This window comes from Pelophylax lessonae (assembly GCF_965119305.1).
Source record: "Pelophylax lessonae genome assembly, chromosome: 1".
Taxonomy (NCBI): Eukaryota; Metazoa; Chordata; class Amphibia; order Anura; family Ranidae; genus Pelophylax; species Pelophylax lessonae.
In genome coordinates this window covers 412009121-412153299 of record NC_138768.1, presented here as the reverse complement: position 1 = coordinate 412153299, position 144179 = coordinate 412009121, and positions in this window count along the sequence as shown.

Here is a 144179-nt window from a genome sequence, read left to right as displayed (position 1 = left end):
TCATAGGGATAAGGTGGTTCTTCTTCCGAATCCATCCTTCTTTCCTAAAGTGGTTTTCGTAAGACGGACTCACTTTTTGTGATCACGGATAGCCCTTGAAGGGGGTTGCCTGTGTCTGCCGCGACCATATCTACATGGATCAGTCAGACGGTGGTACAGGCTTATTCTATTAGGGGCCGGAATCCTCCGTTCCCTGTTAGGGCGCACTTCACTCGAGCGCTCAGTACTTCCTGGGCCTATCGCAATCAGGCGTCAGTGGTCCAGGTATGTAAGGCGGCCACCTGGTCGTCGGTACATACCTTTACAAAATTTTATAAGATTGATGTGATGGCATCGGCGGATGCCTCATTTGGCCGCAAGGTTTTGCAGGCCGCAATTTGAGGAGACCGGTGGTCTACCTCGGGTGTTTTTTTCTGTTGAAAAATTTTTGTTGAGTCTCATTATTGAGGATGAGCATTGTAAACTTCTAGTTGGCACCGGTTGGGCCTTCTAGATTGGATTTGATTTCCATTTTCCCACCCCTCATTTGTGGTACTGCTTTTGACGTCCCAAGGGTGTTGAATCACCGAGGACTACGTCTGTCAATGAGCGATAGAGAAAAATGGATTTTTGTAAAATCTTACCGTAAAATCCTTTTCTCTTAGCTCATTGACAGATGTAGTACCCGCCCCTCTGTTTTTGAGTTGGGTTGGGTTAAATTCTCTAAACACTGCTTTGTGACATAACTGATTTGCTGTAGCAGGAAGTGAGAGGATATACCCTCTGGGACTGCCCCTAGCCACTTTACAACCGGAGGATTTTGCTGTCTTCCGTCCAGGCCACTTTTTGCGATTCGGCGCTGTGCGACTTCAACTGACAATTGCGCGGTCGTGCGACGCCGTACCCAAACGAAATTTACGTCCTTTTTTTCCCACAAACAGAGCTTTCTTTTGGTGGTATTTGATCACCTGTGCGATTTTTACTTTTTGCGCTATAAACAAAAAAAGAGCGTTTATTTTGAAAAAATAACAATATTTTTCACATTTTTTTATATGAAATTCCCCCCAAAAAAGATGTAAAAACCAATTTTTTTAAAAGTTTTTGGCCAATTTGTTTTATGCTACATATGTTTGGTAAAAAAAATCGCAATAAGCGTATTTTGATTGGTTTGCGCAAAAGTTATTGCGTTTACTAACAAAGGGAAAGATTTCTGTCATTTTTGGTGTTTTTTTTTTAACGCGTAATGGCGGCGATCTGCGATTTTTTTTGCGGGACTGCGACATTGCGGCGGACAGACCGGACCCCTGACTGACATTTTTGACACTTTTGGGGGTACCAGTGACATTACTGCAGTAATCAGTGCTATATATATGCACTGTTACTGTAAAAATGACACTGGCAGGGAAGGGGTTAATTTTATTGGAGAGGGAGGGGTTAATGTATGCCTGGTGCTTACTGACGTGTAGGGGGGGAGGTGACTATGTGATTCATGGACAGATCGGATGTCCAGCTATGCTGAACAGTCCGATCTGTCACTCCCTGTCACTATGGAGATCCGCCCGCTGTGTTTACACACAGCGGGCGGATCTCCAGACTCGATCCCCGACGATCGGGTAAGAGCAGCGGTGATCGCCGCTGCTCCTCCCCTGGCCCGACTCCCGCTGTGAATGAAAACAGCGGGAGCGAGCCTCCGGCGGCGCGCAAGCGCCGCCCAGAAGGGGAGGAGTCCAGTCACGTTAATACTACGTGACTGGACGGGAACGAGCCACTCTGCCGCAGTAGTATTACTGTGAGCGGTAGTAGAGTGGCTAGGGTGTGGCCAGAACGTTTTCTTTCCTGTCTAGTCCTACTCCTGTAGAGGGCAGCATAACCCGAGGGTGTTGAATCACCGAGGACTACGTCTGTCAATGAGCTAAGAGAAAAGGATTTTACGGTAAGATTTTACAAAAATCCATTTTTATTGGAATTTTATGTGATAGACCAACATAAAGTGGCACATAATTGTGAAGTGGAAGGAAAATGATAAATGGATTTCAAAATGTTTTACAAATATCTGAAAAGTGTGGCGTGCATTTGTATTCAGCCCCCCTGAGTCAATACTTTGTAGAACCACCTTTCACTGCAATTGCAGCTGCAAGTCTTTTTGGGTATGTCTCTATCAGATTTGCACATCTAGAGAATTACATTTTGCCCATTCTTCATTGCAAGATAGCTTAAGCACTGTCAGATTGGATGGAGAGCGTCTGTGAACAGCAATTTTCAAGTCTTGCCACAGATTCTCAATTGGATTTAGGTCTGGACTTTGACTCGGCCATTTTAACAAATGAATATGCTTTGATCTAAACCATTCCATTGTAGCTCTGGCTGTATTTTTAGGGTCATTGTCCTGCTGGAAGATGAACCTCCGCCCCAGTCTTGTCTTTTGCAGACACTAACAGGTTTTTTTTCTAAGATTGTCCATCTATCTTTCCATCAACTCTGACCAGCTTCCCTGTCCCTGCAGAAGAAAAGCATCCCAACAACATGATGCTGCCACCACCGTGTTTCACGGTGGGGATGATGTGTTCAGGGTAATGTGCAGTATTAGTTTTCTGCCACAAATAGCGTTTTGCCTTTAGGCCAAAAAGTTCAGTTTTGGTCTTATCTGACCAGAGCACTTTCTTCCACCTTTGCTGTGTCCCCTACATGGCTTCTCACAAACTGAAACGGGACTTCTTATGGCTTTTTTTCAACAATGGCCTTCTTCTTGCCACTTTTCCATAGGCCAGATTTGTGGAGTGCACGACAGATTCTCCCATCTGAGCTGTGGCACCCTGCAGCTCCTCCAGAGTTACCATGGGCCTCTCGACTGCTTCTCTGATTAATGCTCTCCTTTCCCGACCTTTTAGTTTAGATGGACTACCATATCTTGGTAGGTTTGCAGTTGTGCCATACTCTTTCCTTTTTCAGGTTGATGGATTAAACAGTGCTCCATGAGATGTTCAAAGCTTGGGATATTTTTTTTTAAAACCTTACCGTGCTGTAAACTTCTCCACAAATTTATCCCTGACTTGTCTGGTGTGTTCCTTGGCCTTCGTTAAGCTGTTCACTAGGGTTCTCTTACAAACCTACGAGGGCTTCACAGACCAGCTGTATTTATACTGAGATTAAATTACATATAGGTGGACCCTATTTGCTAATTAGGTGACTTCTGAAAGCAATTGGTTCCACTAGATTTTAGTTAGGGGTATCAGAGTAAAAGGGGCTGAATAGAAATGCACGCCACACTTTTCAGATATTTATTTGTAAAAGATTTTGAAAACCATTTATTATTTTCCTTCCACTTCACAATTATGTGCCACTTTGTGTTGGTCTATTACATAAAATCCCAATAAAATACATTTATGTTTTTGGTTGTTACATGACAAAATGTGGACAATTTCAAGGTGTATGAATACTTTTTTAAGGCGCTGTATAAATATTTATATATCATTTTTCACAATTTTTATCTTCTTCAAGAACTTTTAACATGCCAATTTATTTATTTATCTTGTTATGGTAATCTTTATTGATTTATAAGCTCTGCATATATATGTTTTTGATTGGTTCTTGCTGCTGTCAGTCAAATCCTGCAAGCAGAGAGTGGGGTCGGGACTGGGCTGTTTGTCTGAATAGTCATAAACAGCCCGGCTTGGGATCGAGCATGCATGAGGGCACCCATAGGAAGTGGCTACCTATGAGGTCATTCATGAGGGAGAAGAACCAGGAGTACCAGCAGGGGACCCAGAAGAGGAGGATCTGGGCTGCTCTGTGCAAAACCATTGTTTGTTATTTTAATAAAAAAAAATTAAAAACTTTACAATTACTTTAATATTTAAATTGATTGAATGTGATTAGTCTCAGCACTTCATCCACTGGGAACTGATGGATCTATCTCCTCTGCATGAGGAGGTCAAAATGCATACAATGTATGACTAACCAGACTGCAGCATATGCGAAGGACCTGAAAACATTCAGATATGTCCATATCACTTTACCATAGGAAGCATATATTTGACTTATTTCCCCATAGTCACATCTAAATATCAAACCCAATTTACTCAAACAGAAATACATCTACCAATAAATACCTTGGTGAAGAGTAAATCACCGGGAGACAAACACTTGCCTCCAGAGTAACTGTGTAGTTAGTATTCACAGGGGTAGAAATGCCTTTAGGCAGAGAAGGAGAGTACCATAAAGCCTACTACACACCACCAGTGCGTTGAACAAAAAAAAGTTCTGGCAGTTCTGGTCAAAGCCGCTGTACTAACAATCCAATGTTAGTACATCAATCTCCCCTGCTGTTCTATTGTGTTCTAAAAGGGGGTACTGCTCCCTGCCAGAAAACTCTGGTTAGCGATCTTAGCCATTGGTTTTCCAGCATGCTGGAGCTGAATGGCTGGCTTCTGTCAGACCGGCTGCTATACACAGCCGAAAGTCACACGCTTTTTATTGAACTGGCTGATGTCGCCCGACATTCGGCCCTTGTGTACTAGGCTTAAGCAATTCCCAAAATAAACACTCCATTAATGTCCAGCATTATCTGGGGAGACAAGAGCATACCCACAGTAGTCTTTCCCCAATATGTGAGGGATGGGTAGCAGACTTTGGAAAGTTGATTATCCTGTCAAAGGCTTAAAGGAACTAAATCATCCTTTTGGTATTGTCAGAAAAGGTTGTTGGTGGGGAGTCCTTCAGAAGCAGGTAGTCCAGGTAACCTGTGACATAAATTTCTACTTTTAAGTTCACAGACGAGTGGGGCAAGCACTGTTGTGAGCAATCAAGGTGCAGAGAAGAGCAGGAATGGTAGTGCTGCAAATAGGAATTGCATAAGCATAGCTGTAAGGGACGTTCTACAGACAAGGTGAATTACATTCTCTAAAGCAGTGATAGCGAACCTTGGCACCCCAGATGTTTTGAAACTACATTTCCCATGATGCTCATGCACTCTTCAGTGTAGTTGAGCATCATGGGAAATGTAGTTCCAAAACATCTGGGGTGCTAAGGTTTGCCATCACTGCTCTAGAGCATCAACACAAAACAATAATACTGAGGGTACTAGCTGTAATTGTTCTAAGACAGAAGGGTCCTCAAAGACAGGTTCCTGGTCTCTGTTCATTTGTCATGTCTAGTTAGCAATAGTCTGACAAAGAAACATGGTAGAAATAGCTGGCTGCATGGCAGGACTTGCAAGGACAAGAGGGCTTCCAGACACTTATTAACCACTTAAGCCCCGGAAGATTTTACCCCCTTCCTGACCAGGGCCTATTTTGCGATTCGGCACTGCGTGACTTTAATGGACAATTGCGCGGTCGTGCGACGTTGTACCTAAAAAAAGAATTTGGCGTCCTTTTTTTCCCACAAAGAGAGCTTTCTTTTGGTGGTATTTGATCACCTGTGCGATTTTTTGATCATGCGCTATAAACAAAAAAACAGCGTCAATTTTGCAAAAATAACAATATTTTTCACATTTTTTATATGAAATTCCCCAAAAAAAATGTAAAAATCAAAAATTTTAGGCCAATTTTTTTTTTTACCATATGTTTGGTAAAAAAAATTGCAAAAAGCGCATTTTGATTGGTTTGCGCAAAAGTTATTACGTTTACTAACAAAGGAAAAGATTTTTGTCATTTTTCGTTGTTGTTTTTTTTTTTAACGCGTAATGGCGGCGATCTGCGTTTTTTTTTTTTGTGGGACTGCGACATTGGGGCGGACAGATCGGATCCTTGACTGACATTTTTGACACTTTTGGGGTTACCAGTGACATTACTACAGTAATCAGTGCTATACAAATGCACTGTTACTGTAAAAATTACACTGGCAGTGAAGGGGTTAACTTTTTTTTTTAGAGGGAGGGGTTAAGTGTGTCCCTAGGGGCGTGTTTCTAACTGTGATTGGCTGTGGCTTGATGTGTAAGAACAGTGATCAACGGTCCTACATAGTAGAACCGTTTGATCACCATTCTTACACAGGGGAGACTGACAGGCGGCTTTGTTTACACTAGGCGTCTGCCTTCCTCCCGCTGTCACGGACGATCGCGAGTGCCCGGCGGACATTGGGTCCGCCAGGCACACGCGCGGGGGGGTTCGTGACCGAGCTGGAGCGCGCATCCGGCAGCGCGCGCTCGCTCCCAAAACCCTTACAGGCTAGCGACGTAGCCCTACGTCGATTTGCCTGTGAGGGGCTGACTGCCGACGTAAATAGTCGTGCGGCAGTTGGCAAGTGGTTAACAGAATCCTTAAAAGTGTGGATATCCTCGTTTGGAACTGTAAGGTTTTGATTGAGAATTGAAATGGGAGGATCCACTATCAGAACAGTCCATTTCTTCTTAAAGTGATACTAAATTGGTTAAAAATATTCTATTCACGTGTGTATTCCTAATTCAAAAAAGCACCGTATATTGACCTGAGCCTCCACCAAGTCTCCAAGTTTTTTTTTTTTTTGCTGCTGTGATCTAACTTACTGTTAGAGGATGCATTCGCTCTCCATGCTCCCACTATAAGTAGGAATGTACCCACCCTCACTCCTGAGATTGACTAGGGACTATGAACTATGGGATTTGTACTGTGCATTGAGCAGTACCATGACCACAACTGAAAACGAAAAATGGATAAGAAGGACATTAATTAGCGGATGTGTATAAATGATTTTTGGAGAATAAGGATAGTGTTTAGTGTCATTTAAAATTTTTCCATAGCAAAAAGATTAGGAGGAGTGGGAACCCTTTCAGGATTTTGGTCAGTCCTTAATAAATTACACAATCAATGGGTACGTGTATTGGAAAAGTCTTTTTTACCTTAGCCAGTTTTTTAATGCCCATAGGGACTTGTTTAGAATGTGGTGAGTCAGGTGCTGCTAGGCAAGGACTAATGTACACTGCCTTTATAAGACTTAATTAACACATGTCAGGGGCAGTGAAAACAGGTGCTCATGGCTGTTCACATGCCCTAGCAAAAATTCAACAGCATGTTGCTTTTGGTGGGTGTTGCCACCACCAAACGAGACTAATGCAGGACTATGGGACCGCCCTGCAGTGCACACCATTGTGGTGTGGTAGGGTTTAATTTAAAGGGTTAAAACAAGCAGTGAGAAGGTAACATATTACCTCCTCATCACCTGTCAAAAGTTTCTGGAAAATGATCAGTGCATAGATCACCTTTCAGAGGAGGACTTGCCACATGTCTGAATGAGCTCCTAGTGTGTGCACAGTAGAAGGAATCTGGTATAGTTAAAGCTTGCACCTTATAACATGTAAGGGGAAGAAAGTCCTCTGCTGCAAAATGAGGCATTTTTCTCATACTTATGAGGCAGTATCCTCATACTTTCCTCCGAAATATTCTCAACTAAAGGAGTTTCTGAGTTTGAATCCTAAACAGGGCTGCTATCAGGGGGTACAGGCAATATACTTGTAAGGGGCCCGAGCCTCCCAAGGGACCCGGCCTGCACCCCCTACAGCAGCATAATGAAAGTGTTAGCACTTGCCACTTTGCAGGCCGCTGGCCTACGCGGCGCCTGCAATAATCACACAAGCCACCGCCTGATTCCTCCTCTTCCACGTGTAACCCCCCCCCGCCCCGCCCGCCCGCCCGCCCCGCCCCGCATGTAATCCAGCACTCGCTCCGCTTCCTACCATGCTGAGGCCAAGCCTGCTGTTGCTAGGTTACTGATTAATAATGTGAGTGGGAGTGGACCCAGCCTTCTCAGGTGTGTGCAGATGCAAGAGAGCAGCATGGAGGGTAAGTCATCTGACAAGCTGACACGATGGAGTTACATTGTGATTGTAAGGGCTGTTATGCAAAAGAAAGGGGGGGATTGTATACATGTGTGTATGTCTGTCTGTACATGTATGTCTGTGTGTACGTGTCTGTGTGCACACCTGTGTCCGTGTGCACGTGTCTGTGTGTACATGTGTGTCTGTGTGTGTGTGTGTGTGTGTAGATGTCTGTCTGTGTGCACGTGTCTGTGTGTGTGTGTGTAGATGTCTGTCTGTGTGTAGATGTCTGTGTTTACGTGTGTGTACATGTCTGTGTGTACGTTTGTCTATTTGTGTATGTGTCTGTGTGTACATGCATATGTGTGTAGATGTTTGCGTGTGCGTGTACATATTTGTGTGTGTCATATTTACACATGTGAGGGAAGCAGAGAGCATACAGGTGTGAGGGAGGCTGAGTGCGTACAGGTGCTGGATTGGGTAGTCTCTTTGCCGAATATATTTGTTTTTTTGTTTGAGGGTCCTTTCACACGGGCTTTCCACCCGGCAGACTCCGTTTTTCTCAGTGGGGGATTGATCCGCCCCGCTGAGCAGGTGGATGACAGATCCGCTCCCCTCACTCTGCTGAGACAGACCTGTCAGGGCCCTGCTCTCCTCTATGGGGAGATCTGGTGAAAATGGACTGCCTGTTCATTTTCATCCAATCCTATCTGGTCTGATCCTCCAGACAGATGGAAAATAGGGTTTCCATCTGTCTGGATTTTACAGGCAGGTTCGGATAGCAGCTGATGTCAGTGGACATGTCTTCAGTCCATAGGGGTACAGGGATAATCCGATCAGGTCAGCCTGAAAAACTGACAGGCGGACCTGATCAGAAAGCCTGTGTGAAAGGGGCCTTATTGTGGTTGCAGGCTTCAAAATCTGTTTCTGTTGAAGATGGCAGCAGGAGTGCAGCAATGTACTGTATGCATTTTTAAGGGGTAAGGCAGACAGGAAGATGTCATCTGGGAGGTGTGATGTGGTTACCTTATCCTCCTGAGAGTACATTGTAGTCTAAATAAAAGCAGAGAAACCAACAGTTTTAAAATGCTTGTGACAAGCAATGTTAGAAACAAAATGTCAGAGGTTACCACAATAAAGTAAAAAACTACCAAATCATTAGTAATAAAGTTTTTAGGAGGATTTTGGAGTTTCCAACTCTTCCCATCACTTTGTATTGTATCCAGTGACTGGAGGACACATGGAAGTCAGAGCACCCATGTTTGGAGTCCATCCATTTTATTCAAGATGTGTTCCCTTTTGAGAGTACTGCTTTTGCCTTTATTAACTACCAAATCATCTGCCTACAACCACCACATGGTGTGCTACTTTCTGCAGGTTGTATTATTAAAAGCCAGGAACCAGTGGCAACATGAGAGTTCAGGCTTCACCCATCACAGTGGACATACTCACAAAGGGGTCTTCAGGGTCTGGGAAACAAAGAAATGAACCATGGCCCTGGACCCGTATAGCACCCTGTGGCAAACTACACACGTTGTGCTGCAATGCAAGATAAGTGCCTAATGCAGAATCTAGTGCTGTAAGCAAACATTGCAGGTTGTCCCTATATCACCTTTTTTTTTTTTTTTTTGTCTTCTTTTTCACATTTTCACTATTAAGTATGATTGCAATATATAGTGTCTTACCTTATTTCACTTCACGAAATGTATATGACTGGGGGTAATGGGGGAATTTATGTAATATGCATTTTGTTTTTTTTTGTTTTTTTGTTGTGAGATTATATATGTATGTTGATAAAATTAATGAAAGATTTAATTAAAAAAAACATTGCAGGTTGACCCAACACAGCGAGGTCCAGGTATAGTCCCAAAGGTACACACCAAAGGTAACCAATCTGCAATTTGATAGATAGCCCATGGCAGTGCGCATTCAGATCTTGAGTACTGTCTAGGAGTGACCCTAGCAAGTATTTTGGTAGTGTTCAATCACCTGAAGGTAGCCTGCAAACACCCATGGTCCATAAATGCAAGTCCTGTATTCTGTACTGTATGATTAAGATTTTTCAGTTTTAAATAAAAAGGAAGTAGGAACTCTAGGGATCCAGAGGAAGAGAGCATCGTGTGTGCAATGCATAGAGAAATTGGATTGCAGTTTATTGGTTTTATCAAGTAACCAAGTATTTTTCTTCATGCATTATTGTTAATTGGCACCCTGTGTTTTTTTTTAACCTGTATTGCATTTTGATAGGTTTACAATGTATGGGCACAATCTTTTAGTAGCGGCATTTGAGCTTATACCCTTATCTTTTTTTTTCCTCTTGAAGGTGTTCATATTAATGGCTATTAAATCATTTGTGTTTGCACCAGTTAGTCATTTTATATTTCAGTTTTATTTTTTCAATTTTAATAGTGTTTGGGACATCATGATTGTTTTTCCATGATTACTGTTCATATAAATAAACATTTCTTGACCTTTTTATTTTATTGCAGTTGGATATTTACTGTGCAGATGTGGAAATGTTTATTGGAGTTTTGATATGGAATATTTTGGTAATTGAATCCTAGCCTGCACAGCGCTGGATTATTTTAGTAAGGTAGTAAATGACATTTTTTCCTGTAAACATTTAATTATTGATATTGGAAGTAGCCACAAGATGGTGATATTGCACTTTAAACTGAAATCACTCTACACAGCTTCTAGCACAGATTCTGTTATCCTTGCATCCACTCTTCATTTATTTCATTTGTTGGGGAAAAAAAAATTGTGGAATCATAGAAAGCTTTTTACTGACTCAGTCAAACAATAAATAGTCACTATAAATCTACCCATGATAAAACCCTTTACCCCTGCCTGATTATGCATTATCTGGCTGCCATTTATTCCTTTTAAATGTGAGTACAAACATGCATGTTTGTTTTTTTTTTTTACCGAAGAATACATTTTGGCCTAAAATTATGAAGACATTTTATTTTTTAACCGCTTGCCGACCGCCGCACGACTATTTACTGCGGCGGTCAGCCCCGTACAGGCAAAGTGACGTAGGACTACGTCGCTTGCCTGTGAGCCTCTAGGGGACGAGCGCGCGCAGCCGGAGGCACGCTCCCGCTCGTTCCCTAACAAGTCCACGCGTGTGACCGGCGGTCACTCACGATCGTCCGGGGCAGAGGGAGAAAGGCAGGCGGCTGATGTAAACAAAGCCGTCTGTCATTCTCCCTTGTGTAACTGCAGAGATCAAACGATCCTGCTATGTAGGATCGTATATCTCTGTGGTTACACGGAAAGCCACGCCCCTTTACAGTTAGAAACACGCCCCTAGGGACACATTTAAACTCTGAATCTCCAATAAAGTTAACCCCTTCACTGCCAGTGTCATTTTTACAGTAACAGTGGATATGTATAGCACTGATTACTGTAGTAATGTTACTGGTACACCAAAAAGTGTCAAAAATGTCAGTCAAGGGTCCGATCTGTCCGCCACAATGTCGCAGTCCCACAAAAAAAATCGCAGATCGCCACCATTACTCGTTAAAAAAAAACACCAAAAATGACAGAAATCTTTCCTTTAGTTAGCAAACGCAATAACTTTTGCGCAAACCAATCAAAATACGCTTTTTGCGATTTATTTTTTTTACCAAACCTATGTAGCAGAATACAAATTGTCCAAAAATGTTAAAAATTTTTGATTTTTACATTTTTTTAGGGGGGGCTTCTGATAAAAGAAAATTAGAAAAATATTGTTATTTTTTCAAAATTGTTGCTGTTTTTTTGTTTATAGCGCAAAAAGTAAAAATCACACAGGTGATCAAATACCACCAAAAGAAAGCTCTGTTTGTGGGAAAAAAAGCATGTCAATTTCATTTGGGTACAGCGTTGCACGACTGCGCAATTGTCCGTTAAAGTCATGCAGTGCCAAATCGCAAAATAGGGCCTGGTCAGGAAGGGGGTAAAATCTTCCGGGGCTTAAGTGGTTAATATTTTTTTATTGGATATGTTATATGGCAGAAAGTAAAAATTATTATTTTCTTTTCAAAATGTTCGGCCTTTTTTTATGTATATAATAAAAAGTAAAAAACCCAGTGGTAATCAAATGTCACCAAAAGAAAGCTTTATTTGTGTGAAAAAAATTATGTAAGGTTACTTTGGGTAAAATGTTGCATGACCACGCAATAGCCAATTAAATTAGCACAGTTCTGAATAGCAAAATATGTCATAAGAGCACTTAAGGTCATAAAGGCGGTAAAACCTTCCAGAGCTTAAGTGGCTAGACTTCCAGCACTCGTATTCTCCAGGAAAAATCAACTAGAAAAAATGTTTGGTTATCCGTCAAAGATAGGTTGGGAAGCAGTTATCTGCCATGGTCAAGTGTGGCTCTTCAATAACTCAGCTAATGGTGTTGGGAATTTTTCCATGTTCAGTGTTTGACCCACAGCAACCTGACACCCCTTCCTGAAGGCGCCCCTCACACTAATGTTCCTTCTCACCCTAACCCTCCTTTAAGTTAACTTAAGCCCCTGTTTGCACACTTCATTACCAAGATTCTCTGCACTGAAAACTTGGGCTTAATTCACACATTACCAGTCTGTAACTCGTCTAGCTGGTTGTGTTAAGGCAGCCCATTAATTTAAATAAGCTGCAACACAATAGACTTAAAATACAACCTTCTCCTTTTTTTTCCCCAATACAACCTTCTCCTTTTTTGGTAACAAAGCCCACCACAATGGATGGTAGCATGTTACTGTGCATTGTGATGTGCAGCAGCCCAGGAGCCTACTCTTAGGGCATTGTGGTGCCATCGGAAATTAATGGCACCACAATGCTTTAACTAACATGTTTTGTTGTGTGTTGCAAGAACACATGCCCTAAAGCTACTGCACTGAAAAATAACATAAGCTACATAATGATCTGTGTGAAAAAGAAAAGTGCTCTGGTCCGTGATAAAGCTGCTACCAGAAAAAATTATGAATAGATGGTGTAAATATAAGTGGTGCGCTAAATCCAAATAAATATGAACAAATCAATGTACATAAAGCAATGTGACCAAAATCATAATCATAAAGTCCCAAATTCAAAGTGATGAAACTCTTCAAATTATATGTTCTGGTGATACGAAATAAAGATGACAAATGGTGATAGATTCAAATGGTGACTTTGAAATCCCTCCACCTGGTGAAATTCCTCCTTACCGGACGGATATGAAGTAAGTGCAAATTATGAAATGTTTCAAAGAACCAATTTCTTGTGACCACACAAAAGAAATAGTGCTCTTCACCGTGCATGCAATAGCCAAGATGGCCTCTTACCGGAACGGTATATAAACAACACTCTGCAAACTCATGGAGATGATCCAACTGCCTCTTTCCAGACAAATCAATGCGGTCAGTTGCCAGGGTTCAGCGGGGTTAATATCATCATCTCCAACATGGACATGTAAGGCAATAATGACTAATAGTGTATTACCCTTTATACAGCGTTTATTGTATATACAAAATGCACTTACACGTAGATGGCTTGATATCGCATGAAACATTCAATTTAAGCAGTGAGGGAATTTCTGTAATGCCCGTGTCCGGCTGCAGCGCGGACTCCGAGCGACGTAGTGACGGCACGCCTCCTTGCTGACGCGTTTCCTCCGATTGGATGCCTTCAGAGACATCTGCCTGCAGACAAATTAATAGTCCCTGATCTAATTGTAACCGGCTAGATCAGGCGAGATCTGTAGACCCCATAAGACAGGTTACTGGCTAGATAATTAGTGGTACATTTCAGTCATTAGGGTTACCATCCATCTGGATTTCAAGGACAGGATCAGATCAGATAGCAGTGAGTGTTGGCAGACATGTCACCACTGACATCCGCTGCTCCATAGAATGCATGGAGTGTCTGATCAGGTCAGCCTGAAAAACTGACAGGTAGACCTGATCGGAAAGCCCGTGTGAAAGGGGTCTTAAGCAGTTGGAGGGAGAGGATGTGGAGGAGAGGGAGAATGTAAGATTATGAGGTAGTGATCAGAGAGAAGGAAAGGATAGTTGGAGAGGTTGCACGGAGTCCATAGGTGGGGGAAAACAAGGTCAAAGGTATTGCCATCAGAATGAGTGGAAACATGTATCCGTTGCTTCAGGTCAAAGGAGGTGGTTGGACTAAGAAATTTGGAAGCTGCAGGAGTGTTAATATTAATAGCGATGTTGAAGTCACCAAGAATGATTGTGGGGATTTCAGTGAAGAGAAAGTAGGGTGGTCAGGCAGAGAAGTCATGAAGAAAGGTTGATGCTAATCCAGGGGGCCGGTAGATCACAGCCATCCTTAGAGAAACTGGAGAGAAAAGATGAATGCGGAGAGTGACAGAGAGGGAGGTGGGTGAAGTACCTAAAAGGTGCTATGTGGGGATAGGATTCACCCTCCACCTCCCTTGTGTCTGCTGTATCTGGGGGAGTGAATCCAGAGAATGCCACCATGGGGAGAGGACATGAGAAGATGCAGTTACATAGTTACATAGTTAGTGAGGCTGAAAAAAGACACAAGTCCATCCAGTTCAACCTATGTGTGTGTGTTTGCTTTTAACCGTACATTGTATACCCCTGTATGTTGTGGTCTTTAAGGTGTCCATCCAATAGTTTTTTGAAACTATCAATGCTCCCCGCTGATACGACTGCTTGCGGAAGAGAATTCCACATCCTTACCGCTCTTACAGTGAAGAACCCCTTACGCACTTTAAGGTTAAACCGCCTTTCCTCTAGTTTTAGTGAGTGGCCACGTGTCTTATTGTATTCCCTTACTCTAAATAGTTTGTTCCTTATGCTCGGGTCGCCAGTACAGTATTTGTACATTGATATCATATCCCCCCTCAAGCGTCTCTTCTCCAGAGAGAATAGGTTCAGTGCTTGTAGTCTTTCCTCATAGCCGATGTCCTCCATTCCCCTAATTATTTTTGTTGCCCTTCTCTGGACTCTCTCCAGTTCCAGCACATCCTTCCTGAGGACCGGTGCCCAGAACTGGACAGCATACTCCAGATGTGACCGGACCAGAGTCTTGTAGAGTGGAAGAATAATCTCTTTATTTCTGGAGTGAATCCCCTTTTTTATACAACCCAGTATTCTGTTGGCTTTGCTTGCAGCGGCTTGGCATTGCATGCCACTTCCAAGCCTGTTGTCTACCAGTACCCCCAGGTCCCTTTCCATCCTAGACTCACCCAGAGGTTCCCCCCCTAGTGAGTAGCTTGCTTTCTGGTTTCTGGCCCCCAAGTGCATTACTTTACATTTTTCTACATTAAATCTCATCTGCCATGTAGTTGCCCACCCCGTTATTTTGTTCAGGTCTGCTTGCAAGATTTCCACATCCTGCATAGAAGATATTGGCATGCCTAATTTAGTATCATCTGCAAATACTGAGATTGTACTAGATATCCCCTCCTCTAGATCATTTATGAATAAATTAAACAGGATTGGTCCCAGGACAGAACCCTGGGGGACCCCACTTTCCACACCCGCCCAATCCGAGTACTCCCCATTAATCACCACCCTCTGTACTCTCCCCTGGAGCCAGTTCTCTATCCAGGTACTCACCTTATGGTCCATACCTACCTTCCTTAGTTTGTACAGTAAGCGTTTGTGGGGAACGGTGTCAAAGGCCTTTGCAAAGTCCAGATACACCACATCCACAGGCTTACCTTTATCTAAGTGGCAGCTCACTTCATCGTAGAAGGTTAATAGATTGGTTTGGCATGAACGATTTTTCATGAACCCATGCTGATTACTACTTATAATACCGTTTTCATTACTAAAGTCTTGTATGTGGTCCCTTATCATCCCCTCCAAAATTTTGCAGACTACAGATGTTAGGCTGACCGGCCTATAGTTACCCGGGATATATCTCGGCCCCTTTTTAAATATTGGTACCACGTTGGCTTTCCAATCAGCTGGCACCATACCTGTCTGTAAACTATCCTTAAAGATCAAGAATAATGGTCTGGCAATCACCTGACTGAGCTCATTCAGAACCCTTGGGTGCAAGCCATCCGGTCCCGGGGATTTATTTATGTTAAGTTTCTCTAGTTTAGCTCTAAGTCTATCCTCTGTTAGCCATGGCGGCACTTCCTGAGGTGTATTATTTAGTTCGGCCTTACAAGCGGGGTTCATGTAGCCCCCCGATTCCTTTGTGAAGACTGAAGAAAAGAAATTATTTAACACTTCCGCCTTTTCTCTGTCCTCAGTGGCCATTTTTCCTTTATCATCTTTTATGGGGCCAATGTGTTCTGGCCTCGCTTTCTTACTGTTTATATACTTAAAGAATTTCTTGGGGTTCTTTTTACTCTCCTCCGCTATATGTCTCTCGTGTTCTATTTTAGCCGCCCTGATTTCATCTTTACATTTCTTATTACACTCTTTGTAATGCTTAAATGCTGCCAATGACCCCTCAGTCTTGTATTTTTTGAAGGCCTTTTCTTTAGCTCTAATATACATTTTTATGTTGGAGTTTAGCCACCCAGGGTTTAGTTTTGTTCTTTTAAATTTATTTCCCAGTGGAATGCACTGGCCCACCCCCTTGTTAAGTATGCTCTTGAAGCACTCCCATTTTTCCTCCGTGTTCTTTGTTCCCAGGGTTCTATCCCATTTGATATTTTCTAGCAGTGAGCGCAGTTTAGGGAAATTGGCTCTTTTGAAATTCAGTGTCCTTATATTACCCTTGTGTTTCCTATTACTGTAATTAATACTGAAACCAATTGACCTATGGTCACTGTTCCCTAAGTTGTCCCGTATTTCTATATCCGTGAGCAGGTCTGTATTGTTGGTAATCAGTAGGTCAAGTACCGCATTGTTTCTTGTCGGTGCATTCACCATCTGACCCATGAAATTGTCCTGCAAAACATTTAGGAACTGCCGAGCCTTGGCTGAATGCGCGGTTCCTTCTGCCCAGTCTATATCAGGATAATTAAAGTCCCCCATTATAATGACATTTCCCATCCTTGCTGCCAATCCTATCTGTAACATGAGGTCCACCTCACCCTCCTCCCTCTGGTTTGGGGGCCTATAGCATACGCCCAATATTACCTTCCCCACCGTGCCTTTCCTTTGAAGCTCTACCCATAGGGATTCTGCCTCGTCCATAGCTCCATTATTAATATCATCCCTCATATTTACCTGTATACTGTTCTTAATATACAAACATACCCCTCCCCCTTTTTTACCCTCTCTATCTCTGCGATAAAGGGAATACCCCTGAATGGTCGCCATCCAGTCATGAGAGCTGTCAAACCAAGTCTCAGTTATCCCCACAAAATCTAAGTCCTCCTCAAACATCAGCAGCTCCAGCTCTCCCATCTTGTTGGCCAGGCTTCTGGCATTGGTATATAAGCCTCGTAATTTTGATGTTTTTAGGCTGCTCTCTTGATTTTTCCCCGTACCCACCCTGGGTATAGGGGCTCCGAACACCCTACCGCTAATGCCCCCATTTCTGCCCTCTGAAACTTGCTTTCCACTGGCTAATTCTACATCTGTACCCTCCCCCCCATTCCCTAGTTTAAAAGCCCCTCTAACTTTTTGGCCATCCTCTCACCCAGTACGGCTGCACCCACCCCATTTAGGTGCAATCCGTCCCTACCAAAGAGCCGGTGACCGACTGAGATGTCGGCCCAGTTCTCCAGGAACCCGAAACCCTCCTTACTACACCAGCTCCTCAGCCACTCGTTAACTTCCCTAATCTCCCGCTGCCTCTCTGGTGTGGCTCGAGGTACAGGTAGTATTTCGGAAAATACTACCTTGGAGGTCCTAGTCCTCAACTTAGCGCCTAAGTCCCTGAAATCGTTTAGGACTCTCCGTCTTCCTCTGCCTATGTCATTGGTACCCACGTGTACCATGACAGCTGGGTCTTCCCCAGCCCCACCCAATAATCTGTTCACCCGATCCGCGATGTGCCGAACCCGAGCGCCCGGCAAACAACAGACTGTTCGGCGCACACGGTCTATGTCACAGATTACACTGTCTGCCCTTTTAATAATTGAGTCCCCTACCACCAGCACCTGTCTTTCCTTTCCCTTTCTCCCGGCCTCACTGGAGGAGTTCGTCCCCTGGCAGCTAGTGGCGTCACTCTGCTCCAGCAATGCTGGTCCCTGACTGGTTTCCCCAACATCACACAACGGGGCGTATCTATTGGGGTGCTCCAGCCCAGGATCAGCCTCCTTGACTTGTCCCCTTCTACCCCTCCTAACTGTCACCCCTCTGCTCTGCTCTGATGCCTGCACCTCCGATACTCCGCCCACCTCTGTGCAGGCCCCTGTCTGCACCTGATTGGTACAATCCTGGCTCTCCTCCGGTATGGACATTCGTCTCAGTGTTGCCAGCTGCTTCCCTAGATTCAGGACCTGAGCTTCCAGGGAAGCAACGTGCTCACATTTTGCGCATTTGTATTCGCCCTCGATCGCATGACCGAGGAACGCATACATATCACAAGATGTACACCGAGTCACATCTCCACACCCGCCGGGCATTGTACCTACTATCTAATCTAATGGGGATTCAGCGATTTAAGTCTATCCTATGTGGCTATTTCCTGGCTTCCTAACGCTACCTTCTCACCCTCTGGTATTCCGCTCCACTCACTTGACACCGGTCAGTCACCCAACACTCACAATCTCACAGCCCGGTCAGACGCACAACGCTGAGTCGCACAGCCCGGTCAGACGCACAACACTGAGTCGCACAGCCCGGTCAGACGCACAACACTGAGTCGCACAGCCCGGTCAGACGCACAACACTGAGTCGCACAGCCCGGTCAGACGCACAACACTGAGTCGCACAGCCCGGTCAGACGCACAACACTGAGTCGCACAGCCCGGTCAGACGTACAACGCTCAGTCGCACAGCCCGGTCAGACACACAACGCTCAGTCGCACAGCCCGGTCAGACACACAACGCTCAGTCGCACAGCCCGGTCAGACGCACAACACTCAGTCGCACAGCCCGGTCAGACGCAAACACTGAGTCGCACAGCCCGGTCAGACGCAAAACACTGAGTCGCACCGCCCGGTCAGACGCACAACACTGAGTCGCACAGCCCGGTCAGACGCACAACGCTCAGTCGCACAGCCCGGTCAGACGCACAACACTCAGTCGCACAGCCCGGTCAGACGCACAACACTCAGTCGCACAGCCCGGTCAGACGCAAAACACTGAGTCGCACAGCCCGGTCAGACGCAAAACACTGAGTCGCACAGCCCGGTCAGACGCAAAACACTGAGTCGCACAGCCCGGTCAGACGCACAACACTGAGTCGCACAGCCGGTCAGACGCACAACGCTCAGTCACACCGCCCGGTCAGATGCACAACGCTCAGTCGCACCGCCCGGTCAGACGCACAACGCTCAGTCGCACAGCCCGGTCAGACGCAAAACACTCAGGTAGTGATAGGTACTCCCAGACACTCAGGTAGCAACAGGTACTCACAGATACTCAGGTACTCACAGGTACTCAGGTACTCACAGGTACTCAGGTACTCACAGATACTCAGGTACTCACAGGTACTCAGGTACTCACAGGTACTCAGGTACTCACAGGTACTCACAGGTACTCACAGATACTCACAGATACTCAGGTACTCACAGATACTCAGGTACTCACAGGTACTCAGGTACTCACAGGTACTCACAGATACTCAGGTACTCACAGATACTCAGGTACTCACAGATACTCAGGTACTCACAGATACTCACAGGTACTCACAGATACTCACAGGTACTCACAGATACTCACAGATACTCACAGGTACTCACAGGTACTCAGGTACTCACAGGTACTCAGGTACTCACAGATACTCAGGTACTCACAGATACTCACAGATACTCACAGATACTCAGGTACTCACAGATACTCACAGATACTCAGGTACTCACAGATACTCACAGATACTCAGGTACTCACAGATACTCACAGATACTCAGGTACTCACAGATACTCAGGTACTACACTACACCCTCAGTCAGTGTACAATCTCAGTCACCAGTCTTACTTACCTAGTGTATGTCCCTTTAAGTCTGACTCTAGCAGTTCCTGGCTGTTTTTTTTTTTTTTTTTTTTCCCTCAGACGGTCAGTCTCCGCTCTGCACCCGCCTCCCTCTGTCACTTCCCGGTCAGCCTTTGCTCGCTAGTCTCCTCTGCTCCCTCTCTGTCTGGGGGGGGGGGGGTCCGCACCACTCGCCGCCCGCCGCAAAAAGGGGGGGGGGGTTTACTGTTCCGCTCGCCACCCGCAACAAGAGAGGGGGGGGGGTTACCGACCCGCTCGCCGCTCGCTTCTGGGGGGGGGGGGGTCGGGGTTCGAGCGCCGCTCCCCACCGCTGCTCTCCTGGGGGGGGGGGTTACTCACACGCGGTCGGTCACGCACACACTCCACACACTCCTCTCTCCTGCACGCCCTGACAGCCTCTGATCCCGCGCTCTGCTCCACAGCACCACCTGCAGTGTCAGATTCATGAAGCCAGGTTTCAGTAATGGCGAGTAAATTAAATGAGTTAGTGATAAAGAGGTTGTGGAGAGGGGTGAGTTTGTTACAGGCAGAGTGGGCATTCCAAAGGGCGCAAGAGAAAGGGAGTCTGGTCTTAAGAAGTAGATACTTGGGAACTAAATTGTGTGGAATGAGGCTACTGCCAGAGGGGGCTGGGTGATGGGTGCGTTGGGTATAGTTAAATGATGGAAGCCCAGGGTTTAGGGATATGTCACCAGAGGTTAGGAGAAGCAGAAGGGTGAGGGTGGTAATGTAGGAGTTTGATTTATATGAAGGGACATGCCCCAGTGCCCTGGAGAGTTTATTAGCGTGCAAGTTTAGAATTAGCAGTGCAGTATTAAGGAGAGGATAGAAGTAAGGGAGTTATATATAAACTGTGGGGTGGAGAAGACAGGTGAAGGAAAGAGATTTTAAGGAGAGAGGACGCAACTGTCACAAGGAGTGGAAGAGATTGCATGTTACAGAGTTGATGTAGAGCTGAAGGGGTAAACGAGATCACCTGCGGTCTGTGTGGTGTTTTTAAAAGTATTTTCCTGTGTACTTTTACTTTGTGCATTCACTAAAGTGCAGAGTAGGAAGTGCTCCCACTTCTAGAAAGAACCCCAGCAGCAAATGTGCCTCCCCCATGAAGGTGCTTTAGTTTTTACTGTTAGAGAAGGGGGTGGGTGTTTTTCAATGAACTAATTAGGAGTTAATAAAGAATGGCTGGCTAAACCGAGCAAGATTTTTGGTTCATAAGAAGACTTACAAGAGAGCAGCATTGTAAAGGTAAGAAAAGGCCATCATTTTAGGTAGGTGGACAGGTTTACAGATGGTTATGCAGAAATTACATACCAGAGTAACGTGTTTTAATTATTGGTGGAAGTACAGCAGCAAGGACAAACTAGAGTAATTTTCAGGAATTTTGGGATTCGACATTTAGATAATGATGCAGAGTGGGAAGTACTCCCACTTGTAGAAATACCCCACTTCTAGAAAGAACCCCAGCAGCAAATGTGCCCCCCTACAAGTTATACAGTTATTTATTATGTTTACTACTGCTAAGGATTTACCTAAAAAGAGGATCTGTTGAGATTAGGGCATATTTACTGACTTAAAGTGGACCTGAACTACTAAAAAATTGCCAAAAAGATTTGCTTGGTTATATGGAGCATTTATAAGTATTAATTGGTTAAATATGTCTAAGCAATACTCTGAAACATTACCTTTTGTCTTGAATTACTACTGAATAACAGTAGTTCACATCCTACTATATGAGTGTGCTAAGGCAATCCTGCCTTTGACTGCTAGTCTCACGACAATTGGAGTGAGATTTGGTGATGTCATTTCTGTGCTGCTTTTTGGCGAAGAATCTGTATTTTAAGACCTGTGAAGCACCAGTCTCCATGCTTCCTCTTTTTTATTCTATGTATTTGTGCTCCATGCACTTCTGCTGGTGCTTTTTGAATAGATGCCTACAATAAAATGACCAGATTATTAAAATGAAATTTGGAGACTCTACTGAACACAGTTACTTATAACCACACACACAAAAAATAGTCACACCCCATTTGTAACCTCATCCATAGCCTCCCTCCATATTTACAGTGGTTGTAAACTGCAGACATGAAATATGAACAAAGCATATCCCTCTATAGTGTGTACTTGTCTCAATTGAGAATGTAAATTCTGTCTGCTGCTTCCTTCCTCTGCTACCAGCATGAATCACTTCCTAACAACAAGTGAAAAGCGGTGACAGGGAAAGGAGCTCCAGCACATAGCTTGTAATTGACAGCCTCAGCTCTATTTCTGTGTGAAGAGAGGTGTTCCCTCCCCTCCAATCAGCTCTCAGAGCTCTCCTCACTGAAATCTGGTGTGTGTGACAAGCTAACCTGATGGAGCTACAACAATGTCATTGCTCCACCAGATGTCGCTGTGCCGACACAGTACCCAAGTATATCTTTATGGCGAGATCTATTCCACCAGCGTTGTGGCCAGAAATTCCCCCATGGTTTACGAAAGTAAACACAGGTATTTGCTACCCACAGGTAGACAGAAGAAGGATGAAAATCACCATGTCCCTGTGATCGTAATAGACCATGCGGGAAAAAGGCCAGAAAAGCATAAGTGAATAATAATACAAGTTAAAAGTGCTGCACCAGTGACAAAACATAAATGGATATAAAAAACAAAAATAATATATATACATATAGAAGAGTACATCGCTGTTTCCATTAGGGTTCTATGTCTAGGATTTAAGGTGGAACTTATTACCAATAGACACGGGTGGATCTGGACGGTATGGATAACAGTAGGGACCACTTAAGGGTCCCTAATTTTGAGAGGCCCAAGACAAGGCGTAGCGTATAGAGGTGGCTAGGGAGAGGGAAATCAAAATATGGTGGATAAGGGCAGAAAAAAGCTAGGGGTATCACATATTTCCCCAAGGGGATTCAAAATGTATTGTGTATGTACCGGAATCACACTAAGGTGTTAACTAGGTGTGGATTGCCAGAGTGGAAATGGCCCGTAGGGGGGAAAGGGAGAAGCACAGGGGAAGGGAGGAGGACAAAGTATGAACTCAGAGTATCATGGAGACAATACCCATATAGGGAGATCCCTCTATACAAGGGGATATTATTGGTTATGTCCTTGTGTCCCATTGCCCTAAATACAGCACACACGATGCCAACCACGAGGGCTATGAGGCCAGGAAGGGTTGCAGGCTAAACTCAACGTTTAAACCTTGGGGTGCCAGGGATCCCATTTTATAGATCCACATTTTTTCTTTCTGTAGTAAGACCTTATCAAAGTCCCCTCGTCTTGCTGGCAAATTTAGGGCATAGATGCCTCTAACCCTTAAGCCCTCGGGGGTTGGCATCATGGTGCTCAAGAAAGTGAAGGGGTACCGTTTTGTTGTCTACTTTCTTTTTGATATCTGCAATATGTTCTAAGATACGTGTCTTTAACTGGTGTTTAGTCTTGTCAATTTAAGACTTATTACAGGGACAAATTAATTGATATATCACTCTCTCAGTCTGGCAATATATAAAGTTATTAATTGTGAATTCCTTTTGTCCATTGCAGCTCATAAAGGTTTTAGATTTAATTACTGATTTGCATATGGAACAACGTCCACATGGGAACATCCCTTTCAGACGTGGCAGAGATGTTAGCCAGCTTTCACCACTTTTTTAGCGGACAAACTCTGAGTGACATAAAGTATCCTTCAGATTCTTGGCCTGTTTGGCCGTGAGTAGGGGCCGTGGATCCACTATTCGCTCAATCAGTGGCGACACTGTCAATACTTGCCAATGCCTCGAGAGGACTGTTCTTACCTGTTCCCACTGGGTACCATAAGGGGTTATAATACGTGGGTATGTGCTTTCATCAGAGCCTGAACTTGCAGTAGTTTTCTCCTGGCCACCTAGTAGGGTTGATCTTGGTTTGAGAGCCACCTTTTTGCGTGCCTTTTTATGGTTTTATGTGTATATCCCCTCTCTCTAAAACGTTTATGCAGCTGCCTGGCCTCCGTCTGGTAGTCTGCAGGATCGGAGCAGTTTCTCTTCAGCCGAAGAAACTGTCCTACGGGTATGCTCTCGATCAGATGTTTCGGATGGTGACTGTCGGCTACAAGCAATGTGTTGGCAGCCGTGTCTTTGCGATAAGTCGTGGTCTTAATCCTACCGTCCTCTAGTGAAATTAACAAATCTAAGAAGGGAAGATGGTTTGAGGTCGCGGTATAAGTGAGTTTAATGTTACGGTCGTTTCCGTTCAGTTCATTGATAAATTGGTCAAGTTCAGAGGAGGTTCCGCCCCAGAGGAGCAGGACATCGTCAATGTACCTCAGCCACATAAGGGAGTGGCTGAGGTACATTGAGGATGGATAGACTACCTGCTCCTCCCAGAGTCAAAGATGGAGGCACACGTAGGCCGGAGCCCACGGTGCCCCCATCAATGTACCTCTGATCTGTTGGTAAAATAAATTCAGAAATTGAAAGTAATTATGGTGTAACAGGAAATCCAAGAGTTCCACAACAAACTCGTTATGGGCCCCGAGGTCCGGGAATTTACATTCAAGGAAGTGGGTGACAGCCCTGAGACCCCATTCGTGGGGGATTGACGTATATAGACTTTCGGCGTCTATACCTACTAATAAGATATTGTGCATAGCAGGGGTCATTGACAGTCTCCTGAGTACATCCCTTGTATCCTGCACGAATGAGGGTAGGCTAGTCACCAGATCCTTGATTAGGGCATCTATAAACTTCCCTGTCTTTTCAAGGGGACCCCCTATTGCCGAGACAATAGGTCTCCCTGGGGGATTGCTGAGGGACTTGTGTAGTTTGGGAATAATATAGAATGTGGGGATGTTGTACGTTTTTACCGTCAGGTGTTCGGCCTCTTTTTTGGAGATTAAGTCCGCCTCTTTCGCAAGAGAGATCTTGTAGTTAAGGGCAGAGACAAGGGAGGGAAAGGGACTATCCCTGAGCTTTCTATAAGTGTTGGTATCACTCAGCTGTCTCTGAATTTCTTTGACGTACATATCTTCGCTCAGTAGTACCACATTTCCTCCCTTGTCGCTGCCCTTTATAACAACATTAGGTGCCTCTACCAGCTCCCTCAGGGCTATTCTTTCCTCTCTGGACATGTTGTCAATTCCATCCCTTTGCCACCTAATTTTACCAAGTCCAGAAAGACCTTATTATTTCGGTGTTTAGAGAGAGAAGGCATTTTTGTAGATTTTATACATAGATTTGCGTCTCTTCTGACTAAATCATTAATTTTAGTTTCCTCATCTGTCTCTTCACCTTCTTGAAGTAGGGAAGTGAGTATTTCTATTAACTCGGTGTCTTCCTCAGATAAGGAAACATCTTTATCTGAGTTTTCTCTCTCCCCACTATGCCAGATCTTAAAAATAACTTTCCTAAGGAAGAGTGAGACGTCCTTGAAGACCTCGAATTCGGTCATCGAGGAGGTCGGTGCAAAAGATAATCCCTTACTTAAGAGCCTGACGTGTCTTTCCTGTAAATCAAAATCGGAGAGGTTTACGACTTTGAGGTCACCTGGAGATAGATTTAGCGATGTTTCTTGAGACTGTTGGACCTCGTGGACCTTAATGGACCCACTTTGTGTTGGCCCTCTCCGCTTTTGGTTTTCGGATTCCCCTTCTCCCTTTGGGGACCCCTCGGTGGTTCTAATTGCTGGGGATATGTATCGTCGGGTTGTAAGTCTGTTCCCGGTACTAAAAAAGTCACCTGTGTCCGATTCGCTTCTGGACGATTGTCCTCTGTACCAGCCAGGGTTTCTATTTCTCCTAGATTTTCCTCTAGACCTGCTCCTGCTTCTATTTATGGTTGGATTGAAGAGATCTTCACTCTCGCAATCGATAATATTTTGTCTGAATTTATTCTGTTTATTGATTTTTAGGTTTTTCTGAGTTTTTTCTACCTCTTTCTTAAGATTGTCGTTGAGTTTATGAAACTCGTCTTTATCTTTGTAATGTTCAAGGGCAGCTGAACTGGCTTCTATCTTGGTTTGAAGGTCCTGTAGCTGTAGTTTCTCCTCCTCTATAATTGGATTCATCACCTGTATGCCTCTGGCAATACAGTCCTTTTTCCACACTTCCAGGAATCTAGGGGTGTGCAGGTGTTGGGCAGGGATTAATCTATCCCTAAGGCTGGCCATACACTATACAATTTTCTTATTCAATTTCCTTTAGATTTACCTTAAACTATGTAGTGCAAGGGCCTGCCTGACTGCATACAAATTGAAAGTGTTTAGGTTTGACCCTATATTACATGGTTTTGGTAAATCTAAAGGAAAGTTGAACAAGAAAATTGTATAGTGTATGGCCAGCCTAAGTCCCCTAGGTATAATTTGATGTGAAATATGGGATTGGAGGGACGCAATGTCCCATTTTCTATTTAAGGATTTTAGTACCAATTTTTTATGTTGTTTAAACAGGTTACTAAGTGGCTCCAAAGAGGAGGGATCAGGTTCCCCTTGGTTGTTAAAGGCTACCTCTATTTCCTGTTCGTTGTTGGAGTCAATACAGTAAGCCATACTGTCCAGATCAAAAGAACCCTGCTGGTTAATAAGAGTATCCACACACCCTAATGGAAACAGATGTACAATGATGTGATTAAAATAAAATCCTATGCAGCACTAAGTATTGCGATACAGTATCAACCAATGCCACCACCGATTTTCATAATCAGGGATCTGATGAGGTAATTATTATCAATGGAGTAGGGAGGGCCAGGAGCACGTAGGGATCAGAAGCAGATTCAAAAATTCAAGCAATGAAAAAAGCAAGGGTTTTGGGAGATACTGACTTGATAGGGTGATATTCTCACAGGGCAAATACACAGGAGCGAAGAAGCGGAACAGGAAGTACCCCAGATATTTATTAATTATAAGAGCATGCCTCAACAGGTTCCTCAAGTCCACTGATTGGCCGGGCTATTAAACATCTATAACACAGGATGATACCTCTTTGGAGAGAGTACACTCTATGCTTAGCAAAACACTCCTGTTGAGGTACAGTTAGGCTGACTACAGCCCACTGCTGGCTACAGAATTCACAAAAACTAGAAGAAAAAAAAATAGATTTCTTACAAACAGTATCAGAAAAAAAAATATCATCTGGAGGTAAGCTTTAAATACAAAAATTCTGTGCAGGCTTCCATATAGACCAAGGGTCCTCAAACTATGGCCCTCCAGTTGTTCAAGAACTACAATTCCCATCATGCCTAGTCATGTCTGTGAATCTCAGAGTTTTACAATGCCTCATTGGTTGTGTAGTTCCGCAACAGCTGGAGGGCCGTAGTTTGAGGATCCCTGATATAGACCAACAGCCTAGATGCTGCATAACAAAGATCACATTTCTTCTAAATAAACAATTTCTTACTGGAAAAAGCCCTACTTATGTAACATGATGTACTGTATCAGGTGCTGAATCCTAATGAACTAAGCAAATGTGTTTGAGTGTTTTCTTCCTTGAACAATGAACTATAAGTACATGTTCCAGTTTTATGTAGACACAAGCTCTGCATTTTTCTAACAGTCATGAAAGGAATGCCAGAATTATTCTAAGTGTAAACTTTAATGTTCTAGTTTCTCATTTGTTTTCCATGAAAAGCCGCATTCCCCATTCACGTCGTATTAGTACACCTTTGGAATTCTTTACATACTTCTACTTCATAATACAAATACTATTGTTCAACTCTTTTCTTGGTTCTCATAGAAAAGAAAAAAAATACACTCCGCTTCTCTTCGGGTTACATAAAGAGAGGAGGTGTGGGAGAATGGCATCTGAGACAAAAGCTTGATGGCAGTGCGAATATGGAAATACAGAACCAAGGGAGAATCTCTGGAGGCTGGGAGGAAAGTGCAGGGAGAATATAAGTAACTTAAGAACTTGGAGAATAATGAGAAAATTAGATTTGTTTTTAATCAGTGCTCTCACAGGCTCTTTCTCATACACAACGAGGCAGCCTTTGTCTTGCTCCCGGCTGCTTGACAACTTTGAGAAGCAGGCAGAGAGCCAAGCCAGAATGAAATGAATACCTGCAAATACCAGACCTTTCGAGCAGTGAGAAAGGCTTGCATGTCATAATGTCACAACTGTCTCAGAAAAAATCTCAGCAATGAAGAAAGGGAAACAGATCTGCTAAGAAATATGCGCTAAGCGGGTTCCCATTTGTATGCACTGATCAGCTTTTATTGATGACTTTCTACTTAAACTATGGCTCGCACAATATGTTTTTAATATATGGCAGCAGTGAACAGGTCACAAATTTGTATTTGGTTACGGTGTATAGTACTATCATTAATTACTGCCTATAAAAAGCAATGTGAAGAGATTGTCATGTATGAGTCTCTATGTAAATCTTGTGGATTTTTTAAATTTCCCTATATACTGAAGAACTGAGATTTCCCCAATTTGTCATATTCATTTATTGTAACTTTGGGAAGTCTATTGATTAAGATTTACAACTCCATACTACAAAATTAAATAATAAAGTTTTGTGAATATTATTTGAGATGTGCTTTACAATATGACAGCCTGCTTGTCTCCACTTTTGCCACTGCAGTGTTGAACTGAAACAGAGCATGCTGTGTGTGAATACCCCACTTACTCTTCCCCCCGCCCCCTCCTGGCAGAAGTGGCAATGGGCCAATCAGGAACAAGAAATAATGATGCAAGGGGAGAAGTATGGGACATGTAGTCCTGGAAGGGAGGCTAGTGCACTTTGGACATGAGTACCCAGGATTCCCTGCACTCCACACTCCAAAGTAGGAGAAAGAGAACTTTTCCAGGGCAATTTACTGGAGGTCCAGGCACTCTGATGCAGGGAGCCAGAGCGTGCAGACCTGCTGCTGGGGGTCTGTACACTACAACAATGAGACCAGAACCTGCATGGACTCTTGGGTACCCTTTTAATGTACGGTGTGACCAGAAAGTATGCGGAACCAAGCTGAGGACTGAGTCACAGAGAGTCACTGTGTCTTGGGACCAGAGTTGGGGAGTTGGGGAGACCCATTGCTACATCAAACGATGTGGCATCCTTTCATTCCTAACACATTACCCATTCCATATTAGTATTGATATCCAGCATAATATATTTCCTCATTGAGATCTGATGTGTTTTCAAAGTGTTCCTTTCATTTTTTTGAGCAGTGTACATCAATTGAATCTACCATTCAGTTGCTTGTGGCCTATTTTCTGTGAACTGTTATAGAGTGGTAGCCTACTGATGCTTAAGTTACACAGATATGAGCAGCCTTTAACCTGCAACCAGGTGTGTCAATGGGGTCCGAGCAGTTCAAGGAGCCCTGGTAGAACAGAGAACCCATCATATCAAGTGGCTCCTGTAGGGGTAAGTGCTACACACATGAAACATTTTTCTCTGGGCTAGTGATGTGCTAAGGGTGAGCCATGTTAGGCCAATAATGTCAACTGCATACCCATCTGCAGGGTGGGGAATTTCCAAACTGCAGCTGATTGGGCTGATGGCCAGCTATCATTTCCTGAGGGTTCGAGATGAATCTTATCTCAATCCTACACAGGACACCTAATTCACCTAAATATTTGTCTGATTACAGTTAAGGTAATTGTTAACATTACTTTAACTTTCACTAGTGAGACTGTTGAAAAGAAAGTGATAGCTGCCCAGCACGTGAAGTATACAGGTTGCTCACCCCACAAGCCTAAAGGTATAACAGCAAGAAGCCTAAAGGTATAACTGCAATTTGCTATGTTAGTATAACAGTAATAATAAATTAGTCACTTTTCTAATTCCAAAAGAGAGTTTATTTAGAACAGTCAACGTCTCAAGCAGAGACTATAATGTTCTATAACTTTAGGTATACACTGGCCTTAAAGGTGAAGTACAGTAAAACTCATTTGGCTGAACTTCTCCTGTGGATCACAGGAGTGCAATTTGTTCTGCAATCCTGTGACCGGTTTTCAGCAGACAGCGTGCTGTGGGCTGATGTCACAGAGCCTATCATCAAGCTGCTGAGAGCCTGAGCCAGCCGCTGCCGCCCCCTCCACAGCTCAGTACTCCAGTGAGGGGGGGGGGGGGTGAGAGTGATCAGTGGTGTTTGATCACTTGGTTCTCAGTCTTAGAGCAGGCGGGGGACAGATGCAGCATTGGTCAGATGCTGCATCCACCTAGGTGAGAATGATTCTAAGAAAAAAAAATCCCATACTTGTCTTTTAATATTGTATCTGGTATTTCCTTTATACTATAGGTGAAAATTGTTACTATTATTAATATTGAATGATGCCGCAGCTGCAGGAGAGGTTCAAGGCCCATATGAAATGACCTGGTGGGCCTGGTTGGGCCCGTGGGATTGTGTTTGACACGTGTTCTTGAATATTTAATGCAAACTCCACTTGATGCTTCTTCTCCTGCATGAATTGTGCCCTATACTTTTTTAATCCAGTCACTACAAGCTATGTGATATGTAATTATTATTGTGATATAAGGTGCTATTGCTCCAGCTGGAATCACCAGGGGACAGCTTAGATAGGAAACGTAGGATGTCTCTGTGCTTCTCCAAACAATGTATATATCATGTTATATTTAAAATGAAACAAAATTCTGCAATACCTCCCTCCTCTCCAATGGTCTGACGTCCGTGAGTTCCCTTGCCGATGCATCTTCTCCTTGGCTTCTCCCTGGCTTCACCTGGGTGCTGGTCTTCCACCATGTTGATCAGCCAGTTTGAGATGACATAACTCCCATGCATGCACAGGGGTTGAGTCATCCCATTACACAGAAACCCATGCCGGAAATGTAAACCAGGTTACACAGTAGAAGCAGGGCAGCCATCAGAAATTGTGGGGCCCCTTACACAGCTTGAGGCCTGGGCCCCCACCCCCGGGCCATCCCACTGAATCCACCAACTAGCTATTCCACTGAGTCCTTCACTGCACACACTTTTATTTTAACAATCTTACAACTTATATATAAAAATGAACAGTGTACTCCAAGTCATCAGTGCTTTCAAGATTTACAGTAAGGAATTATATTTTGCCCAAAAAGACATCCCAATCCAGCAGCTGTACGCCCTCAGCCCCCCCTCACACCTGTACGCACTCAGCCCCCGCTCACACCTGTACGCACTCAGCCCCCGCTCACACCTGTACGCACTCAGCCCCCGCTCACACCTGTACGCACTCAGCCCCCGCTCACACCTGTACGCACTAGGCCCCCGCTCACACCTGTATGCACTCAGCCCCCGCTCACACCTGTACGCACTCAGCCCCCGCTCACACCTGTACGCACTCAGCCCCCGCTCACACCTGTACGCACTCAGCCCCCGCTCACACCTGTACGCACTCAGCCCCCACTCACACCTGTACGCACTCAGCCCCCGCTCACACCTGTACGCACTAGGCCCCACACATGTGTGTGTGTATATATTTAAAACACACACATGTGCATACACAGACATGTACACAAACGCAGACATGTAAGTATAAAATATCAGGTGCGCTAAACAAGTGTGCAAGTATTAAAGCAAAGTTAAACACATAATAAAACAAATATAGAAAATTACCAATAACTATGGGTTTCTCCTACAATGAAACAAAAAACATGTATACAAATACAGTGCTTGAGTGATATGATAAAATCAAAATGTAAAGACCACTGTGGTGATATGCGTGGCACAAAAATGCACCGCGGAACGAAATACACCAAAAATAGTGAAAACAGTGCAAAAAAAAAAACAAATAATGAAAGTCCAAATCTAGGTGTCCGTGGTAGAAAAGGCAAATTAAATGGGTGTCATTCACGGTGATGATCAGATGACAACTGAACATGCGGAATGTCCCAACACCAGTGTAGTTGAGCCTCTTACCAGAGAAACAATACAAAAGGGCATATAGGTAGCTGGATCCAGTTGGGAAATCACATGCCAAGGAGAGGAAAAGACAGATATTTTCCACACCTCCCCAATCAGGGGGAGGGGGGGGGGGCAGGGTCAGCCTCTTACCTGATGCACAAATAGTAAGGACCTCGGATCTCCCTGGCTGAAAAGGAATTCTTTCCTCTCCTCAGGATGTTAATGGATCAGTGCTTCCTGGTGGTGGTCTGTGGCTGATCTTATCCTCAGTCTGGGGAGCTTAGCAGCAGTATACTGATACTATACACAAACGCAGACATGTACACACACATCTGTACACAACCCCCCTTCACTTGTACAATAGCCCCTACTTGGAGCTGCAGTCCAGGATATAGTACCTGACTGTACTGTGTACAGTGCACACACGAGGAGTGCACATGCAGGAAGTAACCAGAGGTGGCAGCAAAGAGCACTATGTGAGCTCAATGACACAGACAGAGCAGCCGTAGCTGCCGACTCTCACTCAGCAGCCACGGAGCACCTCTGTACCCGCCCGCCCCTGCCATCTCTCATTCTCGCCAGGAAGCCGGGCCCGTTGAAACGATCGGGCCCCTTACAAGTGTATGGGCTGTACCCCCCTGATGGCAGCCCTGAGTAGAAGCACCAGTGTCACTGATCTTTTATGCTGTTATTTCCTTTCAGACTCAGTTGCCAGAATAATGATTTAAAATGTTCTACATATATATTGATAAAAGTATTTTCTCTATATAACCTTGGTGGTACACCTTATAATCCCCAAGCTTGCACATTTCATTAAAAATAATTTTCAGCTACATCACTTACTGGAGCCTCTCCATCTACACCGCTGTCTTTTAGCCACAACTTTAAAAAAGGCCCTGAGCTGCAAATGCAGGTGCCTTATGAGCGTGGATAAAATATTCTAGCACAAAATAGTGAAAAACTGCACGTCTTTTGCCACTGCATTTCCCATAAATCTACAACTATGGCTGAACATTGCTATTAATTTAGAACCAGACTGTATGCGTTTAGCCTCAAATTCTCCTCTGCACCAGTGGTATCGTAAATAGGTAATGAAGGTTGTTTGGTGGTTTTAATCCAACTTTAAAGCCTATGGTCACCTGGTTACCAGTCTATCCTTAAAACCATCAACCTTTTAATGTTTCAATATTTTTATTGTTCAAAAGGTAGACAAGTATACAAAACATTAAATGGCTATTAATATATTTTATGTCTTTTAAAACAGTTATCTCCGTGCTTTCTGTCAAAACTCAACAATATATTTTGTCTTTCGTTGGTAAATCTATTCAATACAATCAGTAGCAGTGCTGGTTCGATCATGCCATATCGCCCCCCACCTCCTGCACCCCGCTGGGAGAAAACTGTGTCCCGAGGCAGAGGACGACCTGCCCAGCCCCCAGCCATTATTTCCACAGTAGTTATTTTAGTATCCAACTATGCTATTTCTAAACCGTTTTATCTTCTTAGCCTCCAACTGAAGGCATTATATCATAATATATTTACTTAGGACAATCGGAAGTCCACTGTAGCATAGTATGATTGCAAAGAAGAAAGAAGAGGATATAAGCAGATAGAAATGGAGTAAAGAGAAAAGAAAGGAAAGAAAAGATGATCCAAATGTCTAATTGGATAAACAATTGCTCTTCCATAGGAGACAGAATCTCTCCCTCTATTTCATCCAAGGTTTCCATATTTTCCCAAAGAGGGTTAGCTTATCCTTAAGTATGGCCACCATTCTTTTATTAATCATGATCCACGTCAATTTAGTCTTCAGCAGATCAAAAACATCAACCTTTATTGTTTCCAAAGGTTTAGTATGCTTAGGGATTCACAACTCATACAATTCAGTTTTATTGAAGAGGCATTTCAGCTCCCAACGATCAATGGTCACAGGACAAAATATCCAAAATTTTAATTATAATGCTATGTCGTTATGTGAGCATCAGAGCAGCAGTAAGGACTGTCCATTGCCGTCACTGGACAAGAAGGGGAAGAACCTGTGATATTTCTGACTGGTCAGAAAAGGCAACAAATTGGGGAATAAAAAAATAGTGTAGGGGAAGAGTGTTAGGGATGGGGGTGAGAGGATTTGGGATGGCGGGGGTCTGTGTTTTTGAGCATGGAATTGAGCGTCAGTGCATAGAAAAAGCTCTATTACAACCAAGGATCAGATGATCACTTTAATCATTGTAATTGCTAGCATAAAATATGCCAAAGTAGTGCCATACCTTCTCCTTGATGGATTGTATGTTAACAATTCAACAACCAACATCTTCAAACATTTGGCTTAACTCAGTGTAGCGAGGTTTCATATGCATAAGATGACTGTTTGACATTTGGAAGGAACTCGGCTCCATCTAGTGGCCAAAATGACACAATGACACATTGCAGCTGATCTGGGATTTCCAGTGATGTGATTTCCTGTCAGGAAGTATAAACAGACTACATCATCCATAATTCCATGGGAGTACCAGGGTGCACTGCCTCACCGCACAGCCTTCTGGGGGGAAACTTTATAAAGGAAGGGAGGAGCCAGGCTCACTCTCTTGGGAAAGACACAGTGAGAAAAGCAGGAAGCAAGTGCTGTGGGCTGATGCTGCGGGCTAGGCCTGAAGCCTGGGCCTAAAGTGACTGAGTGGAAGCATTTCATCTTCAGTAAAGGAGCCTTCCCAGAGAACCCATCGATGCTCTGCAGAGACTGGTGTCGCCCACATCTAACCACAAGTGCGGCTGGTGAGAGAAATCGGAGGTGGAGAGCTCCTGAAGAAAGAGGCCGTTTGGTGAGCAGGGAACATGCCCAAATCTGATTCTCGCTTGGAAGAAAGTAACTTTAGCCGGTGCTAATTATACTTCAGATAGTACGCAGTACACTCAGCGGCCTAGTGCACCTTCCAGGAGACTAAGCATTTAAACACAAGTACATAAGGTCAGTGGCGTCACTAGGGTTGGTGTCACCCGGTGCGGTAACTCACGGTGTCACCCCAACCCCTTTCAATAATGTTTTTTTTTTTTTTTATATATAATGTAACTTCACTGCAACTTAACTAAATCATAGCTCCCATATAACACTAAATGTAATGGCAATAGCGACATTAATAACTAGGAGAATTAAAATGACCTTTAAATTACAATATCATATGAAAATAATAAAACACAGCTGTCAGGTTCCCATGCATCTCTATTGGGGAAATCGGATGGGAACGGACCGTCTGTCTGTTCTCATCCGATCCCCTGGACGGATGCATGGGGTGACCGCTCAGATCCGCCAAAAAAACGACAGGCGGATCTGAGCAGTCCACCTGTGTGAAAGGGGCCATACATATAAAGACCAAAGTGCATTTCCTTAGTGCAAATTCATATACAGTACTCTATTCAAAACATATATGCAATATTCATACATAATATTTGTATTATTCAAAAAAAGTGCAATTACATTTACTCATAAAAAAAGTGTCAATGTGGAAAATAGTGCAATTAAACCCAGAGCCCAGACAGATATAAGGTGCCCAGACAGATATAGGGCCCTTTCACACGGGCGATCCGATCAGATCCGCGTATTCAGTTTTTTAGGCGGATCTGATCGGATCCTCCATGCAGCTCTATGGGGCAGCAGATGTCAGCGGAGACACCTCCGCTGACACCCGCTGCCATCCGTATCCGATCCTGTCCGTGAAATCTGGACGGATGGAAACCCTATTTTTCCATCCGTTCAGGGATCGGATCGGATCGGATGAGAGCGGACAGGTGGTCCGCTCTCATCCGATCCCCCATAGAGAGCAGCGGGGGCTGAGACACGCTCTGCAAGCGGAGATGGAGCTGTCATCTGCTGGCTCAGCGGGGATCGCGGATCGATCCCCGCTAAGCAACACGGATCCGCCTACGGAGGCGGACCGTGTGAAAGAGGCCATAAGGTGCTTCTTTTTGATTTGTGCTGTTAAATAGTCCAAAAGAGCCCAAATTCCACAGTAGAAATGTACCTCTGCTTTTATGAACTCCAGCCTCACACGTGCTGCAGAGTTCAGCTGAAGAGATCCCTTCTCAGTAGAAGCCTGTTGAGAGGAAACGTTGTAAGAGAGGAGGCGAGTCGAGCCGCCACGGACGTCACACACAAGCCCGGTCTGCAGCCGGGATCTATGTATCTGCTTGTAATCTACGCTCGAACCCCCCTGTTTAAATGTAAGTGCAACACTTGATTTAAATAAACACATCTCGGGGATATTATACTATGGTCTTTTTTCTCTGCCCCACACATGGTATTTGTGAGAGATAAAGAGAACAGGAACCGTTAGTAGGAGCAGGATTCACTATCTGGCAATCAACCATTACTGGATTCAGTCTGTGCCTGTTTATCCCAGCATTCGGTAAGAGGCCATCCATATCCCACCTCGGGGTGATTAATTCAAAGATATCTCCTCCCTATCATCTAGCAGTCAGATTATTTTCTGCCTTTAATCCTAATACCTTTGGTAAGGAGGAAAGCTATTTGGTGGCGGGATCTTGAATCACGGAGCACTGGATACAGCACCTCTAGTTCATTTTTGGTTTTCAACACTTGGGGGAGAACATTATTGGACTTGATTGTTGGATTTATAGTTTGGAACTCTCGTTCACATTTGCTCACAATCACACACGTGGTGATATTGTTTATTGTGGATGTTATCACATTTGGACATTGGTCCCTTATATTTTTTTACAACACCCACTGTTTTTGTTTATATAATTGTGATTCCATCATTATTTTGCACAACAATTATTGTATATGTTTTTGTTATGTATACTTTGTGAATTGTTGATTTACATTTAGCGCACCTTCATTTTTACAATAACATGTTACATGTTACACCCATATTCAGGGTGTAACATGTAACATTTTATGAATACACTAGTTCTCTTGCCCTCCACCGATCCCCACTGTGACAGCAAACCAGGGATCTTCTCCCTGTGTGTCCTGCCACAATTCAAAATAGACGCAGCCGTATGGGTACCTCACTCGCCAATAGGGGGCGAGCGCGCGTCACCAGGGGCGCGCTCCCGCCCCTGCTCTTTCACGGGCATCCCCGCGCGTGTGACCGGCGGACCCGATGTCCGCTGGTCACTCACGATCGTCCACTGCAGAGGGAGAAAGGCAGGCGGCTAATGTAAACAAAGCTGCCTGTCATTCTCCCTGATGTAACTGCAGAGATCATACGATCCTGCTATGTAGGATCGTATGTCTCTGTGGTTACATCACTAGCCACACCCCTTTACAGTTAGAAGCATGCCCCTAGGGACACACTTAACCCCTGCATCACCAATAAAGTTAACCCCTTCCCTGCCAGTGTCATTTTTACAGTAACAGTGCATATGTATAGCACTGATTAATGTAGTAATGTCACTGGTACCCCCAAAAGTGTCAAAAATGTCAGTCAAGGGTCTGATCTGTCCGCCGCAATGTCGCAGTCCCGCAAAAAAAATTGCAGATCTCCGTCATTAAAAAAAAACAATAAAAATTACAAAAATCTTTCCCTTAGTTAGTAAACGCAATAACTTTTGCGCAAACCAATCAAAATACGCTTATTGCGATTTTTTTACCAAAAATATGTAGCAGAAAACAAATTGGCCTAAAATGTTAAAAAATTTTGAATTTTACATTTTTTTGGGGGAATTTCATATAAAAAAAATGTAAAAAATATTGTTATTTTTTCAAAATTGTCGCTCTTTTTTTGTTTATAGCGCAAAAAGTAAAAATCGCACAGGTGATCAAATACCACCAAAAGAAAGCCCTGTTTGTGGGGAAAAAAAGGACGTCAATTTCATTTGGGTACAGTGTCGCACGACCGCGCAATTGTCCGTTAAAGTCACGCAGTGCCGAATCGCAAAATACCCCCTGTTCTTTCAGCAGCCAAATCCTCCGGGGCTTAAGTGGGGCTTTTTTTATTAAAAAAAAAAAAATGGCTTGGTTTACATCTTGCGAGACCTAAAGTGACAAAATAATAGTTTCTTTGGTTTCCTATACCATAGAGATGATTGGGGACATCCTGGTCCCCATTCAGCCTTATGGTAAGCAGTTGCAGCCATGAGCTTGTATTGTTTTGTTTATGTTCAGCTGGCTCCCAGCTGTCTAGTAAATGTGATCCAGGTGGCTGTATAGCTGCCTGATCACTTTTACAATGTGGGCATATGCGCCCCCCCCCCCCTCCTCCGAGTCCAGGACCTAATTTAATACTTTCAGAATGGTTATCAGGAGGAACATTTGTTACCCAATTTCCTCTGCTGAGGATTTCTGGTAGACTGCTGTATTGCCATATGCAAGTGACTTCACTGACAAGGTAGCAGGCACCTGTGTAGTGACTGTCATGTGTCCCACCTCCTAGGTAGCCACTGTTTCAGAGTTCTCTCTACACTACACACTACCCTGTGGCTGGTGTGCAGCTTAATAGGAATCAATTAAACTGTGTGTACAAGTCTTAAAAGCTTATTAGCAAGAACAGGCAAGCAAATACATGAAGCATAAAATAAACAACATAATGTTACTGGTTAGTGTAGCTGTTACTGATTAAAGTCAAAGTCCAAATCTCAGCAGCAATGCTGCCCTGGAAGGGTACATAGACAAGTCCTCTGCTAAACCTGTGCCACGAGCTTTTGGCTGGCTTCTTTCAAAAGCTTCCCCTCCCTCAGAGTCCTTAAAATGAAGTCTGTCTTCCTAGAATACACTTGTTTTCTCCTTTGTAGGATAAGGGATGATCGTGGGCGAATGGAGGTTTTACTGGGCTCTAACATTGCTAAAACAGACTGAGGAAGTGTAGTTTGGTCACTAGGTGAAACCCAAGAACTATACCAGTTCAAGAACTATACCAGCAAACATATTTAAACCCTATGATGGAGGTGTGACGGCCTGACTACTGTACTTTTAAAGCTGTCAGGCTTGATTCATTACACACAACTGAGTTTTTACTGAGTGAGGCTTTATAAATGAAAGTGACATGAAATGTAAATTTTGGACAACCTGTGCAATTTGATAACATATTTACACTTACCTATGGTAATGAACTTTAGATAATAATTAAAATAGCTAGGTCATAAGTACAATACAATTCTTCTGCAAGATTGCTGGGTTTATTGTGAGTAGAATAGCACTTTGGAAGTGTTATGGAGTAGCCAGTAGTTTGATAAGATTTCAGTTGTGGTGACTGGGCACAAGGGGGTTGTATTGCACACATCCAACTGGAAGGTGGTTCAGACCAGAAAAATACCATTTTGGTGGAATTACATATTGCAGATGTGATTCCGCACCTCTGGAATCCCCCAGATAGATTTGATGTGCAAAAGGAAGTTGGGCTTTAGCTTTTTTCATGACACGTACAGGTTTAGGTGGTCTAAATAAGCCTCCACAAATGACGATGATGATGGTTATGATAAAAACAGCTGCATGAACTAAAATTCTTTGTTGCTAGCACATGCCCAGCAATGCCCATGTATACGTTACTCTGCTATATAGAGAATTGCAATATAGTATATCACTTTTAACCAGTATACTTACAACAATACAAAAGTAAAATGCTTAATTACAAATTAGTGCAAGAGAAAAATACCTGATTAGAAATGTAATTACAGACTTATAAACTATTGTTTCATTTATTACCTATCTCCCATCTAGAACATCTAGAGCAGGGTCGGGAACCTTTTTGGCTGAGAGAGCCATGAACACCACCCACATATTTTAAAATGTAATTCCGTGAGAGCTATACAATATATTGAATATTCTTATTCATGGGTAAAACTGTTAACACAATATGTTTGAAACTAAATACAAGTAAATGTGTGCATTTTATGTAAAACTAACACTTTTAAAGTACAATAAGGCTCTGAATTATTTTTAATAACGTTGTTATGCTGTTGCTAACCAATGATGAATAAAGTAGTTGGTTAATGCGACTTCTGGTGCTGCATGGTTTTACCGATGGCTTTGTACTCTGGTTTATACGTGGCGAGGTTAAGCTTCATGCAGGCGTTGAGACTTCCATCCGTTAAACGTGATCGTAGGTTGGTCTTAATGTTCTTTAGATGTGAGAAAGACTGCTCACATGCATACGTAGAGCCAAACATTGTCAGTACAGCCATACTCCCACGCTGCAGTGTGTGGTATGTGACGGGAAGCGTGTTCCAAGTTTTGACAATCAGCTGGTCCACGGGTTGAAGTTTTTTCATTTCTCCCCACTTGGGTTTGCTCGCCAACTTTGCTTGCTGTCATGCAAGTCTTTCCAGATCTTTATTCAGTGACTTGAACTTATTCACCCACATGTCTGAGGCCTTCAGGTCAGCCGCTTGTAGCTCAAAATCTCTGATGGAGACACCGGGGATGTAACTCAGGTCGGCGCTGTCCACTGCACACTCGTGTGGATGGGTGATGAACTTAAAAAGACGAGTGCGCTCACGAAATTCTCCAAAGTGTGCTTTGAATGACTGCAGAGATTAGAGGTGAAGTCCACTAGCTGTTTAAGATCAAGATGTTGAGCAGGGTCACTTGCTGTGCATGCATCTTTAAACTCTCCCAGTTTTTCAAAGTGTAGTAAACGACCTGTTTCAATGTCGACAATGAAGAGTTCTAGCTTGTTTTCAAATGCAAACACTGCTTGTTAAAGGGATAAGACTGTATTTCCAATGCCTTGCATTTTCACATTGAGCTGGTTCAGATGTTCAGTCATGTCCATGAGATAGTAGAGCTTCAGGAGCCACTAAGTTTTAGCTAACTCAGGATGCTCAACATTTTTCTTTTCAAGAAAAGTCCGTATTTCGCTCAGACAAGCCGTGAAACGGCTGAGCACCTTCCCTCTTGACAACCAGCGCACATTGCTGTGCAGAAGCAGACCAGGATAATTATTCCCAACTTCATCTAGCAGTGTTTTTAAACTGGCGATCATTTAAAGCTCGGGTAACAATAAAGTGGACCACCTGAATGACCAGCGACATCACCTCAACAAGCTGCTCGCCACTAGGGATGATCGAACGGTTTGGGTCGACCATCGGTTCGACCCGAACATTTGCTGTTCGAGGTTCGGCCAAATTTAGAACTTTTTGCCCAAAAAGTTCGGAATTCGGCAACCAGAACCGACCAAAATGCAATGGGACAGGAAATGGGCTTTAAAAGCCCGTGATTGGACCAGAACCATTAGTAAAAGCCAATTGAGTGGGCAGGAGAATGCTAGGAATGGGATTGGAGTGACTAGGGGGTCCCTAGACCAATCATTAGTGAATACACCCCCCAGTATATAAGATAGCCCCGGCAAATTCCTAGCATTGTAATACAGGGACATGGAAGAGAATGGAAGCAGTTCTGTTAAATTGGCTTCAAAAGTGTCATTTAGCATTTATTAGTGTGAGGAAAGGGATATCTAGTGTAGTTAGAGTGCTCCTTTACACTTTAGTTAGATGCAAAAATTTAGTTTCTGTAGGGAAAGTGTTAAGTGCCAGGGTGACCGTAGTGTAGTGTAGGATGAACTGACAGTGACTGCTATGGCAGGGTGACCAAACCCTTCCATAGCAGGGTGACCGCTATAGAGAAAAGCTAGTTTCTCTGAAGTCACTTTCGCTGCAGGGATATGGATTCTCACCTGTCAGCTTGCTTTTTGGCTTCAGGCGTCTATAGGGATTTTTTGAGCACATGTTTGGAGTCAGGCATGACATCTGAACATGTGTATAGGGGTATATATATACACACCCATGTATGTATGTATATATACACATATACACCTAGACATATATAGGTGTGAAAGGAGCAGAAAACACTACTTGCGCTAATGAAATCCATTCACACCTATATATGTCTAAGTGTAAAATACATATAAGTATGTGTGTATATATACCACTATACACAAGTTCAGATGTTTTGCCTGCCTCCAAAGAACCCAAAAAAATGCCAAAAAAACGCTAGCGTGAAAAAAAAACGCCCAGGTGTGTTGTTGCAGGCATTTTTTTGGGGTTTTTGGAGGCAGGCAAAACACCTGAACTTGTGTATAGTGGTATATATACACACATACTTGTATGTATTTTACACTTAGACATATATAGGTGTTATAGGAGCGGAGCCATATTAGTGTAAATGATTTCATTAGCGCAAGCATATATTTCTGCTACTATCACACCTATATATGTCTAGGTGTATATATACATATAAGTATGTGTGTATATATACCCGTATACAGAAGTTCAGATGTTTTGCCTGCCTCCAAAGAACCCAAAAAAATGCCCAAAAAAATGCTTGCTACTAAACCGGCAAGGTGTCACTAACCTGTTCTATAAGTGACAAAATACAAACAATCTTTTTTTTATGGTTCTGGACATGCTACAGAGCTGAAACTTCACAGGTACACTTTTTAGACCCCCCAGATACTAAATCCAAAGAATTTTTTTTTAATTTTTTCAATAATTGGCTCTCTATCAAAAATGACAATTTTTAAGAACTTTTTTTGTGTGATTAATAGTCCCTGGGGTATGACCCAGAACCCTAGGCACTTTTTAGGGGCATTTATTGGGTTTTAGGGCTTTAAAATGGTGTTTTTTGATTACAGAAGTTCGGGTCCCATTGATTTCAATGGGGTTCTGAAATCCGGGCCGAACTTTCGGGAAGTTCGGATGTTCTGGCCGAACCGAACTTTTGAAAAGTTCGATCATCCCTACTCGCCACACATCTGAGCACAAAGCGCCTCCTGATGTAGGATGCAGTGAAAACTTAGGATGGGTCTCTTTTCATGTTCACGAAGAAGCGCTATGAATCCTCTGTTTTTACCCACCATGCACGGAGCACCATCAGTACACACTGAAATAAGTTTATCCATTGGTAGATTTTTTTTCTTTAGCGAACCTGGTGAAAGACTTGAAAAAATCCTCCCCTCTTGTCCCTTTCATAAGCAAAACACCAAGACTTTCCTCACGTAGTGTGTCACCGACAGCATACCTTGCATTCACGCTGAACTGGGATAAATGGCTTACTCATCCAAAGCGAGATAAAAGAATGGTGCTGCATTTATGTCCTTCACTTGTGTTGCCTCAATTTGATTTGCCATCATGATGGTACGATCGTGAACAGTTCTTGCCGAAAGAGGCGTGTCTTTTATTCTTTTGATTATTTTGTTAATTAATTCTCTTATTATTTTGTCTTTATCTGAAAAGTCCTCAAAAAGTTAATTGGTAACATCAAGCATGAATGTTTTGGCATACTCCCCATCTATGAATGGCTTTCCGTTTCTCACAATTGCTAAAGCACCAGCAAAGCTAGCCGAATTCCAGTCACCTTGTTGGGTCCAAACAAGGAGTTGCTGCTGACTAGCTTGCACTCTGCACAGTAGCTCTTGACATGCTTTCTTCCTGCTGTCCCCCGCAGGATAATTAGATGCAAATGTAGTATGGAGTGTGTCGAAGTGCCGCTTTATATTTGACCGTTTCATTGATGCAATTTTATCATTACTTATTAGACACACTGCATAACCTGCTCTCTCCACAAAGGCGAATTCCTCTGTCCATTTCTGCTGAAAAGTACGATACTTCTCATCTTTTTTTCTTTTAGCCATCTTCTTCGATAAAAGGGTTTCTGCAATTAGCTAGCTGCTAGCTGCTAACTGACTACTTGATTAAAAGGAGGGAAGTTTACTTCCTGACCTCACAACGACCCGTGTACGTTATGCATTATCCAATAAAAATTTGGTGCTGTCCCGAGGACAGCTGTGATTGGCTCCAGACACCCGCAATCATGAACGTGAGCGGTAGGGAATTAATGGATTGAAATACATGAGAATGTTTCATATTTTTAACGTAAATATTTTATTTATTAAAGATTTGTCTGCGAGCCAGATCCAGCCATCAAAAGAGCCACATCTGGCTCGTGAGCCATAGGTTCCCTACCCCTGATCTAGAGCAATCAATATGCAGAAAAAGAGGAGGGTAGAAAAGAGAGTCACCTTCTGTTTTTTGGAAAGGTGATGCCAACCCCTTTGAACCCTATTTACTGTGGTAAAGGCTAATACCTCACAACTGACCCCCCCCCCTCCCTGTTAAATGAAATTGAAACACAATTATTGGCTCAACTGGATCCGTCTCAATCTGACACTTCTTGAAGTGCCAGTTCCCTTAGTTTCTTCTCTACCTTATTTTGATACCACCTCTGGCATTTAGCTTTAGCTCTAAGGACAAAATGTTGGGAGTATGCTTACTGCAGATCATTACCATTGGAACCACAATACTGAAGCTGACATAGCAGCCACAAGGTCATTTGCAGTCTGGTGATGCACACTCAGCCTGCAAGCTGCAACACTTGTGCAGGATTCAGAGGAGTGTCCTAGCAGTAACAGTCTGATAGAGCTCAGTTAACCACTTGCCGCCCGCCCACCGTCAAATGACGGCGGGACGGTGCGGCCAATGTTCTGGGCGGACGTCATATGACGTCCGCCCATTCAAGCAGGGCAGGCGCGCGATCGTGTGCGCGCCGCCCTGCACTGCCGGTGTCGGTGTGTCCCCAGGACACAGCCCATCACCGGCAGGGGGTAAACAGCCAATGGGCGTGGCTGTTTCCCACGTGATCGGCTGTGTTCCAATGACACAGCCGATCACAATAGAGGAGCCCGAAAGATGACCGCGCATGCGCGATCGGGAGCGCGCAGCGCGGTCATGTCGGTGGCTCTGTGTTCCCTAGGAACACAGCTAGTCACCGGCAGTAGTAAACAGTCACTGACAGTGGCTATTTACTATGTGATCGGCTGTGAATCCATTCACAGCCGATCACAAAATGTAAACACAGAGCAGTAACTCACTGTTACTAGCTCTTCTCCCCTCACACAGTTTCCAGTGTGAGGAGAGCAGAGCCAGAAACAGTGAGTTACTGCTCTGTACACCTGTCACAAATTAAAATCACAGAAATAAAGGTCCCCACACAGTCCTCAGCCCCCCCCCAATTGCACCTGTCACCCAACAGTCACCTCATCAGTGCCCAGAAATTGACACCCATAACGTTCACATGTGAACCGGAAATCATCCGGAAATCATTGCAAATCGCGGGACGCCTGTGCGTTGCCCGTGATTTGCAATAGCACCCCAAATGCTGTGTGATGTTGCCGTGATTTCCGACTGCCGAATCGAAGTAACATCGCGCAAACAACGCATGACGCCCAAAAAAGGTACAAGAGCTCTTTGGGGCGTCATGCGTTGTTTGCGTGATGTTACCTCGATTCGGCAGGTGGAAATCGCAGCAACATCGCACAGCGTTTGGGGTGCTATTGCAAATCTGGGGCAACGCACAGGCACCCCACGATTTGCAATGATTTCCGGAATGCGGGCAGAATCACGGTGATTCTGCCCGCGATCGCTACCCTCACATGTGAACGTAGCCTAAAGTGCACCTGTCACCAGAGACTGCCATCAGTACTGCCGTGCACCATCGCCCGTCACCTGTCACCCATCAGTGACCATCACCCGTCACCTGTCACCCCATCAATCACCATCACCTGTCACCCCATCAGTCATCGTCACCTGTCACCCAATCAATCATCACTTGTCACCCCATCAGTGATCGTCACTTGTCACCCCATCAATCATTGTCACTTGTCACCCCATCAGAGATAGTCATCTGTCACCCCATCAATCATCGTCATCTGTCACCCCATCAATCATCGTCACCTGTCACCCCATCAGTCATCGTTACCTGTCACCCCATCAGTCATCGTTACCTGTCACCCCATCAGTCATTGTCATCTGTCACCCCATTAGTCATCGTCACCTGTCACCCCATCAGTCATCGTCACCTGTCACCCCACCACTCATCGTCATCTGTCAACCCATCAGTTATCGTCATTTGTCACCCCATCAGTGACCGTCACCTGCCACCTATCAGTCACCTGCCACCCATCAGTGATCATCCTCAGTCAACCGTCACCCGTCGCACAGCCCATCACAGCCAGCACGTCAAAAAGGATGTACAGCAACGAGGAGGCCCTTCAGGTCCTCTCCATGACTGATGAGAGCACCGGGGAGCTCTCATCAGTATCCGAATCAAATCCCGAATCCGATTCGGAATTTGAAATCGCTAATAGTAGCCGATCGAAGATGGACTCGGACTATTCCTGTACACTTTCCTTTATACAATGTATTTTGGGTTGCCTAACGACTATATACGTCGGCCATTAAAAGCTAAATACTGGGGTTATAGCAGCAGATAGCTGCCATAACCCCAGTATTTTTTTAAACGGCGAGCGGTCGGCTTTCAGATAAGGGTGGTCTCAGTGGCGGATTCGCCGCGGAATTACTCCTACAGTGCAGGGGAAGAGGTGCCCCCCCTCCCGCCGCGTCCCAGACGTTTTCCCAGCTTACCAGGCCCGCCGGCAGCGGGGAAAACTATCCAGGTCCCGTCTCCTCAGAGACAGGAAGTCGAGTGAGGGCAAGATGGCCCTAACTCGACTCTATGGTCTTGGAGGACCGGAGCTACGTCAAAAGTCGTTGCCTAGCAACCGGTTTAAAGGGCCACTTTTTTTTTTTTTTTTTTTCAACAATTTTTTTTATTTTTTTCCTTTTTTAGTTTAGTTGTGAGGTCTGAGGTCTGTGAGATCTCAAAATAAAGAGGACCTGTCATGCCTATTTCTATTACAAGGGATGTTTACATTCCTTGTAATAGGAATAAAAATTATCAAAACATTTTTTTTTTTTAAACTGTGTAAAAATAAAAAAATAATAAATAAAATAAATATGGAAAAAAAAAAATTAAAGCGCCCTGTCCCCGTTAGCTCGCACGCAGAAGCGAAGTCCCGCCCACATATGTAAACGGTGTTCAAACCACACATGTGAGGTATCGCCGCGATCATTAGAGCGAGAGCAATAATTTGAGCCATAGACCTCCTCTGTAACTCAAAGCTGGTAACCTGTAGAAATTTTTAAAATGTTGCCTATGGGGATTTTTAAGTACCAATATTTGGCGCCATCCTGTGAGCGTGCGCAATTTTGAAGCATGACATGTTGGGTATCTAATTACTCGGCGTAACATTATCTTTCACATTATGGAAAAAAATTGGGCTAAATTTACTGTTTTCTTATTTTTTAATTAAAAAAAGTGATTTTTTTTCAAAAAAATTGCATTTGGAAGACTGCTGCGCAGATATGGTGTGATAAAAAATATTGCAACGATCCCCATTTTATTCTCTAGGGTCTCTGCTAAAAAAAAATATATATATAATGTTTGGGGGTTCTAAGTAGTTTTCTAGCAAAAAAAATGATTTTAGCTTGTAAACACCAAGTGTCAAAAATAGGCCCAGTCTTAAAGTGGATAAATGGACAACTTTGTGTAAAGTGCTACTTCGATTTTAGGCCTCTGTATGTGGCTAGGCTGTCTAAAAGTGTTACACATGTGGTATCGCCATACTCAGGAGGAATAGCAGAATGTATTTTGGGGTGCAATTTTTGCTATGTACATGCTATGTTTTGGAAATATTTCATAAATGGACAACTTTGTGTAAAAAAAATAAATTTTCATTTTCTTTCCACAGATTCCAAAAACTTGTGGAAAAAAAATGACACATTCAAAAGACTTATTATGCCTCAAAAATTATAGGTTGGGGCGTTTGCTTTCCAAAATGGGGTCATTTTATGGGGGTTTCCATTGTCCTGGTGCTCCAGGGCCTTCAAAAGTGCGATAGGCTGTCAGGAAATTATATGTGTAATTTATGCTCCTAGAATGCCGGACGGTGCTACTTGGATGTTAGGCCTCTGTATGTGGCCAGGCTGTGAAAAAGTCTCACACATGTGGTATCGCCATACTCAGGAGGAGTAGTAGAATATGTTTTGGGGTGTAGTTGCAAGTATATATATGCTGTGTGAGAGAAATAACCTGTTAAAACTCAATTTGTAAAAAAAAAAAAAATCTTTGCAAAATTTTGCAAAGAATTGTGGGAAAAAAATTACAACTTCAAAAAACTCACCATGCCCCTTATTAAATACATTGGAATGTCTACTTTCCAAAAAGGGGTAATTTGTACTGTCCTGACTTTTTAGTGTCTCAAGAAATGAGATAGGCTTTCGGTACATCAGGTGTGATCAAGTAAGGTCAATTTTCAATGATTAGCGCCATAACTTGTGGACTCTAGAACTTTCACAAAGACCAAATAATATACACGTATTTGGGTTATTTTTACCAAAGATAAGTAGCAGTATAAATTTTGGCCAAAATTTGTGAAGAAAAATGACTAATTTGCAAAATTGTATGACAGAAACAAAGAAAAATGTGTTTTTTCACAATATTTTCAGTCTTTTTTTAATTTATAGCACAAAAAATAAAAAACCCAGTAGTGATTAAATACCATCAAAAGAAAGCTCTATTTGTGTGAAAAAAAGGACACAAATTTTTTATTTGTACAGTGTTGCATGACTGAGTAATTGTCATTCAAAGTATGAGAGCGCTGAAAGCTGAAAATCAGTCTGGGCAGGAAGGGGGTGAAAGTGCACTGTAGGCAAGTGGTTAAAATGGAGACCATATATTGCTATGTCACAGAGGTTCTTCTCCAGGCACAGAGGTGTCTCTCATCCACTGACTAAGGCTGTACTGCTGTATTGATAATAAGTGATAGAACTCAACAGCAGGCAGATCTAAATTTTAGCAGAATCACTAGACACCCTTTTTTTAGGGAGACACAAGTTGGACAGTACTGTACTTAATCTAGTAAGTCCCTTCATTAAAGTATAACTAAGGGCAAAACTTTTTTTTTTTTTTAGTTTTGGATAAAGTCAAGAGAGATTAGAACCTCTGTCAGTTTTTATTGCTGTCTGTGTCCCGTTAAGGAGATTCACCCTCTATTGGCCCTGTTCACCGTTATCATTAAAAGTGAAAGTAAAATAAATTACCCAAATTTTGGGTTGTCCGCAGAAAAGTAATTGAGGGGAAATCTTCCAATAGGTACACTAGATCTGGTAACCTGGGGGTCCCAAATACATTCCCTTGATTTACAGGGATTCCCTCTCACTTCCTGTTTGGTTACGGGACAGGAAGTGAAGGGAAATCTCTGCAATGGGACACATATGGTGAAAAAAAATCTGACATGGGTTATAACCCTCCCTTGGCCTATAGTTCTACTTTTCTAACTACTAAGTTAGAAAACCTTTCATGTGCTGCTCCCCTCCCACCCAGCCACCCCAACTTAGCATGCACAGACATACCACAGATCTATGTCAGGTTCCAAATTCCTGCAACACATCTGTGCATGTTCTGTATTTTTTAAGAGGATGGTATGGACGAGGGGTGGAGGGAGGAGAGTGATGCTGGGATAAATTTCTGCTTTACCTACTAAATTATGTAACAGTTCCACTGGAGAAGGGAATAGAATCACTGGAAACCAAGGAGTCTGCTACACACAAATGTTTTGGAAAGATATGCTAATTGAAAAGAGAGCAAACTGAGTGGAGGGGTGATCTCTTTTCTATATTCCCATCGCACATTTTACTGGATCACAGGCTCACCTGTAACAGGTGCTGTAGGGATTACCAGCTGGACACTGGAAAGATCACAGATAAATACACATTCACTGGCACACCATGGATCTTCAATAGCAGTCCAAAGATTTTATTGCAGAGAGATCACATCACAAAAGAATAAGTGCAACGTTTCAGAGCCACACAGAACCCCTTCAATGTTGCACTTATTCTTTTGTGGGGTGATCTCATCAACCTGCTTCTGTTCCTTTATTGTCTAATAAGCAGGTTGGAGGTGGAGGGATGACACCACTTTGTTACTTATAACTAACAGAAGAAGTGGTCTCAAACACCTGGCTGTGCTTTGTGATGGGGCTCTGTAGATCTCAAAAAATCCTTTGAAAGGTAAAACATTTCCCTTATATATATTTTATTTGTTTGTTTATTTGTTTTACTCTAGTTCAGTATGTCTCCATTCACACTGGTACGACTTGTCAGGCGACTTGGTCAGCCTGACAAGTCACGCACCGTCGCGTCCCATAGTGTAGTACAGGACCGGTTCTAATAGGAGCGACACAAGTCGCTCCGACTTAGAAAAAGGGTCCTGTACTACTTCGGGGCGACCTCGGAGCGACTTGCATAGACATTCATTTTATAAAGTCCGTGCAAGTCGCGCCGAAGTTGCGCTGCACGCAACTTCACAGGTCGCCCCGAAGTCGGATCCGACCTAGTGTGAACGGAAAGTTAAAGAGCATATTTTTCTACTCATTTTTTTCTACTCAAGTAAAAAGCCAGCTAGAAATGTTGAGTACTACTTTACAGTAAATTAATAGAAAACTGAAACTTAGAGTCTTGAATGAATGAAGCCATGTTTCAAGTGAAGACTTCTTCATTATATCTGGGAAAACTATGATCCAGGAGGAGAGATGCTGGATCACATCCAAGAAGCATGTCACTGCTGACATTGCACAGTATTCGCTGCTTGTGATGCACTGCTGGCAAGATTATGAGGAAAGAATGATACACCTATTCTGTGTAATGGAAGGATAAAGAACTGAAGCAGTCTAATAAGGGTTTCAGATGAATGATGTTAAAACGGAAATCTCTAATACAGGATCCAATATAAAGAGTCTTTACAACATGGCGTTTAGTTACCAATAGATCAAAATGCTCTTTGGAGCATTTCTCTTCTTAGAAACTGAAGCCAATGCCATCTGCTTAAGAATAGGATGAAAGATTATATGCAATGTGCATTTTCAAATTGATTTACTCAGGCGTGATTAGCCAAATGTATTCATTGGCTGGTATAATAATGCTGAAACCTGCACTCATTCTGGTATGAAGGGGAATTTTTTTTTCTGGAGTGTATAAACAACACTTCAGATACAATATGTCTTTGTTGACATGTACAATCTCAGCTAATTTTTCTTTGAAAAGCATGCAGGAAAAAAAAAAGCTAAAGCTTGTGTCCTTTCATTTGTTTACATGGCTTAAAGCCTTGAGGAAATAGTTAGAGACTGATTTAGTAAAGAAGTGATAAGAAATCTCTCCAACGGGGACACAGACAAAAAGACATTGTAGTAGAGTGAGGAAGGGTTATTATTTCTGTCCCAATGATACCCACACTCTCTCTTCCCCGTTTCTTGCAAGGAATGCAGTGTTGTTAAAAGTGCTTTTCAAGTTTTCCGACATTCCAGCCACATACAATTGACTAAATCACTATGTGTGACTGGAGTGTTGGAAAAATTTAGAAGCTTGTACATTCAAAAAACCAAAACCCAAAGTAAGGTAACCTGGTGTATACAGAGCAGTGTAGTTGGGAGTGAAAAGATCTGTACCGTGGGAAGACAAAACAACCACTTAGTAATCATGAAACAAAAATGTATCAAACCTATAGATATATCAACAACTATGCAGTGCAGGGACCTACCTAATCCATTGCATTTATACACACATATGAGAAGCTCTCATACTTCATAGTTGTTGGTGAATTTTTTTATTTCATTATTTTTGTTTAGCACTACTCCCATGGAAGCCGCTGTGTCTGGTTACCATTAGCAACAACAGAACAGTTTGGTATTTTGTCCATGTTAAGCCAAAATACCTAAAATGTGTGATAACAAAAAAAAAAAAAAAGTTGAAATGGTTTGTAAAAAATGGCTTTAAGGCTCCTTTCACACACTCCATCCGTTGGACGGAGTCCGTTTTTCTCAGCGGGGGATCAAGCCCCCGATCCCCCGCTGAGCAGCAGGAGGACAGCTGTGTCTCCGCGCTGTGTGCGGAGACACAGCTGTCAGTTCCCCATGCATCTCTATGGGGGAAATCGGATGTCAACGGACCATCAGTCCGTTTTAACCCGATCCCATCCGATCCCATCCGCTGGGCGGATGGAAAATAGGGTTTCCATCCATCCAGATTTGATGGATCGGATCGGGTCAGATGTCAGCGGACATGTCTCCGCTGACATCCGATGCCCCATAGGAATGCATGGGGGGACCGTTCAGATCCGCCAAAAAAACGGACAGGCGGATCTGGACGGTCCGCCTGTGTGAAAGGGGCCTTAATCTTAACTGCTTGATAGGTCACCAGATCCTGGGCCTGTGGCCTACCACACTGAAAATTAAAAGTTAAAAGCAAGAGCAAATGTCCAGGTCAGGGTAACTTTGCATATAGACCTCAATGTCACACCAAAGAACCTAAAGGTACAATGCAGTTAAAAATAGCCATATCTTAGAATGCGCAGAGGGTGAGTAGCCACTCTGCTAGATCGTTTAATATTTAATCCAGTCATTGCTAGACTCTACCAATTCACCCCACTCCCTTTTGTCTGTAACATGGTTATCCTTGAACACACCTGCTAATCCTGGAACACCCTTTTGTTAAAAACAACAGTAGTAAGTTTCTCACAACCAGTAATCAAAAGCAGGAATACAGTATAATAGTTATTCTAACAATGCATATTGAAAAATAACCACAGGCTATAAAACATGACGTTTGGTATTTCAATGAATGTTATGTTGGATTAAAGACAATTTATTGCAATCTTTTTGCCACTTCTACAATTTACATATGGTCAGTCTGTTGATCTGGTTAAATCATAGAACTCTGGAGGGGCACATTGTTACATTTAATCTTAAAAGAAATGTTTTTTAAATGCTTGTTCTATAAAATCATCTCCATTGTCATGCTACATGCACATTCTATGCAGTAATAGTGCCAAGGGCTGGCTATAAAACTGTCACATACTGAAGCTAGTTTGGCATATTTTATTATATCTCTTGGCGTCATAGCTGGGTTTTCAGGACTCATCAAATAAAAACATTAAGTCATAATTCTATCCTGTCATGCAGAAAGGTCACAGCTCATACCTCTAACTATATGACCTTTAGGTTGCATGATAACTGATTTGTACTATATGTGCAACAATGTGAAAGGTATTATGCTTCAAATTCTCAAGAGGACTGGGAAACTAGAGTCAATTTTTTCCGTCCCCCCCTAGAATTTGAAAAAAAAAAAAAAAAAAAAAACTTCTTCATTTTTTTATAGTTAAAAAGTTGTGAGGATATATTTCACTGTGAGGTTTTTTTTTTTTTTTTTTCTTCCAAGTGTTCTAATTGTTCCAGAGACTATATTATAGTATATAGTACAATTTTAAACACATAGACATAGGTCCTAGTTTTTTGGACAGTTAACTATGATCATGGGAATGCAATATCTAACATGGTGGTTGGATACTATATTACCAAAAAGAACTGTAGCAGATGTGGTTCAGAGAAAACGTTTGTGAAGCCTTTGTCATTTTCTTTATTTCTGAATGTATGACTCCTAATGTGATTTCTGATCTTCATCTAACTTTAGGTCATAACAATACATGGAATATTTAATGCTGCAATTTTTTTTAAAAATGAAGAGATCATTATAACTATTAAGGTAATTGGTGACTAATAAGTATGTGAATACCTATATTTGGTAATGATTTGAGAATTCTCTGGGCTCCCGTCAATGGCCTTTATTTTGCAACCAAGCTGAATTTCAAAGCAGACTGGGGTTTTAAATGTTGCTGTTCGAGCTCTTTTGAAGAAGCACAAAGAAATTGGCAGTGCTAAGGACTGTAGACACAGTGATTAGTTATGGAAACTTATTGCAGCAGATGAAAGATTTATGCTTGCTTTCCTTCAACATCGGAAGATGTCCAGCAGTGCCATTAGCACAGAACTGGCGAAAACCAGTGGGACTCAGGTACATTCATCTACTGTTTGGAGAAGTGGTCTTCATGGAAGAACTGTGGCGAAAGAGCCATACCTCCAATGTGGAAACATTGCTAAGCGACTCAACTATGCACACAAACATAAAAACTGGGGTGTAGGAAAATGGCAGCAGGTCTGGACTGAGGAGTCAAAACTTTAAATATTTGGCTGTACCAGGAGGCAGTTTCTTCAACGAAGAGTTGGGGAGTGGTACAATATTGAGGCAACAGTAAAACATGATGGGGGTTCCTTGTATGTTTGGAGCTGCATTTCTGCAAATGGAATTGGAGATTTGGTCAGGATTAGTGATGGGCCAAACACCCCCCTGTTCGGTTCGCACCAGAATCTCTCGAACAGGGAAAAAGTTCTAGTGAACATGCAAACTCTATAAAAGTTTATGGGACACGAACCTGAAAAATCAAAAAAAAAGTCCTAATTTTAAAGTCTTATATGCATAAGTTATTGCCATAAAAAGTGTATGTGGACCCGGGTACTGCCCTGGGGGACATGTATCAATGCGAAAACATTTTTTTAAAACAATAGTTTTTACAGGAGCAGTGATTTTAATAATGCTTAAAGTGAAACAATAAAAATGAAAAATTCCTTTAAATATCGTCCCTTGGGGGGGTCCTCTTAATGTGTCTGTAAAGTGGCGCATTTGTAAGATGTATGTAGCCTGTTGCAGCAATACTGACATTTCTTAGGGAAAAAATGTAATTTAAACTTGCTTGCGGCCGTAATGTAATTTCGGCGCCTGGCATACAGATAAAAAAGCATGAAAAAACGGCGTAGGGTCCCCCTCCCCCAGTCCATACCAGGCCCTTACCTACCTGGGTGGCCCCGCCCCTTGCCTATAAAAGAACGGTCAAAGCTCAAGAGTGGCATACAGCGGGAGGCCTCAGAAGAGGCGGAAGTGTCTGTGAATTTTTTTCCATTTTTCGGCTGCAAGCGAGCTTCGTGATTGATGATGGATTTACATCGAGGGACACTATTTTTATTTTTGAATAAAGGACTTGTCAAAAACTCCTTTGTGTTTTATTTTTTTTTTATACACTTTTTTGATGAATAGGTAGGGGTACGATGCCCATTCACATGGGGGGGGATCTTTAGGCCCTCTTGTTAAAGGGGGCTTACAGATTCCAATAAGCCCCCCACCTGCAGAGCCCCACGACCACAGTCCAGGGTTGTCAGAAATAGGCCCTTGTCCCCGTCAACATGGGGACAAGGTGCTTTTGGGGGCACCCCAAAGCATCCTCCCATGTTGAGGGCAAGTGGCCTGGTATGGTTCAGGAGGGGGGGGTCACTCGCTCATCCCCCCTATCCTGGCCTGCCAGGCTGCATGCTCGGATAAGGGTCTGGTATGCATATTAGGGGGAACTCACGCCTTTTTTTTCTTTAATTATGGCGTGGAGTTCCCCTTTAAATATGTACCAGACTCAAAGGGCCTGGCATGGATTGGGGGGGGGGGCCACGCCGCTTTTTTTTTTAATTTTGCCGTGGAGTTACCCTTAAAATCTATACTAGACCTAAAGGGCCTGGTATAGATTTTCGGGGGACCCCATGCCGTTTTTTTTTATTCTGTCATAGGGTTCCCTTTAACCACTTAAATACAGGGCCCTTTCACCCCCTTCCTGTCTAGACCAATTTTCAGCTTTCAGTACTAATTGGCATCTATGGGAAATCCTGGTCAGCTTGGCATGGCACTGCTCCCTGTCTTTAACATTGGCGCACACTATCCATGAACTACCTGCCTAATCTCTATTATCACACACTGTACACGGCTTCCGTGTCAGCAGCAGCCTTATATAGTGTGGGGTGTGGACTAAGCCCCTGAGCCATGATTGGCTAAAAGCACCCTGCCTTTGACCAATCATGGCTCTGACAGGACATTGTGCTGTGATTGGCTAAAGCATACAGGTTAGGTGCATGCTTTGGCCAATCACAAGCACTTAATGCACTGCAATCGCACAGTGCATTATGGGGTGCTTATCGGCAGACTAACTTGCCGCCGAGCACCCTGGGTGTTCGTTTGTTCAGCGAACACTTACATTTGACTCGAACATCCAGCCCATCCCTAGTCAGGATCAATGGTGTCCTCAATGCAGAGGAATACAGGCAGATACTGTACTTATCCATCATGCCATACCATCAAGGAGGCATGTGATTGGCTTTAAATTTATTCTGCAGCAGAACAACTCCAAACACACAGTCAATGTCATTAAGAACTCTCTTTAGTGTAAAGTAGGACAATGAGTCCTGGAAGTGCTAATTTGGCCCCCACAGAGCCCAAGGTGGTCATGTCAAATATTGATTTGATTTGATTTGGATTTCTCTTCTGTTCATTTGCTTTCTATTTTGTTAATTGATAAAAATAAACTATTAACACTTCCATTTCTAAAAGCATTCTTAATTTACATCATTCTTCACACCTTCCTTAAAACTTTTGCTCAGTAGTGTGTTTATTTAAATATATATGTGTGTGTGTATTTGTTCATCTACCTGCTTCTGAGCATCTAATCACACTACAGCTCCCAAATAGGGACTAAGGTTGAGAACCAATGTCACCGTAAATATGGACTTTCTGTGTCAGTAGACAAATGTAGGTCATTAAGCAGGCAAAGGGGGCATATTCTAATAATCACCTATTATTCATCAGTGTGCACCCCCCCGGGGGGGTAATGGACCTTACTGTGGATGACTCCTAAGTTGCGGCCCTTGGATACACCAGAACAAGAAACAACTGACAGCATTGCGATAAGGCACAGAATTAAGAGTTGAGTTTGTGGTTAGGAAAGTAAGAGTATAAGGCTGACAGGCAAACAGCAATTGTCCAAAAAACAGGTGAAGGTCATTGGTAGGATGGATCATTGTCCGAGGCAAGTCGAGTCAGCAATAGGCATCAGAAACAATCAGGAGAGAGGTCATACAAATTGAAACCTAGGAACAGAGTCCCAAAAAGAGGATTTGTTTAGGCATCATGCTGGAATGATTCCTTACTTATATTGCACTTACGGTAATCATCTACAAATCTGACTGGAAATTCTTCAGGAAGTAGTAATAACCAAGGACACAGGGGCAGTTGTAGATAGATGGTGCACATCTGTGGATTCCGGGTCTGTAAATACTTGGCATAGACTGCTTTAAGATTTCAAACAGCAACAGGAGCCGTGAGACTTGACCACTCTAATAAATGGAAATTCTTCTATTTGAGCCTCCCTCATTTCATTTTGATTCTATGTTTTTGATTATTCATGTGTTGTGTGACCCAAGCTTCTTAGAACTTTTGTAAAAGATATACTCACATAATGCAATTTCTTGATACAACTTGGAATCAATTGATCTCTCAAAAAATGAAAACCTCACAGAATCTAAAGTAGAAAAGTTTTTTTAAGCAGTTTTATTTTTATCCTGATGAGTCGATGACATCTGTGAAAATGTAACAAACAGTTCCACATTTATTTCACATGTCCTCAGAATGCTTTATCTATTTGTTAAAAAGTTCATTAAGATTTCAGAGAACCTCTTTGATTTTTATTGAAATGCATTTGGCTACATATAATGGGAACCTTACATGGCAATTCGTCCACCTTAGTATTCACTTTTATTTGTCATCATAAACAATATTTTAAAAAACCCAAAAAAATAAAAAATTTTGCCAAATTCTAAACAGGCCCCTTCCACAATATAAAAAACCTGCCCGTCTTTGTTTAACTTTATTTTCTGCTGCAGAGCAGTAGAAAGAATAACCGTCTTAAAGTAAAAAACTAAGCCTACTTGCATAATAAACAAATTTGCCAACCTTGCACTAATACAGATATGTAACTGCCAAAAAAACAGGAAATTGTATCATACTTACCGTAATTTTCTTTTCCTGGTGCCTATCCATGGCAGCATACGGGTTTGATAGTAGCCCCACCTACTTCCACCCACAGGACCAGTGGATAGCTATAAAAAGTTAACACCCACACAACAGCATATTCCCTGTACATCGCTGGGAAAAACTGAGTGGTTTCAGTATGCAGCCATGGATAGGCACCAGGAAAAGAAAATGACGGTAAGTATTAAACTATTTTCTGTTTTCCTGATGCCTCCGTGGCAGAATATGTGTAATAGATCAATAACTAGCTATCAGGGTGGGAAGCGTCATAAAATTCCATCATAAGAAAGTGAGTAAGCTACTGGCTTATTGCCAAAGACCGGTGTAGTGAGGACTACTTAGCTCATCAGTAGTGCTGAATAAATGTGCCAAAATGGAATTGGATTTGCTCCCCTGCCTGTCATGTTGGCTGTCATCTCTGCATAAGGTGCCCATAATGTTCAGATGCTGCTGGAGGAATGTACAGCAATTACTTTTGGTGGTTACAGCCCGGCCATATATTAAGACCTTAGAATTAACTTTAGGAACTGCAAGGTGATTGTGCATTGTAGCCTTCTACCAATTTGGTTTCTAAGGAGCTAAGTATAGCTACTTTGGCTAGCTAATGACTATTTGCAAGTGTGCTATCATTGATCTGGATGTATTGAAGGAGTACTTAACCCAAGTTGAACAAAGCAGTCTCACTGCAGGATAGGCAAACAAACGCCCACAGGTTCCTGATGCCATGACAACAGCAAGGCTGTGAACTTAATGCAGCTTGAAGAGCTTCCTCAATATTTCTTATACCATAAGGTGGCTTCAGATACGGGCGAATGTCTGCCTGGTAGAAAAACATTTGAGCACAGTTCGTGATACCCTCCCCATCCGCATCAACATGCAAATCCCCAGGACAGGCCCCAGGAGCACACCCCTTAAAGGGTACATGCCCCTAAAGCCTGCCCCAAAAATGACAGTGCAAATGGAAAAAGGGCAACAGACAACACCCAAACGATCCTACAGCAAGTGCGTTAATCCGGCTACAATCAACCCAAGCCCCTGGTAGAACACAGGGAAAGTAAGGATAGAAGCCTAGGTGGTAGCCTTGCCGATCTGATAAACTGTAGTCTGCAGCCAAAAGCTCAGGATGCACTCATAGATTTAGTAGAGTGCATCTTGTCAGGAAAGGATGGAACCTGAACCCTAGAAACTTCCTTTGGGTGAACTAGATGTAGATAAAATAACTGAATAAGGATGTCCTGCTTAAGGAGACAGATAGAAACGAACTGCAGCAAGATAGAGAACTGGGTTCTAACAACCTTGTCTTATGGTAAACCTGTGAAAGGTTCCATGCCAGACAAGGCCACCAGTCTTGAACAGTCACCTCTCCAAGTGAAGGCTACGAGTGAACTACTTAAGATCCCACAAAGTCACATGGGCAGCAATATTAAGAGCCAAATGTTGACCTAGGCCAAGCTGCAGGAGAGGACTTGTCCAGCAAAGAAACTTTTGGGGAGAAAGTATTGAGCCTTACACCAAGATAAGCAATCACCACATGTCCAGCAATAGATTTAACATGAAGAAGTAGACCTCCCTGCTTGGCTCAAGGGATTCCTAGACTCGATGATGCCCCATCTCAAAATCTGAGATTCAATTATCAAGATGTCAAAGGCAGCTTGAATCTGGATGGCAAAACACATTCCTTGGAAACAGATGATCCTGATCCAGTAGATCCCTTGGAGCAACTGTCACACACCCCTTTTAGGTTGGCGTACCACATCTACCTGGATCAGCCCGGAACACCAGAATGCTTTCCATTCCAAACATGTGAGACAAACGAGAGAAGAAAGTACTGAAATTCATAGGAGCATCCTACCAGAGAACCAATGCACGTGAGCCAAAACTGCCTAGCATTTATTTTGACCTCAGAAGCCCAGTAGTAAACCTCTGAACTTGCCTACCTGGGACACATTTCCAGGAATAGCTCCAGGGGTAGAAATCAGTCTCACAGGTTTAGGCACTGCTGTCAGATGCAGTCTGCCTGCCAAGATGTATACCTGGAATGCTCATGCCGGACAAGGCTGGAGCTTGACAAATCTAGTCTTTTTCTACTGCAAAACTTTGCATCCACCTAAAAAATTGAAGTATGCCACCTTTATGGCATTGTCTTCTTGGATCCAGGTTATATAAAAAACAGCCCAGAACTTCTGGATGTTACCTTTGAAAACAAGACACCAAAGACAACCAAGCCTCTTGATATCAAGGGTGTGTAGGTCTCTTCCCCAGAATGATCCACTGTCTAAGGTTTCTTTCCATGGGGTTTCCTTAAAAAAGGAAGCGAAGACTTCCTTGCATGAGAGCCAGACCCCTGAGCCTCAGCAATAGGGAAATCACATGACCAAAGGCTGAGTCAACTTGTCCCTTGAGGAATAAAGGCCTGTAAAAGCCTGGGGTAAAACCAGGCTAAAGGAATTCCCACACATGAGGCTACCCTCAGTTATAGGCCTCTCATACAGCAGTGGAGATCCAGATCGCTCCTGGTACAGAAATCTTGAATCTAAAACGAGAGTGTGTATGAACCTATCCAAATTGCTGGAATATATCTGGAGGACCATGTCAGGTTGCTCAATAGAACCTGCACCAATTATTCCTCATCTAAGGATCTCTCTATGAGAATATTTCAGGAAGGCAATGAGGCTAGTACTGGGTCCAGCATCCTAATACATGGGGTGCTGACCAATAGACAAGGGGCAGGATCCCAGAATGGTAGTGCATAGGTCCAAAAGCAAGGCACAGAAATTGCTTAAGGGATGGGAAAAGAAATGGACCCAGGTGCGTCTGGGACTCCAGCCCCAGCCCACCCACCCTATCCCACTAGGACCCCACCAGGTTGCCAACACCACAAACCACAGGCAGCGAGACACCTCCAGCCCACGCAGCTGTGGACCAGGAAATGCCCAACCGCTCACGACCAGCAGCACCCATCTAAGCAAAGTAACCATCTATTGCTCACCTCCAGTTCACTTTAGCATCCCCCATCCATAATTTCACCACCAACTACAGTTTATCTCTGCCCCTCTTCCACATTTTACACCTGCACCCCCATCCACAGTTTTCACTTCTTCAACGCCCAACTTTCAGATCTACATCCCCTATCGTGTCTACACAAGCTGCAAAACCTACCCCCTATCCACACAGCTCTCAACCTCTGCACAAACCACCTCCTCCCCACAGCTGCTTCTCTGCACAACCACACCCCATTTCCCTCAACAGTTTTCACATCTGCACAAATTTCTCCTCCCATCTAACCCTCACCTCTGCAGAAATTCCCACCCCAAACTCTCATCTCTTTACAACCTGCCCGCCCCTTTCTTTCACCTATGCACAGCACCTGTAACCTCCCCATAGCTGTCTCTCTGCATAGCCACCTCCCTCTCTTTTGCAGTCACAGTTCTCACCTCTCCAATCCCTCTACCCCCCCACTGACACCTCTGTGCTACACCTCCAAACTCCCCACAGCCACCTCTCTGCTTCACAGGCAGTGCAGCCGGCACTGCTGTTGTGTGTGGCCTTTTTATTTTCTTTTTAACACCTCGCAGTCTCCACCTCCCACCGATGTGTCACAAGCCAAGGAGAAGTTTCAGAGTACTTCACTCGGCTCAGTGCTACAGAGCACTGACAGGCAGGGGCAAGGACAGAAGATGCCCCCCAAAGCACCAGAAGGTTTAAAAAAAACCTAGGCAGTTGCAGCGTTTGGAGTCGGGGAACCAATCAACTTGTGCCCTGCCCTGCTCATGTCCTGGGTGCCCCACAAAAGCACACAGAAGCTGGCAGAGGAAGTGAGTTTTACAAAAACTTCCTCTAGTGCCTTCTGTGGTTAGTGACAGACTGGAAAGAATTGGGCTGCCGGAGGTGGCGGCTCACTGATCATATATACATTTTAAATAAAATAAGTGTAAAAATGGTGCACTTAAAATTCAATGTGAAAATGATACTATGCTCTCTTAAAGTTGAGATTTTACAGTATATATTAATCACAAGAATATCTCTCTGTGAGCAAAACCAGTACAGGCAGTCCCTGAGTTACAAACAAGATCGGTTCTGTAGGTTTGCTCCTAAGTTGAATATGTTTGTAAGTTGGAACAGGTACATTTTTTAACTGTAACTCCAGCCAAAAAATTAGATAGCGTAGGGAAGGGTTAACACCCCCGTAATATTTGTTTTGCTGTCTGTGCTCCTGTTCAGAAGATTTCACCTCACTTTCTTTCCCTGGTGGCAATTGGATTTTTAACATTTTTGGCTTGTCATGGAAACAAGGATTGGTGATAAAAGCTTCAGTGTAGACACCTTTTTCCCAGGATAACTCTTACAGGAGTGAATTTTCTTTCCTAGGGGTAGATTTCCTCTCACTTCCTGTTGTGTCTCTCTGTTGTATGTAAGTTGGAAGTATGTAACTCCGGGACTGCCTATATTATTTTTTTTTTCTATTACTGAAAGAGATAATTTTTTTCAAATAAAACATATACAGTATTCAACAATGCACAAGATACAGTATTCAACAATGCACAAGAAATTCAATGTGAATAAAAAATCCCAATACATCAACCGCTTGCAAATTATAATATCTCTCACTTCACTGTGCTTCTTTCTCATAAATATGAACTACAATAAACCTCCATGCTTCCACCAGTGTTCTCACTCAAAACAAATACACAAACTAGACTTATTAGCCCTTTGATAGATAAGTGGCTCTACATCAGACTTTTTTTTTTTACGTTTTTCTCCTCCACAGTTCTCTCCAGATGAATGTCTCCTCCTTTCCCTTATTCTGCTACAGCACTAGAAATTATCACTCCTCAAGCATCATATAGGCTCATGCCAGACAGGAAGCCAAAAACAAAGGTGCCATTATGCAATATATTATATTAAGCCAAAACCATAATAACAGAAAAATGCACATTCACATTTGCTAAAAGTGTATACAGGCCAAACATATAGTAGGTCTCTATCACCTTTAGTTAGATCTAAGATGGTCGTAGTATCTAGGTTCTGAAACTTCCAGCATGCGTTCCACAGACCGAAAGTGACATAGACAGATATGACATCACACAGAAAACCACACCCAATTAATTTTGTCTACTATTGACATTGTTAGGCACGAATGGTGTCTGTTCGTCTAGCCACCTTATATAACTAATCATTATTATGTTCTGCCCTATCTCCATTTCTAGTCTCCATCTAGTGGCCATTTACTAAAAATTCATACACTTTTTAAATACAGAAAAAGCTGAAATTATATATGAAAAATACCAATTCTAAAAGTATCTAAAAAAAAAAAAAAAATTAGAACCAGTGCCGTAAAAAGGTACCATAAAAAAGCCATTCAAAATTATTAAAATCAAAAAACATAAAAAATGTCTAGAGAAAACTATATAAATAATACATATGGTTCATATACTGTACTGTGTGTGTGTATATATATATATATATATTAATAAAAACATTTGAATCAATGTCAATGTTTAGACCAGAAGTGTGATAATGTATCCAGTTCCTTCATCCAACAACAGGTTTAAATTTGTGAGACCACTGAAATCATTTTCTTTAGAATGGATCCTCTCTTATTTTCCATAATTTTTTCTAGCCCATAAAAAACAGTCCTGTTAAGTCACAAATATGCCCCCATCTAAAATGTCTGGAAACATTATGTTTCTTTCTTAAAATCCCTTTTTATATTATTCAAATATTCTATTCTTATGGATAATTTCCTTGTAGTCCTCCACACATATTGTAACCCATATGGGCATTCTAATACATTTTTTTATGTGGGTACTGTCAGAAGAAAAAATATTTATCCTATATTTCTGTTTAGTGTTTCTAAAAGGTGAATTTCACTTTCTTTCATTATTGCTGATAGTTTAACATGGAATACATCTCTTGCACCTGAAAAACCCTTTTCATATAAAAATGTCCCTCTCCTCTATGGTGGGTCTTTTACATTTTTCACCAGTCTGGTTCTTTACCCGGTACCCACCTGTAAATAAACTGAGCTTTCTTGTGTAAGATCCCTGATAATACTTTTTGCTATTTCCTTGTATTGAAGATTAAAACCCAGTGTAATTGTTGTCCCTTTATTATCCATCTTCCTCCCCTTCTGTTTTTTTCAACATCCTCTCCTTATCCATTTTTTTCATTTCATCCTTTATTTTCTCAAACATTCACTTGTCATATTCCTTATCTACAAATCTTTTTACTAAAGCATCAGCCTGTTCATTGTAGTCCTTTTCCCAGTTACAATTTCTCCTTATCCGCAAAAGTTGGCCTTTGGGCACATTGTCAATCTACTTTGTGTGTTGCCATCTAGAGGTAGGTAGGTAACTATTCCTATCTGTATCTTTAAAGAAAAGTTTTAGAACACAGCTTCCTATCTGCTAGCAAATCCAAATAGTTTACCCTTTGGCTACTCCACTGTCCAGAAAACATGATAACATAGTGGTTTTTGTCAATCTCCTCCATAAAATGTTTTAACGATTCCCCAGATCTTTCCCACTCTACGATATCGACAATTAACCTTATAAAGAATTTTAGCTTGATGGGAGCTAAACATACTTGGCTCTCATCACTATACCTCTTCTTTGTACATAATATTCTCCATCATACCAAAAATTATTTTTAGTCATGGCCATTCTTATAATGCCTTTCTTATAGTGCCCATTTTGCTGCCTCAAGTCCATCTTTTTGTTTGATATTAGTGTATAATGAATTAACATCTATAGTTGCTAAGATGAGTTCTCCTTATGTGGCATATCTTTTTAAACTAGTAATTAGATCTCTACTGTCTTTCAAGTAGGACCTATTTGTGACTACAGGGGGCTGTAGGAAGAAGCCAATGTACTCTCCAAATCTAGGAAACAAGGAATTTATGCAACTGATTATTGGTTTCCCCAGGCATTTTATCTTATTCTTATGGATTTTTGGTACATAATAAATAACTGGGGTTACTGGGGCTTCAGGGTTCAAACATTTTGCTTTTTTACAATCAAGGATCATTTCTCTTTTTCACCTCTTTACCTCTATACAAACCCATTGAGTTTTCTCATATATTCCTTTAGCAGGTTTCTTTGTATTTTTTTTGGGGGTTTTAAATATATTACACAGGCCAACACAAATTTTGATACCTTGAATGTTAGACCAGTTCCTGGGTATATTTAATCCACTTATTCCAAAAATTACACACCTTTTTTCCCCTATGAAGTTTTTGAGACACAACATAAATGCCATATATCTTGACTCTGGTCGCCTCATAAAAAAATCAGAATATAAATATACCAAAATACATCGGGATGATCGGGGTAGTGTTGTAAAGTGGGCATACCCCTACGGCACTCGATCTGCAAAAATGAAAAAATATGAGTGAAAATATACACACACCTCCTTACTTACACTTTAGAATCCAACATTTCTGATATATAATTACAGTTGGAAGTACGCAAAAACACCCTCACTATATCTGCTAACTTATATGGAAAAACACAAACTAAGGCTGGCCATACACTATACAATTTTCTTATTCAATTTCCTTTAGATTTACCTTAAACGATGTAGTGCAAGGGCCTGCCTGATTGCATACAAATTGAAAGTGTTTAGGTTTGACCCTATATTACATGGTTTTGGTAAATCTAAAGGAAAGTTGAACAAGAAAATTGTATAGTGTATGGCCAGCCTAAGTAACAGAAGAACAAGTTGATTAGCAAGAACTTTTTAAAAACTGTCTAAACAATTATATAAATTCGATCATATGTAAGAAACCAGAGCTTATGCAGTCCACTATGCATGTACTCCTAATTTTTAACAATGCCACCATCTATCGCTAATTTCTCCACATATTGTTTCTTTATATTTAATTTTCTAATATACCTTTGAATATTAACATAACCATCAAATCTATCAAGATATTTGTCAGGTGCATAGTTCAAACCTAGATCCAAAATGTATAATTCCACTTTGCTAAACTCCGAATCACTTAAGATAAACACCGCTTATCCTACTGTTTTCTCCCTTTTTCTATTCCCCTCCCCTCTTCCCAAAGCCTAGATCTACTCTTTCTTCCCTATTTGTTTCTTCCCTCTTCCCCTCTGCTGTTTCCCACACATGTTGTTTCCCACATGTTGTTGTGTTCCTTTCCATTTCTGGTTCTCCATCCTCCCTTTGGGGTGACCTGTATTCCCATCTGCCATCTGTCAGAGGTATATTTCCTGGATCCATCTCCCTATAGCCTGAACTCCCCCCCCCCCCCCCCCCCCGTCTCTGTGCTGGTATCCCCTGTCTAAAACATTCTTTCTTTTACTTGTGTGTCATTATAAAGTGGGTAAAACCCTTTTAATAATATTTACTACCTGCCATCTCTCCTAACTGTTCTGTCTCCAGTTTAGTGAGTGTGTCTGCTTTTGGATGAGAACACTGGTGGAAGCACGGAGGTGTATTTTTAGTTCATGATCACGAGGAAGAAGAAGGGTAAAGGAATACAGAAAAGAGACCTTAATAATTTGCAAATGATTGATGTATTGGGACTTTTTATTCTCTGCTTGTGCACTGTTTAAGCGCTTCCGGACCTCCCCACGTACTTTTCCTGCGGCAGGGCGGTCTGTTCAGGTACATCGCGGCTTATTCTGGGTCCTGGTCTGGGGCGTTCACTTGCGCCGGCAGTGGCTGGCGACCCGCTCCCACTGTTATTGGACACAGCAGGTGCCAATCAGCGGGTCCGGCAGACCTGATGTTCACTGATCCGATGTTCACAGAGAGAGGCAGAACGGTGGTCTGTCCATGTAAACAAGGCGGACCGCCATTCTGTCACAGGGGAAGATAGAGATCTTGTGTTCCTGTTAAACAGGAACACGGATCTCTGTCTTCTTCCAGTCAAAGCCCCCCCCCCCCCACAGTTAAGCTGGCCATACATTATACAATTTTCTTGTTCAATTTCCTTTAGATTTACCTTCAACCATGTAGTGCAAGGGCCTGCCTGATTGCATACAAATTGAAAGTGTTAAGGTTTGACCTCATATTCTATGTACAAGAAAATGGTATAATGTATGGCCAGCCTTAGAAAACATTCCCAGGGAACACAGTTAACCCGTTGATTGCCCCGTTGTTAACCCCTTCCCTACCAATGTCATTAGTACAATGACAGTGCATATTTTTTAGCACTGATCACTTTATTAGTGTCACTGGTTGCCAAAAAAGTGTCAAAAGTGTCAGTTAGTATCTGATTTGTCTGCCGCAATGTCACAGTCTTGCTATAAGTTGCTGATTGCCAACATTAGTAAAAGAAAAGAAATAAAAAAAATGCCATAGAAATATCCCATAGTTTGTAGACACAATAACTTTTGTACAAACCAATCAATATACGCTGATTGCAGCTTTTTTTTTTTAACAAAAATGTGTGGCAGAATACATATTGGCCTAAATTGTGGCAGAATACATATTGGCCTAAATTGATGAAGAAATGTGATTTTTTTTACATTTTTTTTTATTGTATATGTTTTATAGCAGAAAGTAAAAAATATTGTTTTTTTTTTTTTCAAAATCGTCAGTCTTTTTTTGTTTATAGCGCAAAAAATAAAAAACGCAGAGATGATCAAATACCACCAAAAGAAGGCTCTATTTGTGAGGAAAAAAATACATACATTTAATTTGGTTACAGGATTGTATGAACGCGCAATTACCAGTTGACCACTTCTGGACTGCCCGCTGCAGTTTTACGTCTGATAGCTGCCATAGCCCCAGTCTTACAGGGTGAGCGGTCCTCTTTCACATAAAAGTGGTCCCAGCAGCGGATTCGCTGCAAGATTACTTTTAAGGATGGCAGGAGAGGTACCCCCCTACCGCCGCTTCCCGGTAGTTTTCCCCACTTACCAGGGCCGTCAGTAGCAGGGAAAACAATCCGGTCTGTCCATGTCTCCAGACAGGAAGTAAGACAGGAAGTCGAGTGAGTGCAAGATGGCTCCCACTCGACTCTATGGCCTTGGAGGACCGGAGCGACATTATACGTTCCTTCCTCCCAACGGCCTAAAGGGCCCATTTTTTCATGCTAAAAAAAAATCCATTTTTTTTTTTTTGCTTTTAGGTGTAGATGTGAGATCTGAGGTCTTTTTGACCCCAGATCTCACATTAAAGAGGACCTGTCCTGCTTATTTCTATTACAAGGGATGTTTACGTTTCTTTCTTTAAAGGGACAGTGTAAAAATAAAAATAAAAAGTAAAATAAATTGGAAAAAAAAAAAAAATTAAATCGCCCCTTCACTCTGAGCTCACGCTCAGAACCGAACACATACGCAAGTCATGTCGACATGTGTAAACGGTTTTCAAACCACTCATATGAGGTATCGCTGCGGTCCTTAGAGCGAGAGTAATAATTCTAGCCCTAGTCCTCCTCTGTAACTCTAAACTGTTAACTTGTAGACATTTTAAAGCCTCTAAATCTTAGTATATATATATATTTCACATCTTTAAAAGTACATGGTATATTTTTCACACTGAGTTTTAGACATGGCACTTTTACACTTATTTTATCTGTAATCACTGACACCTATATGAGGAGGTTAATTCAGTGCTGTGCCTAGCAGCTTTTCATTTTGGTTTGATTATGAAGCAGATTCAACCAAAGCTTTATTTCTCCAGGATGAAAGTAATATTTTAATATATACATTCTAAAATGAAATCATTATGCCAGAGGTGTAACAATGGCAAAAGCAATCTGATGTACACACAAAAACACATAGTATTAACTAGCAGAGTTTAAAAGCTGTGCAAAACATGAACTTTGGATGTAACCATGAAACACTGCCATTTGAACTGCACAATGTAGACAAAGACAAAGCGACTAGAAGTAGCTGATTTGTGCTGTGCCAAGGTTCATTTTCCCTTTGTTATGGTAGAACTGCTAGCTTTTGTTTTTAAAATGTCAGTCCATCCCAAATGTCACAGTCACTAAAAGAGGCTGTGTTAACTGGCAGACAACATGCTTTTTACAAGTCAACAGCTCCAGTTTTTTGAAACATGAGCTGTTTTGTAACATGAATTGCAGTTATTCATTTCCTTTATTTATACAGTATAGCAGTAACAAAGGTAATTTATTGAACCATTCCCATCAGTTCCCGCACTACTGAAAATGTTTAGACCTGACCAAACTCACACACATTAGAAGCAATTTATCCTTGTTGTTTTGTAAGGAGGACCATGAAAAAATGGGGAGAAATTACAAACCTTTGGTAAGTAGCATTTCTCATCCAATAACCCATTCATCAGAAAAATAGTGTAATTGCCACAATAGCATTGACATGGTTATCACATGACTTTGTTGATAAAGAAAAGGGTTAAGGTTATCCCTAGGGTTAGCACTAGGTTTAGGAAAGCATTTTTTGGTACAAGAAAAGATCCATGATAGTTCAAATGAGCTCTACTTCATAACTCTCAAGGTACTATTTAAACACTATTGCACTCTTAAAAAGCACCATAATTTTGCCTTCCTTGACTCTAATGCATAAAGACAAGATGTCTTCATTAGGGATGAGATCTGGGTTCCTAGTAGCAGTTTCATGAACTGGTGAACAAACTGGCCATATTTTACCAGTTCATCCACCCGCGCCAAACCTCTGGTTAATGTAGCAGGAAGTCACTGATTTAGCGGTAGTATCGCTATGGCTGCTCCAATGAAATTATGACCATATGTCATCATTGATATCACCCTGCAAGCCTAGAATTGGGTAATTGGGAAATTGTAGGGGTACCCAATGCCATTTTTACATTTTTTTAAATGATGTACTGGCTCTTTAAGGAAAAATGCAGACTGGCTGGCCAGGAAGGAGGGTGCCGTGCACACATGCCTCCTTTCCAGAATTATGTCATGCTCTCCACATTGGGGGGGGGGGGGTGTCTTTCAAGGGGGCATTACCCCCTTGCAAGGCACTTTGTCCCTATTTTGATGTTGACAAGGGCATAATCCCCACTTTCTGTGAAGATGTCCGGGTCTGCATGGGGGACTTATTGGGATCTTGAGGACCATTTAGTACAAGGGGGCTTGCAGATATCCTATCCCCCCTACGTGAATGGAGTTGCATAGTAACCATGTTTGCATTCTCTAAAACAGTGCTCTTATTGAAAAAAGGATGTAAGTCCAATGTCAAACACGTTGTCCACCTAAGTAGACTCACTCAGAGTAAGCAATACATAATGATATTGATTTTTTCTGCCACAACAATCTGATGACAATATTGCCTGATCGCTACTCCCTTTCCAAATGAGTAATCCCCAGTGTTCATGGAATATAAATAACAGAGCTAGGGATCATGGGTGACGTTATTGACCAAATATGGTGATTATCATATTAGGTCAGTGACGGCACCCAAGATCCTCCGGGCTGTGTTTACAAACAGAAGCCACCAAGGATCTGTCATTTAGAGGTGATAGTGGTAATGCTTCTCAATCGCAAGAGAATCCAGCAGGCTTGTTGTACCCAAGTTGATCAGTCGATCAACTTGGTACATTCAGCTTGCTCGTTAACAGTTCAAATCTCTGAACTACTGAACTGGCTGAGATTTGAACTATGTATGGCCAGCCTTAAGGAAATAATTTACACTGAAAATGCAAAGTAAAGTGTCCATAGATAAGAACATTCCCAGTAATGTCCAGGCAGAAACACCAGATAGTCATTTTGTTCAATATAATTTGTTTCTGTGAGTGTAGTCCCTTTCGGGCACTATAGACAATTTTTTTATGCATATAGTTTGCATTTTTCTAGCTACCTTGGATGTTTTCAGCTGGATGTTCTATCTTGCCCTTTGGGCAAGTTTTCTATAATCCACTTAGCGTATGAGGATGACCTATAGATGGTTCCTGGTCACCCAGTTAAGCAAGGTACAAAAGTGGGAGAGATCATTGACTTGATAATGCTGTTTAGGAAACATGGTGCTAAAATCATGTTTTTTCCAATTGACTTTAATCTTGAATTCACTATTGCAGAATACAAAAACCAATTCACAAGGTCATTGGAAATACTTCCCCAACCCTGTACTGTATAATATACAGTACTCTCTTTTTGTTTCCTGTGCCACCAATCACATTCAAACTACCAAAAGAGATTTGTAGACGAGGTTTTAGCTTTCGACACATAAGGGCAGATGCCATAACCGCAAGCCATAATCCTTTGACTAGAGTAGAACTCCACACATTGGCTCTTTCTGAATAGCAAGTCCAGAGACACCATAATATTGTACAACAACTAGGAGACGCACGCTGAACTTATCCCACTCTCTACCAAAACACAGCCCCACCCCCCCATGCCACCTATTGTGCATATTATTAGAACTTTTCTTCCACAACTCCCAGTTCAGGCTAAAATTAACCCTGCACAACACAGAATGCTCCAAGCTGGCAATTGAGGACACTAGCCACATCAGTCCCTCACCATATCAGGGATGCTAATACCTGCAATAGTCACTCACATCTCATGCTGGCTAACTTCTGTAATGGACATCCCAACCCTAAAGTTTTGGTGTGTTGTCCACTCCAGTATACCTAACCCAATGGGTTAACCTGTTAAACCAGCTCAAGGGTCTCAACCCAGGGGGTTCCATGGCTTTCATTCTCTGATGAGATTCTTAATATACACCAAAGTGGCACAAGTGGATTAAAGACACTTCTACTTATTAAAGGACATAGACACATTCTTCAGTTAATAAAAGTCATCTTTACCGACAGACTTGAAATTAGCTTTACATTATACAATATTCTTCACATACATGTATGTTTAAAGATAATCAATTAGCTGTGTGACCTGGCTGAGGTAGAATGGCTGTGCTGCTAAGTTGAAACACGATCACTAGCGCTATACACAGAATAAGTGCAAAGAGAAAATGTGTGACCATTACAGAGAACGGTGATGGCATTAAAAATGTGGATCCCTGAGATGAACCCATTAAAGGAGTTGAAAGAAGAAGAAGAAGCACTATATGCCAGCCCAGGTCCTCACAGGTCTACTTCCTATAGTAGCCTCTCCAATGAAGTTTGCTGCATTTATGCCCTTTTAAGAGGAAGTGACATGCCTGCAGGGAAAATTTGTAACACATGACCCGACCCCAGCAGCAATCAGCCAGAACATTTAAAGTTACAGTACAACATAATAACAAAGGCAAAACACAACTGAATAATAATATACAGTAGACTTCTGCCTACAGGTTCAATTCTGATTTTTGGTCTGAAAAACTTTTTAGTACACAGTAGGTGTATTTGGAAACTTCTCAGTGGCATTACAAGAAGGGATTGTCCGATTACCAAGTAAACTGATGAAGGGGACTAGGTTGAATTATTTTATTAAAGCGATTCCTCTACACCTTATAACGTTACAGTTACAGTGTAACTTTACACTGTACATTTCTAACAAAATGATTTACATTTTTAACATAAAATATAAACTATAAATCACCCTTTAATCTTAATGCCAAAGATTTGACAGAAGGCTAATGCTGTTTACTTGTATTCAGTTGCTCTGGCTGCCTAGCACAACCATTGAACTAAATCCCTATTATCTCCACACCCATATCAGCTAGCACAAGAACTGCATGCAAGCACTTTATTTTCTTTTCCAATGCTAGATAATTGTTAGGTACACAGCATGCTCTTTATAATCCTGCTTGCCAAAAGAAATGGAAGAGAATATGATGAATGTCCAGTAGCTAACTTGTATCATTAGTCTCTGCTTGTTCTGAGTTACAACACAACTTAGAAACATTCATAACGCGAGCCAAACACTGATAACATTGAAACTTAAACCCTAAACTGTAATTTGGCATTGGACAGTCTCTTTTTATAGTTACAATTGATCCAGCTATTTTACAGATTAAATTCCCCAAAAGACATAATATACTTCCCCCTACTTTTTGACCCCACAGCAGGGTAAATAGTTTTCAAAAGATTGAGGTTCATTTTTTAAAGGAAATTTCTAGTTCTCAAGGGCTGGATATCTTATACAGCTACATGGAATTTTGACAAGTTGCTTCACTTGCTCAAAACCTAGTATTTAGATGGTAGGCGGAGGTCAGACAGTTTGTTCATGTCCACAGTCCACTGACGGGAACTAGATGTAGACAGAGGGATTATTAAATAGGTTTTATAATGTACAAGCAGCCCTTCTGCCTGTTCTTAATATGTGGCATATGCTTGTATTCTCTCTACAGGCCAAAGCAGCTTAGTATGTTTCTCACTAGAACATGTAGAATGTCATGCAAGCTTATGATTGGTAAACATCAGTTATCAGTTAGAAGGTGACATTACAAAGTTTTCACCACATGAAGAAAGCACTAAGTTGTCCTAGCACTTTAATTAGGATGACAATACTGTAAACACACTCATTGAATATTGCTACAGGTGGGAGGCATACCTGGAGCAGGTGACATTTTAAACAACAAAAAAATGGATCATGGGTGACCATACATGTCTAAGGTTGGCCAAGTTTCTCTAAAACAATCTGCAGGTTTACTAGTATATAAACACCTTAAGACGGCGCCAATCGTGGTATAAAGTGCGACCTACCAATAACTGCAGCCCCTTTAAAAGGGACCAACACCACAAACAATTAAGATTCAAGTAAAGTGAGGTGCTGTTATATAAATATAATAAAACGTCCTATTCCATCATCCGCCATTAAAAAGCCATGTGATTAGTGAAAAAAATTGAATAATACATATGTATATATATGTACTACACACAACCTAATAAAATGTGCTAAAGACATAAATTAATCCCAAATGCATAATTAAACACAATTACTGGCAAACCTAAGTTCTGGTGATTGTGGCCTCTATGATGAGGTCACTAACACAATCGCTGTGTATATATGCAAAATCACCATATATAAAAAATTATTACAACAAAAAGAAAAAACGGTAAGTCCCCCAAAAAATATGAACAAAAATCCACTGTATAATGTGACAGTCCGCTAAAAAAATATATTAATGTTTACTATGACCATAAATCCATATTTAGTGCAATATAGGTGCTCTTCTCCAAAAAACCAAGTGCTCCATCATGTGCAGATATACAACGCACTCACCAGAGCCCCCAGGGACTATAATACGTCTTTTGGCAAATGCAACTCCCTGATCCCTGATGATGCCTGTATAGGCGAAAGGCATTGAGATCGGGTTGCTGCCTAAAGCTTGAGGGAAACCATTTGACGTAATTACTGGGAGCGGTGGAATGCACACCAGCTGGAGGAGCTGCTGCTAACGGTGAGGGAGAGTTCCTGGTTTACATGGCAATAGTGGCCTAAGGGCATTGTATGTATCTATTGAGCTGGTACCGGTCAGGGCACTTTTTAATGTAAGCGCAACTACAGCAGAGTTGTTTTTTTAACTATTTTAATTCTTTGGTGGACTGTCACACTATACAGTGGATTTTTATTCATATTTTTTGGGGGACTCACTGTTTTTTCTTTTTCTTGTATTCATTTTTAAAATATGTTAATTTTGAATATATACACAGCGATTGTGTTAGTGACCTCATCATAGAGGCCACAATCACCAGAACTTAGGTTTACTAGTATATAACAGTTTGCCAGGACCCGGATCTGAACCTGGGACCGTTGATGTATCTGACAGTAGCTCTTCTTGCTGGACAACCTGAGATACCCAACAGCTCCCTGCCTGATCCCTTGGACAACCTTATGTTCGTACTTGTTTCTGGTGAACCTTAAACTCCTTGCTCCTCCCATGCTAAATCATTTGGTGGAGAAGGGGTTATGGTGTGGGGTTGTTTTTCAGGGGTTGGGCTTGGCCCCTTAGTTCCAGTGAAGGGAACTCTTAAGGCGCCAGCATAAAAAGACATTTTGGACGATTTCATGCTCCCAACTTTGTGGAAACAGTTTGGGATGGCCCCTTCCTGTTCCAACATGACTGCACACCAGTGCACAAAGCAAGGTGCATAAAGACATGGATGAGCGAGTTTGGGGTGGAGGAACTTGACTGGCCTGCACAGAGTCCTGATCTCAAGCCAATAGAACACCTTTGGTAGACTGTGAGACACACCTTCTAGTCCAACATCAGTGCCTGACCTCATATGCCCTTCTGGAAGAATGGGCAAACATTCCCATAGACACACTCCTAAACCTTGTGAACAGCCTTCCCAGAAGAGTTGAAGCTGTTATAGCTGCAAAGGGTGGGCCAACTCAAAATTGAACCCTACAGACTAAGGCTGGGATGCTATTAAAGTTCATGTGCGTGTAAAGGCAGGCGTCCCAATACTTTAAAAAATATAGTGTAAAGTGTATATTGTATCACCGCAATTGTCTGGAGTAGAAGCATTTATTTTGATTGTTCTTTGGTGGAAGGTCATAGTATGAAAAGAAATATACAGCTAAATTAAAAAAAATATTTTGGGTCAGTTTTCCTTGGATAATAAAAACAAAACAGTAGGTACAGTGCACCCAGAATGTATTCACAGCACTTCACTCTTCCCACATTTTATGTTACAGCCCTGTTCCAAATGGATTAAATTCATTATTTTTCTCAAAATTATACAAACAATACCCCATAATGACTACATGAAAGACGTTTGTTTAAATCTTTGCAAATTAATTAAAAATGAAAAATGTACATAAATATTCACAGCCTTTGCTCAATAATTTATTAAAGTACCTTTGGCACAAATTACAGCCTCAAGTCTTTTTGAGTATGATGCTACAAGCTTGGCACACCTATTTTTAGGCAGTTTCTCTCATTATTCTTTGCAGGACCTTTTAAGCTCCATTAGGCTGGATGGGGAATATCAGTACAGCCATTTTCAGATCTCTCCAGACATCTTCAATTGGGTTCAAGTCTGGGCTGTGGCTGGGCCACTCAAGGACATTCACAAAGTTGTCTCATAGCCACTCTTTTGTTATCTAGACTGTGTGCTTACTACTTGGGTGGTTGTCCTGTTGGAAGATGAACCTTCGCCCCAAATTGAGGTCCAGAGCGCTCTGGAGCAGGTTTTCATCAAGGAGGTCTCTGAACATGGCTGCCTTTATCTTTCCCTCAATCCTGACTAGTCTCTCAGTTCCTGCCGCTGAAAAACATCCCAACAGCTTGATGCTGCCACCATCATGCTTCACTGTAGGGATGGTATTGGCCAGGTGATGAGAGGTGCCTGGTTTCCTCCAGACATTACACTTGCCATTCAGGTCAAAGGGTGTGAATACTTATGTACATGTGATTTTTTTTAAATTAAATTTGCAAAAATTTCAAACAAACTTATTTCACATTGTCATTATGGGGTATTGTTTGTAGAATTTTGAGGAAAATAATGAATTTAATCCATTTTAGATTAAAGCTGTAACATAACAAAATGTGGAAAAAGTGAAGCGCTGGGAATACTTTCTGTATGCACTGTATCTATAATCATTTACCACCAAATGAATGCCCAATTTCTATAATTTAGTATAAATCACCTAGATACACTAAGTAGTTGTGGTGATATGTACAGTTTTATTCACACATCAAAGTTATAAACCCTGATTCTGGGTCAATTTTCAGCTTTCAATGCTGTCACACTTTGAATGACAATTATTTACGTAGTTACATAGTACTCAGTCATGCAACACTGCACTGTATGAAATTTGTATCATTGTTTTGAAACAGATTGAGCTGTCTTTTGGTGGTATTTATTCACTACTGGCCACTAGCAGCATAAGGATTAAAGTGTAAAATTATAGTAGAAGATGTGAATAATGTGAACTTGGGTATTAAATGTGTACAAATAAATACAATATATATTATAACCTTCTGGAATGCTTTTTAAAGAAAAGCACTGAAGTGCAAGAGGAAGATTGTTTCCTCCAATGTTTTAGGTTTCTGTCGGTATTTGAATGGAGATGTATCTAAACTGTACTAAACCTTTAATGTGCAGCACTAGTTTTACATCTTACCTGGAAGTATTACAGATTCTGGGAACTCTGCTCAACAACTGTATTAGCATAACTATTTGTACACAGATGGGCACAATACCCTGCTTTATCCATGAATGGTATTCTTGGCTGAGCCAAAACGCACCTGTTGAATTTCATAATGACCCAAGTGTCTGCTCTAAAGCCTGTATTTGGACTGTTTTCAGATGCCACTTCCATTTACACAAGAATGCATTGAAATTACAACATTTTCCAGTGAAACGACAAGCCCCTAAAACACTCATAACATAGTCTTTCTCTTGATAAAATTCCACCCATGGCAGTTTAGAAGCAGAAAAAAACGTGAAAGAATTACATTTAATGAAGCAAAGAGCAAAATGTAAAGTACAAAAAGCTATAGCAACTGGTCATTGGCTAATATTTAGTGTTATTATTGATTATTTAGATTCTACAAAAGGCGATATTTATTGCTGTGGTTTACTCTAGTTTATACATCATTATTGCGCTGCATTGTTCAATAAACCCAACAGGAGAGTATTTATTTGGTTTTATGATACATATTTCAGGAGTTACCTGGTTACCGGCAGTACATTTATAGCTGAGAAATAAAATGATCAATGCTTCTCCACATTTTTATCCATGGTTCTCTATGAATAATAATATTAAATAGTTCAGAAAATGTTAGCTTTTTATTCACTACCTGTAAATTTTCAATTTCTTTTCAAGTCTAAATATGTTGGATGTTTTAGCTTTGGATAGAGTTATGCCTCGTACACACGCGTCAATAGTTGGCCGTAAATTTTCGGCCAACGTCCGACCGACCGATTTTCGGCTTGTTAGTATGATGCTTTCGACAACCGTCTCCGACTTTTCGGCCGAATAAAATCTGGTGTGCAGGCTATAAAATTTTTGTTGGCCGTCAACACAACGGGCGATTTTCCGTCAGTCAGTACCGGCAGTACATTTATAGCTGAGAAATAAAATGATCAATGCTTCTCCACATTTTTATCCATGGTTCTCTATGAATAATAATATTAAATAGTTCAGAAAATGTTAGCTTTTTATTCACTACCTGTAAATTTTCAATTTCTTTTCAAGTCTAAATATGTTGGATGTTTTAGCTTTGGATAGAGTTATGCCTCGTACACACGCGTCAATAGTTGGCCGTAAATTTTCGGCCAGCGTCCGATCGGCCGATTTTCGGCTTGTTAGTATGATGCTTTCGACAACCGACTCCGACTTTTCGGCCGAATAAAATCTGGTGTGCAGGCTATAAAATTTTTGTTGGCCGTCAACACAATGGGCGATTTTCCGTCAGTCAGTACAGATTTCGGCAGACAAAAATCTGATGAGCAAGACTGGGCATGCTCAGAGAAGAAAAAACACACGGAAAGTAAACCAGCACATGACATCACTTCTGAAGTAGATTTTTGTTGGCCGAGAAAATTCCTGTGCAGTCTAGGCACATTCCAACCAACACAACAACACTGGACAAAAGACGGCCGATCGGTCGGCCGATAATCGTTGCGTGTGTACGAGGCGTTAGGAAGAGGTAAAACCTCAGCCATGTTTTTACTACCTCAACACAACTTGTTTTTATAGAGCAAAAAGTATGTCTGGACAGCCGCACTCCAATGCAAATGTTTTGAAAAGAGGATAAAATACCACAGCATACAGAGGTACAGATCAAAGACAGCTGACGAGTTTCACACTACTAACAGTGCTTATTCATTGCTATCAACTGTCCCTTGTTTTTACTGCATCAATGGGAAAAGCTTCCCTCATTTTTCTGGTCCAGTAATGGTGGCCACCAAGACAAGAAGTAAGGACAAATCTCTCCACTGTTGTCACATACAGCGATACAAATACTTTATTTAGTAGAGTGGGGCGTAACGCGTACAGGTGGAGGGAGCTGCTATTCAGGACGTTTTTCTTGTATTAGTATCAGCTGGGAGAGCTGATGATATGCTTTTGTACCACATTTCTATGTGAGTAATTTTTATCCCGGTGTTCAGATTTAATAAATTGTTTAAAGCAGAGAGCACTATGGTTTCTCTTTTTCTTTTGGCCACATATGAATGATTTACATCCCTGGAGGAGTCGAGTCTGGTCCAGGAACATCCTGAGGAAGAATAACCCAGTGGGATCCAGAAAGACATATATACAGGCAATTGGGACTCTGTGGGGTCATTGCTTGGAGGTGAGTAGAAATTCCAGCCAGAGGTGGTGGTCACTGAAGTCACTGGATTGTAGGATTTCTTTGAACGGCAGTGGAATTTTTTTTGGATTGTGCTACACTTGATTTGTTATATTACTCTAGGCTTAAGCTGCAGCTTATGACAGATAATTCTGTTATTTCGTTTTTTATGAAAATGTCCACTCTCACATTATTAATTTCTAGTACTGGTAACTATAATTTTTTGTTATGTGGGTTTCTACATTTTTGATAAAGCTGAATTCCAGCCACAGTGATGGAGCAGCAATTTTCTGATAAGGCTATACTCTGCTCTCTCCTCCTACCAGCATGTTGCTCATTGGCACATGTATATGCAGGACACATGACTGATCTCATGTTTTATCCCTCCTTCCTCCCATCTGAGTGCTGCTGTATTGCAAGAAGCAAAAGATCAAGTGAAATATAGGTGTATAATTAAGTTGCATGATAACGAGGGATCTGTCACTTTCCAGAGACCTCAAGAATGAAAGCCTTCGCATTTCTCTCATGACTGCTTTCTTTTAACAAGGAATTTTGTTACATAAAATTGATTTCTGCGTGCAGGATTAAAAAGCCAATATAAAAGTTAAAAACAATAAATCATGAAATTCCATTTCCCATTATAGAACAAATAACATATAAAATAAGAACACTTTAAATTTTTATATTTAAAGTGATTGTAAATTTTGTATTTTTCCTTGAATAATAAGCATGTTCGACTCACCTGCTCTGTGCAATGGTTTTGCTCAGAGCAGCCCCAATCTTCCTCTTCTTGGATTCCCAGCAGGTGCTCCTAGCTCCACCTCTTCGGTGGGTGCCCCCATAGGAAATAGCTTCCTATGGGGGCACTTGTGTGGATCCTGAAGCTACAGACACAGACATTGCGTCTCAGCCCTGCTGCCCCCATCACAAGATTTGATTGACAGCGATTTGCCCTGTGAAGAAGGAGAGAGTGGGGAGAGCTGCTGCTCTGGATAGATATCTGGCAAAGGTAAGTATGGGGGGCTGGCAGAGTTGTATAAAGTACTCGAACGCCATACTTGAGTAAAAGTACAAGTGCTCGATCAAAAAGTGACTTGAGTAGAAGTGGAAGTGCTCAATCTAAAAGTGACTTGAGTAGAAGTACTAAAGTATTCAACATTTTTTGTACTTAAGTATTACAAGTAGTTTTTTAAAAAAATTTGCTACTCAAGTACTGAAAGTAAAAGTACCAGTAGTTTTGAAAAAAAAATTGCTACTCAAGTACTGAAAGTAAAAGTACAAGTACTGTGTTATGTAGTTATTAAAGAAAGAAGTCAAAAGTTTGAACATCATATTGTTTTTTATTATTTCAAATGCAGCTTTTATTTATACATACAGTAGCATTTATTTTCATATGCGCTGGTAATACACATGTTTTGAGCTTCATGAAACCTGCCATCTACTGTTCTGGCAGTGGTAATTTTTATAAATGTAACGAGTAACTATGCAGCACAAAAAAAAAAATATTGGAGTAGAAGTATTGAAATCATTGAAAAAATGTAGTGAAGTAAAAGTGGAAGTAGGAGAAAAAAAATCTACTCTAGGAAAGTACTGATACCGCCTTTCGGTACTTAAATACAGTAGTGAAGTAGTAGGTGAGGTTGAATAAAGACAATAGTCCATCCAGTTCAACCTGTGTAGGTGTGTGTGTGTGTGTGTGTGTATATAGTGATGCTAATATACATAAAAACAAGCAATAATCAATTAAATGCAGAGATAAATGTGGACAGGTCTCCAACCCACAAACAGTGAATAAGGACCTTGAATAGATAGCAGCTAGATACTCAATACTATAATGTAAACGATGCCTTTTATGTCAAAAAGACAAAATACACAATGAGAAACAAATGTTTTGACATTGAACTAGGTATATTGTGAAAGGCCTTTGGCAAATGCAATGGTACTACCCTTTCCTTGATGCCTCCAAATCACATCATTGATATTCTTAGTTTGCTTAGTATATTATTGGTAAAATACAAATAAAAGCTACTGCAGGAATAAAACACCCGCATTTTAGGGCTCGTTCACACCATACGTGCATGAAAACTGATGGGAAAATGTGCAGATTTCACTTGCAGAGACATCAGTTTACATCAGTTTTCATGCACGTTGACATCAATTTTCATGCGCATTGACATCAGCTTTCATGCACGTCTTTTTAAAGCACAGATTGAAATCACATCCTGTGTCATCACCCCCTCATCAGAGACCCCCTCATCAGTGCCCCCGTTATAAGTGTTTCCCACATCAGAGACTCCTCATCAGGTTCCCCTTCTCATAGACTCCCTCATCAGAAACTAGAAACTCCTCATTAAAGCCCCCACATCAGTTTCCCCCTTATCAGAGAATCCTCATCAGGGGTGCCCATCATCAGTGTCCCCCTTATCTGTCCACACACCATCAGCCTCCCCCTTTTTTGTCTCCTGCCATCAGTGCCCCCCTCATTTGTCGCCCACCATTATTTTCCCCCACCATTAGTGCCCCTTTATCTGTCCTCCACCATCAGTGTGTCCCTCATTTGATCCCCACCATAAGTTACCCCCAATCTGTCCCCCACCATCAGTGACCCCCTCATCATATACCACCATTCTGTTACCTGCATCTCTGCCCACCATCTGTGTCCCCTTCATTCTGCTGCAGAAAACCACAGGTCACTGCAGATGGTGTGAATAAGCCCTCAAGGGCAAAGGTAATTTCAAGGCATTTTTTTTTTTTTTTTACTTGAGTGGGACATGTAAAAAAAAATCAGCTCACTTTTGAAAAAAATCTTAAAAAAATATGCATTACTCCCAGGCTTCACTGTGGCGAAGTGACATCAGTGGGTCTTCTCGCAGTATCATGGAAAAGTTTAGAATCCCGAATCCCAATATAAGGCTCAGTGACAATGGTAAGCATGAAGCAGCCTGGATGTAAAGTGTATATTTGAAGGCATTTTATTTCAATGTTTTTTTTTTTTCTGTCTCCTGTAATGCAGTGTTTTGCCAATAGGGGTTGGAGACGGTCACACATGTGGAACTTGCATTTTAATACAAGGTCTGCTCTAAGTGTACAATATTTAACGTTATATCTGTTTGTATCCAGTAACGATTCAATTTTAATAGGATCTCCTAGTATCTTAAACTTTGAATATAGAAAATCTGACACCCCTTCTCTTAAGGGACCAGTCACAGATGTCTATGTTTTTTTCCACTAACATATTTTCTAGAACTGGACATTGGGATATTTTAAATTTTAGACAGGGAATATGCAATATATGTTTTTGTTAGGTGTATGTAGCTCTACAATACTTCAAGTATATTTTATTAGGTTAAGACTATTGAGGTCAGTAAAATAGTCTGGTGGTATGCTACAGTCTTGGCTAAAAATATTGGCACCCCTGCATCTCTGTCAGGTAATGCACCACTTTGCCCAGAAAATTGTTGCAAATGCAAATGTTTAGGCATTCTCATGTTTTTTTCTTTTGTTTGTATTGGTATGACAAAAAAATTAAGAAACACAATGCCAAATCTATCACATTCCATGCAAAACACCAAAAATACACTGGACAAAATGATTGGCACCCTCAATTTAATATTTGGTAGAACAGACCTTAAAAAAAAAAATAACTGAAATCAATTGCTTCCAGTAACCATCAATGAGTTTCTTACACCTCTCTACTGGAATTTTGGACCACTCTTCTTTCGCAAACTGCTCCAGGTCATTCAGATTGGAAGATTTCCCTTTCTCAACTGCTGTTTTGAGATCTCTCCAAAGGTGCTCTATGGGATTTAGATCTGGACTCATTGCTGGCCAGTTCAGTACTCTGCAGCGCTTTGTTTAAAACATTTCTGGGTGCTTTTTGACGTGTGCGTTGGGTCATTGTCTTGCTGTAAGACCCATGACCTCTGACGGAGACCCAGCTTTCTGACACTAGGCCCTACATTGCACCCCAGAATTCATTGGTAGTCTTCAGATTTCATAATACAGTGCACATAGTCAAGACATCCAGTACCTGAAGCAGCAAGGCAACCCCAAAACATCAGTGAACCTCCATCATGTTTGACTGTAGGAACTGTATTATTTTCTTTAAAGGCCTCATTTCTTTTTCTGAAAACAGTAGAATGATGGGTTTTACCAAAAAGCTGTATTTTGTTTCATCTGTCCACTGCACATTCTCTCAAAAGGATTTTGGCTTCCTCGGGTTGTGGCAAACTCCAATCTGGCTTTTTTATGTTTGTGTGTCAGCAGTGGGGTCCTCCTGGGTCACCTATCATAGCGTCCTTTTCATTCACATGGCGACGTATAGTGTGAGGTGACACAGTTGTACATTGTGCCTGATGGTAAGCCTAAATTTGTCTGAAAGTTGATCAATGTTCTTTATCCACCATTCAAACAATCCTTCATTACAATATTTGATCAACTTTTCTCTTTCGCCCACGTCCTGGGAGATTAGCTACAGTGCCATGGGCTGTAAACTTCTTGACAATTTTGTGCACAGTGGACACAGGAACAAAGGAATCTCTGGAGATGGATTTATAACCTTGTGATTGTCCATGCTTTTCCACAATTTTTGTTCTCAAATCCTCAGACAATTCTTTGCTGCTCATTCTCTTCTCCATGCTCCGTGTGACACACAGACACACACAACAGAAGTTGAGTCAATTTTTCATCATTTTAACTAGTTGCCGGTGTGATTTCTATATTGTTAGCACCTGTTTATTGATACAGGCAAGTTTAATGACACATTACAAAGGCATCACAAACTTGGAATGCAAATATTTCTTACAATTTTGAGAAGGTGCCAATAACTTTTCTAGTCCATTTTTGGAGTTTTGCGTGGAATGTGTTAGATTTGGCTCTTTGTTTCTCCACTTTTTTTGTGTAATACCAATAAAAACAAAAGAAATAAGCATGAGAATTCCTAAACATTTGTAAATGCAACAATCTTCTGGGTGAAGTGATACATTATCTGACAGAAATGCAGGGGTGCCAATATTTTGGCCATGACTGTATATGCTATTACAATGTTGCATGTCATAATTTCTGTTTACACGTATTTACTAAATGAACCCATGCAAATAAATATTTCCCTATTAACTTTAATTTATTAACATTTAATGTATTAAACAATACAAGAGTGAGAATCAGGTTTATCATAACTGATCATTGTATTGCTAATTACATTGACCTACAATTTCCTGCTAAAGCTTAGTCTGTAGATGACTAAACTTTCTTTCACGTGTTCATCAACATCAGTTTACATCCTGTTATAGAACGTTTTCTTTCAGGCTTGTATTGCTTAAAACATATTAACAAGAAACGGTATCTGAAATCCTAGAAGTTTTCTTTTTTTAAACATTTCCCAGCTGCAACTCAATATTCAAGCAATTTTCTCCTGCAATATATTATACACTCAGCACCATGGACAGCAGCTAGATAGACTTATACTCAAGAGAAATGTGGCTCTTAAGAACTTCTTGCCAGCCAACCGTGTTCTCGTAAATAAAAAAGTGAGTCAGCGCTGTTATTACTCCCTAAATTACATGTATTGTTTTTTATACAGTTTAGGTTGATAAGGTGTAAAATTCCCCAATTTGCATGAATCTGGTGTAAGTCTTGCTTCTGGGTCACTGAAATTGCACTGTTTTGAAAAACGCTTGAATGCATCTTGCGAAAGGAATACAAACCAACATTTATTTATTTTTTTTATGTGATTACAAGCAACATTTTTTGGATATGAAACCTTTACTTTGCTCCAACATGCAATTTACTCTACAACTTGGCTTTACACATTCTAAATAACACGAAGTGTGTATTTTTTTATTTTGTGTGTATCTATTTACTTTTCATTCCATCCTTTCCTCCTTCTTTCATAAATTTCAGGAACAGTAACCCACAGGGAAAGGGTAACACTTTTTAGGTTTGTTGGTATTAAATTATCTTTTACAATTAAAAAAATAAAAATAAAAATCTGAAATAAACAGAAGTTTCAATTCCTACATATCCTCTATAAATGTATTTTAGAATGTATGTACTACCATCTATTTCAATACCATTTTTAATAGGACACATGGAATTGCTCAGTTTCAGAAATATATGATCCACTACTGTGACCAGTGTGTCTATACCCCCCTCATCCCCCCAGGATGTAATGTACTACAGCTTGCCAGTCCTTGGATAAGGTGCTTATATTAGATTTCATTTTTAAGCCTTTTCTTTCTTTATTTTCATCTGGTAGTTCTGTGAATAATACAGTTATTGTCCATGGGTGGCTACATTTACTCCTACACTGTATCTATGGAGGATTACATGGTTGCCACCCAGGTTTCACTTTAATACTCTCTGACTTTATTTGTCTCCCTTGTATATAAGTTCATGGGATTAGTAGCTTACAAAGGAAAGATTATTTTAGGTTTTGATGTTTTCTGGTTTTAGGACAGCTCACAGGAACCAATAAGAACACTGCATTTCAGGCAAGATCAACAGGTATTTTCTGTATTGGCTGAAAATGGATTTAGGCTATAAAAAAAAAAAGAAAACTAATGCACACTACAAGAAGGATTGATAAGCTTCAATTTATTAAAGTTGTGTTCTTGGGGTTAGTTATCTTTTAAAAAGCCAAATGCACAAGCAGTGTTACTTAAACAGGAACAGACAGGGCTGAATTTCCATCTTCAGAGCCATCTTGCACAAAACCTTTGGCACCCACTGCAAAACCTTTCTGCTAGGATTAGCTCTTCTGCACATTGAATTGTTTTATGCCATACCTGGTTTAGTATATTATGAAAATGATGCCTCTTTGTTTCTTCCACCATTGATATAGACATATTTTACCTATTTGTATTGGAATAGATAACAGAGGGCCAACATTTAAGAACAGAACATAGAGTTATAATCCCCCTGTACATCAGCAGGCACAAATATGTTTGCCATAGTTTACATGCTGACTTATAATATGGTATCACATGTACTGACATGACAGGTTCTTTTTGCTGTAGGTTGTGCATAAATACTGGGAAAAAAATCACTGAAATATTTAAAATGAGTGTACAACAGGTTTTGAGTGCCAAAAGGTTAAAGGAGAATTATGGCTAAATTTATTTTGGTCATATTTCTCCTATGGATCACAGGAGTGTAGTTCGTTCTGCACTCCTGTGATCTATTTTCAGCTGACAGCGGGCTGAAGCCCACTGTTGAATGATGTCACAGAGCTGTTCCAATTGCACTTTGCACTCAGTTATTTGTGCCTGAAATTGCACTTTAAACAATTTCCTCTAAATTTGTGTTTCAAATATGTCTATATATACATATGTTGATAAATGTGTGTGTGTGTGCGTATATATATATATATATATATATATATATATATATATATATATATATATATATATATATATATATATATATATACATACATACACTATATTACCAAAAGTATTGGGACGCCTGCCTTCACACTCACATGAACTTTAATGGCATCGCAGTCTTAGTCCATAGGATTCAATATTGAGTTGGCCCACCCATTGCAGCTTTAACTCTTCTGGGAAGGCTTTCCACAAGATTTAGGATTGTGTCTATCGGAATGTTTGACCATTCTGCCAGAAGTGCATTTGTGGGGTCAGGCACTGATGTGGATGAAAAGGCCTGGCTTACAGTCCCTGCTCTAATTCATCCCCAAGGTGTTCTATCGGGTTGAAGTCTGGACTCTGAGCAAGTCAGCCAAGTTCCTCCACCCAAAACTAACTCATCCATGTCTTTATAGACCTTGCTTTGTGCACTAGTACGCAGTCATGTTGGAACAAGACGGAGCCATCCCCAAACTGTTCCCACACAGTTGGGAGCATGAAATTGTCTAAAATGTCTTGGTATGCTGACACCTTAAGAGTTCCCTTTACTGGAACTAAGTGGCCAAGCCCAACCTCTGAAAAACAAACCCACACCATAATCCCCCCTCCACCAAATGATTTGGACCAGTGCACTAAGCAAGGTCCATAAAGACATAGATGAGCGGGTTTGGGGTGGAGGAACTTGACTGGCCTGCATAGAGTCTTGACTTTAACCTGATACAACACCTTTGGTATGAATTAGAGCGGAGACTGCGAGCCAGGCATTCATGTCCACATCAGTGCCTGGCCTCACAAATGTGCTTCTGGATAAAATTGTCTGATTCTGGAAAAATGGTCAAACATTCCCATAAACACAATCCTAAACCTTTTGGACAGCCTTCCCAGAAGAGTTGAAGCTGTTATAGCTGCAAAGGGTGGACCAACTTAATATTGAACCCCACAAACTAATGCCTCGTACACACGCAACGATAATCGGCCGTGAATTTTCGGCCAACGTCTGATCAGCCGTTTTTCGGCTTGTTAGTATGATGCTTCTGACAACCGACTCCGACTTTTCGGCCAAAAAAAATCTGGTGTGCAGGCTATAAAATTTTTGTTGGCCGTCACCACAACGGCCGATTTTCCGTCAGTCAGTACAGATTTCGGCAGACAAAAATCTGATGAGCAAGACTGGGCATGCTCAGAGATGAAAAAACACACGGAAAGTAAACCATCACATGACATCACTTCTGAAGTAGATTTTTGTTGGCCGAGAAAATTCGTGTGCAGTCTAGAGCACATTTCAACCAACACAACAACACTGGACAAAAGTCGGCCGATCGGTCGGCCGATAATCGTTGCGTGTGTACGAGGTTTAAGACTGGGATGCCATTAAAGTTCATGTGCACGTATAGGCAGGTGTCCCAATACTTTTGGTAATATAGTGTGTGTATATATATATTATAGATATGCTGATCATCAGCACTGTTACTAAACCTGTAGATTGAGCCTCTGGCTTTGAACTGACTGAAACACACAGTAATTATGTTTATTTTACTGCACTGTATGGCTTGAAAAAGTATATGAATAAATGGTTAGCTTTGACACAGAGTACTTCCGTAAAACAGAGTAACACATTCTTAGTTATTTAAAGTAGTCCTCCTTATGTTGGCAATTTAAACTGCTACATGTATGTCCTGCAATTACCGATGTTAAAAAAAAGGGAAATGTGCCATCAAACAATGTGTATTGCCTATAGCAGTGCCATTACAAAGAACTTATGCTAACCCCTGGCTGACCTTGAATTTTAGTGGGAAGATCATATATTGAAAAAACCTAGACAAGCATTGAAGCTCACAATGGAAAATTATAGGCCTGAGGGAGGGGATAATGCCTAACACATGTATACTTCTGAAAGCCAAGGGCTAATGTAATTATGTACCAACACATACAAATCATAAAGGGACATACTGCCAAGAAATGTCATTACAGTACAGTTTTAACTTTATTACCTAAATATACCAGTATGTAATATGCTTACAATCTATGGTGTTAATGGTTTAAAAAGTGGGCCTTTTCAAGTTTATTGCTATTGAAGCTGTATACTTAAAAGTGCCATATTCTGAAGTTATTGCTTATTTGTAAAACCTAGGCAAATTAAGATTGTTTTGTCTAAAATTATGTGTTTAAAATGTAATTTTTGTAATGTCATGGATATAATAAATAACTGGTATATTTAATTATATATGATCAATTTATGCTAATTAAATATTGCAGAAACTGCTATGTGTTGTTCTCTCATATTATGTAGTCATGTCCTTAAAGAGACCTTATCACCAATTTAAAAAAAATGCGGGTAAAAGCACAGAAAGAATGTTAGAAAAGAATTTTAAATGCTAGCTTGCAGTATTTTTCCTTTTCATAAATTACATTTTATTCACTTACAATATGCCTTTAAAGTGTTAGTCCACCCTAAAACTAAAATCCCTGCATCTATAGACCTCCACAATCTATCTAACCCTGTAAAGAAGAAATCAGTATACAGTGCATTGAGAAAGTATTCGGCCCCCTTGAACTTTGCGACCTCTTGCCACATTTCAGGCTTCAAACATAAAGATATAAAACTGTAAGTTTTTGTGAAGAATCAACAACAAGTGGGACACAATCATGAAGTGGAACGAAATTTATTGGATATTTCAAACTTTGTTAACAAATAAAAAACTGAAAAATTGAGCGTGCAAAATTATTCAGCCCCTTTACTTTCAGTGAAGCAAACTCTCTCCAGAAGTTCAGTGAGGATCTCTGAATGATCCAATGTTGACCTAAATGACTAATGATGATAAATAGAATCCACCTGTGTGTAATCAAGTCTCCGTATAAATGCACCTGCACTGTGATAGTCTCAGAGGTCCGTTTAAAGCGCAGAGAGCATCATGAAGAACAAGGAACACACCAGGCAGGTCCAAGATACTGTTGTGGAGAAGTTTAAAGCTGGATTTGGATAAAAAAGATTTCCCAAGCTTTAAACATCTAAAGGAGCACTGTGCAAGCGATAATATTGAAATGAAAGGAGTATCAGACCACTGCAAATCTACGAAGACCTGGCCGTATCTCTAAACTTTCAGCTCATACAAGGAGAAGTCTGATCAGATATGCAGCCAAGAGGCCCATGATCACTCTGGATGAACTGCAGAGATCTACAGCTGAGGTGGGAGACTCTGTCCATAGGACAACAATCAGTCGTATACTGCACAAATCTGGCCTTTATGGAAGAGTGGCAAGAAGAAAGCCATTTCTTAAAGATATCCATAAAAAGTGTCGTTTAAAGTTTGCCACAAGCCACCTGGGAGACACACCAAACATGTGGAAGAAGGTGCTCTGGTCAGATGAAACTAAAATCTAACTTTTTGGCAACAATGCAAAACGTTATGTTTGGCGTAAAAGTAACACAGCTCATCACCCTGAACACACCATCCCCATTGTCAAAGATGGTGGTGGCAGCATCATGGTTTGGGCCTGCTTTTCTTCAGCAGGGACAGGGAAGATGGTTAAAATTGATGGGAAGATGGATGGAGCCAAATACAGGACCATTCTGGAAGAAAACCTGATGGAGTCTGCAAAAGACCTGAGACTGGGACGGAGATTTGTCTTCCAACAAGACAATGATCCAAAACATAAAGCAAAATCTACAATGGAATGGTTCACAAATAAACATATCCAGGTGTTAGAATGGCCAAGTCAAAGTCCAGACCTGAATCCAATCGAAAATCTGTGGAAAGAACTGAAAACTGCTGTTCACAAACGCTCTCCATCCAACCTCACTGAGCTCGAGCTGTTTTGCAAGGAGGAATGGGCAAAAATTTCAGTCTCTCGATGTGCAAAACTGATAGAGACATACCCCAAGCAACTTACAGCTGTAATCGCAGCAAAAGGTGGCGCTACAAAGTATTAACTTAAGGAGGCTGAATAATTTTGCACTCCCAATTTTTCAGTTTTTTATTTGTTAAAAAAGTTTGAAATATCCAATAAATTTCGTTCCACTTCATGATTGTGTCCCACTTGTTGTTGATTCTTCACAAAAAATTACAGTTTTATATCATTATGTTTGAAGCCTGAAATGTGGCAAAAGGTCGCAAAGTTCAAGGGGGCCAAATACTTTCTCAAGGCACTGTACATACCTATTTGAAGCCGATGCCATCCGGTCTCCAGCATTGGAGGCTCTACAGATGACACAGCTGACAACGGCTGTGAAATGAATGGGAAGTGACGTCACCCATAGACTTACTATGGGGCTTCTGTTGTTGGATGTGTCCTCTGCACCCGCTCCACAGTGAAGCCGCGGCTGACAGCTCAGTGTGGGAGCAGGTAGGATTGGCTTAAAAAAAGGTATGTATACTTATTGCTTCTTTACAGGGCTAGATAGATTAGTGTTCAATCGTGGATGTCTGTAGATGCAGGGATTTTAGTGTTAGGGTGGACTTCTACTTTAAGCTTGCTAGCAAATTTGACTTCTTCATTTTCCCTAGCACAGCCTCCTCCTTGCTTGCATGTCATATAGCCCTTTCCTTTTCCAGGAGTGTCTATTACTGTCTGTGCTGACTTAGCGTCTCTCCCCTGCTTTACACTCATCTGCCTAACTTTTATGCAGCTGTGAGCGGAGGAGCGGAGGGGATTTCTATAAAGTATCAATTTATTGACAGAACTGAGTCTGCTGGGGCTGTTGACATCACAGCAAAGATGGTGACACCCAGCACTTTTGGATGTCTACATAAAAAAGAATTTTACACTTAAATATCATACATAAAATATGTTAAATACACATATAATCTTATGGGAAGAAAGGAATGGTCTGGAGACAGGGTCTCTTTCAGCTTATCATACTAAAAAAAGGATTTACTTTTTATTTTCAGCACATATTTTTCAAACCTATTTCCTTTACAAAAGAAACCAGACCAAGTGTGATTTTCTTTTAAACTGTTCCAGGGAGCTCACATAAAGCACATTGTAAGCATGCATGCTGTAATAACCTATGTGGCAGTAATGTGAATAGCATTGTCAATGGTTCATTGATTTTGTAATGTATTATTTTGGAGCCTGCAGGCTTAGCCTGAAAGCACATACAGTATTTTATACATTATAATCGTTATGTTGACTCAAAATGACACATTCTTAATATTAATCCTAAATTAAAGTGATTGTAAACAATCACCTTGTAAGACAACCCATTCAGTTTAAAATTGAAATGAAAGGCAAACATTTTTGTATAGATATAAAAAATACATTATAAATACTTTTTTCCTTTTTTTTTTTATATAAGTGATCACATTCTCTTTGTTCATAAGAGCTTGGGGGAGGAGAAGAATCAGCACTGAGCTTTCCAGTGAATGGCTGTGAAGCTGGGGTTTGTCAGGACAAGTCTGATCATTGGAGGAGAGCATAATGAGTTCTCAGCACAGCTAGAGAAGTGACCATGGTGAACAGAACACTTTCTCATACAAGTACGTGGGACAGCAGCCACATATCAGGAATATGAAGTGTTGGGGTAGCAACACTTTAAGGCAGCATACAGACCTAGACAACCTAGCCTATAAAAATTATAAATATTCATTGTTCTGGAGTCATTTGGAGATTTGTCTATATCTTTGTGTAGTTACGGCCTTGGCTATTGATGGAGAGTGAGAGAAACGCTGGCTGCAGCTGCTCTCTGTAGCTGCTGCCCTGTGGTGCTGAACTGGTTAATAGCTATATCAGCAAGACAAGAAGCTGCTGAGCAGGAAGAGTTCAATGGACTGAGTCCAGCAGCACTGCACTGTGGGAACTGTGGTCCAGAGGAAAGAGACTTTGAACTGCATTTCCTAAAAGGAGATTGCTAGGAGGTGGAGAAAGATTTGCATTTTTTTCAAGCTGAACAAGACACATTTGCCATGAGGGAGCCCAGAGAATGCACAATGCTGTCCAGTGTACACCACCACTGCTGCATAACGGCGGCCTGAGCAGGATCCAGAGTGCTGAGTCCAGTGGACTTATCTCTGTGCTTCAGCGTCACGCATCCCGTGCCGCTACGTGCGACGTCATCACACTTGGCGCCACGGCGTCGGCACGTTGGGTTCCATCTGCACTACTTAATGGGGGGAGTTCATGGCGCCACAGCATGGGTTGGCTGCTGCCACCCGTGTTGTGGCATCCTCTTCCCTCCTTGTGAGTGCTGACGTGACGATGGGAGCTATTCTGTGGCCGTTATTGGGTACTATTTAAGGACATCTCTTCTGGTTATCTTCATTTATCTCTCCTTTTCTTTTTCCCAGTCTTTTCTCTGGCAGTCTTGGTTTCTTTGCTTCTATTGGGTCTATACCTACCGCTTCTTGCTTTGGGATGTGGCTTATTACCCTGGCCACTCCTTGTTCTATATACTTACTATTTCTTTACCTACTTCTTACTAACTCTCACATTCATTTTCTATATGCAGTATCCGTTGGCTAGTCACCCATCTATGCCATCTACTCCACACACCTGGGTTTATTCAACTCTTCCTTTTGATGTCCTCTTGTCGTCCCCTACTGGCCGGAGACCGGGCTCCCACAGCTCCCGGTGAGACGTCTTCCCCGGTTGCACTGTTGCCCACACAGTACATTACCATATTTTTTCATCATCAAGCTGTAAGTACCAAGGGTGAAGCTGGCTCAGATCGGGCTGTTATATTCTTTCTCCATTTACGCCTGTTTATCTGCTACCATGTTTATTATATTACTGTCTATAAGGGGGATCTCTTTTTTCTCTCTTTTGCAGTGACAAGGGATGCATCTGCTCCTGAAGAAGTGGAATTTACTCCACGAAACGCGTAGAGCCGTTACCATGCATTCCTTTCAATACCTATTATATCGAATTGGTTTTACATGCCCAATTTTAGCCATGGCTTCATCTGTTCAGGATCCATCAGCTCTCGATTACTGTGTTTTTATACGTTATTCCATTGTGTTACCTTTGTATTCATCGTTTTTATACTTATACCTATGCCTTTTTGGTCTTTTGTATGGATGGTGACAATTATCATTAAAATGTTGTTCTTTCTGCTATTTGGTTGCACACCCATTTGTTTACTTTAGCCATGTTATACACCCCAACCAATATGCACTTCATATAAAGTCCCACTTGTCCCCCTTATTTATGTTTTCCTTAGTGTTTAGGTTGCTAGGCCTTCGGCTTTTTATAAATTACTATTGTGGCATGGATTCATCCACATGATACCTGTCTTTACCTTATGCCTTATGCACGCCGATTGTCCTATGTATTTTAATTTTACCCCCTTCCCCCATCTGTTATTATGACCAGGGATGGAGGCACCTCAGCCTTGATTAGGCGTTGCCTCATATAAAGTCCCAAACCTTTTCCTTTGTTGCTTATCTCTGTATGTGACGAAATGGTGAGCTGCAGGTGAGCTACTGCTGTGGGGATTTACTATCTGTTGCTAGAGAGACTGAGCCCTTTAGGAACTAACCATACAGCCATCTAGTAGTCTTTATTGTTGCCTGTATTGGGTCTATTGTCACAAGCACCAACAGTACAACAGAGCCCCGGTACTAGCCAGATGAAGAGTTAGGACTAAAGACTGTCCCTTTGGAGCTGTTACACAGACAACTTTACCTATTGCTTATGCTAAAAAGTACCTCTAGGGGGGGCATTGCACCATATCCTAGCCATTTTTCTAGAGTGCACTCTAAACAACGTATAGTAATATTATTCACATTGCATTTAATGCTTATATGCACTGTTTATTGCTGACCTATTACTGATTTATGAGTAAATTCCAGTGTATTGACACCTCTGTTCTTCGTTACCTTAGCATAGTGATTATATTTTCTAGCGGAGTGTGTCTGGACCTGCCTTCTGTGTGTACATTTCTGCTCAAACCACCATTTATTCTAACCAGTACCAAAACACTGAGTTGATTTCCCACTAAACGGTCTTGTGTTTGTTTCCTGGTACTAATTCACAACCAAGTTAAAAGGTATCTACCCTTCTGTTCCAATAAATGTTTTCAGTAATATTCATTCAAACGAGGTGTGTCAGGCTGAGGTTGTTCTTGGAGTTGAGGCACAGAACAGAGAACCCAAATTACTAGCTGCTCCTTCAGAGGTAGAGCTACATATGCATGAAACATTATCAAATCCTTTTTCATAGTCCTTTTCTGAGAGGCTTATACAATATTACTGTGCTGGATTTATAAACTGAAGCTTAAATCTGGGCTAAACAAACATTGTCTACATGTAAGAACCATGTGTATTCTTACACATTTTGGTGTCCTTCATGTCTTTATTCCAGATCTGTGCAGTATATCCTTCATAAAACAACTCCTGCACTTTGCCTCTATATTGGAGTTTCTTTTAATAAAGACCAGTCACTGCTGCCTCTGCCCTTGTGAAGGTTTACTGGTCTTGTATCCTCTTCCTTGTATTTTTCTGCATGCAGCCTGTATGGGGAGAATCACCTAGAGCTCTGTTCTCTGCACATATTACCTGCAGGTATCCTGCAAAAGCAGGTGTGATTCAGGGAGCATGAGACATCATTTTCACACATGGATTGGCCACAACAGAGTCCAGAACTTAACATTGAGAATCTTTGGCATGTGCTGGAGAAGGCTTTGCGCAGTTGTCCAACTCTCCCATCATCAATAAAAAATCTTGGTGAAAAATGAATGCAATACTGGACAGAAATAAATCTTGTGACGTTGCAGAAGCTAATTGAAATAATGCTGCAGCGAATGCATTCCATAATCAATGCTAAAGGCGGTCCAACGTGTGCAACCTTTTTTTGGTGGCGACCTTTTTTTTTGGCCAGGCAGTGTATATTAAAATTGATGGGATAGGACAGGAAGGGGACTAGAATGGAAATCAGGTACAAAAGGAACAGGTTGAAGAAGTGAGATCAGGGTAAGAGGTACAAGCAGAAGGAACAAGATGACAAGTTCAAGGCAGCTGGGGTCTGCTGGCTATTGAGAGACACAAACTAGTGGACACCAGGACTACACCCCTCAGGTACAGGAAACACTGCCACCAATAGGTGATCCAGATCCTAACACAATCTATATGCGATGGCTTAACCTTCTGTATTCTGCCCCACGGGCATGTTTGAAAATTAATGGATCTATCTCAGACTTTTTCACTCTGTCTAGAGGTACAAGGCAGGGGGATGCCCACTTTCCCCATTGCTGTTTGCATTGGCTATAGAAACATTGGCAATAGCCATCAGGCAGTCAAACACTATTAAGGGGTTTAGATGAGGAGAAAGGGGGGACAAGCTTTGCTTATCAATCTTTAACTTCTGCTATGACAATGATAGAAATCTTTGGCTCGTTCTCTGGCTTTGCTATAAACTGAGACAAGTCAGTGTTACTCCCAGTAGATGAACCCTCCCCGATCCTACTGCAGAGTGCCTATCAGACAAAGGTAGTGACCTCTTTTAAATACTTAGGCATCTGAGTACGCCCCAAAATAGAGGAATATTTGAACTGTAATTTGACCCCTATAATAGAGAAACTTAGGATAAAGAGTAGGGTTTGGACCAAATTACCTCTGTCTGTGGTGGGTCGAGCAAATTTAATAAAAATGTTTTGGACCCCTCAGTTATATATGTTTTACATAATACACCATTGTGGATACCCCTTAAGTGGTTTAAAAAGATATATTCAGTATTTCATACTTTAATAGGGAAAGGTCAGAACCCCAGAATTAGTCTATTGATATTACAGCTCCCTAAAGATGAAGGGGGATTGGCAGTACCTAACGCTAAATTGTACTTCTTAGCAGCTCAAATGCAACAAGTCACAGGGTGGGGATTGATAAATTGGGCAGATCCTGTTCAATCTTTGCTTTTGAGTAGATCTTCATTCTACAATTTAGTAACTCAAATAGAATCTGGGTCCTTCGCATATGCTACTCAAAGCCCTACTCTAGTACTCATCCGCAAAGTTTGTCAGGAAGTGAGGCGTATTTTGCAATATGAGAACATATCAACAACTGCATCAATATGGGAAAATACAAACTATCCAGAATTATGTAAATTAGAGGGGTTTGAGTCTTGGCACACACTGGGAATCCATTATATCACACAGTTATATAAATATAATACCTTTAGAACATTTGAGGATCTCCAGATGGTGTACCCACTTCCCTCTCATGCTTTTTTTCAGTATTTGCAGTTGCGAGATGATGTACAGTCTCAGTTTGAAGATAAAAAACATACAGTCTATGCCGCTTGTAGATATCTTTGCTAAGCCACGGGATAGAAAGGGCCTTGTCTCTTTTATATATAACAGTTTGATTAGACAATACCAGAGGAAGGCTGCCTACCCGGGTAGAAGGGGTTGGGAAAAGGATTTGGGTGCATTTCCAGATGAAATATTGGAGGATATAATAGAACAAGTACCCATGGTGTCTGTATCACCCCAACAAAGTTTATCTCAGCTATTTATAATCCATAGAGTGTATAGGACCCCATTTAAACTGTATCAGTGGGGTAGGCGGGATACTTCGCAATGCCCGAGGTGCTTGAGATCCCCTGCAGATTTACTGCATATGTTGTGGAAATGTCCTAAATTATTTAGATAGTGGAAAAGTTTGGTAGACACCATGTATTGTGTTTATCAAACCTGTATGGAAATGGAACCTAAGATGTGTATACTGAGCTATTTAGAAAAGAAAAGATATTCAATGGAAGTTAAAATACCTGTTAATAGGTTGGTATTTAGAGGCCGAAAAATGAGAGCTCTAAAGTGCACCCACATATGACAAATGGAGGATACAAGGTCATGATGCCTTACTAAAGGAAAGACGGGTATATCAGAGTAAGGGTTTGTTAGATAAATTCCAAAAAATGTGGGAACCATGGATAGTAGCGCCTGGCTTAGCGCCCTTTTCCATAAAACCCAACAGTACCATAAGCGTGGATCGAATATACTTAAGATATGGGGTTTCAGGAATGATAATTATACCACTAATAGGCCTTAAATATCCAGGGGAGATATTTGCTTTGTAGGAGGGTAGGAAGGGGTAAGAATATAAATTGATGTAATATACAGGTGTATGATGAAGTTAAAGTGAAAATAAGAAAATAGAATGTAAAAATCAGCTAATAATGAAATGTTGCTATAAAGCAATAATATGCTGGGGAATAAAAATGCATTTATTTTTTTTTGTCGGTGGTGTTGTTTGTTTTTATAGGTTGTAATAGAAAAATGATGTGTTAATAAATAGGAGAATTGAAATGAAATTAAATGGGAAAATGTATTGAGCCTGGGTATACCCAAAGGGCTCTGTTTTGTATCAATAATTATTTTTCTTAATAAAAAAGAATGAAATGAAAACACATTCTATGCAAATTGCATCTAAATCCTTGTGGTTATTAAGGAATATGTTCACATGACATTTTTTTTTGCCTGGAGTTCAGCTTTTAGGTTGAATTGGATAGTTACTGATGATCATTCATACACCTAGTCTTACATTGCCTGTGATTATATGATGGGCTTACTGCTCAGTTTTATTGAAAATGATATTGTAAGATTTTATTATCAAGTACTGTATCAATAGATGTTGATAAAGTTTCTGCAAAGTCTACAATCTAGAAGAGCTGACATTAGACACAGAGTAGCAGTCTTCTGCTGTCAGTGAAAACTCTCCCTGACTTTCTCTGTGCAGCCAGCGTCATCTGGCCAACATTCTAAAATGAATCTTGTATGCCTAACAGTCTAGTTGAAGCTGTAAAAATATCCCACAGTGGCTCCTCAGCTAAAAACTGATAGTGCAGCTAAAATGTGCAGTTCTGCACAAAAAAAAAAAGCTTAAAGGTGAACTGAAGTTGAAAATTATTATTATTTTTTTTTTACCTTAACCACTTAAGCCCTGGAGGATTTTCCTGCTCAAAGACCAGGGCCTATTTTGCAATTCGGCACTGCGTGACTTTAACAGACAATCGCGCGGTCGTGCGACGTTGTACCCAAATTAAATTGATGTCCTTTTTTTCCACAAACAGAGCTTTCTTTTGGTGGTATTTGATCACCTGTGCGATTTTAACTTCTTGTGCTATAAACAAAAAAAGAGCGACAATTTTGAAAAAATAACAATATTTTTCACATTTTTTTAGCGCACGCTCGGCCCCTAGAGGCTCGTAGGCGAGCGACATAGCCCTACATCGGTTTGCCTGTAGGGGGCTGACTGCCGCAGTAAATAGTCGTGCGATGGTCGGCAAGCGGTTAATGCATTCCCTAAAACATTGTACAGAGCAGGTAAGCATAAAACTCTTTTTAAATTTTATAAAAAAAAAAAAAAAAAAACATTTATAATCACTATAAAGAAAAGTGTTTTAGGGTTGTAGAGTAATTGTGTGCAGAAGTATCATTCATTTTGTTATAAAAATTGAGTAAAAAGCAACAATGATGGTAATTATAATGATTGCTAATACAGCTCTTTTTTTTACTAACCACTAGATAACTTCTATAAGCACTTGCTTGCTGTGCAGGTGGAAAGGGTGGGAGGGATTCAAATTTACACTAAGGTACCAAGATCCTACACCCCCTAAAAGGTCAGTAGATGTTAAAAAAAGATTGGCGTGCTACTGAAGTCAGAACAGTTAGCTGAAAAATTGTTAAAAGTGAATTTCCTGCACTGCTGCCCCTTCTTCCCGGATGAACTCTGTCCACAGCACTGGTCGCTTGTAGTGTATTGACTATGCTGACAGCTGTCAATCGGCTTGTACTCGATTTAGGCATAATTATTGTTGTTCAATGATAATTTTTCCACAGTCTGGAAAGAAATATAAAAAGATCATAGCAAAGAAGAAGGAAGAGAAAAGGAACAAAGAAGGAAAACCATAAACAAAAAAAATGGGGAAGAGGGTAGGAGGGTCATTAATACTCTAGCATGCACACTAAAACTGTAAGAACCCAAAATGCTCTTGTGGTATGCAGATCACATAGGTCTGTAGTCCGATATGCATTGAAAATCTTTCCAGTAGGACTGTAATCTGGAACTTATCAGAGGTCAAATATTTCATCAACTTTTTTACAGAACCAAGAGGGTATTGTTTTCTCCAAAACTTGCTGAAGTTCAAACTGAGCTTCAGAATGGGGAAGAAAAGGAAGTTAAGTGACTTTGAATGTGGCATGGTTGATGGACGAGTTTTACATATGGATTTGGTAAGTGCAACTTATGATTTTTTAAATAAAGTGAAATTAGATCCTACACTATGCTAGTGCTTTTTTTTCTCGGAGATCTCTCCGTTTATTGAGTATGCTGAGTGGTTCCAGGTTGTATGGTACTGAGGGAGACCTTCTTTTCCTTGCGCTTGATGGGGCCTCTTATAGCATAGTGGTCAACTGATTCTGGTAAGCAGAATTTATTACTCACCTAGGGTGTGAAGTGGGAACGTGTGACGTCACCCTACCATTTATGATACTGGGCACGATTCCTAAGTGGTGATAACTTCTCTGCTCACGTGGATCACTTACCTGGGACATTATTGCACTTATTACTTTAAGGACATTTATTTCTTAACTTAGAACTTTTTAATATCAATTGTTTTTAGTGCTGCACTTTCCTTTATTTATTGTTTTGGAGAACGTATCTTTGCTCTGAGTGCTGGCGGCTCACTATATGCTCTAGCGTAGTGTTGTTTTTTGTTGCTATATAATGTTTATATGTGTTATATGCATGTGGACGCTGTCAGGAATTATTTTTAGTGTATATCTCCCTAACAAGCATGTGTCCAGTGAAAAAGAAAAACAATTATTTCCTATGCGAACCAACAGATAATTGCTTAGTCTTTTAAGGGGACAAGATCCATTACATGTAAGAGAGTTTCTAGATGGGGAATGATGTTGCACAGTCCCTAGATTTCATGATCTGATGGTGGAATTCAGATATTGCTACACAAATAAGATATATAGTAATATTAAAGGAGGGAATAACAGATAACTATGTTAATTCTATATTTTTTTAGGGCATGAATATTCCTAGACGCTTCCTTTTTCCACCAAGGATCACAGCTCATACTTGAGGCTGTTTCGGTACCAGGACAGCCTGGAGAGGCCCCATGACGGACGTCTCTGTTGTGTAATACCATGCCTATATCACTCAGCTATCTTTGTTAATTGTCGTTTTTTATTAAATCATTGGTTTTAAACGCTGCACTTAGTCTGGCGCTCATTTGTCCCTTTCTTTCTACTGCCAGAGTCCATTGCTTCACTCTAAAGGGAGCTGCCATCAAGTGTTCAGTTGATACTTTCCTATGAACTTTCTTATGGACTTATATTGTGATGTGGTTACATTATGATGTGTTTATAATTTTGGGATTTGCTCTATTCTTTTTATTTTTATATGAATTTTATGAGACTGCATTTTATATGTGTCTTCATACACCCCTCTATGCCACTCCTCTTTTACACAACTTTATTCCATTGGTGCCAGACAGGCTGGTCTGAGTATTTCAAAAACTGCTGATCTACTGGAATTTTCACGCACAAACATCTCTTGGGTTTACAGACAATGGTCCAAAAAGAGAAAATATCCAGTGAGCAGCAGTTGTGTGGACAAAAATGCCTTGTTAATGTCAGAGGTCAGAGGAGAATGGGCAGACTGGTTTTAGATAATAGAAAGGCAACAGTAACTCACATAACCACTCATTACAACCAAGGTATGCAGAATACCATCTCTGAATGCACAACACATCGGACCTTGAGGCAGATGGGCTACAGCAGCAGAAGACCACACCGGGTTCCACCCCTGTCAGCTAAGAACAGAAATCTGAGGTACAATTCACACAGACTCACTGGAAATGGACAATAGAAGATTGGAAAAACGTTGCCTGGTCTAAGGAGTCTCGATTTTAGCTGTGACATTCAGATGGTATGGACAGAATTTGTCATAAACCACATGAAAGCACGGATCCATCCTGCCATGTATCAACAGTTTAGGCTGGTGGTGTAATGGTGTAGGAGATATTTTCTTGGCAAACTTTGAGCCCCTTGGTACCAATTGAGAATGACAATGAAATCACTGTACTCCAATGGCCTCAACAGTCACCAGATCCAAATCCAATAGAGCATCTTTGGAATTTGGTGGAACGAGAGATTTGCATCATGGATGTGCAGCCGACAAATTTGCAGCAACTGCGTAATGCTATCATGTCAATATGAACCAAAGTTTCTGAGGAATGTTTCCAACACATTGTTGAATCCATGCCATGAAGAATTAATGCAGTTCTGAAGGCAAAAGGGGGTCCAACCCGGTACTATCAAGATGTACCTAATAAAGTGGTCAGGGAGTGTAGATAAACATTAGTATGGAAATAATACAAGTTTTATATAAGTAACAAATACTTATAGTACATGAATCCAATGTACAAATGGAGATTATCTGCAAATGGCCCAACAGGAATCCTTGGTTCAGACCAACCCCAGAAGACGTTATCTGTGATGAAATGCGTAGGGCGGGGGTCTACTACGGTGACGTCATTACGATATTCTTACGCAATACCCTTGAAAATGTCAAACTTTCTCAAAGGGTGCATTCATATAGAACAGAACAATGTAGATAAATGGGTTATTATTACAATGAATAAATGTTTCATTTCAATGTATAAAATTATAAAAAAAAAAAAGATTTAAGCCCCTAAATACTGAGCTCCACCCTCTGCCATAATTAGGGGAGGCAGTTGGCCTGGATATTGAAGGAGTAGGGTGGAGGTAGGGAGACCATTTAATGGTGGGAAAGAGGGGAAGGCAATAGGGGATTGTTGAGGCAGGACGACAACACCATGTAAAGTAGGGGGGGGGGGGTAGGAAGCAGCTAAGTTGGATTGTGGAGTTGGAAGATCAAAGACTGGTAGCAGGACCGTGTAGACGTGTGTAATTTATCCTCTCTATGTTGCCCTGTGCTGCTGCCCGCTGTACAGAGGGTATGAAAGATTTTTGTTCCTATGAAGCCACCATAGGTGTCAAAAGGAGAGCAGCTGTCAGATTGAACGCTGAAACACTGGATGACCTCCGCAGCCATCTTTAGCAAGGGCAATGCTAATAAATAGCGTTGTCCCACTGCAGTTGGTGCGCATTTGCAAAGTGGATAGAGTCGAGACAGGATCCCCTCTGATTAGGGCCAGTGCATTTAGCGCTAGGGAGAGGCTCCTGACGAGGAGGTACCGATCAGGGATACTGCTGCTGGCTCTGCTGTTCTGGGACTCCAGAGTTGGGACCAAGAACTCTTTTGGCCTGCAAGTGTGCCTACACTGCTGTTCTGCATATTACCAACCCTCTTTACTCAGATACTGCATGGTAATGTAAGCATTGTTAAAGTGAAACCTCAAGCGCTGGAACTGTGTTAGTACGACTAACGCGGCTAAGAGCTGTTGTACCCGAATTGCATGTATTACTAAGAATCTGATGCGCACCTGTTTTGGATTTGTTAAGCACTTTGTCACTGCCCACCACATCTATCTGTTACTTCTATTTACCCAAATAATAAAGGTGCCACTTTCCTCGGTCTCTGTGTGCATTTACTCCATCTTGAGTACCAATCAACTGACCCAGCCCACAATTGTAGGACCAGAATGTAAAGAAGGGAGAAAACAGACAGCAGGACCAGATGGTTGTGAAGAGAGAGATAGGAGAGTGGCACTAATCAGTGGCGTCACTAGGGTTGGTGTCACCTGGTGTGGTAAAACATGCTATAACACCTCCCTCCCCCATTTTCGGGCCAACAGCCCAGCGTTGGAGCTTATTGGCGCACATTGCGATGGTCATTAAGGCCTGTAGGCAGTATTAGGGCTAGAGGATAGCAGGTTAGGCAGTTCCTAATGGCTTAGTAATGGACAATGACCAACAGACCCTCCTACCAGACCCAGCAAAACTGCAGCCATGATCCCTCTTATTAAGGCAGGTATCCTTTTTCGAAAAAAAGTTATACTCCCCGCGCCTAGGAGTTGATGTTTATTAAATATAAATATAAATTACCTTTAAATATGTGAAATATGTGTAAAATTATATGTAAAATTATAAAGTAGCAGAAGCAGTAGTATAAAAGTGGTAAAATTGAAAAAAATTGTCCTAATGTTAGGGCTATCTACAGCACTTGCTTAAATATAGAAATTATGTAAAAAACATAAAATATAAATCTGTGCAATAGTATATATGTGTATATCTGCAAACCCACAAATATAAGCGCAAATGTGCAAATAAATTGTGCAATCAATTTTCCAATATCTACAAGTCCGTGCATAAATGAATTAATGAATAAAGGTTTTCCTTGTGTAATAAAATATGAAAATTTCAGAAAAATACAAATTATAAACAAAAACATCCGTGCAAAATCCTTTTCTTGAGTAAATGTGCAAGTGCTCTTTTAAAATGCAATATAGTGACTGGTTCTTGAAGCCTTCTTCCCGTGCAGCAATTTATATGATGGGTAACTTACCAGATGAAGTGGGTCTCATATATCTTATAATATTGAGACCAATCACGCTTAATGATAAGTTCCCTTTAAAATCCTCCTACGCCGTTGGCTCTCTCAACGTTCCATAAAGCAGCTCAGGTAATAGAAAAATGGGAAGAAGAAAACTCCAGATAGTGTAATATTGTAGGTTAAAGTTTAAGGTTTATTCCCAAAGAATTCAAAGGTTTAACAACGATTACAGCAGGTTCCTACAAGGATTCAATGTGCTGATGTCCGTGATGATCAGTGCAACCATGCAGAGTGGTGAGCGGAGGTAAATCCGCCTTGCGTTCCAATGGTAAGTCACGTGAGTTACGTTGTGCGGTCCACGTTCTGACGCGTTTCGTCACATCCGGTGACGTTCTCAAAGGCTATGGACGCACTTCCCCTCTGCTCTTATTTATACAGCAGGTTTATTTAAAACCGCGCCTAATTATCGGCGGGATTCTACATGGGCGTATAAGTCTCCTCCTCTCTGCTGGTATACCGGAAGGAGGCATCTGTGTCCCCGTACTAGATTTTTAAATGGGGCATCCCCAACTAAAAACATTGGTGTTTTTTGTGGTTAAATGTTACTTTGCCGTAAAAGAACTCCGCTTGACACTCTATCAGCACAATAGGTTATATACAGTACATATAATTTACATACTTTATTTACTAAAAATAATTTAAAATATTATACAATTTATAAAACAATATTTCTCTTACTTAAATACCAAAACATTTTTCATTTAAAATGATATATATATACAAAATGGTGATCCCTTTAATTTTATTATCAATTATTTTATTTTTATTTATTTAAATATTAGAATATTAAAATGTTTTCATATTTTATTACACAAGGAAAACCTTTATTCATGAATTCATTTATGCACGGACTTGTAGATATTGGAAAATTGATTGCACAATTTATTTGCACATTTGCACTTATATTTGTGGGTTTATTTTTTTCAATTCCATGATCCCTCTTGCTGGACATTCGCTCACTCTAGGTTGCCTGGGGTGACTCTGGTTAGTAGACTAGCACATCTGTGCCATGGCAGTGGCTCAGTCTCTCTCTCTCTGGTGGTGCTGGGCAGCGTAGCTCTCTCTCTGGTGGGGATGGTCAGCAGCATGGCTCTCTTTTTGGTGGTGATGGTCAGCAGCATGGCTCTCTCTGGTGGTGCTGGGCAGTGTGGCTCTCTCTCTGGTTGTGATGAGCAGCAGCATAGCTCTCTCTCTCTGGTGGTAATGGGCAGCAGCATGGCTCTCTCTCTGGTTTCGATGGGCAGCATGGTTGTCTCTCTAGTGGCGCTGGGCAGCTGCATGTCTCCCTCACTGGTGGTGCTGGGCAGCAGCGTGTATACCTTTCTGGTGGTGCTGGACAACAGCGTGTCTCTCTCTCTGGTGGTGTTGGGCAGCAGCGTGGCTCTCTCTGGTGGTGATGGGCAGCAGCATTGCTCTCTCTCTCTCTGATGGTGATGGGCAGCGGCATGGCTCTCTCTCTGGTAGTGATGAGCAGCAGCATAGCTCTCTCTCTGGTGGTAATGGGCAGCAGCATGGCTCTCTCTCTGGTTTCGCTGGGCAGCATGGTTGTCTCTCTAGTGGTGCTGGGCCGCTGCATGTCTCCCTCATTGGTGGTGCTGGGCAGCAGCATATATCCCCTTCTGGTGGTGCTGGACAACAGTGTGTCTCTCTCTGGTGGTGATGGGCAGCCACATTGCTCTCTCTGGTGGTGATGGGCAGCAGCATTGCTCTCTCTCTCTCTCTGATGGTGATGGGCAGCAGCATGGCTCTCTCTCTGGTAATGATTAGCAGTAGCGTGGCTCTTTCTCTGGTGGTGCTGGGAAGTGGGGCTCTCTCTCTCTCTCTGGTGGTGCTGGGCAGCAGTGTGGCTCTCTCTGGTTGTGCTGGGCAGCAGCGTGGCTCTCTCTGGTGGTGCTGGGCAGCAGCATGGCTCTTTCTGGTGGTGCTGGGCAGTGTGGCTCTCTCTCTGGTTGTGATGATCAGCAGCATAGCTCTCTCTCTGGTGTTAATGGGCAGCAGCATGGCTCTCTCTCTGGTTTCGCTGGGCAGCATGGTTGTCTCTCTAGTGGTGCTGGGCAGCTGCATGTCTCCCTCATTGGTGGTGCTGGGCAGCAGCATATATCCCCTTCTGGTGGTGCTGGACAGCCACATTGCTCTCTCTGGTGGTGATGGGCAGCAGCATTGCTCTCTCTCTCTATGATGGTGATGGGCAGCAGCATAGCTCTCTCTCTGGTAATGATGAGCAGTAGCGTGGCTCTTTCTCTGGTGGTGCTGGGAAGCATGGCTCTCTCTTGTGGTGCTGGGAAGTGGGGCTCTCTCTCTGGTGTTGCTGGGCAGCAGTGTGGCTCTCTCTGGTTGTGCTAGGCAGCAGCGTGGCTCTCTCTGGTGGTGCTGGGCAGCAGCATGGTTCTTTCTGGTGGTGCTGGGCAGCAGTGTGGCTCTCTCTGGTGGTGCTGGGCAGCGTGGCTCATTCTGGTGGTGCTGGGCAGCAGTGTAGCTCTCTCTGATGGTGCTGGGCAGAGTTGCTCTTTCTGGTGGTGCTGGGCAGCGTGGCTCTCTCTGGTGGTTCTGTGCAGCGTGGCTCTCCCTGGCGGTGAGGGGCAGCAGTGTGGCTCTTTTTGGTGGTGCTGGGCAACAGTGTAGCTCTCTCTCTCTAGTGATGATGGGTAGCAGCATGTCTCTCTCTCTCTCTCTCTCTGGTGGTGCTGGGCAGCATGTCTATCTCTGGTGGTGCTGGGCAGCATGGATTTCTCTCTGGCTTCCTCCAGCACAGTCCTTTCTTTTTTTTTTCCTGTAGCTGCTACAGTGTAGCACTCACTCCCTGAGCTTTTTCCACGTTTCCACACTCTCTCTCTCCCCTCAGCAGAGTGCATGCTGGGGGCTGTAGCCTGCTCCCTATGGACATTAATGGGGCCACCAATCTTCCCAGACTACATGTCCCATGATTCTCTCCTAATCTCTTCTGTTTGGCTCTCCACTGTGGCCAATGGAGAGGGAAAAAGAGTAGGCAGTAAGTTGGGTGGCAAACCTGACAAGAGAAAAGGGGGGGGGGGTGAGCGGGAGAAACAGACGCTACAACGGCTTCCTTGATGATGTCAGCCTTCTGGCGGATGTCCTTTGAGTGCAGTCCCCCCCAACACCTCCATAGCAACTCCACCAGCACGTATGACATAGGATTAGAGAGAGGGGATCAGATCAGATTGTGGATAAGACAGGGAAAAGAAGTGAGAAAGAATTATGAAAAAAGAGAAAAGTGGTAATGAGTGTGGAATGCAAAAAAAAAGGGGCAGGAGAGGTAAAGGATCTGGATTCAGAAGAGAGAGGGTGTCAGCAAAATCAGATTGTGAAATAATATTTTGGATAAATATATATATATATATATATATATATATATATATACAGTACTGTGCAAAAAATGCTGAAGTAAGAATTGGATTGTTTAGTTTTATCAATTTACAAAATGCAAAGTGAGCGAACAGAAGAAGAGAAATCAAAATCAAATCAATGTTTGATGTGACTACTCTTTGGCTTCAAACCAACATCTACACATTCCAACACAAAGTGATCGTGCACACCAGGGGCGTAACTACAGGGGTTGCAGGGGTTGCAATCGCTACCGGGCCCCATGCTCCAGGGGGCCCGGTAGCAAACCAGTGGGTGAACTTAAAGGATCGCAAAGGTCACACTTGCGACCGGGCCCTGGCTTTGCACCACTGTGGGGAGGCCCCAAGATTGCAGGAAGGGGGCCCACTGCAGAACTTGTGAAAGGATCCTGTTGCGGGACCGTAATAAAAGGCCATGCAACGAGTGTAAAGAGCCCCAGGATTAGTGGGAAGAGCCCTGGGCTTGAAGGGAAGGGCCCCGGCCAGGGGTCTGGGGGGCCCTTCATGGTTTCTTGCACAGGGCCCTGAAGGTTCTAGTTACGCCTCTGGTGCACACAGTTTTTGAACTCGGAAGGTAAATTGTTCCAAACATCTTGGAGAACTAACTACAGATCTTCTGTGGATGTAGGCTGCCTCAAATCCTTCTGTCTGTTCATGTAATCCCAGACAGACTCGATGAGGGCTCTGTGGGGGCCAAACCATCACTTCTAGGACTCCTTGTTCTTTACACTGAAGATAGTTCTTAATGATATTGGGGTTGATTTACTAAAACTAAGGAATGTAAAATTGGCATGGTAGTCAATCAGCTTCTAACTTCAGCTTATTCAATTAAGCTTTGACATAAAAAGTGGAAGTTGATTGGTTTCCATGCAGAGCTGCACCAGATTTTGCGCTCTCCAGTTTTAGTAAATTAACTCTCTTGGCTGTACGTTTGGGGTCGTTGTCCTGCTTCAGAATAAAATTGGGTCCAATTTACATGCTTTTCTGATGGTGTGGCATGATGGCATGATAAGCATCAGCCTGTATTTCTCAGCAATGAGAACACCATTGACCAGGCAATGTTGAGGACTGTAGACACAATGGTCGGCCAGGTAAACTTTTTGCAGCATATGAAATACACATCATGATAAAGTTCCCTTCGACATCGAAAGATGTCCTGGAGTGCCACCAGCACAGAACTGGCAGAAACCAGTAGGACCTAGGTACACTTATCTACTGTCCAGAGAAGTCTGGCCAGAAGTGGTCTTCATGGAAGAATTGCAGCCAAAAAGCCATATCTCAGGTGTGGAAACAAGGCTAAATGACTTTGCATGAACACATAGAACCTGGGGTGCATAAAAATGGCAGCAGGTGCTCTGGACTGATGAGCCAAAATGTTAAATATTTTTCTGTAGCAGTAGGCAGTTTCTCAGTACTGACAAATACAGACTTTTAAAGACCAATTTACTGGATCAGAGAGGATCTCAGGTGGCTCAGCAAGAAGAGACATCAGAGGTTGCAGGTTTAGACCCAGGTCCTGACAGTTTGGATGTAAATGGTGTTCATTCAGAATAGAGACCAGTCACTAGTTGTGTACCACAGAGCTCTCTACTAGGTCCTGTTCTATTTAATCTATTTGTAAGTGATATAACTAAAGGGTTGATGGATAAGGTAGGTATTTTTGCTGTTGTCACAAGGGTATGCAATAGGGTTGAGATCTCTGGAGGTCACTGTAGCATGGAATATGATTTGGCATTGCTGGAAGATTTGTCAAAACAGTGTAAACTGCAGTTCAATATTTCAAAACGTAAAATAATGCACCTAAGGAAAAATAATCCCCTGAGAGAGTACAGCATTGGGGATACAGTGCTGGCCAGCACTACAGAAGGAAAATATTTGAGGGTACTTATTTCAGATGACTTCAAAATGAGCAAACAGTGTGGCCATGCAGTGGGAAAAAGCACATAGGATTCTAGGATGCATCATAAGAGGGGTCCCCAGCAGAAAGAAGAAGGTCCTGATTCCACTATATAGGTCTTTAGTTAGTGTAACTGTCCGCTTATCACTTTAAATCTTTGTTCAGCACTTACTGCCAGGTGGAACCTTTCTGCCTTCCTTATGGTTCCCTGGGGAATGTTTAATCAGCCGGATCACTAGACCACTCCTCCCCCCTTCTCCCTCTAGCTCTGAGGTAAAGTTTTCTGTGACTCAGATTTATATACAGAGCATGTCAGCAGAACATCATGGGAAGATGATTGCTAGAGAGAATTCCTAAGGCTTAAAGTTTGCACCCCTTGGCAAGCGGAGCGAGGTATGCAGTAATAGTTAATTATATATAGAAGTATATGTTGTTAGACATAAATTGTGTCCATGCTGTTAGTTTAAAATATGCTATAGATAATCCAAATCATTTTGCATGTAGACATGTTTCCTTAGATGTTAATGTAATTTAGATATGTGCAGACAACTGTAATCCACCTTGTGTCTTCACATTTGTAATTAACCTTGTAACCCCCTTTTTGGTGATCACTGTTAACAAATGTATTGTATGTTGTTTACAGTTTTCACGGTGCTTATGGTGTTCATGGTTTACGGTGCTCAAGGTGTTAAAGAGAGTCCTCATAGAAAGCAAATAAGTTCAGTTTTAGTGATACACTAGCATACCACCACACAAGACAGTAGCCAGTTACAGAGGTACCTATAAGCAAAATTGTGTACGATGTGCCATGTTTTATAGCGGCCATGGTTATGTTCTGTAAATTATGTATGACTCTTTAAGTTATGTTCATCGTTACATAATTTGGTGGGAGTGTAACTGTCCGCTTATCACTGTAAATCTGTGCTCAGCACTTATTGCTAGGTGGAACCATTCTGCCTTCCTTTTGGTTCCCTGAGGAATGTTTAATCAGCAGAACCACTAGACCACTCCCACTCTCTCTGAGGTAAAAGTTTTCTATGACTCAGATTTTACATACAGAGCAGGAAGATGACTGCTGAGAGGATTTCTAAGGTTTAAAGTTTTAGCACCCCTTGGTGAGCGGAGCGAGGTACGCAATAAGAGTGCATTATATATAAAGATGTATATGTTCTTAGACATAATTTGTGTCCATGCTGTTAGTTTAAATATGCTATAGATAATCCAAAGCATCCTGCATTTTGGCCATGTTTCCTTATATGTTTAATGTCATTTAGATATGTGTGCAGACAACTGTAATCCACCTTGTAACTTCACATTTGTAATTTAACCTTGTAACCCCCTTTTTGGTGATCACTGTAAACAAATGTATTGTATGTCGTTTACAGTTTTCACGGTGCAACGGTGCAACGGTGCTATGGTGTTCATGGTGTTAAAGAGAATAACGTTCAACCCTCCTGCACACCTTTGATGCATAAGAATAAAAGCACTGCACCCGTCAGAAGCTCTCCTCTCGTTTTTTAATCGATGCCAAAGGGGCTGCTACAGTGAAAACTCGACGCTGAAGTAAAACTTGTCACTGCCAGTGAAAACTCGTCGCTGCGGTGGAGACCCGACGCTGAAGTAAAAACCCGTCACTGAAGTGAATCATCGGCTGCGTCGCAGTCTTCATCAAACTGTGAGTAAAGGCTTCCCAACGCCCCGCAGGACACATGCGGACGCCATCTTGGCAACAGAGACTTGGCTGAAAAGTAAACGTGTCACGTGGACTTTTAAATATAGCGGGCTCTTTATATGTGAACTGGAAGCCACCCTTAATTAGTATGCGAGCCAAATAATTAATATTTTTCTAAAACAGTGATTAAGTTATTATTTTTGTGTTTAGAGGCCTAGTGTCAGATTTAAAACAACGCTATCTTCCAAGTTCCTAATCCACTAAACTGCAGCTAGTTACGTAAAGGGTTAATTGTCTGGTTAGGAAGTGTCAGCAGTATATTCGTTTAAAACATTTTGTCGTATTGTATGCATTGTTTGCTAATCCTTAGTTACAAGTGTAAATGCCTGTTTTCTGTCATAGGCCTTAGTAGCAAGTTTGAGGCAACAGTCATTCAAGTTAGGTTTTAGGCACACACACACTTGAAAGGCAAAGGCACACTAGAACAAAATGTTGTCACCTGCTGAAGAAACAGACAAACCCACACAGTCACAACAGGTGCGGTCCAGCTCCAGAGAGCGAAGCCTAACAGAAAAGGGCAAAGAAATGCACGAAGGAACAGTTAAGAAAAATGAAAAGGCATTCAACAAGGTGTACAGCACTTGGAAGGAGCTAGCAAAGGAATTTAGGACAAAGTTAAAGGATTTCTGCTCAACTGAAGATCTTAATACAAGATTGAAAGAGATTAAAGCCAAAGAAGCATTAGTACACCAACAGTATGAGTCCATGTGCCGAAATAATTCCACTACCCCATACGTTGTTAAGAGAATGGATGCATGCGCCGCGTTAACGGCTGAAATCTGCAACCTCATCAGCAAGCGGCTAGAGAATGTAGATGAAATCTTTAACGATCAACTTGAGAAGGAAAAGGTGAGGATGGTGCTTAATAAGGAAGAGCATGAGTCAGTCTTTGGAAACTCAGAAACAGAAACTGTCCTCTCAGAGTCATTATCAGACTCCAACGCAAGCTCGAGAGCCACTTCCAGATCTAGCAAACGCGCAGACGCAGAAGCAGATCTTGCAGCCAAAATAGAACAGGCAAAGCTGAGCAAACTGGAGGCAGAAATTAAACTTAAGTTAGAAGAGGAAAAGACAAGACTGCAACAGCTACAAGCAGAAAATGAAGTCAAAGTAGCTGCAGCAAGGGTGAAAGCCTACCACGCCTTTGATAGTCTTGAAATTTATGAACAGGAGACAGACCACAAGGTGCAATACCTCTGCCAAAATAATAAACCTCAAACCTCTTTGAATCCAAAGACTGTGCCATTTCAACCTTCAAATACACCACTTGGGGTGTCCTCAAGAAGAAGACCTCAAGAAGAAGTTAGTCTAACCCCAGGACTAGCAAGTCTGCTTATCTCCAACCGTCTCCCTTTACCTGAACCAACTGTATTTACAGGTGATGCTTTGAAGTTCATAGATTGGAAGATATCCTTTATGGCGCTGATTGATCAGAAACCACTCCCTGTGTGCGAAAAAATGCTGTACTTGAAAAGGTATCTCGGTGGTGAAGCTCATAAGGCAGTGGAAGGGTTCTTCTACCGAAATTCAGAAGATGCCTATCTAGGTGCTTGGGGAATCCTACAGGACAGGTATGGAGATCCATTCATAGTGCAAAGAGCTTTCAGAGAAAGGTTGGCTAAATGGCCAAAGATATCAGCAAACGACCCTGTAGCATTAAGAGTGTTTGCGGATTTCCTTCAAGGTTGTGTGGAGGCCATTCCTCATGTTAAAGGCCTAGCTATTCTAAATGATTGTGAAGAAAACCACAAGCTTCTCAAGAAACTGCCTGAATGGATCGTGCGCAGATGGAGTCGCATTGTTGTGGACGAGCTTGACAAGTCTCAAGAATATCCAACCTTTGCTCGCTTCACAGAGTTCCTGCAAAGGGAAGCCAAGATTGCATGCAACCCCATTGCCTCTCCCTTTCTCCTCAGTACCAAGACTACAGATGAAAGAATTCCCAAGAGAGCCAAAGCGCTCAACACAAGCACTCAAATGAAGCCCTCCACCTCCAACGTTCCAGAGATCTCAGCTTCAAGACCAAAACCACCTTGCCTAGTCTGCAAAGACGAAACACACGGTGTCGCTAAATGTCCGACTTTTGCAGCAAAGACCATCGATGAAAAGAAGGCCTTCATTCATGAAAACTACCTCTGCTTTGGTTGCTTAAGAAAGGGCCACACTACAAAAAACTGCAAAGTAAGACACACGTGTAGCATATGCAGTCGATGTCATCCAACCTGTTTGCACATACAGAGAAACACTGAGCCTGTCAAAACATCAAACGATGATTCAGTAGCCATGAGAAATAAGGCAAACGACAACGTTCCCAAAGTTATGTCCCATACTTTGACAAGACATACTTCTGCCACATCCTGCATTGTTCCATTTCTGTTGTCAGCTACGGCGGAGCCTCAGAGGGAAATCCTCACTTATGCCTTACTTGACACACAGAGTGATTCAACCTTTATTCTGGCAGACCTGGTATCGAAGTTAAGTGTGAGCACCAAGCCGTTACAGCTAAAGCTCAGCACAATGACAGCTGTTGACACAGTTATATCAAGCCAAATTGCTCATGGTCTGCAAGTGCGTGGCTTCAACTCTGAAGCTCAAGTCCAACTCCCTCAAGCCTATACGAGAGATTTCATTCCAGTAGATATGTCTCACATCCCCACTAAGGAGACTGCACTCCAGTGGTCACACCTCAAACACTTGGCAAACAAGTTACAGCCACTTCAAGACTGCGAAGTAGGACTGCTGATCGGTTATGACTGCCCATCAGCACTGGCTCCCTTGGAGGTTGTTATCGGCTCCGAAAATGAACCCTTCGCTCAAAAAACTATGCTTGGCTGGAGCATTATAGGATCAGCAAATCCACATCTTGATAGACAGGGTAGCCAGAGCTTTGTACACCGAGTCGCAGTAAAAGAAATGCCAATGCCCCCAGTCACTGATGTGTTAAAGGCTTTAGAAATGGACTTCATTGAAAGAAATTATGACGATAAGTACGTGTCTCAAGATGACGTTCGCTTTGTGCAGTTTCTCTCGGAAACTATAATGAAAAGGAAAGATGGACACTACGAGATGCCGTTACCCTTCAAAGACAACAGTCAACTGGCACTACCAAACAATAAGAGGCTGGCCATTATTCGACTTCATCATCTAAAGAAAAGATTAAAGGCAAATAAACAGTACCATGAACACTACACTGCATTCATGGAAGAAACAATCAGAAAAGGTGATGCAGAACCAGCCCCTTCATTATCAGAGGAAGAGACAGTGTGGTACATCCCACATCACGGGGTTTATCACCCCAAGAAGCCAGACAAGTTAAGAGTTGTCTTTGATTGTTCAGCAAAGTTCAAAGGCATCTCCCTTAACGACACCTTACTGACAGGTCCCGACCTGATAAATTCTCTAGTGGGAGTCCTCTGTCGCTTCAGGAAGGAAGCAGTTGCTGTGATATGCGACATTGAAAAGATGTTCCATCAGTTCTACGTCCCCCCAGAAATGCGCAATTACTTAAGGTTCCTTTGGTGGGAGAACGGTCAGTTGGAAACAGAACCGAAAGAATACAGAATGACAGTTCACCTTTTCGGTGCCAGTTCCTCTCCAGGATGTGCCAACTTCGGCCTTAAGTATCTTGCACAACAACACAAGTCAGAATATCCCTCAGCATCAGCCTTCATCGAGAAGAACTTTTATGTCGACGACGGCCTAACCAGCGTTCCAACAGTCAGTGAAGCTTCTAATCTAATCCTCGAAGCACAAGAATTATGTAAAAGTGCTGGCCTACGACTGCATAAGTTCAACTCTAATAAAAAGGGCGCCCTTTCCTGTATAGCTCCATCAGAAAGAGCAACAACTAGTGTACCTGTCAAACTTAACCCAGACTCAATAACAGAAGGACAAGTACTTGGCATTCAGTGGTCAATTGAAAACGACACCTTCAGTTTCAGTGTTGACATAAAGCAGCGGTCACTAAATGGCGGCCCGCGGTCCATTAGCGGCCCGCGCGATGCTTCTGCCCAGACCGCTTGTGGCTCCCGGCTCACTAGCAGTCGAGCCGCGAGTAGGGGAGTGACGTCCCGCGCGCGCCCCGCCTCCTGCAACTGACTAGTGGACATCGCGGTGTCCTGTCGAGCCGCGAGTAGGGGTGTGACGTTACTCGCGCGCCCCGCCCTCTTCTCCTGACTGCGGCTCCCTCACAGCGGACACTAGGTGCACGCCCCGCCCCCCTGTTCGCGGCTTTTGACTCAGCTGGCTCCAGGTATGTGGAGCACATTTTTAGAGGAGAATACTGCAATTTAAAAAAAAACCCTCAAGTGTGCAGACTGGCATGTGTTGTTGTGCTCATTAGAGTGCCCCATAAAAGAAACAAAATATGCCCATCAGATTGCCCCCTTGACATAAAATGTGCCCATCAGCGTGCCCCTTATTTTATGCTAAGGGACACGCTGATGGGCATATTTTATGTTAATGGACACGCTGATGGGCATATTTTATGTTAATGGACAAGCTGATGGGCATATTTTATGTTAAGGAGCACTCTGATGGGCATATTTTATGTTGATGGACACGCTGATGGGCATATTTTATGTTAAGGGACACGCTGATGGGCACATTTTATGTTAAGGGACACGCTGATGGGCACATTTTATGTTGAGCGCAACGCTGATTTACACGTTTTGTTTTGCCCATCAGCGTGCCCGCTAACATAAAATGTGTCCATCAGCGTGTCCCTTAACATAAAATGTGCCCATCAGCGTGCACCCTAACATAAAATGTGCCCATCAGCGTGCACCCTAACATAAAATGTGCCCATCAGCTTGCCCCTTATTTTATGCTAAGGGTCATGCTGATGGGCATATTTATGCTGTGGTACACACTGATGGGCATATTTTATGTTAAGGGGCACTCTGATGGGCATATTTTATGTTAAGAGCAACGCTGATTTACACGTTTTGTTTTGCCCATCAGCGATCCCACCATCATAAAATGTGCCCATCAGCGTGCACCCTAACATAAAATGTGCCCATCAGCGTGCACCCTAACATAAAATGTGCCCATCAGCTTGCCCCTTATTTTATGTTAAGGGTCATGCTGATGGGCATATTTTATGTTAAGGGGCATGCTGATGTGCATATTTATTCTGTGGCACACACTCATGGGCATATTTTATGTTAAGGGGCACTCTGATGGGCATATTTTATGTTAAGAGCAACGCTGATTTACACGTTTTGTTTTGCCCATCAGTGATCCCACCATCATAAAATGTGCCCATCAGGGTGCCCCCTAACATAAAATGTGCCCATCAGCGTGACCCTTAACCTAAAATATGCCCATCAGCGTGCCCCTTATTTTGTGTTAAGGGTCACGCTGATGGGCAAATGTTATGCTAAGGGGCACACTGATGGGCATATTTTATGTTAAGGGTCACGCTGGTGTGCACATTTTGTTCTGCCCATCAGAGTGCCCCTAACATAAAATGTGCCCATCAGCTTGCCCCTTATTTTATGTTAAGGGTCATGCTGATGGGCATATTTTATGTTAAGGGGCATGCTGATGTGCATATTTTTTGCTGTGGTACACACTGATGGGCATTTTTTATGTTAAGGGGCACGCTGATGGGCACATTTTATGTTAAGGGTCACGCTGATGGGCACATTTTATGTTAAGGGTCACGCTGATTAGGGGATATCTGATGTAAAGTGGTACGCTGATGAGAATGCCTGATGTAAGGGAGCACTGTGATGGGGACACCTGATGTAAAGGGGCACTCTCATGGGCACACCTGATGTGGTGGGGATACCTGATGTAAGGAGGCCCCCCTATGGTGACACCTAATGTAAGGGGGCACTCTAAAGAGGACACCCTATGTAAGGGGGCACTGTGATGGGGGAACCTTATATAATGGGGTACTCTGATGGGAACAAAAGATGTAAGGGGGAACACTAATGGGAGACACCAGATGTAAGAGGGCTTTCCATTGCAGAAACCTGATGTAAGTGGGCACTCTGATGAGAATACCTGAGGGAGTACTCTGATGGTGGCAACTGATTTTTGGGGGTATTCCGATGGGAGAACCCAATGTAATGAATTACTCTGATAGGGGCAACTGATGTAAGGAGGAACACTAATGGGGACATTTACATTTACAGAGTATTACCAGATTGTGTGTAGGAAATAGTAGCAAAAGCGCCAGAGAACATGGCTTGTTCCAAGAAAAGGAAGGTAGATGCTGAAAACCGAGCCTTCAAAGATGAATGGACAGACCAATACATGTTCATTCTTCCTATGGGAAGTTTAAAACCAGTTTGTCTCATTTGTTGCGAAACGGTGGCGATAATAAAAAGCAGCAATGTGAAGCGCCACTACGAAACAAAACACGGTTTGTTTGAGCAAACATATCCACAGCATTCCGAGGTGAGGGCACGTAAAATAACTGAACTAAGAGCCCAGTATGACAGATCCACCAAAGTCCTCTCACATTCATTTACAGCCCAGCAGCGTGCAAATGAATGTTCACTTAAAGTAGCATGGATTTTGGGGCAACACAAAAGACCATTTACCGACGGTACATTTGTTAAGGAGTGCTTGAATGCTGTTGCTGAAACTTTACTTGAGGGTAAACAAAAAGAGCTGTGTGAAAAAATCAATCAAATCCCACTATCAGCGTCAACGGCAACAAAAAAGACTGAACTATTAACAGAGGATGTATTGGCACAACTTGATGCAGCTATTCAGAGTGCAGTATGCATTTCTTTAGCCATTGATGAATCAACAGATATAACGGATAATGCCCAGCTTTTGGTGTATGTAAGATTTTTTCACAAAGAAAGAAAAGAACTCTGTGAGGACCTGTTAGGTGTAACACCACTTGAGACACATACAAGAGGAGAAGACATATATGAGGCCATTAGGGAGATTCTAAAAAAGAGGAAGATAGACCTGAAAAAAGTGGTCTCAGTCACCACAGATGGTGCCCCCGCCATGGTAGGAAAGGAGAAAGGAGCTGTGGCGCGACTGAAAAAGGACAACCCTGACCTTATTGCTTACCACTGTATCATCCACCAGACTGTCCTGTGTGCCATTCTATCAGAAAAGTTTGCAGAAATCATGGACACAATGATGAAACTCATCAACTTCCTCAGGGTATCCTCATCCCATCAACATCGTTTACTAAGAGAGTTTCTTAACTGCTTCCGGTCCGCGCTATAGCCTATATACGGCTGCAGCGCGGACTCGAATTTTCGGGAGGCCGTTTTTAAACGGCCTCCCAGAAGCAGTCTCCCCGCGCGCTCCCGAGAGCGCGCATCGGGGAAAATCTGTGTTGGCCGTGTCCCTTGGACACAGCCGATCACAGATCGTGGTGAATGGCCAATCACAGCGGCCATTCACCACGTGATCGGGCCGTCCAATGAGCGATGATCTCATATGTAAACATATGAGATCATCTCTCATCGCCGGCGCTCCTTCCTCACACGGAGCCTGCAGTGTGAGGAAGGAGGGGGAGCCTCACAGCGCCAGGGACACAGAAGAAATGTAATCAGGGCACCGATCACTAGTGCCCTGATTACAAGAGGTAAAACACATACACAAATTGCCCACAGTGCCCGCCTACAGTGCCCCCCCATCAGTGCCCATAGTGCTGCCAGTCAGTGCCCATCAGTGCCTGCTCATCTAGGCACTGATGAGCACTGACTGGCAGCACTATGGGCACTGAGTGTGGGCACTGATGGTGCTGCCCATCAGTGCTCATCAGTGCCACCCGTCAGTGTCCATCAGTGCCATCCGCCAGTGCCCATCAGTGCTGCCTATCAGTGCCCATCAGTGCCGCCTCTCAGTGCCCAGCAGTGCCGCCTATCAGTGCCACCTCTCAGTGCCCAGCAGTGCCACCTCCCAGTGCCCAGCAGTGCCAACTCTCAGTGCCCAGCAGTGCCGCCTATCAGTGCTCATCAGTGCCGCCTATCAGTGCTCATCAGTGCCGCCTATCAGTGCCTCCTATCAGTGCCGCCTATCAGTGCGGCATATTAGTACCTCCTCATCAGTGCCCATAAGTGCCACCTCATCAGTGCCCATAAGTGCCACCTCATCAGTGCCTATCAGTGCAGCCTATCAGTGCGCATCAGTGCCGCCTCATCAGCGCACATCAGTGAAGGAGAAAAATTTATTTATTTTCAAAATTTACTCGCAGAAAATAAGAAAAACCTTTTTTTTTTCAAAATTTTCTGTCTTTTTTCTTTTTTTTTGTAAAAAATAAAAAACCCAAAGATGATTAAATACCACCAAAAGAAAGCTCTATTTGTGTGAAAAAAATGATAAAAATTTCATATGGGTACAGTGTAGCATGACCGCGCAATTGTCAGTCAAAGTGTGAGAGCGCTGAAAGCAAAAAATTGGTCTGGATGGGAAGGGTGTTTAAGTGCACAGAAGGCAAGTGGTTAAAGAAGTTGAGGCAAATGCAAATGACCTTTTACTTCACAACAATGTTAGGTGGTTGAGTAAAGGCAGTGTATTGGAACGCTTTTGGTCCATTCGCACTGAAGTAACAGCTTTCTTAATACAACTAAAAAGCCAGAAAGCAAAACAGTTTTCACTGTTTTTACAAGATGAGAGCACAATGGATAATATTGCTTTCCTAGTGGACATAACATCATACCTTAATGAACTCAATTTAAAGCTGCAGGGCAAGAACAATTCCATCTGTGATTTGATGACCGCTGTCCGCTCCTTCCAGAGAAAACTGGATTTGTTTAGGGAAGATCTTCAAGGAGAGTGCTTGCATTTCACAAAGGTGAAAGAACAGATTCAAGGAAAGAGAGATGTATCTCCTTTTGTTGATTTCATTGATAAACTGATTGGAAACTTCAGTAAAAGGTTTGATAGCTTCAGTCTTGGACAGCAGATCCTCCTGCTCATCCACAATCCCTTCCTCATTAAAGATCCCAGAGTGTTTTCAAAGGAGGTGATGCAGACCTTCAAGTGGGCACATGAGGGATCTCTACAGACAGAACTTATTGATCTGCAAACAAATGTTGCACTAAGAGAGCACTTTGGAGGAACTGATCCGACTAACTTCTGGCTACAGACTGTCCCGGAGACTGATTTCTCTTCTCTAATCAAGGTAGCTCTACAAACCTTGACCATGTTTGGATCTACCTACAGCTGTGAGTCAGCTTTCTCCACTATGAACATTATTAAAACCAAGTATCGTTCCAGGCTCACCAATGAGCACCTACACATGTGCATGAGAATGGCAGTAACTCAATTTAAGCCAAGATTCAAACTACTGGCAGGGCAATCAAAAGCCCATTTTTCTCACTAGACAGGGAAGGTTTTTTGGGTGGTAACAAAATTAAAAATAAAACTGAGGATAATTTGTGCACTTTTTCAAATTGACACCTTGTTTAAGTTAGAAGGTGCAATTTGATTTTACTTGAAAAATGGATGGGTTTTAGAAAAGAGTTATTGATTTTTTTCCATGTTGTTTTTGTTAAGGATAGTTGCTTGTATTCCATACAAAGACTAGAGCAAATGTAAAGCTATCCTAGTTCCAACTGTCCACATGTTTAATGTCGTAACTGAAACTTGACAATAAATATTGTTGAAATGCTATGGAACTTGTACATGTCTCATTTTTTGATAAGAAATATGGTGACTACAATCTTGCTGAGTCAGCACAGACTTGAGATTCGGACCTCGGCCCAATGAAAATTCTAGCGACCGGACCTCCTTGAATTTTAATTCATTACCCCTGACATAAAGGATCAACCCTCAACTCGTCGTGGTATCCTCTCAATTGTAGCCTCTCTTTATGATCCTCTAGGCTTCATAGCCCCCTTCATACTGAGTGGCAAGTGCATTCTTCAAGAGCTTTGCCGCAGGGGCATCAGTTGGGAGGAAGCACTTCCTGAGAGCTTATGTCCACGGTGGGAGGCCTGGAAGAGTAGTCTGCAAGCTTTAAAGGAAATCAAGATACCCAGACGTTACCATCCCCCAGACATCGGTAACAGAGTGAAAGTGGAACTACACCACTTTTCAGATGCCAGCAACATAGGATTGTAACGCTCATGCGTTTTTGTTAGTGGATGGATTTGCAGCTGCAGAATTGTCACACTCAGTAGTCGTGTAGAGATTCTGTTGAACAAACATATCCAACTCTCAGGACTTCATCACTGTGCACAGCCTGTTTATGCAATATACTTACACTCAATCTGATGTTAATGGAGGGATAGAATATGTGAGAGTATATAGGTGAGAGACAGGCTATAGTATGGTGAGCACCTAGGAGTAGTATTAGGAGAGTGTTTAGGTGATGGTAGTAAGCAGATAGGTTCTAATGTCAAGTATAGTGCAGATGGTAGGGGACAGCAGATGGAGTATACAAGACAGAGTAACCTAGTGCAAGGATAGTTGATGGTAGTCCCAAGAGCTAACAGTCTATGCAGATGATAGGAAATAGCTTAGATAGAGATAGTCCTGGTATATGCAGTAGATGACAGTAGAAGTGCAGGTTAGTAAGGAATCCCCTGTGGGGTACTTATCACTAGAGGTAGTAGTAACAAAGTTCAGTAGTGAGAGGTGATCCAGTAGCGAGATACGGATCGGCAGCGAGGTTCCGGTTCAGTTCAGGCAAAGGGAATAGCCAGCAGCTCCAGCTTCACAAGAGAAGGTGCGGTGAACATGCGGTTTGAACGAGCAATGAGTGAGAGAAAGCCGGCGATTGAAATAGCCGCTCATAGCGGCGCTCGGCGATGATGTCATTGCCCTTAAAGGTGTATGCGTCCCATTTGGATAGCAAGATGGGACGCAATATTAAGAGAGAAATGTGGAAATAAGGGTACCAGAGGTACCAGAACATTACAAGGATATGGTGCCTGTTCGTACCTTACAAGAATGACAGAGATCAAGTCCATTGCAGCTTCGTAATGGCTAAAGCAAGAGTCACACCAACGAAGATTGTGAGCATCCCAAGGCTTGAACTCTCAGCTGCTGTCACCGCAGCAAGGTTGAGTGTCATGTTGAAGGCAGAACTTGAAATAGAATTTGACAAAGAATTCTTCTGGACAGACTCTCAAGTAGTCTTGGCCTATATCAATAATGAAGCGAGAAGGTTTCATGTGTTTGTAGCCAATCGTGTTCAACTCATAAGAGAGATTACAGATCCAACTCAGTGGCATTATGTGGATACGACACAAAACCCAGCCGACCATGCATCCAGGGGTCTACATGTAGCAGATATCTCCCCCTCAAGTTGGTTATCTGGACCTAGTTTCCTTTGGAAATCTGAAGTGCACGCATCTTCAAGCTCTTCGGCAGAACTAATTGTAGGCGACCCTGAAGTCAAGCCCATTACAACCCTTGCATCACAAGCCAGCGAACAAACTGATATTCTAAATCGTCTGAGCAGGTTCTCCAGTTGGTTAATGCTCATTAAGGTGATTGCAAGAATCAGGAGAATAAAAATGAAGACGCATCACTGCAGCAATCTTGTGTCTGTGGAAGAACGTAAGAAGGCCGGGGAGGTAGTGATAGGTTTAGTTCAACAGCAAGTTTTTCCCCAAGAGCTAAAAATTCTTCAAAGAGGAGATAGTTTTCCAAGTTCAAGCCCTCTTAGTTGCCTTGACCCCATTCTGGTTCAAGGACTTCTTCGTGTTGGTGGAAGGCTGTCAAGATCAACTCTTAGTCAAGAAACAAAGCACCCAGTCATCCTCCCAAAAGAAGGGCACATTACCCAGTTAATCCTGTCCCACTATCATGCAGCCACTCATCACCAGGGCCGCAGCCAAACTCTAACAGAACTCAGAGCAAATGGGTTTTGGGTGCTTGGTGGAAGCAAGTCAGTTACCAAGTTAATACATAAATGTGTACAGTGTCGAAAGCTCCGGGGTCCCACAGAGGAGCAGCATATGTCAGAGCTCCCTGAAGAACGTGTAGAAGTTTCAGCTCCCTTTACATACTGTGGTATGGACTGTTTCAGTCCCTTTATCACCAAGCAAGGTCATAAGGAATACAAGAGGTATGGTCTCATCTTCACATGTTTCTCCTCCCGTGCAGTCCACATCGAAATGCTTGAAAATTTATCTACAGATTCCTTCATCAATGCCTTAAGGTGTTTCATCAGTTTAAGAGGAGCCGTTCGCCAACTTCACTGTGATCAAGGCACAAACTTCATAGGAGCAAAGAAGGAACTTAAAGAAGCCCTGAAGCAATGTGACACCAAGGCACTAGAGACTTTCCTAGCTGATAAACAGTGTGAGTTTATCTTCAATGCTCCTTCCGCAAGTCATGCAGGTGGAGCCTGGGAACGTCAAATTAGAACCATTCGTAATGTGCTAAATGCTACAACAGTCCAATGTTCAAGTAGACTAGACGATGCTTCTCTTAGAACATTATTTTATGAAGCCATGGCCATTGTTAACAGCCGTCCTTTAACTGTTGATGGAATCAATGACCCCAAGGCACCAGAACCTCTAACTCCAAACCACCTCATCCTGATGAAATCCAAGGTTGCATTACCTCCACCTGGGAAATTCGTAAAGGAAGATGTATATCCAGCTAAACGGTGGCGTAGAGTACAGTATTTAGCAGAACAGTTCTGGAGTCGGTGGAAAAGGGAATACCTCATGAGTGTTTCCACAAGACAGAAATGGCACACACCTCGACGTAACCTCAAAGTAAATGACATTGTCATAATCAAAGAAGATATGTCTCCCAGATGCCAGTGGCAACTAGGACGTGTGATTGAAACTTCAATAGAAAAGGATGGTCTAGTTCGTCGAGTCAAGGTGTTAGTAGGTGACAGAAGATTGCAAGATAAGAAGGACTATGTATCAAAACCTTCAATTATTGAACGTCCTATTCAAAAGCTAGTAGTCCTCATAGAAAGCAAATAAGTTCAGTTTTAGTGATACACTAGCATACCACCACACAAGACAGTAGCCAGTTACAGAGGTACCTATAAGCAAAATTGTGTACGATGTGCCATGTTTTATAGCGGCCATGGTTATGTTCTGTAAATTATGTATGACTCTTTAAGTTATGTTCATCGTTACATAATTTGGTGGGAGTGTAACTGTCCGCTTATCACTGTAAATCTGTGTTCAGCACTTATTGCTAGGTGGAACCATTCTGCCTTCCTTTTGGTTGCCTGAGGAATGTTTAATCAGCAGAACCACTAGACCACTCCCACTCTCTCTGAGGTAAAAGTTTTCTATGACTCAGATTTTACATACAGAGCAGGAAGATGACTGCTGAGAGGATTTCTAAGGTTTAAAGTTTTAGCACCCCTTGGTGAGCGGAGCGAGGTATGCAATAAGAGTGCATTATATAGAAAGATGTATATGTTCTTAGACATAATTTGTGTCCATGCTGTTAGTTTAAATATGCTATAGATAATCCAAAGCATCCTGCATTTTGGCCATGTTTCCTTATATGTTTAATGTCATTTAGATATGTGTGCAGACAACTGTAATCCACCTTGTAACTTCACATTTGTAATTTAACCTTGTAACCCCCGTTTTGGTGATCACTGTAAACAAATGTATTGTATGTCGTTTACAGTTTTCACGGTGCAACGGTGCAACGGTGCTATGGTGTTAATAGTGTTAAAGAGAATAACGTTCAACCCTCCTGCACACCTTTGATGCATAAGAATAAAAGTACTGCACCCGTCAGAAGCTCTCCTCTCGTTTTTTAATCGATGCCAAAGGGGCCGCTACACCTTTGATGCAAAAGAATAAAAGTACTGCACCCGTCAGAAGCTCTCCTCTCGTTATTCACTTGATGCCAAAGGGGCCGCTACAGTTAGACCTCATTTAGAATACTGTGTCCACTTCTGGAGACCCGAATTACAAAAATATAATGATAAGATAGACCAGAGATCCAGAGAGAGGGGCCACCAAAAATGGTGAAAGGTCAGGGGATAAAACATTTCAGGAGAGATTTCAGGAATGTAATATGTATAGTCTGGAGAAAAGAAGGGAAAGGGGAGCAGTGCCCTGGACAATGTCGTCGAGTGTCCAACATGGTGAAAGGTCTGGGGATAAAACATATCAGGAGAGACTTTAGTAATGTAATATGTACAGTCTGAAGGAAAGAGGGGCAGTGCCTGGGGCAAGGTCGTTGGGTGCCTGGGCAAAGATGTCAAACTGTGTCCCCCCCTCCTAGGTGGAGTAGTGGCTGGGGTGCAGTTTATAGTGACAGGTGCAGCATGCCTCACTGAAACATAGATAACATATGAGAGTAATAGCAGTACACATTATATCCCCCGGTAAAGCTTTGGGCTAGCAGTGATGTAGAAAAAAATGCATCAGTGTGAGGAAAGATGCCTGTGTGTTGGGGTTGTCACTAGAAGGAATAGATGCCCCTGAATCAGTTGTGTCATTGGAAGGAAATATGTCCCTGCATCTGTGATGTGAGTCTAAAGCTGAGTATACATAGTTAGTTTGTTTTTTTTTTTCCAGCTGGTTAGCGGAAGAAAAAAATAAATGAATGGATTCCCTCCTTTCACACAAAGGAGGCAGATGGAGGAATCCTCCCCACCGTGCCATTGTATTGTGACAGTGGGACTCCCCCAAAGTCAAAATACACTGATCAATCTGCAACCACTTGGCTTTTGCCACTGTTCAAATGAAAGTTTTCTAGCATGTCTGTTTGACAGAAGTCGATCTACCAATTTATTTCTCTTGAACAGACAGGGGGGGGCATACACAAATTTAAATTTGGCTGGTCCCTGTTGAACTAGCTGAATTTCTGTACCCACCTTTAGGAGGACTGATGTGGTGGTAGTATGGAGGATGGTGGTGAACTAGTAGCGTGTGGGCTCTATGAGATGCATTTAACTAAAGCTGGCTACACACATTTGTTTTTTTTTCATTCAACCAGAAGGCTGAATGAAAAAAAAAAATCTAACAGATTCCTGCATCCACACAAGTGAGGTATCTGGAGGAATCCTCCCTGCTATGCTATTTTATTCTGACAACGTGGACTCCCAGCCGATTGGCTGTATGCTGCTGAATAAAGGAAGTTTTCCAACAGGAATGTTTGATAGAAGTCAATCTGAAAATCGGCTTCTGTTGAACTGGTAGCATGCTACACAGATCTAAATTTGGCCAGTCCCTACTGAACTGGCCGAATTTTTGATCTATGTGTGCCGAGGTTAAGGGACTCTGTTTGGCTCTGAAGGAGGAATGATGGCCATTAGAGGGAGAAGGCAGCTCTGTGGGTAAATTTTGTGTTCTATAGTCAGCCTAAAATCCAGATTTCTTGTAACATATTAGCAGCTACATACAGATATCCCAGAATGATTTATACCTCACTACAGAGAGTTTTCTTTTACATTTCTAATTGACATTAAAGAATAAGTAACTGATCACATGCTTGGAAATTTTTTCTAGCAGCCCCTCACCTCCTTGGCAAGCAAAACACATAGCCTTTAGTAAATGTCCAGTAAAGATTTGTAACGAGTCGTTGTCCTGGTCTGTGATCTCATCAGAATTGCATTATACTGATAACTAAACATTAATCTGCAAGCATTGATTACAGACTGACACAGACAGGACCTTTCACAAATCTGGTACTGCTGTCACTAACCCAGCATGTTCTACAAATACATTTTAGCACTTCACCTTAATGGACGGTCCCATAGCTTAAATCAAGAGCTGGTCTGGGGAGAACTCTGGTTGCTGCTGGGCTGGGCTGAAAAGTGATCGGTGCCGCAGAGTGTGCAGTGTGATAAACTTTCTCTGCCTGCTCCACCCAACTCTGCAGATGCTCAAACCCGATCCAGTCAGGTGGACTTTGACAGCAGCCACACCTGGGATGCATCGTCCTTCTCCTGTATGGACACTGGTATGGCTGCAGCTACAGAGATGAGGCATGCAGTGATCACAGGGACCACCTCAGCTAAGTGTGCAGGCTGTAGCAGAGGTTAAGACCTGGGGTGGTGTGATAGCCAGGCCATTTCTCCTGCATGTAATGAGCATGGTGCATCTGGCACCCCCATCCCTCCTCACAAGGGCTGCTGTCTCTCTTGCCCACCCCTCCTTCCCGGCCCTGAAGGGGAGACATGCCTGAAACCTTAGAATGCCTCAATGGGGTGAATAAGGTTCAGGAGGGCAGTGTTTTCAGTATGAAACCAAAATAAAAAACACAGGAACATGACCTCCAACTAGCAGGAGGAAAAGTCAAAACTAATCTTAGAAAGTATTATTTTACTGAAAGAGTCGTTGATGCTTGGAATAGACTTCCAGCAAAGGTAGTGAGTCAGTCACAGTAAGTGGATTCAAACATGCTTGGGACAAACATAGACCTACACTCAGACAAAAAAAGTTTAAAGAAAAAATAAAACATGTATAAATAAAAAATTGGGCAGACTTGATAGACCACTTGATCTTTTACATATGTCACTCTTCTCGTTTTTTTCTCTCTATCTATCTATCTCTCTGTATGTGTATATATATATATATATATATATATATATATATATATATATATATATATATATATATATCTCATATTTGCAGTCCAATGTAATAAAATGTGTATGTGTATATATATATATATATATATATATATATCATAAGCCATTCAGAATTTAGTCAGTGACAAATGCTGAGCATTATAAAGCTATTTTCTCTTTGTTCACACCTCCTGTGATCAGAATGTCTGGTAGAGTTTTCACTCTAGTGATGTCTAAAAGCCACAAAAGGATTTTTTTTCTGGAAGTATATTATTATTCTCAGTGATGTGATCCCAGTTAGGTGGGAGATGGGAAGCAGGTAGCTAGAAAAAGCCCAGGAGCTGTCACAGGCTGCAGGCCCACTACTAATTAAAGACTGAATGTAGGAGACTTTCCATTCAGGGCCGGTGTTCCGTGAAAAAACCCTACCCGTGAAAATTCCCTACCCTCGTCACTTCCAGTGCACCTACGTCATGGAACAGCTGAGCAGCTTACCAGTGCGCATGCTCGCAGCTCTGGAGGGTAGGGATTTCTCACGGGGTAGGGTTTTTTAACGTTACAACGCATCAGCTGTTGCCGTGGGTACATTAAATCATCTCCGCTGCAACATTAAATCATCTCTGCTCCTACCTCTGTGACTTCCCTGATCTCGGCTACTAAATGTAAAAGCGGCGGTGGGTCTTTGCAAATATAAATCACGGAGCCAAGATCTCCGTGATTTAAATTTTCATACACCCGCCGCTTTTACATTTAGTAACCGAAATCAGGGAAGTCACAGGGGTAGGAGCGGAGATAATTTAATGTTGCAGCGGAGATGATTTATTGTACCCGCGGCAACAGCTGATGCGTTGTAACGTTACAAAACAGTGCCCCGTGAGAATTCCCTACCCTCCGGAGCTGGTGAGCATGCACACTGGTAAGCTGCTCAGCTGTTCCATGACGTATGTGAACAGGAAGTGACGAGGGTAGGGAATTTTCACGAGGTAGGGTTTTTTAACGTTACACCGGCAGCCCAGCATTTCTTATTTAATCTGTCCTATTAGGGAGCACATGCCCCCTATTTCCAGCCCAGTGCTTTCCAGATTTTTCCAGGGCCTGTAGCTAATGTAATGTACTACTTGTTAAGAATATGTAAACATGTAAATGTCCTGGCCACATGTTCACTTTAAGGGCAAAAAACACATAAGTATTTAAAGGACTCTTCAAGCCATTATTTTTATTCCTATTTTATCATGTAAATTACACAGTGCAAATATTCCAACAAATATGTGAACTTAGATGAAAATGTGAGAGGTATGAACTTGCAAACAAAACAGTTATACAAATGGCTTTCATTCTGGAATGTGCTATGTTTTTTCTGTCATTGAAAAAGTGATTCTTCCATGTTTATATTGATTTAGAAATGAGTCTGCTCATGTTCCTTCTAATTTTTATTACAAACATACCACAAGCACACTTTTTTTCCTAGGTTTACTGTGAAGTGGAAAGAATCTCATTGAAATGTCATAATGAAAAGAAGGTATCCAGCTAAACCTGATGATAACAATGTGTCAAAGGTGAACATACTCTTCCCCTACGGATACTGTATCTTGCATGTTCAGCAATATCAACAAGGATAAAAGTATTTGCAAGCTCAGGTAAACCATAGACATGGCAAATTAACTAAATTCATGTTGAAGAGAATTATTAGTATGTTTCTTTAAAGGGAAGATAATGTACCCCCTGTTTGGAAAAAGAAAAAGTCTTATTGTTTTCCTGTATGAAACAATGTTGTCATTAAAGAGCCAAAGGCTTTATTAGCCACCACCCAAGGCAACCAAACTATGGCACATAGCCATAACATTCCAGTGCCTGAGGAAAAGGGAAACAGAGGGTGGAGGGAAAGGAAGATGATTATTCATAAATTCCTCTTTAAATATTATTCATTTATACATTTATAATATTATTATTTTCATAAATATAATTATTCATGAATTCCCCTTTAAAGCATATCTATTAACCACTTGACTATTGGGCACCATCACCTCCTTCCTACCCAGGCCAGTCTTTAGCTTTCAGTGCTGTGCAACATTGTACCCAAATGAAATTTTCATCATTTTTTTCACACAGAGCTTTCTTTTAGTGGTATTTAATCACTGCTGGGTTATTTATTTTTTGCTAAACAAACAAAAAAAGACAACATTTTGAAAAAAATAATAGTCTTTTATACAATTTTGCAAACAGGTATCAGGGCCCACTGATGGGCACCGATAGGCTGCACTGATGAACACTGATCAGGTGGCACTGATGGGCACTGATAGGTGGTACTGCTGGGCTCTGATAAGCGACACTGAAGGGCACTAATAAGCAGCACTGATAGGCGGCACTGATGGGCACCGATAGGTGGCACTAATAGGCACTCATAGGCACTGGTAGATGGCATTGATGGGCACTGATTGGCAGCATTGATGAGCACTGATTGGCAGCACTGGAGGGCACTGATTGTCAGCATTGGTGAGCACTGATAGGCGGCACTAATGAGCACTGATTGGCAGCATTGGTGGGCACTGATTGGCAGTATTGGTGGGCACTGATAGGCAGCACTGGATGGCAATGTTCGGACTGCACTGATTATCAGGACACTGGTAATCAGTGCCCTAATTATCAGTGCCAATTTCCCTTTAACACAAGCCGGTTACTGTCAGCGTGAGGAAAGAAAAGCGGATAATCAACTTGTATTTACATCCGTGATCAGCTCTCATTGGACTCAGCGATCACAGAGCATGTTACCCGTGCGCTGCAGGGGGCATGTGGGCAGTGCAATCATGGGAGGACGTCCAATAGACACCCTCCCGGCAAAGTAAGTTTGCGCTGTTGCCATCATTCGGCTATAGCGCAGGTGGGAAGGGGTTAAATCTGTAAGAACAAACCAATAACAAACCCCAAGAATAAACCCCAAACCCACGCAGGCTGAACTTTATTAACTGGTGTCCTTTTTAAGCCTTACTATTTATGTAACTATACAATGTGTTGCAGCTTGTCAATACTTAGATGTGGTGGCTGCATTATTTTTCTTTTTCTTTTTTTAGGCTTTTTTTCCTCTGTTTTCACCTGGTGATCTGGCCAGTAGCACACCTCCTGTGTTAGAATGCCCCCACTCTGGATGAAAGAGCAACAGAGATGCCTTTGGACAACAGCATTGTCAGTCTGGGGGAAGGGGGGTGTTAGTTGTACTAGCAGGTTTAAATACACTAACACAATTGAAGCCAAACAACACTTCATGTGCAGTTACAGCAATCGTTTTTGTTTTCCTTTTGAAATAATAATTGAAAGCTGGCCATTGTAAGCACCCCTGTCAGTGTTAAATGGTTTGCCTCAACCTGACTCTAACTGCTCCAACATCTGCAGGACAGCATGTTCTGTTGAAAAACAACAAACTTAGTGGCAGGATCATAGGTGAAAATTAAAGTAAGAAAGCCTAAAGAAGAAAATGAATGCAGCCATCACATCTAAGAAAAACAAACACTCGACCCTGAGAGCAGACGATCGTGCCATCATGTAATGACTGAATTTTGATTGCTAAATCATTCAATGGATATAAATGGATTTGTTTTTCATTCATTTTGTCACCTATACCTAGTGCAAACAGTTCAGGCGAGAAACACATTAACCTTTCAATTTATCGTTCGTTCAGCAGAATTTTCCAAATTGTTCCTTTTATTTTTCAGCTCTGAAAAGTTAAAACCAATTTTCTATTTGTGCCCACTAACAGGACGAAAAAAAGCAAACGAACAGACCAAATGACAGATTTTCAAACAATATTTCAGGTAGTGTATGGCCAGCATTATGCTCTTACACAGAAGGCAGTGGTGTGGGTCTCTAGAGATCTAAAGTCACCCCAAAAAAAGATATTACTATGATTATTAATTTTAAAATGTGTCATATTATGAAGAAAAACGTATGCGGACTGGAAATACCTGGAGACCTATTGGGTGAACCAAACTTTTAAACCCCAGTATGAAGTTGTATAAAAATATATTTACAGTAGGCAGACAGACATTGTACTTCCATTTTGGCTGTTACCTTCACTCTCCTGCTACAGCAGTTTCATATTGTGTCTGGCAGTGCAGTGGGCACCAGAGTTTGACCATGTTACCCAGTACACTCCATAATTTATTAGATCTGGTCAATACCCTGTCAGGTGCAACACACCCCTGTCAGTGTACTGCACTGCAAGTCTGTGAATGAACACTTGTGATGAGGGATATGACTCCTACTTATCTACACCAGCACAGATTTATTTATATTTAAAGGCATTTGCAAACAAAAAATAATTATAAACCATAATATACAGTGTTATATTTGGCAGCAAATTTCAATTTAGTTTTACTTATAGACTTTTGACTAAAATGCTATTTTAGTTTTAGTCGTATTTTAGTTGACTAAAATCTCCAGTACATTTTAGTTGACTAAAAATCTCATACATTTTAGTCAACTACAAATTGAATGGGTTTGGGTAATTGTAATGCATTTTTTTAAACATTTCTCTAGAATTTCCAAACAAATTATATACTGCTGGAGTAAAAATCTATTATTATGTTCTAATTTATGATATTAAGGTTTGAACTACACGCACTACAGACACAGATTTAGCCATTGTGATATATAACGTCTTTATAAATAAAACCGAGTTTCATAAACAAATAAAAATATTGCTTTTTGACAAACAGTGCAACTTTAAGACCCCGTTCACACTGGGGCAACGCTACTTTCCTGGGGCGACCTCACAGGTCGCGGTGCGCAGTTCGCACTGCGACCTCGGAGCGGCCGGCACGGACTTCATAACATTGAAGTCAATGCAGGTCGCTCCAGGTCGCCCCAAAGAAGCTCCGGACCCTTTTTCTAAGTCGGAGCGACTTGTGTCGCTCCTAGTAGAACGGGTCCACAGCTTCTCTATGGCAGGCGACCTACGGCGACCTGTTAGGCGACCAGGTCGCCTGACAGGTCGCCCCAGTGTGAACAGGGTCTTAGACCTCATGCACACAGGGCATTTGAAAAAACGAGCTGCAAAGCCAGTTCTGATGCCAGGAAAAAGCAGCTGTAAAAACGTGCTTTTAGAAGTGTAGTGATGTGATAATTTCTTTGCCCATCTTTCAAGTGTGTATTCCTGTTATGCAGTGTTTGTTTTTGCCCTTTGTCAATATGGCTGCTGTGCTCTCTTTCTCTCTCTGCAAGAAGGATGAGGTCATCAAAAAGGGCAGAGCAAGGATTTCTGGGTAAGATGGGGGAAAAGAGAGACATGAGGAGACACAGACATTTTCCTGCTGGAGAACAGACTTTAAGTGCTGTAACATCCCCTCACTGAGACCCACAGAGACACTGCTAATGATTTCATGTTCCTGAGGAAAATATCTTATGTTGTATGACTTACTGAATGCTATTTCTTCAATACATGGACATTTAAACACTGTGCTGTGTGGATTATTGTCTATATGGATAGGTTTTCTCAATTTGGATTTCACTTGCTAATCACAAGCCCGGATTTGATTGAGTGGAGGCACTGGCGCTTACTATAAATCCTGTCTTGATCGCACAGATTATATGGACTCTGCTCCTAAATACTACACAGGTGGCATCATCATACCCCAGTAGCCGCCAAGAGTGACCAAAATAGCGCTACAGAAGCATTTTGTATTGGCGTTAATGCATGTTTTAGCCACGTTTAGCAGCGTTAGCATTTAGCAACCTTTCTCTGCCCTCTTCTATTTTCCAACCTCAAATCCAACTACTACAGCTTAAAAGCATCTGACGTGGCCTAACGCTGTATGCAGCCTTTAGCAGCCTGTAGCAGCATCAGGCGTTTTTACAGCTCTTTCACACGGGCGTTCCGATCAGATCCGCCTGTCAGTTTTTTAGGCGGATCTGATCGGATGCCCCATTCAGCCCTATGGAACAGCGGATGTCAGCGGAGACATGTCCGCTGACACCCGCTGCCATCCGCATCCGATCCTGTCCGTCAAATCCGGATGGATGGAAACCCTATTTTCCATCCGTCCTGGGGATCGGATCGGATGGGATCGGATGAGAGCGGACAGGCGGTCCACTCTCATCCAATTCCCCATAGAGAGCAGCGGGGGCTGTGACACCTCCCTCTCCGCACACAGTGCGGGGATGGAGCTGTCATCCGCCGGCTCAGCGGGGATTGGCGGATCGATCCACGCTGAGCAGAGCACGGTATGCGGAACGTGTGAAAGAGCCCTAACGCTGCTGCTCCAGAACGCGCTGGCCTTGTTTTTTTTTTTTTTTACAGCTTAAAAACGCCTATGCCACTTACAGCTCCTAAAAGCCTGTGTATGCATGAGGCCATAGAATAACATGGAGGGGCATTTTTTAAGCTGCAAAAAACGCCTGACTCTCCAAAAAGCAGCTGTAAAAACGCCCTGTGTGCATGAGGCTTAAAATACAAAAAACCCAAAAACTGTAAACTCTTTTGGCTGTATTGTCATCTCACATATTAGCTGAATATATTACCAACATTAAATATTAAGAAAAAATATAAGTAAAGCCTTTTTCTTGTTTTTTTTTTTTTTCTTTCAGCAGCTTAGTAGATGCTCCTTACTTATGCTTATGTAGCAGTGCATTACATGTTTAAACTTTAATGTGCTATTATTACATGCTCTGGATGGAATTGTGTTGCAGATTTATAAATAGCCAACATAGTAGTGTTAATTTTTATGTAAATTTTTAATTTAGTTTTAGTCATAGTCTTTTGACTAAAATTACATTTTAATTTTAGTCGTATTTTAGTGATCTGAATTGTTTTGGTTTTAGTCGACTAAAATAATGTTAATTTAGTGAACGAAAATATTTTAGTCAACGAAATTAACACTGATAATATAAGGTGACATTGTGCTTAAGGCCGGGTTTACACATATGCAAATTGGATGTGGGTTTCCCCGCATCCACTTCGCATTAAAGGACAATGGAGCTGATGCACAGAGCTCTGGGGAGGCCGCAGTACACATTTGGAAAGGGTCCTGTGCATCTTTGGTTCCAATTCAGGTGTGAATTCAGGCAAAAAGTCAGTCCTAATTCGCACCTAAATCGGTGAACAGGGATGAATCTGAAAAAACAAAGAATTCAACACTAGGATATGGAATAAATAGTAATAATTTAAAAATTGAAAATGCAGCCCACCTACTATTTATAATCCCAAAGGATGTATAGTGAATTAAAGGAAATATGGGGGGAGGTAAATGGCGCTGCCTAGAGATGTCAAATGATTGATAATATGAGTAAAGTAAAATCAAAATTGCAAAACACTTAAAATGCTCACTGGAATGGAGTACAGTAAACCCACCTTCATTGCGGGGGTTACGTTCCGGACCCAGCCACGAAAAGTGAAAATCCGCGAAATAGAAAAACCCTATTAAAATGCATTGTAGGCATGTTTTTTTTACTGTCACTGTACGTGTAAAAGCATTTTAAGGTCTTTAAACACACTTTTAAAACAATAGAAACACATTTAAACACATTAAGATACTGAGAGACATAGCAAGAGCTATGGAAAACACAAAAATATTTAATTTTTAATGATTTATATAGTAAAATAATATTACAAAAATAAACGCAATATACCGGGACCGCAAAAACTGAACCGCGATGGATCGGGGGTTTACTGTAAACCCAAAAAATGCTATCTATTGGGATTTTAAAAATAGGATGCGCAATGGAAGTGATAGATAAGTAGAATAAACTATGACAGTGAGTAAATATGTTAGAACTCTATAAATAACAGATTTTAGAATCAATGCTCAATTAATATAGGGTAGGTTAGGGGCACAATGCATATATATGAATGAATGTGTTTGGAAAATTCAAATAAATAAGTAATGCTATAGGGGAAGCAGATCCGATATCCCTGACACTGGTGGATCCCAGTGTTGTAGTTCACAATAACAAGAATTGTTCAGATCAAAGGTTACATCACATAATATATAAAAGCATTAAATCAGTGATAACACAGTAGTAAGAATCGGATCCGATATTTCACAGTTTATAATAATTTGCACAAACAATCAATAAATATAAAGTGCAAAGGAGTGGTAAATAGTGCAAAGTGACTATGAATAACTGAAGTGATGATGCCGCATCCACTAAAGGTGACCAAAATATAATAGCGTGTGGGTCCCTAAAGTGATGGAGTGTTGGTAAACAAAATAGCGAGCTTATTATTTTACAAAAGATATAAAATAATCAATAAAAAACCAAACCAAAAAAATGGTGTGGAGTGCTGACACCAGGTAGGAAGCAAATAATGTGAACAATGGTTAGAATTAGTGTTGAGCGAACACGGACTGTATTATTCGTGTTCGTACCGAATAATTGTATTTTTGTTACCCGAACACGGACCCGAAAACTTTACTGTATGTTCGGGTAAAAATCCATGTTCGGTCATTTTATTTTCGGGTTTGTATGTATTGGCGCGCTTTTAATGGCGGGCTTTCAACAGCCAATCAACAAGCGTTTAACTGGTGTGCCTTAAGCCATCCCAGCCATGCCTACAAATGTATTAGTAGCTGTGATTGGCCATCTGAAGCACGTGACCAAGTCTTTATAAGTTCGAGACGGAGCACCGCTGCGTCATTATGCTGTAGTTCAGGGACAGAGCACACATCATACGTGCTGGCTGCTGATTAGGGACAGACAGGCAAAAATCATATTGTGTCCGAAAAGAATTGAGGGACAGGTCGGAGTGCTGCAGGCAGGGCGAGTTGTTAGGGCATTTTAGGGAGAGGCTGGAGATATTTAGGGTCAGTGTTCTACAATCGATTTTTCTGTGTGGGGGGGGGGGGGTATGCAGTGTCGGCAGTGACCGATCTTATCGATCCTTTTAGGGAGAGGCTGGAGATAGGCAGGGTCAGTGTTCTACAATCGATTTTGCTGTGTGGGGGGGGGGGGTTTGCAGTGCTGGCAGTGACCGATCTTATCGATCCTTTTAGGGAGAATCTGGAGATAGGCAGGGTCAGTGGTCCACATCGATTTTGCTGTGTGTGGGGTGGTGTGAACACAATCTTTTTGCCCGCTGAGGAGGAGGGAGAAAAAAGTATTTTTTATCAGTCAGTTGTGTGCAGCGTTTTTCCTTCAGTGCTGCTGTGCTGACTGTGATAATACACTGCTGTGTTCACATGCGCTATTATTGAGTGATTTCAAAAGTTATACACTTTTTTCTATTCCACTATTCAATATACACCCTTGGGTTAAAAAAATTAAATTGTGGCATAGTCTGTACTAATCTAGTTAAAAATTACAAACTTAAAAGGGGAATTTTCTTTTTTTTCCCCCTCCATAGCCTGCAGCAGAGCTGCCTGATATAAGACACTGCTGTTCACATGTGCTATTGATAAATCACCAATTTTATATCATATTTTCTATTCCGCTATTCAATCTACACCTTTGGGTAAAAACAATTAAATTGCGGGATAGTCTGTATCGGTACGTGTGAGATACACTTTCCAATTTTTGGGGCGCATCTCATACTGCCGAGGATTTGAGGGTGCTTCAGTGTGCCTCCTGCCTGTTCCGAACTCCTCCTACTCCTCATCCTGCCTTTGGGGGTACAAAAAATAGTAATTTGGGCCTAGTCTGGGTCTCTAAGTGTGAGATACATACACCTTTTGATATCATATTTTCTATTTCGCTATTCAATCTACACCTTTGGGTAAAAACAATTAAATTGCGGGATAGTCTGTATCGGTACGTGTGAGATACACCTTTCCAATTTTTGGGGCGCATCTCATACTGCTGAGGATTTGAGGGTGCTTCAGTGTGCCTTCTGCCTGTTCCGAACTCCTCCTACTCCTCATCCTGCCTTTGGGGGTACAAAAAATAGTAATTTGGGCCTAGTCTGGGTTTCTACGTGTGAGATACATACACCTTTTGATATCATATTTTCTATTCCGCTATTCAATCTACACCTTTGGAGTAAAAACAATTAAATTGCGGGATAGTCTGTATCGGTACGTGTGAGATACACCTTTCCAATTTTTGGGGCGCATCTCATACTGCCGAGGATTTGAGGGTGCTTCAGTGTGCCTCCTGCCTGTTCTGAACTCTTCCTACTCCTCATCCTGCTTTTGGGGGGGGGGGGGTACAAAAAATAGTAATTTGGGCCTAGTCTGGTTCTGTACGTGTGAGATACATACACCTTTTGATAATATTTTCTATTCCGCTATTTAATCTACACCTTTGGGGTAAAAACAATTAAATTGCGGGATAGTCTGTGTCGGTACGTGTGAGATACATACACCTTTTGATATCATATTTTCTTTTCCGCTATTCAATCTACACCTTTGGAGTAAAAACAATTAAATTGCGGGATAGTCTGTGTCGGTACGTGTGAGATACACCTTTCCAATTTTTGGGGCGCATCTCATACCGCCGAGGATTGCAGGGTGCTTCAATCTGCCTCCTGCCTGTTCCGAACTCCTCCTACTCCTCATCCTGCCTTTGGGGTTACAAAAAATAGTAATCGGGGCCTAGTCTGGGTTTGTACGTGTGAGATACACCACCGTTTTGAAAATTTTTTCCTATTCCGCTATTCAATATATACCCTGTTTGAGTGTAAAAAATTCAATTACAGCATAGTCTGTATCGGTACTTGTGAGATACACCTTTTTAAATTTGTTTGCCGCATCTCCTTCCACTGCCGAGGATTGCAGGGCGCTTCAGTTTGCCTCCTGTTCCCAACTCCTCCTACTCCTCTTCCTCATCCTGACTTTAGGGTACAAAAAATAGTAATCGGGGCCTGGTCTGGGTTTGTACGTGTGAGATACACCACCGTTTTGTAAAATTTTTCCTATTCAGCTATTCAATATACACCCTGTTTGAGTGTAAAAAATTAAATGACGGCATAGTCTGTATCGGTACATGTGAGATACACCTTTTTAAATTTGTTTGGCGCATAAATATAAAGTGCAAAGGAGTGGTAAATAGTGCAAAGTGACTATGAATAACTGAAGTGATGATGCCGCATCCACTAAAGGTGACCAAAATATAATAGCGTGTGGGTCCCTAAAGTGATGGAGTGTTGGTAAACAAAATAGCGAGCTTATTATTTTACAAAAGATATAAAATAATCAATAAAAAACCAAACCAAAAAAATGGTGTGGAGTGCTGACACCAGGTAGGAAGCAAATAATGTGAACAATGGTTAGAATTAGTGTTGAGCGAACACGGACTGTATTATTCGTGTTCGTACCGAATAATTGTATTTTTGTTACCCGAACACGGACCCGAAAACTTTACTGTATGTTCGGGTAAAAATCCGTGTTCGGTCATTTTATTTTCGGGTTTGTATGTATTGGCGCGCTTTTAATGGCGGGCTTTCAACAGCCAATCAACAAGCGTTTAACTGGTGTGCCTTAAGCCATCCCAGCCATGCCTACAAATGTATTAGTAGCTGTGATTGGCCATCTGAAGCACGTGACCAAGTCTTTATAAGTTCGAGACGGAGCACCGCTGCGTCATTATGCTGTAGTTCAGGGACAGAGCACACATCATACGTGCTGGCTGCTGATTAGGGACAGACAGGCAAAAATCATATTGTGTCCGAAAAGAATTGAGGGACAGGTCGGAGTGCTGCAGGCAGGGCGAGTTGTTAGGGCATTTTAGGGAGAGGCTGGAGATATTTAGGGTCAGTGTTCTACAATCGATTTTTCTGTGTGGGGGGGGGGGGGTATGCAGTGTCGGCAGTGACCGATCTTATCGATCCTTTTAGGGAGAGGCTGGAGATAGGCAGGGTCAGTGTTCTACAATCGATTTTGCTGTGTGGGGGGGGGGGTTTGCAGTGCTGGCAGTGACCGATCTTATCGATCCTTTTAGGGAGAATCTGGAGATAGGCAGGGTCAGTGGTCCACATCGATTTTGCTGTGTGTGGGGTGGTGTGAACACAATCTTTTTGCCCGCTGAGGAGGAGGGAGAAAAAAGTATTTTTTATCAGTCAGTTGTGTGCAGCGTTTTTCCTTCAGTGCTGCTGTGCTGACTGTGATAATACACTGCTGTGTTCACATGCGCTATTATTGAGTGATTTCAAAAGTTATACACTTTTTTCTATTCCACTATTCAATATACACCCTTGGGTTAAAAAAATTAAATTGTGGCATAGTCTGTACTAATCTAGTTAAAAATTACAAACTTAAAAGGGGAATTTTCTTTTTTTTCCCCCTCCATAGCCTGCAGCAGAGCTGCCTGATATAAGACACTGCTGTTCACATGTGCTATTGATAAATCACCAATTTTATATCATATTTTCTATTCCGCTATTCAATCTACACCTTTGGGTAAAAACAATTAAATTGCGGGATAGTCTGTATCGGTACGTGTGAGATACACTTTCCAATTTTTGGGGCGCATCTCATACTGCCGAGGATTTGAGGGTGCTTCAGTGTGCCTCCTGCCTGTTCCGAACTCCTCCTACTCCTCATCCTGCCTTTGGGGGTACAAAAAATAGTAATTTGGGCCTAGTCTGGGTCTCTAAGTGTGAGATACATACACCTTTTGATATCATATTTTCTATTTCGCTATTCAATCTACACCTTTGGGTAAAAACAATTAAATTGCGGGATAGTCTGTATCGGTACGTGTGAGATACACCTTTCCAATTTTTGGGGCGCATCTCATACTGCTGAGGATTTGAGGGTGCTTCAGTGTGCCTTCTGCCTGTTCCGAACTCCTCCTACTCCTCATCCTGCCTTTGGGGGTACAAAAAATAGTAATTTGGGCCTAGTCTGGGTTTCTACGTGTGAGATACATACACCTTTTGATATCATATTTTCTATTCCGCTATTCAATCTACACCTTTGGGTAAAAACAATTAAATTGCGGGATAGTCTGTATCGGTACGTGTGAGATACACCTTTCCAATTTTTGGGGCGCATCTCATACTGCCGAGGATTTGAGGGTGCTTCAGTGTGCCTCCTGCCTGTTCTGAACTCTTCCTACTCCTCATCCTGCTTTTGGGGGGGGGGGGGGTACAAAAAATAGTAATTTGGGCCTTGTCTGGTTCTGTACGTGTGAGATACATACACCTTTTGATAATATTTTCTATTCCGCTATTTAATCTACACCTTTGGGGTAAAAACAATTAAATTGCGGGATAGTCTGTGTCGGTACGTGTGAGATACATACACCTTTTGATATCATATTTTCTTTTCCGCTATTCAATCTACACCTTTGGAGTAAAAACAATTAAATTGCGGGATAGTCTGTATCGGTACGTGTGAGATACACCTTTCCAATTTTTGGGGCGCATCTCATACTGCCGAGGATTTGAGGGTGCTTCAGTGTGCCTCCTGCCTGTTCTGAACTCTTCCTACTCCTCATCCTGCTTTTGGGGGGGGGGGGTACAAAAAATAGTAATTTGGGCCTAGTCTGGTTCTGTACGTGTGAGATACATACACCTTTTGATAATATTTTCTATTCCGCTATTTAATCTACACCTTTGGGGTAAAAACAATTAAATTGCGGGATAGTCTGTGTCGGTACGTGTGAGATACATACACCTTTTGATATCATATTTTCTTTTCCGCTATTCAATCTACACCTTTGGAGTAAAAACAATTAAATTGCGGGATAGTCTGTGTCGGTACGTGTGAGATACACCTTTCCAATTTTTGGGGCGCATCTCATACCGCCGAGGATTGCAGGGTGCTTCAATCTGCCTCCTGCCTGTTCCGAACTCCTCCTACTCCTCATCCTGCCTTTGGGGTTACAAAAAATAGTAATCGGGGCCTAGTCTGGGTTTGTACGTGTGAGATACACCACCGTTTTGAAAATTTTTTCCTATTCCGCTATTCAATATATACCCTGTTTGAGTGTAAAAAATTCAATTACAGCATAGTCTGTATCGGTACTTGTGAGATACACCTTTTTAAATTTGTTTGCCGCATCTCCTTCCACTGCCGAGGATTGCAGGGCGCTTCAGTTTGCCTCCTGTTCCCAACTCCTCCTACTCCTCTTCCTCATCCTGACTTTAGGGTACAAAAAATAGTAATCGGGGCCTGGTCTGGGTTTGTACGTGTGAGATACACCACCGTTTTGTAAAATTTTTCCTATTCAGCTATTCAATATACACCCTGTTTGAGTGTAAAAAATTAAATGACGGCATAGTCTGTATCGGTACATGTGAGATACACCTTTTTAAATTTGTTTGGCGCATCTCCTTCCACCGCCGAGGATTGCAGGGCGCTTCAGTTTGCCTCCTGTTCCCAACTCCTCCTACTCCTCTTCCTCATCCTGCCTTTAGGGTACAAAAAATTGTAATCGGGGCCTAGTCTGTGTTTGTACGTGTGAGATACACCGTATTATACAATTTTTCCTATTCCGCTATTCAATATACACCCTTTTGGAGTGTAAAAAATTAAATTACGGCATAGTCTGTATCGGTACGTGTGAGATACACCTTTTAAATTTGTTTGGCGCATCTCCTTCCACCGCCAAGGATTGCAGGGCGCTTCAGTTTGCCTCCTGTTCCGAACTCCTCCTACTCCTCTTCCTCATCCTCCCTTTAGGGTACAAAAAATTTTAATCGGGGCCTAGTCTGTGTTTGTACGTGTGAGATACACCATTTTTTATCATTTTTTCTATTCCGCTATTCTTTCCTTTTGGGGTATAAAAAATTAAATTGCAGCATAGTTTGCATATTTGACTGTGAGATACACCCGTGCGATACTGTTGTTGTTTTGTTCCGCTATTCAATAAACACCTTTCTAGGGCAAGATCATAAATTACAGAAATATGAGGAGACCGTCAAATAGGGGCCGTGGCCTGGGTCGTGGTGCTGCTGGTAGAGCTCCTGTTGCAAGGAGAGGACGTGGTCGATCTGTGCCAGCTACACGCACAAGTGAAACACCTTCCTCAAGTGTGAGTAGGCGACAGAACCTGCAGCAGTATTTGGTAGGGCATCATGCGCCTCTAGAAGTGATGAGGCCAGAACAAGTAGGCAATACTTAGATTGGGCGATAGTAGATTGGTTTGCTGCTGACAGTGCCTCCAGTTCCTTCACATTGTCTCCCACCCAGTCTACCGCAGAAAGGTCAGAGTTGGCACCTGCAGCCAATGTCCAACCGTCTTTCACCTCACCCCCTTGCAAATCAGGCAAGCAGTCTGAGCCCCAAGTCATGCAGCAGTCTCTTCTTCTTTTTGATGACTCTGTCAGCAGGGTTTCCCAGGGCCATCCACCTAGCCCTGCCTTAGAAGTGGAAGAGATTGAGTGCAGCGATGCCCAACCACTTATTTCTCAAGATGAGTACATGGAAGGACCATCGCAGCACGTCTCCGATGATGACGAAACGCAGGTGCCAACTGCTGCGGCACTCAGAATTGTGGAGACCGACAAGGAGGGCAGGGGTAAAGACTGGGTGGAAGATGATGTGGAGGATGATGAGGTCCTCGACCCCCACATGGAATGAAGGTCATGCAGGTGACATGAGTAGTTTGGAGGAAGAGGCGGTGGTCGCACAGAGCCACCAGCACAGCAGAAGAGGGAGCAGGGTGCAGAAGCGGAGCGGCCGTGCCCTAGACACTACGCCTGATACTGCCCAACGCAGCAAGGGAACGAGCGCACCAAAGCCAGCTCAAAGGAGTTCTCTAGCGTGGAAGTTCTTCAGAAAATGTGCTGATGACAGGACACGAGTGGTTTGCACCCTGTGCAATCAGAGCCTGAAGCGAGGCATAAACCTTCTCAACCTGAGCACAACCTGCATGATCAGGCATCTAAGTGCAAAGCACGAGCTGCAGTGTAGTAGACTCCTTCAAAACCAAGAAAGGTCTCTGGATCCTCCTGCTTCCTCTTCTGCTGCAGTCTCGGCCTCTCCATCCACATCTGTAGTGATACCAGCACCTGCCACCCCGCAAACAGAGGATCTGTCAGCAACACCACCACCTGGGTCACCAACCATCTCCACAATGTCCCGTGGAAGCGTTCAGCTTTCCATCTCCCAAACACTTGAGAGGAAGAGGAAGTACCCCCCTACCCACGCGCGATCCCTGGCCCTGAATGCCAGCATTTCAAAATTCTTGGCCTTTGAAATGCTGTAATTCCGTCTGGTGGAGACGCACAGTTTTAAAAGCCTTATGTCGGTGGCTGTCCCACAGTACGTCTTGCCCAGCCGCAACTACTTTTCCAGGCAAGCCATCCCTTCCCTGCACAACCAAGTGGGGGAAAAAATCAGGTGTGCACTGCGCAATGCCATCTGTGCCAAGGTCCACCTAACTACCGATATGTGGACAAGTAAGCACGGTCAGGGGCGTTATATCTCCCTAACGGCACACTGGGTAAATGCAGTGGCGGATGGGCCTGAGGCGGATAGCAATTTGGCGCATGTCCTTCCACCACGAGGATTGCAGGGCGCTTCAGTTTACCTCCTGTTCCTAACTCCTCCTACTCCGCTTCCTCTTCCTCTACTGCCTCCTCATCTGGTCAGCTTAACACCTTCACCACCAACTTCAGCACGGCCAGGGGTAAACGACAGCAGGCAGTTTTAAAACTTGCCTGTTTGGGGGAAAAACCACACACCGCGCAGGAGTTGTGGAGGAGCATGGAACAGCAGACAAATGAGTGGTTGCTACCAGCGAGCCTCAAGCCCGGCCTGGTGGTGTGCGAAATCTCATAGCAGCTCTGGGCCTAGCCGGTTTGACGCACATCCCTTGCCTGGCGCATGTGCTGAATTTGGTGGTGCAGAGGTTCCTTAAAAATTACCCCGATATGTCAGAGCTGCTGCAGAAAGTGCGGGCCGTCTGTGCGCACTTTCGGCATTCTCACCCTGCTGCTGCTCGCCTGTCAGCGCTGCAGCGTAACTTCGGCCTTCCCGCTCACCGCCTCATATGTGACGTGCCCACAAGGTGGAACTCCACCTTGCACATGCTGGAAAGACTGTGCGAGCAGCAGCAGGCCATAGTGGAGTTTCAGCTGCAGCACGCACGCTTGAGTCGCTCTGCGGAACAGCACCACTTCACCACCAATAACTGGGCCTCCATGTGAGAACTGTGTGCCTTGTTGCGCTGTTTTGAGTACTCCACCAACATGGCCAGTGCCGATGACGCTGTTGTCAGCTTAACTATCCCACTTCTATGCCTCCTTCAAAAAACAATTCAGGCGATGATGGAAGAGGATGTGGCACAGGATGAGGAGGAGGAGGATGAAGAGGTAACATTTCCAAGGCTTTCAGGGCAGTCATTCGCAAGGGGCTCCGAGGGTGGGTTCCTGCACACACAAACGCCAGGGACACAATTGTCCAGCAGGGGCACAGTTCTGGAGGATGAGGAGGATGAGGAGGAGGAGAGGGAGGAGGAGATGGAACCATGTTCACAGCAGGGTGGCACCCAGGCCAGCTCATGGCCATCACTGGTGCGTGGCTGGGGGGGATACAGAGGACACAGACAATACACCTCCCACAGAGGACAGCCTTTCGTTGCCTCTGGGCAGCCTGGCACACATGATTACATGTGTAATCATTACATGACGATTACATGCTGCAGTGTCTCCACAACGACCGCAGAGTTGCCCACATTCTAACTTGTGCTGATTACTGGGTGTCCACGCTGCTGGATCCCCGTTACAAGGACAACGTACCGTCCTTAATTCACTCACTGGAGCGCGATCGCAAGATGCGCGAGTACAAGCGCAC